The following is a 137,500-nucleotide window of genomic DNA, read 5'->3' as shown; positions in this document are numbered from 1 at the left end:
AAACGCTCCACAGCACGTTCCCGATCTTGTCAGATGTACCCATTCAGAAAGTTTTGTCGCTACCAATATCTGACATTATATAGATACAAAAACTCGGAAATACTTGGATACGGCGCAAATGTATTCTTATATAAATCGACTAGAACGATAATGTCCAAACTAAAGACTAAACGTCAAGCAACTGTGGTTTTAACGGTAACAGGATGGCTAGACTAGAAGACTAGAGATTTAACTTTAAGCAGCTGTTGTTTTATATGGGACAAGATCGCTCGGCGGCTTAACTTAAAGAAAATGAGGTTTCTAAGGGGACCAGAATGATCTACAAGAAGAGCAACTGTGGTTTCATCGTGGACCAGATGGCGCGAATAGAAGACTATAGGCTAAACTTCAAGCGACTGTGGTTTCATCGTGGACCAGAGGGCGCGGATAGAAGACTAGAGTCTAAACTTCAAGCAACTGTGGTTTCATCGTGGACCAGATGGCGCGAATGTAATACTAAAGTCTAAACTTTAAGCAACTGTCGTTTCATCGTGGACCAGATGGCGCGAATGTAAGACTAGAGGCTAAACTTCAAGATAATGTGGTTTCATCGTGGACTAGATGGCGCGGATAGAAGACTATAGGCTAAACTACAAGCAGCTGTGGTTTCATCGTGGACCAGATGGCGCGGATAGAAAACTAGAAACTAAACTTCAAGATACTGTGGTTTCATAGTGGACCAGATGGCGCGGATAGAAGACTATAGGCTAAACTTCAAGCAACTATGGTTTCATCGTGGACCAGAGGGCGCGGATAGAAGACTAGAAACTAAACTTCAAGCAACTGTGGTTTCATCGTGGACCAGAGGGCGCGGATAGAAGACTATAGGCTAAACTACAAGCAACTGTGGTTTCATCGTGGACCAGAGGGCGCGGATAGAAGACTAGAGTCTAAACTTCAAGCAACTGTGGTTTCATCGTGGACCAGAGGGCGCGGATAGAAGACTAGAGTCTAAACTTCAAGCAACTGTGGTTTCATCGTGGACCAGATGGCGCGGATAGAAGACTAGAGTCTAAACTTCAAGCAACTGTGGTTTCATCGTGGACCAGAGGGCGCGGATAGAAGACTAGAGTCTAAACTTCAAGCAACTGTGGTTTCATCGTAGACCAGATGACGCGAATAGCAGACTAGACACTAAATTTGAAGCAACAGTAGATTCACTAGCTGTCGTATAAAAAACAAAAGCATTTTTCAACGGTCGCTGAACGCGACAGATTAACCTTCTAAATCTGAAACTGTAGCGACTTGTACGATTATTCATAAAGGGCATAAACAATGGAATCACTCGATTAATGCTCGTTTAACCGATTAAGAATTTGTAAAGCTTAACCTTTTGTCTTCAACTAAGTGAGTACAAGAAAATTGAATTTATAGATTTTCGAAAGGCCAAGCAATGTAACAATTCGTTTAACGTGTTAACTTAAAGGCGTAGAATTTACGTAAACGGGCACATACAATTACTTTAATTTAAACTTTACTCATAAAAAAAAATATTTAAAAAAAAACTGAAACAACAATTTGCACAATTTCATGTTTTAAGAAAGAAGTTTTTGAGGGATTGCAAACCTTATTTAAGGGACGGAAACCTGATATTTTTAAGGCGTTCATAAAAGTATTAGCGATATAAATCCCCGGGCTTGTGTTTTGCATGGTAACATCACATATTCTGGATATAGGTCCTAGATAGGCACTTGTTTATTTTCTATGAGTTAAGTGAATTAAAAAGGATTTAAACAAAATGTGACAAGACAGTGTATTAGAAAAGAGACATAGAGATCCAATTTCGAACAGGAGTGATTTTTATGTTGGATATAATTGTGGAATACTTTTGTTCATCAACTTTTTTAAAATAACAAGACAATACAATGGTGCTACCGTATGAGTTACGATCGGAACACGAGTTTGAGGGGAAAATACCGAAATTTCCCCCCGTCACCCCACCAATATGGATGGTAAGTAAGCGTGGTACCTTTCTTTTTAAAGGGACCCGCTCTTGTTTTGGAATAAAAATATTTTTCGCAATAATGCATCTGACAACACTTATATATAATTGGTTTACTCTTTGATATCAAAATTGCAGAAAAAACTCATTAAAAGTATAATGTTTTTTATGAAAACATGTCGGGAGCGAACCCAAGTTGATACAGTCAAGACTAAACTTGTAACGCGATAGCATAACCACTCGGCCATGGGGACTCCACCATGTTTGATGTTTGAACATTTATTAGATACATTGAAAGCATCACGTGATAATGTCAATCCACCAATCACGCTACAATCTTTCCTGAATAACGTTAGCAACGGCTTTGGAAATCGTTGACTTCAGAGTCAATATTTGAGCAGATATCAACCTTTGTTGAAGGGTTCCAGCCGTCAGTATCTTATGATTTGACATATTTATTTCGTGTTGTTGTTTTTTCAAAAATAATCCGTAAAATGCATTTTACAAACCATTAACGAGCACCTTTAAGGCCATTAGCTCCATGATAAGCTCCATTAGCTGCTGTTATGAAGTAATCAAATATAAAATATTTCTGAAAAGAAAACAAGTACAATTAGTTGAAGCGATAAGTTAAGACAAACATAATTTAATAAAAATTAAAGAGACCATCGGCAGCAAGAATCTAACCCAGGAACTCTAGCCCGAAGTCATATCCAATACACCATTGTATTGAAAAGGTCTTTGAGGGTTTATATAAACTGTAAAGAAAAGTTACATGGTCGTGGGCCTGGGTGAGAGTGGTCTATTTGTATAGATGTCTGCTTCTAATCCAAGAGGCTGTGGGTTTAAAACCCACCAAGTTGAGAGTGGTTAGCAATATAGGTGTCTGTCTCTGACCCAAGAGGTTGTGGGTTCGATACCCACCACCGCTAATTTCTCATGGCTTCTCATAATGTAGACTTTTTTTTAAACCAGGAAACGGACGTGAGCTGGATTCTTTAAGCTATACCAGCTTTCGTCACAATCAAGCTAAAAGAAATTAGTATAAACTAAACTAATAATTAAGTATGTCAAAACGAAAAGCGTGTAATAAATATGTTAACTGTATTCTCTTTTGGAAACGAATGTTATTCTTTTCCTCTGAGACCGTTTATGGACATGAAGTTGTTTATGTTCTTGTGAATATATGGGTGGGATTCGCTCTTGTAAAAAGTGATTAAATGTACATGTTTGGTGTTGTTGTTTTTTGAAAAATAATGTTATACTAAATCTTGTATAGCGAAGTAATAACATAAGTGCATAAGTGCATAATTTGAAACTAGTTTTATTCTTTCTTTTCCCTGACGAGAGAAACTGTTTATTATTTTCAAAAGGAAATGCGATACCTATAGCATCATTAAGAGATACAAGGGGGGCGGGGTCCTACTTAAAGCATATAGTACGTTCTGAACTTCGGTTACAAATGTTTGATTATTGTAACATTGGAGATAATAAATCAGAGTAATAAAGAATCAAAGATTAACACTTCAGAACTAAATGCCGTTATTCAAGCGATCAGTTGTCTATGAAATATAATACGAGCACGGTAGATAAAGGATATCATACTTGTTTCAGGATCAAGTGAATTCATTGATACTTTGTAGATAAATGTTCAAGGTCACAGTTTTAAAACGACATCTGGTACTTAGGATTAAAACAAGTACAAAAAAGTAAAATATTTATTAAATTTTAAAATACCAAGATTGACCGACCGACCGACCGACTGACTGACTGACCGACCGACTCCGACTCCGACTCCGACCGACCGACTCCGACTCACGGACCGACCGACCGACCGACCGACGGACGGACGGACGGACATGCAAGGCAGACAGCAGTAGACAGACAACCAGGCAGGCAGGCAGACAAGCAGGCAGCAGGCATACCATATTGGGTTCATTTTTGTTTTAATAAATCTTAAACGATCCGAAAAATTGTCCCTTTAGAAATATTTTGTTCGATCGGAATCGGAATTAGAAGCACCATACCATAGTTTATTGACATATTAAAATCGAAGTCTGACCGATGGCAGATATCTGGATGTTCTTTTCAGTTTCAATACCCCATTGTCGTAAAACAATGTCATACATCGGGTAAAATACCATTCATAGTGTATTTGCTTCATATCGACTGCCCATTCAAAAGTCAGAATTGACATGAGTTAGTGGCATATTGGTTCTTACATCAGCTACTCAATCAGCAGAGTGAAGTTTGAGCGAATCAAAAGTTTATTAATCAAATGAGCCCACAGTTTAATAACTGTGATAAATATGACATTTATTAAAATATTTGAATGCACACCAGGACACATTTGTCAAAACTTCGGAGTCAAAAGGAAAACTACTATTTCTATAGAAAATCTCGACTCTTGTAACAAGCGCTACATGGATATATAAGCAGGATAAGTTTTCTAAATTAGAATTGTGGTATCGAACATTAATTTTGAATTATCATACGAATCATTATTCATATTCAATATCTTATTGATTATGCATTTACGGGTGACAGACTGAGATTTAATTGCAATTATCTTTTGGATTTACAGAGATGAAGGTAAGCTAATAAAAGATAGGAGAAGTGTAAATTAAAAAAGAACAAAAATGAGAATTTATATAAATGAAACTGATTATAGAGTGATTGTCTTAGTAATTATGCTACAAATATTATTAAATCGTTATGTGTAAAACTACGTCAATGACAACGAATATTATGACGACAACGACGATGATCATGATGATAATGTTGATGTCAACGACGATGATCATTATGAGTATGATGACGTCAATGAAGGTACTCATGGTGATTATGATGAAGTAAACGACGATGATCATGATGATTACGATGAAGTCAAAGACGATGATCATGATGATTGTGATGACGTCATCGACGATGATCATGATGATTATGATGACGTCAACGATGATGATCATGATGATTACGATGAAGTCAACGACGATGATCGTGATGATTATGATGACGTCACCGACGATGCTCATGATGATTATGATGAAGTAAACGACAATGATCATGATAATTATGATGACGTCACCGACGATGATCATGATGATTATGATGACGTCAAAGAAGATGATTGTGGTGATTATGATGACGACAACGGCGATAATGGTGAAGACCACAACGACAAAAAATAATAATGATGATGATCGCTATCATCAGATGATTTTACTGATTAAAATGTTGTTGCTGATAATAATAATAATAATAATAATAATAATAATAATAATAATAATAATAATAATGGCGTCACCGATGATGAATACGACGACAACGAAGAGGACACAAAGGCTACATACCACGAACAAACAAAATAACGCTTTAAATGCGCACATAAGTGGTTGATGTCACTCACTTTATGAAAAAGATATTAGCCTTTATCATTTATTCAATTAATAGCTGCATGGCCACAAATTCCCCAGTTAAAAAAGCACAAAATATCGCTAATATTTTCTTATCTGTACCTAAATCATATTCTTTTTTGTCTTGATCATTAAAGTCTATTGAGTTAAACATGATAATGCATTAAAATTAACAGAAAAAATGCATCAACTTATACTGTGCTCGTTTAAGGTACATCGAAGGTATTTTATGAGCGGTGCTGGGAAACAATGTATGAAACATGAAGGAATCGTATTAGTGAAACTACATCAAGCTTTCAAATTAAAGTTTTAATTGCACTCATATATTGACTATATAAATGTTAAGTTATTGTTAATAGCTGTTCAACGAATGAATTGCAAGCATGTGCCGATCAAAAGAATTAATTAATTTCGATTTTCTATTAATTCTGCAAAAAATAATAATATGTATTGAACATTATTTTATTGTTAAAGTTTTAATTACACTGAAATATACGCGTTTTAGTATTTTGTTAATAGCCTTTCAACGATTGAATTACAACCGATAAAAAAACAACATAAATTAATTTCGATTTTCGTTTAATTTCACAAAAAAGAAAGAATAATATGTATTGAACGACATTGATAACTACTTTGCAGCACAATACAAAATGACAACACGCAACATTACACGCATTGTTCTGTCCAAGAGGATTTGGGGATATTTGTCCTGTCAGATAATTTCAATTTCATACAAAGACGCTTTAATTCCAAATTATTTCGTTTTATGACAAGGATTTAGATCAGTTGTGTGATTTGTGAAGGACATTGGTTTGGTTGGATATATTTTGTTGTGAAATATCTTTAGGTTTGTTGGTTTTATTTTATTTTAGGTATGAATATTCTATTTTATATTTTGTCGTTATCAAGTTCAAAATCATAGTGGTATCTTTTTATAAACCTGCCAGCGTCAATTATGCCGCTTTTATAATATATAGTATAGATTATATATATAACGTGAAGGTTTAGTTTGTACGTTCATGTATACTATGTGACATCTCTCAAAAGTATACTGATTTTATGCTTGAGTTGAATGGAATGCTTTAAAACTACAATTCCCATGCGTTGGAATATAAACACATGTAGTCAAACGTTATAACCAGTATTTAGCAAACACAATTTAAGGTCAGGGTAACGTTTTTGTATGTTTCTACACGAGTGTTTGTTAAGCTTAACTTGTCATTTACTATCATCTATTATACAGAACCGTTAAATGTATCAATACATATACTAATGTCTAAGAAATATTCAGAAAATATTTATCAATTTTCATTATTCTTTATTGCAGGGCTTTGACAGGAAACGTGAGACAGTGGAAGACGTCATGTTGACGCCACGTAACCAGGTAAACATAGAACGTTAAATTCATTTTTGTCGTCTGTTGTTCTTATTTACAAAAGTGACACTTAAAGTAGGTATGTTCTGTGAACAGTTAAGCCTCAAACAGTTTTGCATTTTAACTCCTTAAACAGTTAATAGAATGTGTTGTATTTGAAAAGTCACAATTAGCCTTACTGACATTAAATATTTTTAACAAGTTCACTAAAATCTTAAACGTCCAACGTTGAAAATTCATTGTGCAGTAAATGCCATTCTGTAATTCAAAAGAAACGTCTCAAATTGTTTATAATACTAATTAGATTGTCAGTGACCTCTGAGTTTATTTTTTGGTTGTAATACATTACGAATGACGAGAGACGAACATGTGATATACGTAAGAGGTGTGTGGTTTAAAATAATACATGTTATTCCATAATAAACTTTAAAAACAAAACTGTCCCATACGAAGGTGTCTTGCACCCACATCTAACCAAAGACAGAAGCGGTTCGATCCCCAACATGTAAGATATGAAATAGACGTATTATATAAGAGTGATTTCTGACACATACACTCTCTTGGCATATATAAGTATTCATGTGGAATACATTTTAGTTCCCAGGGTCAAGTCAAGTTGATACCATAAGCGAATTAACATGTTTCTTGATCCTTGTATTCTAATACATGTATAATATCGAATATTTAATTGTAAATCAACAGAACTGTTTGCTTAAAGGCGTCGTTTGTACTTTCAATAAATGATTCTATGAACTTTTGATATTGATATTTAATTTTTAAAACTAAAATAGTAAATATTTAAACCATGAGCATATATATTCAAACATGCTTATTCAACTCTACATAAATTCAGTTAAATGTTTTTATATAACTAGTTCAAATGTCGTCCATTAATAACTAAATTCAATACATTTTGGATTTGCGCAATGCTAATCCTTTTCTATAGGCCAAATCAATATTGATAAAACCAAATACGAATTACAAGTTGCGTGTTTTAATAAATATAAAAAGGTTATCTCTGCTATGATTTAATCAAATTGGTTTGTATACAAATAGAAACGTCTGCCGCTTTATGAGATAACTATGGGGAAAACATGATTTTACAATTATAAAAATAAACATGTACGTGAAGTTAGCGGCCTAGCGGCCTAGCGGCCTAACGGCGTGAAGTTAGCGGCCAAGCGGCCTAGCGGCCTAGCGGCGTGAAGTTAGCGGCCTGGCGGCCTAGCGGCCTAGCGGCGTGAAGTTGGCGGCCTACCGGCCTAGCGGCCTAGCGGCCTAGCGGCCTAATTATTTTTTCTATGTCCAAGCAATTGTTAATGCGTTTTTTTTTTTTAAAAACAATGATAAATCAAGGTTTTTTATTCATATAGTTACATAGCGGCCTTAAATTGTTATCTATTCAGAATATCTTTCTTTATCTTTTATTCTAAAACAATTTTAAATTAACTGTTTTATGCACATAATATCACTCTGAAGCGTTTTTCAACTTTTTTTCAAAAAAGTCGATCGAGCACTTCAGCGGCCTAGCGGCCTAGCGGCGTGAAGTTAGCGGCCTGGCGGCCTAGCGGCCTAGCGGCCTAAAATGGTATCCTATTTCAAAGCATGAATACATGCATTTTCTTCTAAACAATGACATCTTAGCTATTTTTATGCACAAATTAACACTTTGAAGCTATTAGCGATTATCAACATTTTTTTTTTAAAAGCGTCAATTAAGCAGTCAGCTATTTCAAATCATTAAACATGCCTGATCTTCTAAAACAATGATATATTTACTGTTTTTATGCACAAATTATCACTCTAAAGCGTTTTTTATTTTATTTTTTTAAAAGTTGATCGAGCACTTCAGCGGCCTAGCGGCCTAGCGGCGTGAAGTTAGCGGCCTGGCGGCCTAGCGGCCTAGCGGCCTAAAAAATTTTCCCATTTCAAACCATGTATACATGCATTTTCTTCTAAAACAATGACATATTAACTGTTTTTATGCACAAATTAACACTTTGAAGCTATTAGCGATTATCAACAGTTTTTTTTTCAAAAGTGTCGATAAAGCAGTCAGCTATTTCAAAGCATTAAACATGCCTATTCTTCTAAAACAATGATGTATTTACTGTTTTTATGCACAAATTATCACTCTGAAGCGTTTTTCAATTCTTTTCCAAAAAAGTCGATCGAGCACTTCAGCGGCCTAGCGGCCTAGCGGCGTGAAGTTAGCGGCCTGGCGGCCTAGCGGCCTAGCGGCCTAAAATGGTTTCCTATTTCAAAGCATGTTTACATGCATTTTCTTCTTAAACAATGACATATTAACTGTTTGAATGCACAAATTAACACTTTGAAGCTATTAGCGATAATCAACATATTTTTTTTCTTTCAAAAAAGTCGATTGAGCAGTCATCTATTTCAAAGCATTAAACATGGCTGATCTTCTAAAACAATGATGTATTTGCTGTTTTTATGCACAAATTATCACTCTAAAGCGTTTTGTTTTTTGTTTTGTTTTTTTTTTTCAAAAAAATTTGATCGAGCACTTCAGCGGCCTAGCGGCCCAGCGGCCTAGCGGCGTGAAGTTAGCGGCCTAGCGGCCTAGCGGCCTGGCGGCCTAAAATGCTCTCCTATTTCAAAGCATGTATACATGCATTTTCTTCTAAACAAATGATATGTTAACTGTTTTTATGCACAGACTATCACTCTGAGGCGATTATCAACATATTTTTGAAAAGGATAGGCATGTTCACATGCTTTGAAAAGCTGACTGCTTGTTCGACTTTTTGAAAAAAAGGTTGATAATCGCCTCAGAGTGATAGTGTTTGCTTAAAACAGATAATATATCATTGTTTTAGAAAACAATGCATGTATACATGCTTTGAAATAGGATACCATTTTAGGCCGCTAGGCCGCTAGGCCGCCAGGCCGCTAACTTCACGCCGCTAGGCCGCTAGGCCGCTGAAGTGCTCGATCAACTTTTTTGAAAATAAAAATAAGAAAACGCTTTAGAGTGATAATTTGTGCATAAAAACAGTAAATACATTATTGTTTTAGAAGATCAGCCATGTTTAATGCTTTGAAATAGCTGACTGCTCAATCGACTTTTTGAAAAAAAAAATATGTTGATTATCGCTAATAGCTTCAAAGTGTTAATTTGTGCATTCAAACAGTTAATATGTCATTGTTTTAGAAGAAAATGCATGTATTCATGCTTTGAAATAGGATACCATTTTAGGCCGCTAGGCCGCTAGGCCGCCAGGCCGCTAACTTCACGCCGCTAGGCCGCTAGGCCGCTGAAGTGCTCGATCGACTTTTTTGAAAAAAAGTTGAAAAACGCTTCAGAGTGATATTATGTGCATAAAAACAGTAAATACATCATTGTTTTAGAAGAACAGGCATGTTTAATGCTTTGAAATACCTGACTGCTTTATCGACACTTTTGAAAAAAAAAAAACTGTTGATAATCGCTAATAGCTTCAAAGTGTTAATTTGTGCATAAAAACAGTTAATATATCATTGTTTTAAAGAAAATGCATGTATACATGGTTTGAAAAAGGAAACAATTTTAGGCCGCTAGGCCGCTAGGCCGCCAGGCCGCTAACTTCACGCCGCTAGGCCGCTAGGCCGCTAGGCCGCTGAAGTGCTCGATCAACTTTTTTGAAAAAAAAACGCTTTAGAGTGATAATTTGTGCATAAAAACAGCAAATACATCATTGTTTGAGAAGATCAGCCATGTTTAATGCTTTGAAATAGCTGACTGCTCAATCGACTTTTTGAAAAAAAAAATATGTTGATTATCACTAATAGCTTCAAAGTGTTAATTTGTGCATCCAAACAGTTAATATGTCATTATTTAAGAAGAAAATGCATGTATACATGGTTTGAAATAGGAAACCATTTTAGGCCGCTAGGCCGCTAGGCCGCTAGGCCGCCAGGCCGCTAACTTCACGCCGCTAGGCCGCTAGGCCGCTAGGCCGCTGAATTGCTCGATCGACTTTTTTGGAAAAGAATTGAAAAACGCTTCAGAGTGATAATTTGTGCATAAAACAGTTAATTTTAAATTGTTTTAGAATAAAAGGTAAAGAAAAATATTCTGAATAGATAACAATTTAAGGCCGCTATGTAACTATATGAATAAAAATCCTTGATTTATCATTGTTTTAAAAAAAACGCATTAACAATTGCTTGGACATAGAAAAAATAATTAGGCCGCCAGGCCGCTAGGCCGCTAGGCCGCCAACTTCACGCCGCTAGGCCGCTAGGCCGCCAGGCCGCTAACTTCACGCCGCTAGGCCGCTAGGCCGCTAGGCCGCTAACTTCACGCCGCTAGGCCGCTAGGCCGCTAGGCCGCTAACTTCACGTACATAAAATAAACTACTCGTAACACAGTGTACACACAGCGGTTATTTGTGCGTTCAATTATGTTATATAGATAAAACAAATTCTGTTTCGGCATGAAAAGTTCAAAATACATTATTTGAGTAACGAAGAAAAGATTAACACAAGTATAATTTCTTTATTAATATGTTTAACATATAGAGGAAAATTGTTCATTACAGTGTAGGATAGCGATATATTTCACCGAGTGAGCACCAAAAGCTATATTTTACGAGGAGCGTAGCCACGAATTTAATATTTACTTGGGTGTTCTCGATTAAGGTGGTCTTACAACGACACAAATAAGTTTTCTATTTTATTTCATGGTTATATTTGGTCTAATTATAAATATAATTTATACTTCATTTGAAAATCGTGCCGAAATGTATCCAATCGATGTTATACCGGAAATGACGTTTTATTCACAGTACTGTATGCGATTTCGTTTGAAAGTTTCGTTTACAATGAAAAGAGCTAAGCTCAGTGAAACATTGAAATTTAATTTTGATAAATTCACTGTTTCAATCGTTCAGTTTATCAGTTTATCAGGATATAATCCTCCTTAATGTTTCAATAATCCACTGATAAGCATGAGATAAAATACTTTCTTTAAGAATTAACAATATGACCCCCCCCCCCCCACAACTCGCCCTCCTTCCCGCCCTACAACCCGACGTTATGGCCGTCATGGGATAACGCACAATAATAAGCCTGCTTGAAAATGTATGCAATCACGTATTTGCTATCAATAAAACTTGATGCCAAATACATTGTTTTTGATTTTAATGCATTATCATTTTTAACTCATTTGTCTTTAATGATGAAATAAAAGGTGCAGGTAGAAAATATTTTGGCGTTTTTTTCAACTGGGGGACTTTGTTGCTACGTAGCTATTAATTAAAATACATTCATAAAGGTTAACATTTACCTAAATCATATGGGTTTTGTTTTTATCATTGAAGTCATATTAGTTGAACATGAACATGAACATCCATTTGTTTGCATTATCCAATAATGTGCGGTTTTAAGCTCGTTCTAATTTAAGTGCGAATGACACACATCAAAGATATATCATTTTCAAATTTATACTAATTAGTCAAAAACTGCTATACAATTGGCAACATATGAATCTCATAATGGGGACATATATGAATTCCAACTACCGCCTCGAAGATCGTAGCAATTTCGAAATTGATTTTATATTAGCCAGTGAATATACCAAAACATTCGCAATTTTATGATAAACACTGATCACAGTGGGAGAAATGTGATAGTATAATTCGTCCATGGTCTCAATACATCGCGTGACTGCACTTAAGAAAAGAAAATGTAGACTTTTGGGTACCGATTTTGTTTAAGTTTGTATTCAAATACAAAAAACAAGACGTTGAAAAAGAGTTATTAATTTGACGCAGTTCTATTTGAAATGTGGTTATTTGTTCAGGAATATTAATTAATGCATTTCAGAGACATTTTTCATTAAGATCTTTAATTGATTGTTATATGGTGTAAATACTATTGGATACTGTCGCAAAATGAAGGATGAAGCTATATTTGAGGAGTTTTATCAACTGCAGGGCCTCACACCACGGCCATGCGTACGTAAACTTTAGCGTTATGGTAACTATGTTAACGCAACTTAGGGTTCAGACGTTCCTTAAACTAATTTTTGAACAATCACCAAACAGCACCTGATAGATATTCCGAGTCTCTAAGCTTTATCGTAGGGTATTTTCGTCTTTTTTTCTTTATTTAATTGTTCATTGGAAATATTGCAGACAACTATGTCTATTAATAGATTCAAATATCCTTTAATTGCAAAATGTTTTGTTCTTACTGTCATTATAACAAAAATGTTTAGACTATAGATTGTGTTTTACCTCTTCATCAAAAGGAAACCTCAGTATCATCATTATTATATAGTTTACGCTGAATGCTTATTTATTTAAAAGAAATATTTGTGCTGGTTCCCTTCAAAAGCTTTCAAACGGGCCCTTAACTTCACCCTTCTCGATCAGGCTCCATTTGTTACCCCTCGCCCCCCCCCCCCCTCCGCGCCCCCCCCGCACTATCTGTGGTTTTTGTTTTGAAAACAGTTAGATAAATAAATAATGTGTACTAAAATGTCATCAGAGTTGCTTTGGATGGGGGAGGGATGTGCGGAAGTGAGGGCTTATGACTACATCTGCAGCCCACCTAATTCGTAATAAATAAACATCATTATAATTTCCAATATCACACCATTTAACATTAAGAGGAATGGAAAATCACTTAATAGTGGCGTGTCTATGCCATTTATTTGATTAATACAGATATTTGAACAAAACATGCATTTAAAAAAGGAAAGTTCAATAATTCAATATGGTCCCATTAATTCTGTTTGATAAAATATTTAACTAAGTCTAAACATGTTTTCTATGCGCCTTGTTTAATACATTTGAAGCTTAAAGCTTCGATATTGACATTACCGTATGTCAGGCTAAAATTCTTACAAACATTCAGTGCCACTACCTTGCGAATGGTTGAACCAAGGATTTAACGCAATCTTTAAATAAAATATTTTGTCAGGGTTTAAAGCCGAATGTATACATCTTTGTTAAAATAAACTTGAAGCGATAGGATTTCAACTGCAAAATTCTTAATTTGGATACAAAAGGAAAACTTAAATCTTTAAATGGTTTAAAGTTCAGATAAGTACTTAGTGCGTTCATATGTAAGAATTCCTTACAAAGTATTCAAATTCTGCCCAAAACGATATTCAACTTTGAAACGCATATAAACACTAGCGGATCCGGGGTGGGGTGGAGGGGCGCACGTGTCATTGCAATCGTTAAAAAATCTTTGGGTGACTACCCTCAAAACCCCTGTCAACAATTTTAAACCAAATTCATTTTGGTTCTGAGCGAGGGGCGAATGTCAAAAGTTAACGCCCCTAAGTTATGCCCCCTCTAACCTCAAATCCTGGAGCCGCACCTGATAGGTCTGAATTTGCTTATATTAGTTTCAATACATCACGTGTGCCATGCCTATAATAGTATAATAAATAATGTCGCATTATGATGTTTGATACATATGTTGATTAGAATAAATCTAAAACATTTTGTAGTTTATGCAAGCTAATTATAGGCAACATGTTAAATCGTGCCTTATCAAAGAGTGATGAAAACTTATCTCAGTGAACTGAATTGGAAATGATAAGTGCTACAATATGGTGCAAATATTGTGGAAATGTGCAAATTGAGGGAAAGGCCGTCGTCGGATACGTACGCCTGACCGAATACGTTACTCTCCAACAATCTGCATTTGTCACTTCATGACCTGGTGGGTTTTGTTTGTCCAATGATTACGCTCGTTCTAACACGCATATGTCAAAATGGCGACGTTTATGAATGGAGGGTACATATCACTAAATGAATTCTAATACATTCTACAGTGATCAAACCGATTTGCAAGCGAAATAACGCTAGATTCACGACCCCATCTTCATCTTTTTGTGACGAATGTTCCACATGTGTACTAGATATTAAACAAAATTAAAACAAACCCACAACATTTAACGTTTCTTGTAAGTACAACTATATTGGTTGAACGTAACCACTATGTATTCGATAAAGTTACACAACCCCGCGTAGGAGAAAGAAAGTAGATCAAGTAGATCCAGCATGTTCAGCAAGTTTTCTTTTAAAACACATACCATTCAGCTTCAAACCTTCAAAGGCGGAAATATGTCAATGACCTAATATGGTATAACCATGGTATAACCATGCTAAAGCTCACTGTCGTGTGCTAATAAGCAGAAAAACAACAACAGGTAACACTGAGTAGTCTCTTGCGAACTGGTGTAATATGCCCGGAAAGTCATGTAATGGATCAGTCGCTGCTATCCGACGATGAGAAGAATGATGCCGGTCGAAATACAAAGTTCGAGACCCAAAAGTAAAACAGGTTAACCACTAAATTGGACTTTGCTTGGAATGACCTCTAAATTTCTGTTTTCAGATCTTCAATCGATGGAAGGTGCCAGATCGGTATGTTACGGAGTCGGCCCCTCCCACCCCCGCCCCCATGCCCGCTACACCAAGCTACAAACCTGACACACCCGCAAACCTCCAGCCGGACGGTAAGTTGACATTTATAGGGATTTTCAATTAGTAGGGCGTTTTTTACTTGCCTCGCTTAATAACACCGCGCATCTCGAAAACAAACGGTGGGTGAATAGCTGCACATTGTATCCTTGTCTGGTTTATCTGCCCCTAACACTTTGTTAACTGTTTGTTATATAGGAGGCCGGAAACCAATCACACTGTGCTTCAATAATATAAGAGAAGTAGAATATATGTCTGTATCGAACAGCTGTTTTTAACCCATTCATTTCATATGTTTGTTTGTTTCGGTCGAACTTTGTCATGGACGCCAATGAGTTTGTTATAAAACAATTTTCTACTTGTTTGTAACCTGTTTTAATATACGTGACGTGGTCATCAGATTATGTCGACAGTCGGAATAGGTTTGAAATGATTTGTTTATGTTGTGAATTTTATTTATCATTTATATGCTATCGTCTGCTTCTAACACTTGTATGTGCCATGCTTCCGTGTAGTGAAAGTTCACACACCATCTGTTCCCATGACGCCACTTCCGGTGAAGGCGTCATTTGCGGGCATACCAGCGGTTCCCGGCTCAGCCAAACCTGCTTCACTCAAACCGGCTTCCAGAATGAATCGTGAAATGTCTCGTAAGTGCTTAACTGTATTGTTTTGGACTAACAATGTACATTAGTCACTATTTTTGTGTAAGTTGTTTGTAACTCTGTCTCCAACAGGTGGTGCTTTATAAACATGTACACGGTGTCACTTACTGCAATTTAAAGATTCGTTGATATTGCCGGCGACAATGAATCGACCATAATGATAGTGTCGTCAAACTGACGAACGTGCGATGACATTGCAGTGATCATTGTGATGGTGTCGTAAAACTGACGAACGTGCGATGACGTTGCAGTGATCATTGTGATAGTGTCGTAAAACTGACGAACGTGCGATGACATTGCAGTGATCATTGTGATAGTGTCGTAAAACTGACGAACGTGCGATGACATTGCAGTAATCATTGTGATAGTGTCGTAAAACTGACGAACGTGCGATGACATTGCAGTGATCATTGTGATAGTGTCGTAAAACTGACGAACGTGCGATGACATTGCAGTGATCATTGTGATGGTGTCGTAAATCTGACGAACGCGCTATGACATTGCGGTGATCATTTTGACAGTGTCGTAAAACAGACGGTCGTGCACTGACATTGTACTGGCATTGCGACGACCATTGTGATAGTGTCGTGAAAATTGACGAACATGCAATGTCATTGCGGCAATAATTGTTGTGTTATTTACCAAGTCTGAAACATCAATCATGTTGTTTTTCTTTCAAATACGAAAAAGATGTTTGAATTCATTCATTAAACACACCGTTCCGTTTCTACAGTTCCCAACATCAAACTGAAGTCACAACCTACACTTGCCCGCGTGGAATCTCGCAATGGCCTCCAACCTAGCCTGCCGAACACGCCTCGGTCCGCCGCCTCTAAGCCGTGCAGTCCACCAGTATTTCCGGTTCGCCGGGCAAACACGATCATCGGTGACACTAGGAAGAAAACCCCGGAGCTAAACCTGGTACGTGGGAGAGTTTTCTTTCTTGTGTCCCCTTCGTGCAACTTTTAAAATGATGTTAATACATTCATATGTGTCATTGATCATAATTATGTCCTCTGTAAAAGCATAGAATATTACAGAGAATCAAAATGGACGTTATATAATCTTTCCTCGGCTTGTATAGCAGTCACAAAAAAGAAAATAAATCACATATAACTTTATAAAGCCCTGATTAGATTGCCAATTTGAAATTGTTCTACACTGACTAAACATTTACTTAGCATGTTTGCCTTGCATTGAACAAATAGTTCTAACACTGTCCCCATTGACACGCCAGGCCTCAGACAGAACACATGCAGTTTTATCAAACAGAATAATTAATTTGGATACATTCAGAACCGGCGTTGCGCTCAAGGTTTAAAGAAGTGTTTAGTTACAAAGTGAAACCTTTGATTTTAAGTAATTGTGCTATTATACGTGTGTTTTGTTTATAAAACATCGTTCTATAAGATACAAAGCACCGGTCTTTAGGACGCCATGTTTCACAGAGACTGTTATATACCCGAACAGAACGGGATGCGATATGCCCTCAAACCGGAAGCGGTTCCACAAGCGGAAGCATGGTTGAGTAACGCGAGCGCCGCCGACAAGCAGGTGATAGAACGCGTTCTCAAGATGGCTGGCAAGAAACAGGAAGTGGAAACGAGCATGCGCAGAACGCTTCTTCCGGACGCCAAGCACAGCGTAGAAAAATGGATGAAGGATGCGAACGAAAACGGTACGGGTAGTCCTTGTGTTATTATTTTTGCTGAATGTTGTTTTAAAAATGTCTTGTTTTTTGCTCAAGTTCTGCCTCCAATATCACGAAAATACTAAGTCAAATCTCAATCTTAGTCTGAACTCGTTTTACCTCAAAACATCAAAAGTTATTAACAATAATATATAAAATAAGTTTTTTTAAATACGCATTCTATTGAAAATGTTTATTGAACCTTTGGTCTAGATTCCAAGAGAAAACTATTCTACAGCAAAAAATGAACTTTTATTAGTACATTTCATTTCCTTTAAACAGTTACTCAAGTATATGTTTTGTTCTAGAATAAGTTTTCTTTGAAATATTATTTTTGTCAACAAAATCTTTGAGAAATTAAGTGTTTAAAAGTAAAAAAATATGCAAGAGTTTTAATCGTTTTATGTTTTCCTGTTGTGAAAGGAGTTGAGATTTAGATTTGAGATTTTTCTGGAACATTTGTGTGATATTAGGGATGGTATTCCATATGCAACTAAAGTCAATCTTATGTACTTACATCATTGACTACATTCACCGTATAGGTCCTTTATTTCTATCGAGCAATCCGATTAGCTACATCGTTCTTAAATCGAATTAAGACCAGTATTGAATACCACCCCTGGTCTTAAAATATGTTAGAATACAAACCCATAATGAGCTTATTTAGAGTAAAACGCAATGCTTTCGTTTCGTTTTACTTTTTTGTTAAGATTATTCATTCTTATAAAAAACATATATGTAGCTGCATGTTTCGAGCAAACCATTCGTTCCCATATGTTTCCCAAATGTGTATGTCCTTAAGTTAGTCTTGTACAGTATTTTCCGTGTTTGTTTTCACTAGGTGGTTTTTCAGACCGAGGTAAATCACACGTAAAATAACCGCATGTTTAACTTAGAATAGTCCTTAACCCCAATGTATTCGCATGTAATCGTTTACTTATGGAAACGAGTATAGTATATATACTGATGATTTGAAAATATAGTCTTGCCGATTTGTTCTATGTTCACTTTACAAGGTAAATCATTAACATTTTTAAAATGTTATTTACTTGTCTACTAAATAATGTTGACTTATTTGTTTGGACAAATCAGCATCGACTACATAAAAAAAGTCAGCAAAGCATGTTTTTCTAGTTGTTTTTTTTCGTCAAAGTAATATCGATATAACCCCTTTTTAAGTGAACAAATCGACATAACTTTGACAACATGTCGTAGTATATCTCATAAAGTCGACATATTAAAACAAGACGATACAAGACAACATGACCTCCTCGTCAGTATATTCTATAAGGTTTCTATTGTATCTTTGTTTGCTAATCTAATCCATGTAAATCCAAATGTAAACATCTTTGCCATGTATGTACTGCCATACTTTTTTAACTTAGTATTTTTCATACGTTATTTGAATACGTAATTCTTAAGCGCATAGCAATTATTGCTATTACAGATTGCCATCGAATAGGTTGTTTCAAATTTGAATCAAACTCCAAAAAAACAAGTCCTTTTACAAATTTGGCGCCCAGCATTGACAATTGTGTTTTTAAATCCGCAATTGCACTCGTGTTTACATATAAATATTGCTTATGCACAAGTCAGTTGTAACCACGGGGTCTGTGGAATAGCGGGGACTTTGACTTTCGGTCTTGACAATCTCGGGTAAAATCCCCGCCCAGTGGGAACGAACTGCTGGTAAAACCCTTGCCAAATGCCCCCAAACCTCGGGATACCTAGGTAAGGCTCATTCCCCGCTATTTTCGGCGCGAAAACAAAGCCACCGCATTCACTCGGCACTGCGGGGCCACCTGGAAGATAAAAAACAAGGCCCATTTCCCCCGCTGTCCCCGGTATACCGCCGGAACTGGGTGGGTGGATGGCGTGGTTACAATTGGCTTGTGCATTACATACTCAAATGCCATGGCATATTATATTGAATCTCATATATCAACACCCTTGAGTTATGTCAATCTACAATATAATGTTGTAGGTTCTAGTTTAAAGTAGAAAACGTATTAACATACTTATTTTATACCGCAGAAATGTTCAGAAATTTTGTTGTGGCGTTTAAATTTTGGTCTACGTTATAATAAAGCATATACTCATCATATTAAACCTTAAATACATTTTTATTTAATAAACTATCAAACTAAAACATTTGTGCATGTATGTTTCGAATTGCTTTTGTTTTCTTATCACTACAAAATAACGTGTAATTATTATTATTTTTCTTTTATCCATGCCAATTTCCATATCCAAAATTGCCCACACATATTGCATTTGTCAATTAATTTAACAAGCAAACAAGAACCATTATTATAACAAAATTGTAAAAAAAAACTATATCACATATGACGTCGCGTTATATTTATAGAACGTCACGTGGCGCTGGACTTCTTCAACTCTCTGGCCGGAAGTCAGCTGATGGGGATGACGGTGGACGCGCAGCGGAAACGCCTCAAGGACGTCATCAACACACTCGAGGAGTAAGTATAACGGGATCTACCAACCCGGTTAAAACACAAGTCAATATGGGCTTATCTATGGTTATCTTGGAAATTATTTGAGTTTATTCAAAAGGAACGTTTTTGCTAAGCCCATTTCAAAAAAGATTAAATGGATTAAAGTTATTGAGCCTTAAAAGAGGAAAGTACACTTGATCACCAAAATCCCTTCAATATAAATGCTTAGAGGTACATGGAGTATCTAAAACAGTTTTTATATTTAAAAATAACACCATTTTGGGTGGAAAGGATATACATAATTATAAAAAACCGCAATTGTGATTTTCGATCACCGATTGCTATATTATGGTCAAGCACAAATCGCTCAGACTGACCGAGCTAACCTATTTGTTTTTTTACACTATGAAGAATATGACGCTTTTATTTGCGTGCAGTGAATGACCCAGGGCGTAATTTTCTCATAACGTTTTGCGTCCTAAATCCGCAAAACGTGATTTTGTACAGATCATTTCGGACTTGTGGATGGAGGAACAAACAGCAACTGCTTTGATTTTTAGGAAATTAAAACTAAGACTTACATGTCCGCATTTTAAGGAAATGCGTCTTCATTGCATTATTGAGGTTTCAGTTGACAATGGCAACCTTCAAACCTTAAGCTATGTGTCCGTCTTATATATCATTTAGATGATTCATTCACACAACAGCCATATTAAGAATGATTATAAGTATCCATATTTAAAGTGCAGATGTATTTTTCAGCAATCACGAATTTGCTCATTTTGACTTATAGATCAGAGGTAAACATGTTCGTGGATTTGAGCTGGCTTGGTAGCTGGTGCTTTCCGTGTCGCATTCATTCACAAAGAATCTGACCATTTTATTATTAGTCTTTGGTTACAAATGATGTATATATAAGACTATAATTGTTTTTCTACAAAATGGTCAGATTACTAATACACGAAACCCTGCGATTGCTTCAACAATTCAACGTTTATAACTGCACGACTTAGTTGCTACTGCATCCCCAATTTTACGGCAAACAGACATTCGGAACTCCTCTGCTATTTTCCATCTAAAACAACATCGGATGTATATGGACGGTTTACAATTTAGAAATCTATACAGTTTAACTTCGCTGCAAGTGGATCGCGTAGTAATTTCAATTTAGCAGTTAAACTGCATGACTGTACTCCTGAGACTCTTAATTATTGATACACTTCACAGAAAATTAATTCAAACTTTAAAACACCATTTCACGTTAAAACACTACATTAAAAGAATACTATTACATGTATTTAAATTTTTACGAACTACTTCTACTGATACACCGGCATACATCCGAGGTTATTTTACAATGGAAAATGGCAAAGGAGTTCCGAATGGGCAAACGGAGGGTTTCATCTTGTTCTTCTTGTGTGCATCAGTAACATTCTAACACGTTGCTTTCCGTGTCGCTACAGAGCTAAGGTGGACCGCATGCCTTACAACGGCCGTGTCAAGCAGACGAACAAGCGAAGGAAGGAGAGGATATCTGACGGAAAACTCCAATACATTCGGCTACTAACGCCGGACACGCGGAAGAATCAGTGGATGCACACCACTTGGCACCACCTTCCCGAGTACAAGGACGACGACCCCGTGGCTAACCTGAGCTCTCACTACACGCGGCCGCACGCGCACATCCCGCGCCATTTTGTTATCCACCCCGATTGGGGCTAACCCAATAACTGCCTGCCTAGTCTAACTCGTGGAACTACTTTTTCTATTTTTAGAATTATTGTCTTTAAGACAACGTCCTAAGGATTCATTTTCGCTATTGTATTGTTTGTTTTCACAATGTTGTTAGCTTGTTGTTGTTGACTTTCTCTTTTATACATTTTAACAGTATTTATAAGTGATTATTTTATAATGGTCACTTTTTATATGATTTGTAATCAGAGTTTTATATGTCTTTTTACGATATTATTATTGGAACTTTTTCTTATTAAGTAACTTATACGTGTATGACTGGACTATCATCTTATCGTTGATGTTATTCACCTGTCTGTACATGTAGAAGACTAACTAATTCATACTTCTGTCTATATTATACATATACTAAATACTGCCATTCTGTAAGTGACAATATATTAATGATAATGTCTTTTTTAAAGGGACATAAATACGACGAGGTGTAAATAACCGGAAATCATCGGAAACCGAACTGTCTGAATAGTGTTTAGTTCATTTGATTTGTCATAGAAAGACATAGCGGCCATCTTTTCAACACGTGTATCGAAAGATTATTTTTCGAAAAAAAAACCCGACAAACTTTTGAGTGGTTAAAATATTTGTTTCGAAACTCATGGCTTCATGGTCAGCTTTAATATTTAGCAAAGTTTATTTGATCGTTTAAGTACAACGTTCAATTTCATTTGTGAAACTCACTCAGTATTTCACTAAAATATTGATCTTACAATAACTATTTGTCGGACGCTCAGTGGAAAGGTGGCCGAATACAGTATGACTTTGTCTAGATTGGAATTGTTCTTATTGCATTATAGCTATTATCTGTGATAGAAATGTTGAATTTTGATTATTTCATGTGGAGTATTTTATCTGTTTGCATTCACATTGAATAAAACCCGAAAAATAAATCGTTTCAAGAATGAAAGTTTCCTATTGTTTTCTTGGAGTTTGGATTGTACATAATCCATAATGATAATACCTAACACAGCTGAGAATCCGAGGACGAGTACGCCTTCAGTGTACGACCACTGACACTGTACATTATTTTGTCCGTCCGTTATTAAGTTCGCCAGTCCGTCAGTTAACATTGTGTCTCAGCCGTACCTTTGTTGCTATTCATATGAATTCAATCAAACTTCACAGAAGTTGATACCAAAATGTACAGGTACGCTGTGCTCTCAGTTCAAAATACAAGGTCACATACACGAACTGCATGAGGCTAGGTAGTGAGACCATAACACTATGGCAAGTGAAGCATGGGACGGAGTGGTGCCCTTAAAACTAGAAATGGGCCGTGCTTTTATCCTTTTGGTGGCCCCGCAGTGCCAACTGAATGCGGTGGTTTTGTTGTCGTGCCATAAATAGTGGTGAATGGGCCTTATGTAGGATGTGTGCGGGGGCATTTGGTGGGGATATTATCAGCAGCTTGTACCCGCAGTCCGGGGATTTTACCTGGGATCGGCTTGACCGAAAGACAAAGTACCCGCTATTCCCCGGACCTGGGGGGGGGGGGGCGTTGTTACAATTGACTGGCGCATAATTTGCGGGTACTATCTATAATGCCCAATTGCAAAGCACCATAACAATGTGACTCTGCGGCACAAATCTTTGTGTTCGTGGTTATGAACTGATGAGGAGCCTTATACAGCTTCATATCTGTACATACCATAGGCGGCAGCATCAGTCAGCGGAAGGCATTTTACTACTGATTTTCATAATGATCACTTTGTAAAAATGACAGGATAAAATGGAATAAGTTTGATTTTTTGTAAGTATGTGCAGATCAGTTGTGATTGCTTTAAAATATCACGTAAAAAGGGAAAGGGATGAACACACCCATTGAGACCTTATTATATTTTTTTTTATATCCAAGTATACTTTTCAACATCTCTGACGAATACTGCCACATATGGTATCTTACATTCTGTGACAGTTTCCGCTCACGTCACTTGAGACACTTGAGACATTGCTAAGATTCCTATTAATCCCAAGCCGCCATTCCATCAGTTCAGCGAGCTTAGCCGTGATCGTATAGTGGTTAGTACTTCGCGTTGTGGCCGCGACAACCCAGGTTCGAATCCTGGTCACGGCATTGTCCGGTACGGGCACCGCTGAATCTGTTTTGTTGTAATAAAGATGGGGAGGTTGTTCAAGACCATGACCGTGGTCTTGCATTTCATGTTGAACCTTTCACACAAGTCGTTAACGACTAGTGTTACTGACAAAAAATCAACACTTTTTACGTAGCACAGCTGGGAGTCCGAGCACGAGTACGCCCTCAGTATGAGACCACTGGCACTATGCGTTCTTTTGTCCGTTCATTATTTAGTTTGCAATCTGTCAGTTAACATTGTGTCTCAGCCGAACCTTTGTTACTATTCATCTGATTTCAATCAAACATTTCAATAGTGTAAACCAACATAAACAGGTACACCGTGTTCTCAGTTTAAATTACAAGATTACATTCACGAAGTGCATGAAACTAGGTAGAGATTCCATGTCAATATGTCGAGTGAAGCGTAGTTGTTTTTGTTGTTGTTGATTTATAAAGGTCTGCTCGCGCTCTATAATTTCTGCATTGTGTGTTCAAAAAAACATGAACAGTTGCACTGTGCTCTCTGTTTATAGTATAAGGTCAAACACACGAGACTGATATTCCATGTCAATATTTCGAGTGAAGCATGAGGCGGTTTGGTGCGCCTTAAAGTAGTGCTATTAGCTCACAGCTTCTTTTATCCCGCTCATCAAAATGCCATTGTAGATTTTAAGGATTCTATCTTTTCCAAACAACTAAACGTTGTGTCCATTTAACGTTTAATCTCAAGCAAACTGAGTACAGGTACTCTTCCCTGTATGTTTAATTGTGTTCGTGAGTTAAGCAAAGATAGCGAAAACGAGTTTAGAAGAGTATGGTTCATACAGCATACAACATTAATTGAATTCAAACGCAAAAGTACTACACACATATTATATATTCAAGTGCCAATACGCTTGACACTTTCTATATGAACACGATAATACCTAAAATGTAATCTTCACCCAATTTTAAACACAAATCGAAAATGTATGGCGAAGAGCCACATGTTTTGGGCAACAACTTATCATGATTCCAGGACAATTATGTCCACATACTTGCAAAGCTATTTTTCTCTAGGTTTATAACACTAAACCAAAAGACATCTATCTTTGCCGTTTTATGCTATGACATGCTAATTTGCCGCCGTTACTTACTGCCGATGGCTATGAGCGCCTGTAACGATCCAGACTATAACCGTCTAGTCAAAACATGTGGTTGTGCAGCATCCATCCTGGCGTCCTTGCTAGTGTACTGATGAGGATCCCCATATAGCTACATATCTGGACATACCATAGGCGGCAGCTTCTGTCAGTGGAAGACATTTTACCATGCTTTTCATGATGATCACTGCTTGTAAAAATGACAGTATAAAAATGGGATGAAAACTTTGATTTCTTGAAAACCGTTACCGATTTTAAACATGGTGTACGGCGACGGTATTCGTGCATTGCAACTATCCAAGGCAAATGTGAAAGTATGTGCAGATGAATTGTGTTTGTTGCTTGAAATTATCACGTAAAAAGGGAAAGGGATGAACACATCTATTGAGACCTTATTATATATTTTTTAATATCAAATCATATTTTTTCACCATCTCTAACGAATACTGTCACGTATGGTATCTCAAATTCTGTGACAGTTTCCGTTGAAGTCACTTGAGACACTTAAGTAAGTCATTGACCAGATTCCTATTATTCCCAAATCGCCTTTTCGTCAGCTTAGCGAGCTAGCCGTGATCGTACAACCCAGGTTCAAAACCTGATCTCGGCATTGCCTGTCACGGGCACCGCTGAGTTTCTTTTATTGTAATAAAGATGGGCAGATTGTCCAAGACCACGACCCGGACATAGAACATGTTGAACCTTATACACGAGTCATTTACGACCAACGTTATTGACTAAATGACGCTTATTTCGTAACACAGCTGAGAGTCCGAGCACAAGTACGACTTCAGTGCGAGACCACTGGCACTGTACCTTCTTTAATCCGTCCATTAATCGAGTGAAGCATGGGACGGGGTGCTACGACTATATGCGGTGTTATTGGCTCCCTGCTTCTTTAGCATGTTCGTTTAAAAGCTCACCAAAATGCCAAAGTGGGTTTGATGGATACAATCTTTTCCAAACAACTAAGCGTTATGTCCTTTTAGCATTCAATCTCTAGCAAGCTGAATACATGTATCATTTCTTGCATGTTTAGTTGTGTTCGTGAGTGTAGCAAACATTACAAAAACGAATTTATAAGGAATGGTTTATACAGCATTAATTAAGTTTACACGCAAAAGAACTACCCGAATAGAATATGTTAAGGTGCCAAAATGAGTTCGCCTACGGAGCGGGAGGTCGTGGGTTCGATCCCTGGCCGCGTTATACCGAAAGAAGTTAAAAGATTGTACATGAAGCTCCCTTGCTTGGAAAAGTGGTGTACTCAGTACTGGTTTAACCCAGGAAAGGAAAGTTGCACCCCGCTTATCGGTGCTTTACATCGAGCACGTAAAACCAAGCAGTCTCTTCGAAAAAGAGCTAGGGTATCTCACCGGACTTCCTTGTATCCCATCACTGTATCTTCCGCGTGCTGTCCCAGCAAAAACAGAGGACCCCGTTGGAAATAAGTGCTTGAACTTTCACGGGTTATCCTTAACCGCAAGTTCTAAAGAAATACATACATACATACATACATACAAAAAGCTGGACACTATCCATATGAATACGATAATACCATATATAATCGAAACAAAAGTTATTTTTTGGGCCTTCTTTACCCGCTTCTAACACCAGAATATATGAAAGCCACATGTTTGAGGCTGGTGGTCATGTCATGTGACATAATACATCATTTTATCCTGATTACACGACGATATTTCCACATAATAGCTACGCTAATTTCCTCTATGGTTATAAGGACATAGGAAATAAAAGTATGTGCAAATGAATTTGTGTCTGATTTCTTGAACACATTTGGAATACTTGCTAAGGGGTGAACATACCTATTGAAACCTCACTATATATATAACCATATCCAAAAACTCTGACGATACTGGCACATATGGGAACACAGATTCTGTGACAGCTTCCGTTCATGGCACTTCCGACACTTGGACCATTGACAAGAGTATTATTAGGCCCAAATCGCAGTACCATCAGTTCTGCGAAGTAGCCGTGATCGTATAGTGGTTAGTACTTCGCGTTGTGGCCGCGACAACCCAGGTTCGAATCCTGGTCACGGCATTGTCTGTCACGGTCACCGCTGGATTGTTTTTATTGTTATATAGATGGTCAGGTTGTTCAAGACCATGACCGTGACATATTAAATGTTGAACCTTACACACGGGTCATTAACGACCCACGTTATTTACAAAATGACATTTATTTTCGCCTTCAGTATGAGACCACTGACACCCCTTACGTTCTTTTGTTCGTCCGTTATTTTGTCAGTCAGCCCGCCAGTTAACATTTTATATCAGCCGAACCTTTTATGTTATTCATATTATTTCAATCAAAATTTACAATAGTGTTGGCCAACATGAACATGTACGCTGTGCTTTCAGTTTAAAGTACAAGGTTACATACTCGCACTGCATGAAACTAGGTATTGAGTTCATGTCATTATGTCGAGTGACGAATGAGGTGGGGTGGTGCAAGTAAAAGTCGTAGCTCTCTGCTTCTTTTAGCCCCGTTCATTTAAAATCTCGTCAAAATGCTAAAGTTGGTATGAAGAATTCCAATCAACTAAGCGTTATGTCCTTTTAACGTTCAATTTCTAGCATGCTCAGTTCATGTATAATTCATGCTTGTTTAGGGTGTTAGTGGGTTTAGCAAACATAACGGAAACGAATTCAAAATAGTATGGGTCATTCACCATTGATTGAGTTCAAACGCAAAAGTACTACACCAATAGAACATGTTAAGGTGCCAAAACGCTTGACACTATCTACATGGATATGATTTTATCTTATTTCTAATAATCTTTTTTCCAAAGTTTTATTTTCCTGTCTTCTTCATCCACTTTAAACACAGTAACCAGGATTCATGATGCAGAGCCACATGTTTTTGTCTGTAGATCATGTCATGGGGACACAATATAACACTTAATCATGATTCCGCGACAATATTTCCACATACTAGCAAAGCTAATTTCTTCTAGGGTTATTAGAAACCAAAAGACAAGTATCTAAGCATTTAACGCTTTCTCTTGCTATTTTCCGGGTGCTATCTATAATATCCATGAGCACCATGACCATATGGCTCTGCAGCAAACGTCCTAGTGTCCGTGCTTATGTACTGATGAGGCGCCTAAAATATCAACACATCTGTATATACCATAGGCGGCAGTATCAGTCAGTGGAGGACATTTTTACCACGCTTTTCATAATAATCACTGCTTGTAAAAATGGCAGGATTATATGGGATAAGAAGTTTGATTTCTCAAAACCGTTACCTATTTTAATTATTTTACAGCGACGGTGTTCGTGCATAGCAGCTCGTCTAAGCGAATAAAAGTATGAGCAGATCAATTGTGTTTGATTGCTTGAAAATATCATATTTATTGGGAAAGGAATGAACATACCTATTGAGACCTTATTATATGTTTTATATTCAAACATATTTTTCACCATCTCTGACGAATACTGCCTCGTATGGTATCTCAAATTCTGTGATAGTTTCCGTTGAGGTCACTTGACACACTTAAGTAAGTCATTAACAAGATTCTTATTATTCCCAAATCTCCATATCGTCAGTTCAGCGAGCTAGCCGTGATCGTATAGTGGTTAGTACTTCGCGTTGTGGCCGCGACAACCCAGGTTCGAATCCTGGTCACGGCATTGTCTGTCACGGGCACCGCTGGATTTGTTTTTATATTTATTATTTGTTGTTATAAAAATGTGCAGGTTGTTCAAGACCATGGCCGTGACAAACTACATGTTGAACCAATAACACACAAGTCATTAAAGGCCAACGTTATTGACTAAATGACGCTTATTTTCGTAACACAGCTGAGAGTCCGAGCACGAGTGCGTCTTCTATATGAGACAACCAACACTGTACGTTCTTTTGTCCGTTATTTGTCCGTCACTCCGTCAGTTAAAATTGTCTGACAGCCGAACCTTTGTTGATATTCATCTGATTTATGTCAAACTTTCTTCATAGTGTAGACCAACATATACAGGTACGCTGTGCCCTCAATTTAAAGTACTAGGTCACACATACGAACTGCATGAAGCTAAGTGAAACGTTTTTTCACAGCCTCCGACCAATTTAAACAACATATTGTTTGATTGTTTGAAAACAACAACAAGTGTTATAGGCAAGGGGTGAACATAATTATGGCGAACTTATTATATCGATTTATTTATTTTACAATCGCTGAACACTACCATGAATACTGCTACGTATGGTACCACAAACTCAGTGACAGCTACTTATGTCCCTGATTAGGCCCGTTTAATGAGCTAGCCGTGATCGTATAGTGGTTAGTACTTCGCGTTGTGACCGCGACAACCAAAGTTCGAATCCTGGTCACGGCACTGCCTTCAATGGCACGTCTGAAATTGTTTTATTGTAACAAAGATGTGCAGGTTGTTCAAGACCATGACGGTGACATATTACGTGTTTAACCTTACACTCGAGTCATTAACGACTCACGTTATTGATAAAATGACTCTTATTTTCGTAGCACAACTGAGAGTCCGAGCACGAGTACGCATTTAGTATGAGACCACTGGCACTGTACGTTCTTTTATCCGTCCATTCATCTTACCGACAGTCCGTCAGGTAACATTGTATCTCAGCCGAACCTTTGTTGCTATTATTATGATTTCAGTCAAACTTCACAATAGTGTACCTTTGTCGCTTTTCATATGATTTAAAACAAACTTCTCAAAAATGTACCTTTGTGGCTATTCAAATGTTTTTAATCAAACTTCACAATAGTGTAGACCAACCCGACGTTGTGCCCTCAGTTTCAAGTACAAGGTCACATACACGAACTGCATAAAGGTAGGCTAGGTAGGAATTTCATGTTAATATGTCGGGTGAAGAATGGGACGGGCTGGTGCGCGTAAAAGTGGTTCTATTGCAAGGGGTGAAAGCAAAAATATTCTATCTTGTTCTCTATTTAATGTCACTTTTCGCATTCACCCCTCGAATTTGGCTTTCGGTTTCTTTGAGACCGCTCATCAAAATGCCATAGTAGGTTGGAAGGATTCAATCTTTTTCAATCAATAAGCGTTATGTCCTTTTAACGTTAAATCTCTAGCAAACCGAATGTATTATTCGTTGCATGTTTAATTGTGTTCGTGAGTTTAGCAAACATAGTGAAAACCAATTTAATACATCATTAATTCCAGGATATTTATTTCCACATACTAGCAAATCTAATTTCCTCTAGGGTAACCTATTTTTAAACACGGTTTACGGCGACAGTGAGCGTGCATCGAAGCTGTTCTAAGGAAATAAAAAAGTATATGCAAATTGTGTTGGAATGCTTGAACTTATCAAGTATATTGGGCAAGTGGTGGACACACCTAATGAGACCTCATGATATATATATATATATTTTTTTTTTATCCAAACATGTTTTCCCACCATATCTGACCAATACTGCCAAGTATGGTATCACAAAGTCTATGACAGCTTTCGTTTATGTCACTTGAGGCGATAAGGTTCAAGACCCACATCATATCGCCCAGGTTCAGCTCGATAGTCGTGATCTTATAGTGGTTAATACTTCGCAACGTGGCCGCGACAATCCAGGTTCGAATCCTGGTTAAGGCATTGTTTGTGCCAATCGCTGAATTACACGTATACTCCTCTTTTAAAAAAAATCGGCAGGTTGTTATATAAGACCGTGAATCCTACATATTTCATGTTGAAACTGTGTACACTGTGTACACGAGTCCTGAACGAACTACATAGATCACATAATGGCAATTATTTTTGTAACCATACATCAAACTTTTCTCTCTCAGTTATCGTTAATTCATTTAATTATTTAAGTTATTTCACATAGTGTCTTAGAATGCTACCTTATTGGCTGAAACAGTATTAACGCAAACTCTGACACAGGGAGTGTGTATCGGATGAGTGGCAGTAGGCGGACCTATAAACACACGCGAAAGTTAAAATTCTTAATGATTAAGCCTAGAACTAAATGATTGCCTACCTGCAGTTGTATTGGCTGACAATGTATGTTGTATTCTAAAGTGGGTTGCAAGGATTTAATATTTTTAATCAGCTAAGCGTTTAAGTTTACCAATCATAACGAAAACAAATTTAATTGAGTATGGTTGATACAGCATTAATCGAGTTCAAACGCAAACCTACCACACGAATGTAATATAACAATGTGCTAAAACGCTTGACACTATCTCTATGAATAAGATTATACCTTAACTATAATAAAAAAAATAAAGGTTTCCAAAGTTTCATTATTTTTGCCTTCTATACCCTTTTATGGACACGGACACCATAATGTATGATGCAGAGCCACATGTTTTGGGCTGTAGACCCCGCATATAACATACTAAAACAACTTATAATGATTGCACGACAAGATTTCCATATACTAGCACAGTTTTATTTTCTCTAGGGTTAAAAGAAACCAAAAGACAAGAATCTTTGCATTGTTCACCATGACATGCTTATTTGTTACTCTCTATAATGCATATTAGCGCCTATAATGATCCAGACCATAACCTTCTGGTCTACACAATGTCACTCAGCAGCATACATCTTGGTGTCCGTGCTAGTGTACTGATGAGGAGCCTTATATAGCAACACATCTGGACATACCATGGGTTGCAGTATCAATCACCATGATCAGTGGATCCGATGGACTGTTTGTTAAAAAATGAAATGGGATAATAAGTTGGTTTTCATGACAAACCGATACATATTTTAAACACGGTTTATGCGAAGGTGTTTGTGCATCGAATCTGCTTAAAGCAAATGCAGGTGCTTTTGTTTGATTACCTTAAATTATCAGGTGAAAACAGGCCTCATTTATGTACGAGTATATATGTAATTATATACATTTTTTTCACCATCTCTGACCAATACTGCCACGTATGGTACCATACATTCTGTGACAGCTTCCGTTCAAGCCACTTGAGTAGTGGAGACACTTAAGTCCCTGATAAGATTCTTATTAGGTCTCAGTCGCTCTAAGAACAGTTCCGCGAGCTAGCCGTGATCGTATAGTGGTTAGTACTTCGCGTTGTGGCCGCGACAACCCAGGTTCGAATCCTGGTCACGGCATTGTCTGTCACGGGCATCGCTGAATTTGTTTTATTATTAACCTTTATACACGAGCCATTAAATACCTACGTAACTGACAAAATGGCATTTATTTTCGTAAACGCACACCAAACATTTCTCTGTCAGTTATCGGTCAATTTCTTAATTGAGCTATAACTGTCGTAACAACCAATAACCCCTTGTTTAGCATCTAGTGAATAGAAATGTGCTTTTGTACAGATAATAGCACCCTATACTATAACATATAATTTTTGTTTTATATGTATCGTTTCAATAATGAAAGTTTCCTCTGTTTTTTTTCGAGATAATATATTGTACTTAATGTTTTCAGAAAATTCATAACATAGTAGAGAGTCCGACGACGAGTACGCCTTTAATGGGAGACCAGAGGCACTGCACCTTTTTCTGTCCGTCCGTTTTTTGGTCAGTCAGTTCGTCAGTTAACAATGTTTCTTAGCCGAACCTTTGTCGCTTTTCATATTATTTCAATCAAACTTCATAAAAGTGTAGACCAACTTAACAGGTACGCTGTGCACTCAGTTTAAAGTACAATGTCACGAACATCAACTGCATGAAGCTATGTAGGGATTCCATGTCAATATGTCGAGTTAAGCATGGGACGGTGTGGTGCGCGTAAGGTTGCTGTTATTGGCTCCCTGCTTCTTTTAGCACGTCAATTTAAAAGCTCATCAAAATGCCGAATTAGGTTTGAAGGATTAGATCTTTTCCTAACAATTAAGCATTGTGTCCTTTTGATTTTCAATCTCTAGCAAACTGAGTACATGTATTCTTCCTGTATGTTTAATTGTGTTCGTAAGTTAAGCAAACATAACGGAAGCGAATTCAAAATAGTATGGTTCACTCACTATTAATTTCGTTCAAACGCAAAAGTACTACACGAAGAGAACATGTAAAAGTGCCAATACGCTTGACACTATCTACATTAATGCGATTGTATATTATATCTGACTAATAAAAATTCCAAAGTTTTCTTTTTCTGCCTTCTACATCCACTTTTAAACACATACACCAAAATGCATGATCTTTAGCCACTTGTTTTTGTAGATCACGTAATTTGACATAATATAACACTTTATTATGATTCCACGACAATATTTTCACATACTAGCAAAGTTAATTTCTTCTAGGGTTATAAGAAACCAAAAGACAAGTATATAGGCATTTAACGCTTTTACTTGCTATTTTTCGGTTACTTTCTAGAATGTCCATGAGCACCATAACCATGTGGCTCTGCAGCATACGTCCTAGTATCCGTGCTTATGTACTGATGAGGCGCCTAATATAGCCACACATCTGTATATACCATAGGCGGCAGTATCAGTCAGTGGAAGACATTTTTACCACGCTTTTCATAATGATCAATGCTCAAAATTACTGCATAGTTGACAAAATGGCAATTATTTTCGTTACCATAATCATACATTTCTCTCTCAATGATCGTTAAATATATTTACGTATTTTAGTGTTATCGCATAGTGTCTTAGAAAGCTACATCATCGGCTGACACATTTTTAACGCATAATCTCACACAGGTAGTTTGTATTTGATGATTGGCATCTGCAGTTGCATTGGCTTGAACTGTAAATTGTATTCTAAAGTGGGTTTGAAGGATTCAGCCTTTTGAAACACCTAAGCGTTATGTCCTTCTAACGTTCACTCTCTTGTAAACTGGGTACATGTTGTCTTCCCTGCATGTATATTTTTGTTCGTCAGATTACCAAACATAACAAAAACGAATTTAGTAGAGTATGGATGATACAGCATTAATTAAGTTGAAACGCAAAGGTACTACACGAATATAATATATCAACGTGCCAAAACGCTTGATAATATCTATATGAATAAGATAATACCTAAACTATAATAGAAAAAAAATGAAACTTTCCAAAGTTTAATTATTTTGGCCTTCTTCATCCACCTTTGAACACGGACGCCTGGATGGATAATGCAGAGCCACATGGCTTTGGCTTGTAGACCACGCATAGAACATACTAAATCAATTTATTATGATTCCGTGACAATATTTCCATATACATGCAAAATTAGATTTCTCTAGGGTAAGAAGAAACAAGAAGAAAAAAATCTTTGCATTTTACACCATGACATTTGTATTTGCGTTTAATCTCTATAATGCCTATGAGCGCCTGCAACGATCCAGATCAAAACCGTCTGGTCCAATACATGCGGCTCTGCAGCATACATCCTGGTTTCGTGCTAATGTACTGACGAGGAGTCTTATACAGCTACACATCTGTACATACCATAGGCGGCAGTATCAGTCAGTGGAGGACATTTTACCCCGCTTTTCATCATGATCACTGCTTGTAGAAATGGCACGATACAAATGGGATAATAAGTTTGATTTCTTGAAAACCGTTACCTATTTTTAAACACGGTTTATGGCGCCGGTGTTCGTGCATCGCAGCTCTCCAAAGGAAATGAAAGTATGTGCAGATCAATTGTGTTTGATTGCGCTTGAAAATATCACATTAATTGGGAAAGGGATGAACAAACCTATATCGACCTTATTATATTTTTAATATCCAATAATATGGTTCATCATATCTGACGAATACTGCCACGTATGGTATCTCAAATTCTGTGACAGTCTCCGTTGAGGTCACTTGACACACTTAAGTAAGTCATTGACAAGATTCTTATTAGTCCCAAATCGCCATATCGTCAGTTCAGCGAGCTAGCCGTGATCGTATAGTGGTTAGTACTTCGCGTTGTGGCCGCGACAACCCAGGTTCGAATCCTGGTCACGGCATTGTCTGTCACGGGCACCGCTGGATTTGTTTTTATATTTGTTATATGTTGTTATCAAAATGGACAGGTTGTTCAAGACCATGGCCGTGACATACTACATGTTGAACCTTACACACGAGTCATTAACGACCAACGTTATTGACTAGATGACGATTATTTTCGTAACACAGCTGAGGGTCCGAGCACGAGTGCGTCTTCTATATGAGACTAACGACACTGTACGTTCTTTTGTCCGTTATTTGTTCGTCACTCCGTCACTTAAAATTGTGTCACAGCCTAACCTTTGTTGCTATTCATCTGATTTCTATCAAACTTTTTAATAGTGTAGAACAACATAAACAGGTACGCTTTACCTCAGTTTAAAGTACTAGGTCACACATACGAACTGCAATAAGCTAGGTGAAACGTTTTTTCATAGCCTCCGTCCGATTTTTACAAACATATTGTTTGATTGCTTGAAAAAAATCAAATGTTATAAGCAAGGGGTGTAAATAATTATGGAGACCTTATTATATCAATTCATATGTTTTACAATCGCTGAACACTACCATGAATACTGCCACGTATGGTACCACACATTCTGTGACAGCTACTTAATTATTTCGGCCTTCTTCACCCACTTTTGAACACGGACACCTGGATGTATGATGCAGAGCCACATGATTTGGGCTGTAGACCACGCATAGAACATATTTAAACAATTTCTTATGATTCCACGACAATATTTCCACATACAAGCAAAGTTTAGTTCCTCTAGGGTAAGAAGAAACCAAAGACAATTATCTTTGCATTTTTCACCATGACATTCTTATATGCGGTTATAATGCCTATGAGCGCCGGTAAATAGCTACATATCGGTACTACCGTAGGCGGCAGTATCAGTCAGCAAAATGAATTTTACCATGATTTCCATCATGATCACTGCCTGTTAGAAAATGACAAGATAAAAATGGGATAACAAGTAGGATTTCTTGAAAACCGTTACATATTTAAAACACGGTTTACGGCGCCGGTGTTCGTGCATTAAAGCCCTCCAATTCAAATGAAAGTATATGCAGATCAATTGAAATTGATTTCTTGAAAATATTAGATATATTTGGCAAAGGGTGAATACCTTTTGAAACCTCATTATACATATAACTACATCCAATATCTCTGACGATACTGCCACGTCTGTAACTGGTTCCGTTCATGACACTTGAGACACTTGAGTCATTGACAAGAGTTTTATAAGGCCCAAATCGCAATACCATGAGTTCAGCGAGCTAGCCGTGATCGTATAGTGGTTAGTACTTCGCGTTGTGGCCGCGACAACCCAGGTTCGAATCCTGGTCACGGCATTGTCTGTCACGGGCACCGCTGAATTTGTTTTATTGTAATTAAGATGCTCAGGTTGTTCAAGACCATGACCGTGACATATTCCATGTTAAACCTTACCCACGAGTCATTTACGACCTACGTCATTGACAAAATGGCACTTAATACCGTAACACAGCCGAGAGTCCGAGCACGAGGACGCCTTCTGTATGTGACTATTGGCACTGTGCGTTCTTTTGTCCGTTTTTTTGTCCGTCAGTCCGTCAGTTAACATTGTATCTTAGCCGCGCCTTAGTTGCTATTCATCTGATTTCAATTAAACTTTCCTTATAGAGTAGACCAACTTAAACAGGTACACTGTGCTCTCAGTATAAATTACAAGATAACATACACGAACTGAATGAAGCAAGGTAGGGATTCCATGTAAATATCACGAGTGAAACGTTGTTGTTGTCGTTGGTGTTGAGTTTATAATGGTCTGCCCGCGCCCTATAATGGCTACGTTATGTGTTCTAGAAGAACATGAACAGTTACACTGTGCTCTTAGTTTACAGTTAAAGGTCACACATACGAGCTGCATGAAGCTAAGAAGGGATTCCATGTCAATATGTCGAGTGAAGCATGGCACGGGTTGGTGTTCGTAAAAGTGGTGCTATTAGCTTCCTGCTTCTTTTCGCCCCCTCATCAAAATGCCATAGAAGGATTTATGGATTCAATCTTTTCCCAACAACTAAGCGTTGTGTCCTTCAAACGTTCAATCTCTAGCAATATGGGTACATATATTCTTCCCTGCATGTTTAATTGTGTTCCTGCGTTAAGACGGGGTCCAACGTGTTTTGTGTTTGCCGAATTTTAAGTGAAGAAAATGTGTAATGCGGATTAAAATGGCGGTGTTCGCAGACATTTTGGTGTTTTTTGAGGATATTTTCACCGGGTTAGTAAGTTTTATCACTTTTCTCGCATATTAAATAGGCCTACCCGGAGGCCACTCGTGTAAGTTTCTCTCAGTTCTTTAACATATCTTTCTAGAGGAATTAACAATTGAATGTATAAGCTGAGCGATTAGTTGTTTACAAAGTAAAAATAGAAAATTGCGTGACTTGAAACTGTGTTTTTAGTCAAAGTGCACCTTTCTTGTACCTATTTTAGCTATTTTTCATTGAATTGCTGCATATTTTTTAGTTTCGACGGTAAGTGCACTTACATGGGCACTATACTGCCAATTTTCTTATGCTTAAACACCTTTTATGTTGGGAGAGGAAGTATTATGCAGTTTTTGTGAAATGCAGAATCAGATAAGCGTGCATTAAAAGAAGTTTAATTAAGACACGAGCTGTAAGACGGATTCAAATTTGTATCAAAATGCAATTTGTTATCCAATTAGAACGTACCGTGTATTTGTTATGCAAAAAAACTACCAGATACTCTTTTTACTATGCTAGCACTTCATATATGTGCTCATTAATTAATACTCTTTATAATGTTTATATTCACTCTCTTGTAAACTTAGTACATGTTGTCTTCCTTGCATGTATAGTTTTGTTCGTGAGATTACCAAACAAAACAAAAACGAATTTAATAGAGTATGGTTAATACAGCATTAATCGAGTTCAAACGCAAAGGTACTACACGAATATAATATATCAACGTGCCAAAACACTTGACATTTTCCATATGAATAAGATAATACCTAAACTATAATAGAAAATATAAAAGTTTCCAAAGCTTTATTAGTTTTGCCTTCTTTACCCATTTATGAACTAGGACACCATAATGTATGATGCAGAGCCACATGTTTTGGGTTGTAGATCACGCATATAATATACTAAAACAACTTTTGATTGCACAACAATATCTCCACATACAAGCAAAATTAATTTTCTCTAGGGTTAAAAGAAACCAAAAGACAAGAATCTTTGCATTCGACATTATGACATGCTTATTTGCGTACCTTATACAATGCATAATTATAGCGCCTATAATGATCCACGCTATAACCGACTGGCCAAAATATACATCTTGGTGTCAGTGCTAGTGTACTGATGATGCGCCTTATATAGCTACATATCTGGACATACCATAGGTTGCAATATCAATCACCATGATCAGTGTATCCGAGTAACTGAAATGGGATAATAAGATGGCTTTTATGAAAAACTGCTACATATTTAAAACAGTTTATGCGAAGGTGTTCGTGCATCGAAGCTGCTTAAACTAAATGCAGGTGCTAGTTTTTTATTACCATAAATTATCAGGTGAAAACAGGCCTCATTTATGTACGAGTATATATGTAATTATAAACAAACAATTTTCCACCATATCTGACCATTACTGCCACGTATGGTATCTCAAAGTACGGGACAGCTTCCGTTCAAGCCACTTGAGCAGTGGAGACACTTTAGTCCCCGATAAGATTTTTATTAGGTCTCAGTCGCTCTTTGAACAGTTCAGCGAGCTAGCCGTGATCGTATAGTGGTTAGTACTTCGCGTTGTGGCCGCGACAACCCAGGTTCGAATCCTGGTCACGGCATTGTCTGTGGCAGTCGCTAAATGGCAGCTGAACTCTTTTTGTAATACAGTGATGCAGGATATATAAGAACATGCCTATTGAACTGTGTACACGTGTCAATCACGATCTGCATAGTTGACATAATGGCATTTATTTTCGTAACCATACATCGAATCTTCTCTCTCAATTATCGTTTAATTCATTTACTTAATAAAGTGTTTTCACACATTGCAAAGCACCGTCAACTTCTACCACTGTTATATATGAAGAATGAGACGGTTTTTTTGCGAGACGTTTATTGTAACAGATCAAATATAAAAATATACAACAAAAAGTGACGTAATAACCAAATACCCCTTGTTTAACAATTGATCAATAGAAATGCGTATGTACCTATATATACTGCAACCTGTACTATTACATATTCAACTTCTAGCACAGAAATGTAAAATACAATTATTAAAATTATATAAATTACGACGTATATATATATTAAATAATAAATGAAAATAGATCTTGGCCATAAATATAAGGCTGAAATATTGCACCTCGAATGATTTTAATTTATTTTTTATTATCATTTCATTACTATTTCATTATTCATCATGATAATTTCATTATTAATACATTATTAAATAAACTTACGCTACTTTTATCTGGAGTTAAAATGATACTTATAGGAACGTTAAATCAGCATGCACAGGTTTTATAATTCATTGATAATATAAAAAAAATCTCTATGTGTGCATTAGCTCTACAGCCACGTCTGGCATGTATCAGGTAGTTACTTAAACAAAAATGAAAATATATTTAGAAATGACTTGTATTGAATCATACAGCTTTCGTACCATGTATTTTCATTTTGATATTAAACCAGACATATATTTAATATTGTAAAATACATAAACAAGCATATTTTTGAACATCTATAAAAAGATGGAGCCAATGTTCATGTGTGTAGAAGCGTATATCGTGTATACTGATGTCGTCATCATGTAGTATTGTGTCGACTGATTTCATGTCATCTTGACAAGCTACAACACTACATGCTACCAAAATCATGTTAAATTGTCCACTTATTAAGTGAATTTAAAGACTGATATTTTATCAATACAGTTAGTAGAGCATGCTTTGTGGATGTAGCATGTATCTTTATGAAGTCGACATATCGTGCCTAACCTGATTCTTTGCCAAAACGTACGTCAAAATATCCCGTGAACAAGTGCCAAAATATTCACACAAAAAACGCGTCAAGTCGACAAAAACAAGTCGACAAGAGCACATTATTATTAGCATGATATACACCTTCATACATGTGTTATATGTAACAAATAGAATGGCAACAATAACAACAGTCGAACAGAAATATTAAATGTCCATGTGTAAACAATATACAATATTCTATACCGATATACAATGTATATATATATTTGTAAAAACGAACATTTCTATTAAATTATATACAGTCTTCTTTCAAGGCGTATTGAACACAATAGTGTAGATTCATAACAAAACACAATATACTAGTAAAAAAGGCAGTACGTTTGACTAGAGAATGTCCTGGGCCGGTATTCATAATACATCTTTCATAGTCGTGTCTAAATCTCAACTCTCGTTTCCACATATGACATGATTCAATTTTACAAATTGTTTACTTTTCTTAGAAAACCATAATATTTTGTAATATTATACCTTGCATAAATGTGTCCCTTCTTTGTGTATATAAAGTTGATCGGTCCGTATATCACTGTATTTAAATAAAAATCCAGTTTTTATGACGTCAGCGGGCCTTATCATATTTTTGGCCGGTCCGGACCTCGCCAAAATATAATATGGACCGCTGACGTCATAAAATATGGACCGCTGACGCCACAAAACGTGTGAGTGCTGGTTGCAATTTTCACAACGACAATTTTTTCGCAAGTAAACACATTATTAGCTGCGTTCAATAAAACACAAAAAGCGCTTTAAAATTATTTAATGGTAAAAAAATGAGTTCGGTATAATATAAGAGTCTCCGAAGGTGAATGGACCTTAGCTAACGTCTCGGTCCACATAAACAGTCGGGGGCTCACTGGCCGGTCCTTTTAATGACATACGACCCTCAGTGGTAAGCATCATCTATCAATAGTCTCAAGAAAAGTATCTCTAGAGCAATAATATACACAAAAAGGTAATAAATTGTACTCAAAATATAATTTTTGCTTTCGAATAATATTTCTTTCCTATAATGAGCAACTCTTTTATCAACATAGTATCTTTAAAAAGACTACAAAAAGGCATGATATTTTTAATAAATTTGTGCTTTAAAGTGAAAAAAAATGACTTGAGATTGAAAGGTGACTATTTTTGAGTATTTTTGTAATATTTGGACCAATAGCTAAACACACTCAATCGGAACAACTCGGCCATTATACAACATATATGACCTCGGAAATAATACGGGTCTTTATATATTGTTCATGACAGCGACAGTATTGAAAACGTATTGTTTGTGTTTTCAACCGACAAGGGACATATTCAATTTTAGGGAGGAGAAATTCTGACATTACACGGGTCATGAAAGTTTGTTTTTCGATTTTGTTTTCACGTATTTAACGATTGCGCCTAAAGTGTTGGAAACCGTTAGCTTCGTACATTATCGAATGGGTCTACTAAGCGAAATGATAATTGAGTAAATCGCCAAAACATTTTCGTAATCTTGAAGTCTATCCCGAAGCTTGCGGAGATGGCCGAGTTGTTACGATTGAAACAGACTAGCAACAATGAACAGCAGCATAGCGAATGGCACATACTTAATAACGGAATAAAATATACTATTTTTATGGAACTAATCTAGCTTGGGAATTTTATCGAACTAATCTAGCTTGGGAATGAGCAAAGCACATTGTCTTAAACTTTAGTATTATACGGTCATGTAAAAATGTATAATGAAACACATAGGGTATCGGAAGAACAATTTAACATTATGTTAAGGAAGAACAGTTGTGTTAAACACGTAAGATATTAAGAACAAATCCGTTTTTCAAAAACTAACAGTGGTAATGTTATAGAAGAACAATTACATAGAGGGAGGACAGTATAGTTTAATGATAATGAATAACAGTTATGATAAGATAGAGAAGCTAAAGTTATAGTTAAATGATAAGAAGTTACACTTATGTTAAGAAATAACAGTTAAGAACGAACCGTTATTATGTTAAGGAAAACACTTATGTAAAGAAATAACAGTTAAGAAAGAACCGTTATAATATTAAGGAAAAATCCCAGTTATGTTAAGAAAGAACACTTAAAAAAGACCAGTTATAATGTTAAGGACCCCCCCCCCCACACACACACACACAGCTATATAAAGAAATAACAGGTTTGTTTTAATGATAACGAAGAATAATTGTACTGTTAAAAACCAAAAATTATGTAAAAATGAAAAATTATTATAATTTAATGATAACGCGCACCAGTTGTGATAACAAAGAACAATTGCGCTGTTACATACGGTTGGCTATGCTAAGGAAGAACAACAAGGAATAGCAGGGTGAGGAATCACGTGACTTAAAACGGGTTCTCACAAGGGTCACCACGGGTAAACAAACAAGTAAGTGAAGGTAATTTCTAATTAACTTTATTGACACTAAAAAAATCTTGGCCTATAAAAGTCTATCTTCTTCTTCTACACGTGTGTGATGTGCTTGTATTTAAATTTGCAATCCTTGGCCAATATTTTAGCGTTGCATCTAAAAAAATCCGTCAATAAGAAATGTTGACCATCACGTGATTCCACACCCTGTAAGCGTCAGCCCGCCCTAGTGGGCACACTAACTAAAGTAATGGTATTATAATAGAACTCCGAAGTTCAGATGCGCAAAAGCGTCAGCCCGCCCTAGTTGTTAACAGTAACTAAAGTAATGCTATAAAAATTATCAATACAGAGTTCAAATGAGCAACATGACTTGAATGAGTAAGATAATGGAAACTTTAGATATGACTAGGTATATGCACATACCATAAAGAACTCTAAAAAGTTTACTGCACAACTTGACTAATGCAGGCACACGTGTTATTACTCGCATATAAGACTTTGAACACCAACGCACAAAGTATGCAATGTTTATATTCCGTCAAGTCTCCATTTTACCACGATATTCAAAACAAAAAAGGCTCTTAAATGGGGTCATCAGGAAAAGCTCAACTCAAACTCACTATCTGTATTTATTAAGGGCTGCAATTAGTGTTGTTTTTTTTCTGTACAAATACAAGCTGTAATATACCAGAGGGTTATACTCAAACCATGGGTATTCAATTAGTAATACGCATACTACTCTTACGTATAATTTCATTTTGTAGAGTAATTAAAATTGAAAACTCATGGGTTCCGCAAATGGAAAGCAAATGGGCTGACAAAGAGATGGACATCTCAACCTTATTTCTCGAATGCTCAACTAAATAACGTGTTTTTCAATCCTCCGCCGCTACTAAAACGTTTGATCCTATTGCCCTCTGGCTTTTCTCGTGAAAGAGGAGAACAATTCTATGGGCAGGGGGAATATGATGGTGGAGTTCTTCTCCGCCGAGATTGTGTTAAGCGTCTGGAGGTACCGGAGCTGGATGGCGGTGGGAGATTCAGAAATGACGTCTGCCGCTTCTTTAAGAGCACGTGACGCTTTTTGCTCGCCCTCCGCCGCTATCACCTAAGGATGAGAAATAGTCCCCGTGGTTAAATGTGAAAATGTTTTTTTTGTTGTTAAAAAACAAACTTACAAATAGTTAAAAACTGTGTAGACTTTTTGCTCGCATTCATATATAGGGATACTTTTATTGGACTGATCTCATTGCCTCATCTATCCGAAATCCTAAAAAACGCGTTCGGAACACCTTGGCCATTTCCATCGAAAACAACCTCGGATATTTTGCCGGTACATCAGTCGAAGCAGCTCGTACTCTTTTAATAATCGTATGAATTAATTGTAGTCCTTTAACGTGTTGTTTGTATTACTAAGTTTAAATTGATTGCCGATGAAGTGTACTATTACATAAATATTTAAGATTCCCAAGGGTAAAGGCTTAAGGTTTAGCTGCTAAATTGAAATTACTACGCGATCTACTCGCAGCGTAGTTAACTGCAAAGATTTCTGACGAACCATCCAGATATATCCGAGGTAGTTTTCGGTGGCCGAATGAAGAAAAACGATTCTTATACAGGTAACACATCTGCTGTCAGAGAGTGAACATATGTAATAAATGAAATATAATAACTTATATTGAGTATGAGGCAGATATCCCACTGCCTTCAACTAATAAGGTTTTCCAACAAGGTGTGTCACACTGATATTTGATATTTGAAGTAAATTATCATTCGGTCACAGATAGGACCAAATCCTACTTCTCGGGCACATAGAACACAAGGGAAAGCGTACATATACAAGTGTATGAATCCATGTGAAGATATGAGGATATAACTTTCTGAACTTGCAATTAACTCAACTGACCTTAGCCCGGGCCTCACGTGCGGCCTCTGCCTCTGCCGCCATGGCCCTCTGTAACTGTACGGGTAAACGAACATCCTTACTGGAATGTAAAACATAACCTGGTTTAAGTTTTGTTTAAGAATGAACATAAATAAGTACAGACATATCTGATTTTAAATGATGAACTGAAATATTTTTAAGTTTTAGCTTAGAATTTCAGACTTTTATCAAACGTGAATTGACGTAATTTTGGAACAAACTCTCATGAATCTAGACAAATCCCTCGTAAACTTCGAAAAAAATCTCGTAATTGTGTACCTAACCAAAGTTATTCAGGACCAAACCCTTGTGGAATTCAACCAAACCCTCGTTTTCTTGACCCTCTGAATACTGGACTACCCTGTTAGATTTAGACCAAACTCTCGTCGTTCCGGGCAAAATCTTCTCAATTCTTGAGAAAGCCCTCGTAAAGATTATATCTGTGAATACTTACACCTCGACCCTCTCCACTTTTACACCCCACGGGTCTGTTGCCTCGTCCAAAGACGTCTAAATATGCAAAATAAACAGTTTGCTTACAACTGAACTTGAGTAACTAAACTAATATTTACAACACCTAAACAGTTAAAAACAGCTGAAAATATGCGCGGGATTAATAGCAAAAAAGTAAACAGTCACAGCCATCTTGGTGGGATGCATCTTGCACAGAGGCCATTATCTTCAATTAACTTCACGCCGCTATGCCGTTAGGTCGCTGAAGTGCTCGATCGACTTTTTAGAAAAAAAGTTGAAAAACGCTTCAGAGTGATAATTTGTGCATAAAACAGTTAATTTAAAATTGTTTTAGAATAAAAGGTAAAGAAAAATATTCTGAATATATAACAATTTAAGGCCGCTATGTAACTATATGAATGAAAAACCTTGATTTATCATTGTTTTAAAAAAACGCATTAACAATTGCTTGGAAATAGAAAAAAATAATTAGGCCGCCATGCCGCTAGGCCGCTAGGCCGCCAACTTCACGCCGCTAGGCCGCTAGGCCGCCAGGCCGCTAACTTCACGCCGCTAGGCCGCTAACTTCACGCCGCTAGGCCGCTAGGCCGCTAACTTCACGTACATTCGAAACCAAACAATGCAGAGAGTAATATCATACCGGCAAATGAATGGGCAGCTTATTTTAAATCTTTACTGTTTAAGGATAATCAACCTCCAATAGATAATATGTACAGAGGGGTTAGACAACGCGGCATTGACAATGAGAATGGCTATTTGAATCGTCCAATTTCAGATGTTGAGGTAGCAGAAAGCATCTCTAAGTTAAAATTAGGAAAACCACACGGAAAGGATGGTATTGGTGCAGAATTTTACAAGAATACTAGTCAAAGTATTACCCCAGTTTTTAAAAAGTTATTTAATAGAATATTAGAAACGGGAGAATTTCCTAAATCCTGGAGTGAGAGTATTATAGTCCTATATTCAAATCAGGTTGTAAACAAGATCCGAGTTATTATAGGGGCATTTCTCTAATAAATGTAATGTATTAGATTTTCTCTAGTGTAATAAATGACAGAATATATGCTTGGGCTGAGGAACACGAAATCATTGAAGAGTCTCAAGCAGGTTTCTGTTCAGGCTATTCTGTAGTTGATAAATTATTTTGCCTACAAAGTATGGTGCAGAAATATATTTCAAAATCTGTCCTTTACGTAGACTTTCAGTAAGCGTTTGATTCCCTAATACACTTTAAATTATTCACTAGCCTTTCAGAAAAGGGCATGAATGGAAAGATCTTAACAGTTCTTCAGTCAATGTATTCAAAATTAAGCGCCCATGTAAAAGTTGAGGGAAATAGCATTTCCCAATCATTTTTACGTAACGTAGGCACCAGACAGGGGAATTTGAATTCTCCAATAATATTTTCTCTTTACATCAATGACTTAATAGCACATTTAAGAGACACATGCAGAAATGGCATATTTATAACTTATGATATTCCTGATATTGTTTGTCTTATGTATGCTGACGATGTAGCGAACTGTGCAGATACGGCAACCAATCTCCAGTTGCAACTTAATGCTGTTTCTAGGTTTTGTCAAGATACGAGTATGCAAGTGAATTTAAAATAGACATAAATAATAGCAATTCGGAACGGTGGTCCATTACGTAACTATGAGAAATGGTTTCTAAATGGCCATCCAATTAACACCGTATCCGTATACAAATATATGGGATTATTGTTTACCCCGAAACTTTCCTGGACAACGGCTAAAACTAAATTGGTGTCACAGGCACGCAAAGCAGCCTTTTCCATAAAACAATACCAAAAGCCGTTTGGCTATTTTTCGCATTCTGATATATTTAAACTATTTGACAGTATGGTAACTCCAATTCTCACCTTCGGGTCTGAAATATTGGGCTTTGAACATAATGAGGTAATAGAAAGGGCTCAAGCAGAATTTTGTAGATATTTTCTATGAGTAAATTCGACAGTAAATACAAGTATGGTACTTGGGGAATGCGGTCGACTTCCACTTTGCATTGTATATTATTCAAAATGTATCAAGTTTTGGCACAATGATGTTACTACTTCATCGCGATGCGACACTTATCAGTGTTTTAAATCACTGTTAACCCCTGAGAATATCTTACAATGGACATACCTTTTAAAATCAGACTAGCACTCGCGCGTGTTAGATGCTCAAGCCACAAGTTAAACATTGAAATAGGTAGACACAATAATGTTCAACGTGAAAATCGAATTTGTAAACACTGTTTCAGGTATTTTAACATCCAGGTAATTGAAAATGAATACTACGCCTTTTTTCGAGTGCCAACAATATGAGGAAATATGAATAAAGCATCTATATAACTGGTATAGTGGTCAGAGCAGTAACGATAGCTTTGTCGTTAAACATGTTGCATACTTTATCTATCAAATCATGACTGCAGTAATTAATAGATAAAACATAAAGCAGTCAGTATTTCAGGTAGGCACAGATTATATTATTGTTAACGTTTGTTGATGTTGTATTTTGGGTCGGAGACCTTTATTTATTTTACAAATATATTGGGTTGAGTTGAGTTTAGTTTAATATAAGTAATTCAAACCTTCTTTGAAGTAAAAAAGGGCATGCTTTTCTATACCTGCATCTGGTGAGAGATTGCCTCCCGGTCCGCGAGAATCTCGCTCAAATTCTTGGTCCCCAGCACGTTCCGGAGCGTCGTAGCCGCCAGGAGTCGCGTGGACCGGTTAGCGTCTTCCACGTTAGTAATGGACGTGGCCGCATTGTACACCCGATAATAAACAACAGCGTCTACCGCGACCGTTACGGAGTCCTTGGTCAATACCTGGAGATAATAGCTTAAATGTGTTTATTATAATTTAAATTGTTACAATTTGTATCTCTTCAACGCACAATGAAGAACGTAGTCGCGTCGTGTATGCACTTACTATTGTATTTCGTTATTATTAAACTTGATATTTTATATAATTAATTTGTGTGGATTGAGCAACACTTTTTAAGACGAAAGCAACAACAACAATAGAACTAAAAAAGTATAGCAATTTCCCTGAGGTGTTTAGATGATATTATTCGTTCCATTTAGTTGATTGTTTAATGCAGTAAACCAGGCTCTGACATTTGGGAAACATTTAAAGGCTTTTAAACCTTCCAGATACGCCAACCATTTAAAATGCTTTAAATCCGCAAGGTATTATTATTATTCATAAAGTCATCGTAAACATTCTGGGCAAAAATGCAATTGTACTCTGGTACTTTTCAAGTAATAAATTTCAATAATAAAATCTATACGCTTTAGATAAAATAAGCATTCTGCAGTGGATGAGAGATCATTTTGAAGTATAAAACAGTCTGGCTTTGATTAAAATAGTTCTTTGACATTAGTTGCGGATTGGCTGAAACTGTAAATTGACAATTGTCGCGATGTTACTGTAACTTTTCATTACCATCTGTCGCGGTTTTATTGAACCTGTTCATTGACAATAGTCGCGATTATAATGAAACTGTTCATTGACACCAGTTTCGGTTTTACTTAAATTGTGAATTGAGTTTATTCGCTGTTTAACTATAAATAATATATCATTTATAAAAGACGCGGTTTGATTGAAACTGTTTATTGACACCAGTCTCAGGTTTATTGAAAATGTTAATTGGCAGGAAAAGTAAAGTTCAAGAATATACTGTTACCGCACGAATCAAATATTATGTATGTATGAACATATTTTTCAAAATAAAGGTCAGCTTTTAATTTTAAAACCATTCTTACCTCCTGTGGTGGCACATCAAATGACACAGTCCTCAGGTCGACCTTGGTATAGGAGTCGATACATGGCACAATGAAGAACAGCCCTGAAAACAGATTAACGAGTTATAGTATGTATCAGCTTCAAGAGAGAAAATGCGTAAATGTAAATAATAAAAATCTTAACAACAACTACGAAATCATTATTGTACCTCTTTTTTTATTAGAATCACTTTCCATCTCTTTTCACTGAACTTTCAAGGGTATGTTTATTTTGTACTGTAAATGTTTTTACTCTCTCGTGTATTTTAAACATTCGGTCACTAATGATGCGCTTTAATCACATTTCCTGATATATAGCCCCCTTAAACTAGTAATACTATTTTGGTCACTATGATTTACCATACCTGGTCCCTTGGCCCCTCCTGATAATAACCGACCCAAGCGGAATATAACGGCCCTCTCATACTCCTGAACCACCTGACCAGGACAAAAAAATGATGGCATGGTAAAGTCATATATTATTCATAAATTAACATTTTTTTTAAATCGCTCGACAGCCCAATCGGATTCGATGAAAATTTTTCAAGTTGTTCATGCAGTCTAATGTCATATGTAAACAAAATGTTGATAATATTTCGGACAATCTTTAGCCGGAAGTTTTTCCCTTACAGTATTTTTCCAAAATGACCAATTGAACAAAAGAAAGCAGAGGATGACCGCATAAGGATTGTGTATGTGTACGAACAAGTCCATGACTAACTATTTGGTTGTCCAAGCTAGAAAGGGGTACAAGCAAAAATCACGTGATGTGTTCACCAGTTATACTTAACATAAGAGCAAAATGATGGAAATCGATGGGCATTTATTCTTTTAGAGAATAAGCACATTCAAATAATTGTTTAGCATAGCAGACGTGTATGTTTTCTAACAAATGTCATCGTCGAAACCCATGCTATCTTGTTTCGATTGCTCTACACAATATACCGTGGTGGATAGGCTAGCGAAACTCCGTAAAGTATTATTGTGATTAAACCGCAACTTCTCGACTGTATCTGTATCGCCTGATGCGTCAAATCAAACGGATTTAACTTCACATTCTTGTAGACAGACGAGGCTACCGCATTCAGTTTGCATTCGGTATTCCATGGTACTAAAGTGTACGTTATAAATATACTGAGTTCCGATGTTGACATATATCGTGTATATACAGCTAGATACTACCGATTGAACTTGCACTTACCTTGATACAAAGGCACAGTGAAAACGGAAGGGTGCAGATGATAACGAGCATAGACAGAGCCCAGAGTATGTAGCCACAACAGACAAGACCCCCTCCATCATCAGAGTCTACACCTCCTGAAATTAGAAATAATTCCTTGTACAATATCGATACATGCACATAGTCTAGAGAACATAGAAATCTATTGAGACCTCTTTAATTATATCTAAACCTTTACAATCTCTATCCTATACCATGGCAGTATTGTATCACAAATTATATGGCAGCTTCCGTTCAGGTCACTTGAAACACTTAAGTCAGTCATTGATAAGATTCCTATTATGCCTAAATCACCTGTTCTGTCAGTTCAGCGAGATAGCCGTGATCGTATAGTGGTTAGTACTTCGCGTTGTGGCCGCGACAACCCAGGTTCGAATCCTGGTCACGGCATTGTCTGTGCCAATCGCTAAACTAGAATATTTTTTTAAATATAAACGAACGTGACCGATACATATTTCATAATAAACTGGGTAAACAAAATCATAAACAATCTACATAATTGAAAAAAATGACACTGTTTTGTGTTACCATACATTAAACTTTTTTCTCTCAGTTATCGTTTAATTCATTTGCTCAATAAAGTGTTTTCACATAGACATACTCTATAAGTATAACACTACTCAAAGTCGACACATTGCAAACCACCGTTAACTTCTACCAATGATATATATGAAGAATGATATATTTTTCGACACTTTTATTCTACACAAATTTTCATTTGGGTTGACGAGCTTCGATACAGGAACAGTCCGTCGCGTAAACAGTGTTTAAAAATAGGCAACGGTTTTCGAGAAATCTTATTTTACCATTTTTATTGTGCCATTTCTACAAGCAGTGTTCATGATCAAATTGTTAAACTGCCTTCCGTTGACTGTGAATGTCGCCTAGGGTAGTGAATATTTGTAGCTATAGTAGGCTCCTCATCTGCAGTACATAAGCTCGGTCACCAAGATGTATGCTGCAGTGTCACATTGTTTGGATCGGACGGTTATGCTATGAATCACAACAGGGGCTCATAGGCAATATAGAGAGTAACCGAAAACTAGCATGTCGAGGCGTAAACTGCAATGAATCTTTTCTTTTGGTTTCTAATAACCCTAGAAATTAGCTTGTCTAGTATGTGGATGTGTTGTTCTGGAATCATGATAAGTTGTTGTATTATGTCCCATGACGTGACCACCAGTCCAAAAACATGTGCCTCTGCATCATACATTCTGGCGTCTATGTTCAAACGTGAGAGAAGAAGGCCATAGAAATAAAACTTTGAAAAAAGTACATAATATATAAGCATTATATCCTACACATGAAACCTGCCATGTTTTGTCTGTATATGGCGGCGAGGTTGTAATGCTTAATCTGTTCTATTCCGTTCAATAAAACAATGCCAGGGAGATCAGTGAGGCTTATGTTTACTCAGCTGATTTCGTATGAGAAACATGAACTGGACATAGCCGATATTTATCATTATGAAAATACCATACAGTTGTTCCGGGACAAATATTTTAATCTAATTCAGTGGAAAATAAATTCCAAGATCTGATTTAGGATTATGGTAAAGAATACTAATTTAGTACTTTAGGAAAAATTCCAACAAACCTGTGCATGCAAATGGCAACATCATAATAATTTATCGTTCATGAGCAGCATTGTTGCTAGTGAGATACATTTTATAACAATGCCGTTTGATTGTAAAATCTTCTCAAATGCCTCAGACGTCGTCGATTTTGAATAAGTAACATTTACGTGGTCGTGTTTTACGAGCTGTAAAGCCTCCGATCTCCCCATTGTTGCCCATAAATAAATCGTTCCATTTATCAAAACATGTCGCGAGTAAACATTATTCCCAAACATTATGTTCATGCTCAACATAAACTGCACATTTCAACACCATAATAATTTATTTATCATATACATGTACCTTCATCGTTGATGAACAGCAATCTTGTTAGTGAGATACATTTTATAATTAATTTTTAAGTGGTCGTGTTTTACAAGCTGTAAAGCCTCCGATCTCCACATTGATGCCCATAAATAAATCGTTCCATTTATCAAAACATGTCGGTTCCCGTGTAAACATTATTCCCAAACATCAAGTTCATGCTAAAACATAAATTGCAGACATCCTACCAAATAGTAGAGAATGACAATGAAAGTCGGGGCTACGCACCACATCTTCATTCAACAAATATTATGGTGTAAACGTTTATTATTATTCAGCACCTGGTTGTACCAAAGGTTCAGACTTAACTCTTTGATACTTTTGTAGCCCCTGCTTTTAATTAGGCTTCTGAAATATGGGGATATATCAAGTCACAAAGAAATTGAAAACACTCAAGTCTTTAAACGCACATATGGTTAAATTAGAAAATATATACATTAATATATACAGAAAGTTTTGATTGTGTTTTGTGAACTTAGTTGGTATCAACTATTTGTTTATGAAATGTTTAGGATTAAAGGCTTTAAGTTATGATTTTTTCAACAGTATTTATAATACGGATTGTATATATGTAGGACTGATGGTATTTAGAAGTAGGATAAGGCAGGTACGTTATTTATTTTCTGTTCATTAATAAAAATAAAATGTCTTAATGATTCCTAAAAAAATATACCTATGTATTATCTACAGTATTGCATGTGTCGTTGCCGTCAAAATAAAGTTTCAATCGAACGAAAACATATTGTCATGTTTTTGATGAAGTTTGTTCTTCGATAGTGTATTTTAATAACGAAGTAAAAACAGTTACTTTATACACAGACATAACAGCCAGAAATCTGCTGCGATTGGGTATTTATACAAATCTGATTTGTACGGAGTTAAGGTTCAGTTTAAATATATAGGTTCCATTTCGGTTTGGTGCCTAGTGATTGTGCGAAACCTCTAACAGCGTCTGAAATATGGCATGCGATATTCCCATGAAACCCATATTATGCAAACATCTCTTCTTAATAATGCCAGGCCAGGGTAGAAAATTGCATTTGGTACACAGCAAAGAGACAATGTAATTCCTACATGAAATGCCCAGGGGACATTGTATAGCTTCAGACACGCTATTGTCAATGACGTTTGTGAAGATAATGGAATATCTTCCAAATTCTCATTGAACTCATCATACGTTTAATACAACCCAAGAGTATAATGAAAGCCAGTTATTTACTAGTCTACCACAATGCCAGTTGTTATTACCTATAATAACTCTGTATATTTTTCCACCTCAGATAAGTAGATCCAATAATTTAACCATGCTAGAAATTCTTATCTTGCCCACCGGCGAGGATAAAATGCCCGTATGGAACTCCTTTTTAATGGTCACCACATTGTAATTACCTCCCTTGTTGAAGACGGTCGTCTGTAGCATCATGAAAACCTTGTCTTGCGGCACTATTTAGAATGCTAATTAATTATTTCTCGCTTCAAATGTCACCATAAAACAGTTTTTACGCACCTTTCAATAAATAATGCTTCACTCTCCTAAGAACTACTTAAAGACCGATTTGGCTATTAACATAATCTGATTCACTGCGCGCATATCCATGAATTATCGCATATCCATACGCAATTATTTTCACTGAGCACAAAAGAGTTCCAGCAAAAATACATTTTTACTTAATTTTATTATATGAGGTGGGAGAAAAGCGTCTACCATAGCCGTTCGTGTAAGATAGGTTCATTTCGGTCCTCGCGCAGGGTGTTTTGCGGGACCTCTTTAAACCTTGTTTCCACAAAACACCCTAGGCTCGGATTGGAATGAACCTATCTTACACTCTCGGCCATGGAAGATATTATAATCCTGCCCAATCCGTATTTATAGTCAAAATGTAATCTGATTAAAACATAGTATAAATGATGTTTTCACTACGTGCTCAATTCTGTGAGAGCTTCCGATCAAGGCACTTAAGACGCTTGAATTATTGATAAGATTCTTATTAGGCCTTAATCGTTTTATCTACAGTTCAGCAAACTAGCCGTGATCGTATAGTGGTTAGTACTTCGCGTTGTGGCCGCGACAACCCAGGTTCGAATCCTGGTCACGGCATTGTCTATTCGCTCAATGACAGCTGAATCTACCTTTTTTTTAAAACATTGAGACAGGTTATAAACGACCATGATCGCTACATGTTTCAACACCAGTCAATATCGTCGTACACACTACCATGGGGATGGGAATTCAAGGTCACTGATATTGATACGAACACAGATGCGTTGAAATGAAGATGTGACTTAATCGAACACACATATAACATTTCTGAAACACTTAAAGCGGTGGGATCTTTTTTTATTAAGGTAATATCTTACTTGATAATATTTATACAACTTATCACATAATATGCAAAATGTGTTTGCATACTGTTGTTTTTTTAATATCAAATGACTACAAGACTGCACTTCTCTGACCATAGTTTTAAGTGTCGGATGTTCTTTCAATCGGTAATTTTCCTCAGGTTTCCTTGCCTTATGATTTGAAACAATAAACAGAAAATGATTCAATGTTAAACAAAAGCCAATATATCACCATTCATAATGTTTATCGGTTTGATCGACTTCATGTACTTTAATCACAGATAATCGTGTCATACGGGAGACTTAACCGACGATGCCAAACACCAAGACCATTGTCAAACCACAGATCATCGAAATGCTCTTAGGTCAATGCAGACACCAAGAATGAGTCTTTTCAAAGTTCCTAGCAACCAGCATTATTCACCAGACTAGTTTGATGTGCTCTATTACCGGCTACCTGAACTGGAACACTAAAAATCAAAACAATGGTAATATTTTACACAAAACCGTATTGTTATTATCAAAAGACATTTCAACAAACCTCTGATAAAATATTACTTACCAAAATTTAAGTCCTTCTTTTTTGTGTGTGAACATTGGCAAGAATTTCCTTCTGAACTCCATTTTGTAACGTCAATCAAACATAACAATATGTATTATAAAGTTGAAGACTGCAAACTCTAAAACAGTGTTTAAAATGTGATGTTGTATTTTGAAATTATGCAAACACTGCTAAATTAGTATGCCTGTTAATGTCAGGCCCTGGGTTATGAGCTATCAATCGACAACACTTGCATCAAAGCATTAATGGGATATTGTATAGCCTTAAGCATTTTCTGTGTCTGATGTTTATCACGTAATTCATACTGCTTCTCGCATGTTTTGATCGCCTTTGGGTGCACTTCCAATGTTTTAGACTTAAAACTACCGAAAAAAGATACGCTGGCTAACACGTAGCGTACTAACATATGAACTATCTTCATCGGTCTATAAATAACTAAGACAAACACTATGTACACTGACATAAACAGATACATACTGGCGGTCTTACACGATATATAATGCCCTCACAACAGCTGAATGACAAAACCTATTAAACTTGCCGTACAGAGTGTTCAAGAAACACACTGACTCTCCGAATAGCTATAGCAAGATGTATCGACATAAAATTTGCAAAATATGGGTGAAAATAATGATCGTTTATGGGACTAAATGATGTCCATAGATCTTAAACATGTACCGAATGACTTATATCTTACCTGGAACGTAACCAGGGGCAGAGTTGTTGTCCTTGAATGTTTCACCATTCTCCTCAGCCATCTCAATAACTTAGTGTTCGTGATAAGCCGTCGTCATTGATACTTCTCATTAATTCATATACATTGTCAACTGTTTAACACTAATTTTACTTCAGATTTTGACGACTAAACTATACTCCTTAGTAATTATTTTTTCCATTTGATACAGAGACATGATCGTGTATTTAACTTTCATAATCAGTTTCGAACACAAAATAAATTATATGTCCTTAGCGTATATTTCAGCACATATAAAACTCTTTTTAATCTTAATATTTCAACACCATTTTCTGGATTTTTTTTATCTCAAATATCTTTAGAACAATACAACATGTCAAACATTGTACCGACTATATCACTCAAAGCGACTTGAAACTTGACAATTCTTAGAAATCCTGACGTGTATGCAATTAGAATTAACATAATTCCGCATTGTATAGACAGTCGAAGATTTAATACACATCGTTAGAAACAGAGCAATATTGCATCAAGTGTATGTGTTAAGAACCCCATCAGAAACGTGCAAGCAAAACACATTAACCCACAAGAGTTGTTCAATGTTTCTTAAATGTATTTCAATATAACTAAAGAATGACTAAAACACAATTTGTTTTATCTAATTCAGGTATCCGATGTAGAAATTAAGCTTTTTATTTCACCGAACCATTGGTTATGGTGTTTAATCTTTATGCCTGGTGACCCCATATAAATGTTATTTGTAAGGGTTATTGTATACCAATTAATAACATGTCAACAAATGAGCAAACGTGATAGTGGTGAGTTGAATAGGAGTCCATTGTAGGTTCGATCCCTACCATGAGTACCCTTTTACGACTTCACATAAAGGACACCGTGCTAGTTTCTGTCAAGAAAACGGATTTGAAAGTGGTTGTAGCTGTCTTCATTATCGTGCTAAAATTTAGTATAAACGACACAAGCAAACGAGCATTATAGATCGATTATGTGTTATTATTTTTGTTCTATATTAAACCTGAAATCTGACGTGAACTGATCTATTTTGCGATCGTACATTGCCATAAACGCTTGTCTGTTATGTTATTTCGGTATAACCATATTCTTTATTTACACATAAAACACTTTCAAATGATAACAGTTCGTCACTAGGTATTCAAAATTCACGTAATTGTATATTGGAAACCCTGAACCTATCGGAGTCAATACTAAATAGTGTATGCACTCCAGTGTTAAAAATGTTAAGATCAATGGCACGTCAGTATATAACCAAACAAAAAACAACTTAAGTTACTTCCAAGGGTGGCATTTAACATTCACTTTAAGTTTATCTTATGGTCAAACATCATTGACCCATTTACTTTATTGGTCAGTTATTAAAAACACATACTCCCTTTACCTACATGAGCTTTAAATCCAATAAAGACTTTAATTTAATATCGGCCTGTAACCAACATGTCTGGAAATTATTGTTCAGGTTTTCATCAAAAGAGCATTCACAGTGCTACTGAATATATATGCTACAATATGCTCCAGCTTTGAAATGGACAGAGATGCACAGTTAATAAAGCTAGTGTAAGGCACAGTTTCGATACTATTGATTTGATCACAGCTACTCCCCGAATTACCGTCTACTCTGTTAAACATCAGTGCAAGAAAATCATTGCTATGAAGCATCAAATGGTGCAGTGAAATAGCTTGTTGTACAGCTTGACAGTATATACTATGTACTATAACTAGTTGGTTTAGAAAACATAAACAATGAGAAAAAAATGTAACCGTTTCAATATTGTGCAAGCGCAGATGTATAATTGCTTAGGTTTCGTTTCCATGCATTAATGAAATATAAGAAACTTCCAAAACAGATCTAGTAATTTTAATTGCGGAGAGAAAACGCTGAGACTAAACACACCCTCCTTGGATATTCAAAGCACTTTATAAGTAACATTTTATTTTTCCGCAAAATATTAAAAAAAATCATAAAAAAAATCACCTGAAACATAACCCAGTGTAGAATTGTTGTCCTTTAACATTTCATCATTTTCCACAGCCATCTCGATAGCTTTGTTATTCCGATAAGAGGTCGACATTGGTCTCTTTACATGTACACGTTTGTATCGTTAAACACTTACCGGTTCTTTGAGTTGTAACTGTATTTTGTTGCACTTAATAACACTCCTGTAAATTATCAGTTTTTTTCCATGAACAACGAATACCAATCCAAAAGTTAACTTCATATGCTTCAACACCGCCAATATCGACTCAAACTGCATGTTGCAGCAACAGTGTACCGACAGAAACATGATTGAATGCAATAACCGATTGATTAACCTTTATTGTATTAAAAACAGTAAACATAAAAAACTATGTTCCAAAACAAACAAAAAATAGTTAAACACCCATTTCCCTTTTCCAAAGTAAAATTAGTGCGCGAGAAATACTGAAAAGTATTCAAATTGACAAAACTGCTAAGACTTTAAGAGTCTTTTATAGTAAACTGGCAATCCAAATGAATATATAAACCGGTCATTTGCTTTTCTGGTATTGCAACATGGCTAACACATAGTAGGCTGAACTTGCAGTAACGAAATGTCCAAAACTCCATGTCATTAAAAAGGAAAGTGAATACAATCCTCTGGAGTCATTAATATATTGTATGTGTATTTGCGTTTCGCAGTTAAACAATTATTTTCTGCTACAATTTGTATTGACTCTGAAGAATATTCACAAAGACAAAAAACGGAGGGAATATCGAACATGATAGGAAATTGCTAGTACCTTTTTCTGTACTGCATTCCCAACGATACTTAACTTGCACAAAATTTCACAGTTTGGAAATAGAAAGATAAACAGTTTGCATGCTGTCAGTGTAAGGCTGGGTTTGATGCAATTGAAAAAAACCCAGCAGGGGCCGTGTTCACAAGTAATAGTTAGATGAAGTAAAACCTTAATGATTAAGAATGAGCGGAATGAGTGTAGCAAAACAACAACATAATTTTGACAACGATTTTTTAAAATACTCAGTACTTTTCATCAATTTGTGTTGCCTTTTTTTCATATTTTCGGTGTACACACATCTTGAGTTTTCTTAACATCCAACTTTTAATTACTGGTGACACTAAATATCAAGCTATTGTGTCTCAGTGTCATTTCAATGAAAAAAAAGATACTACAGACACAAGCCAAGTAGTAAACCATTTGAACGATGTGTCTGTTTAGAGGCATAAGGTCTAGGCATAGCATGCATTAGAATACATCCTACATTTTCAGCCAATGAAATTACAGAAAGGCAAAGTACAAGACTAAATGATAAAGAACTTCAACGGTGTTATAAGGTCCGCCCGTTGCCACTTCGTGTTCAACAGTGTAGTAGAGTGACAACCACAGAGGCGATAAATGCACAAGATATTAGACCATCGTGTATAGACTATACAAAGTTGGTCGCTATTGGCTTAGTCCAAAATAACACAGTTTTATGGAAGAGCGTGTTTGTTTGTAGAAGACAATCAATGATGCTTATGTTCTATAGGAGAATAGTTGATGATCCGTGTGAATCATTTTGGAAATGACATACAGACGGTTGCTAGACGACTACTGTAAATAAAATCCGCACGAGTAAACCCAAGCATTTGCTTAAAAAAATACATGACTGTATGTTTGGTCTGCATGTGATGTGTTGCTTTGTTCTTTCTCTGTTTCCCGGTTAGTGTATGTTCGGCCTTGTGCTACCGTTCAAATGCGGTACCAAAAAATCCTTGATAAACACACCTAGGTTTTATATAGTATATATGCAACGTGCTGTTTGTAGAGTTTTGTGCTGTTGTTCCATGTTTTTTTCTTTGTGATTGTTTGTTTGTGTATGCTATGTCTATGCTGTTTACCCTGTGCCTTTAAACGGGTTTTATGTTTAAACTTTTAGCTACCGAGCTTGTTTCTGTAGTTTTTCATATCAATATTGTCCCTTGAGTGTCTATTGTGTTATCAAGTCCAGTTCCGCTATGCGAAGAAGAATCCAGGGGTATTATTGAAAGCAAATAACAGATGATTTGTCAAGATAATGTGCATTTCTACCTAAAGTTACAAACCGGACAACTAATACTCTGGAGAAAAAAAAATGACAGGCACTTTTCATGAATGATTCTCATTTCACAAAATAAAAAAGATACCGCATTATTTAACGATGAAACGAAATTCGCATATGCAATCAATTTATATGCCTCGTTTTATTTCGACCAGCTGTACCATGCTATCTACAACACTTTCATCATAATAAATACAATGTAATGCATGTAAGGCTGGTCTACAATGTTCAAATGATCAATCTTTGTTACTCACAAAAGTATTTTATCCGAATTGTCTCTGGAGAAATCAAACATACATCCCATACTCTCAACATTCCATGGACAAGTAAAATAACAAAACTGAAAGGCTATAAAAGACAGATCTGAAACCCAATTTGTATACTTTCTTTATCATCCGAAAACTCCTTTTTGATTGTACGTATATTTACACACTCTTCAAAGACTAATAGTTTTAAATGTGTTTAACATTGATATAAATACAGTTCACACATTTTGATGTAGATTTTGGGTTTGTTAAACTGTGCCTCGTTGTTCTTTTCCTTCGCTCCGCCAGCTAAAACTAAATATTATCGGAAATAAAATAAATGTGTTTCAAGTAAGCCATTGTATGCAAAAACTGCAGCAAAAACAATTCTTGCATACACTATCGAGGGAGAACAATTCTGATATTGTTGACATTTACTATAAGAAACGTCTATAACCATACTGAAGGCTGTCTCTTTTAATAATCCAATTAATTATTTGTGGAATTTGCCATAATAATCAACCTGAGCGTGTAAACATCTTTCCCTTGCGTAAAGAATACTCTATCAGATTCCAGCCACATCCTACGTAACAAATAATGGTACAGAGTATTAAGTGTCCATGTACCGTGTACATCTAATTCTAAAGCAATTTTAATCAGATAATTAGAGGTTGAACTAGAAGTTTATTGGTCTGATATAGAAAACATTGGTCAGCTAAACAGGTGTATTATATATTCGCTTACGCAGTCCGCTTGACAAATAATGTAATCAAGGATATTTGGTTGATTTAGTGACGTAGCCATGGGTGAAATATTACATATAACGTCATTTCGGAAATGACGTCTTTGAAAGTGACGTAGCCATGGGTGAAATATTACATATAACGTCTTTTCGGAAATGACGTCTTTGAAAGTGTGTCCATTCCTCTTGGCGCTGACGTCTGATTTAAACGTGATATTTTCACTGTTTTTTATCACTGATAAATCTCTAAAACCACCCGAAAGCATAATTATTATAATGAAATCTGGTCATTCATAACTTACACTAGGCTAACAAAACATACGCTTTTTTCAACAGAGGAAATCCGTCTAAATTGCTCTAAAAAGAGGTTGGCTCGTCACATATGAGGACACGATGCCTACTTGCCTTACAAGATACTTATAATCAGGGGCAAATTTAACTGTACGCACATATATTGAGCGAGCCGACATGTTATGGTCGTTCTTAAGTTTGTCTGAACATATTCTTTGAGGTTTGAGATTCCAGGAGGAGATTATAATATTTCCGTAGTCTGGACGCCAAAGAACAGTGAATTATACAATATACTTACTTTGCAAAACGTTGCGTGAGTCAGTTCACGGGTTTATAAGAACGGGATAATTAGCCTAAACTATGTAAAGACACATAACGCGGTTTGCATTAATACCATAAGTGATATACAGGATTAGCAAGAGCAAATATGGCATGAAACTGGTACATATCGTGGCACAGCTGCCTAACAAGAAGGATTCTGGTCAAACAAGATGTACACTTCACTAACATGATATCCTCTGTTCAAAGAGAAACAGGGTTCTCAGAAGGGCTACATTGCTTTGGGGAGAGGTAAACTGTTCACATCTTAGGTATATTGCTCTAAATTAGATAACATTCGCTTATGCACATATCTTGGATATAACCAACACTTGATCTGTCTCAAAGGATGCACATATTTTCCATAATAACAAATGTATTGCAATATTTATATAATGATTACAAGCCTTTGTAACTATCATAACAAAAACTACCTGTGTATGCAAAGTAATTAAAAAAAATCATAATAAATTACAAACAAAACATAGCGTTTAAACTCAGCAGGCAAAGAATCGATAGCCACTGATAACGTACCTGTTATATAACCAGGTGAAGAGTTATTGTCCTTGAATGATTCACCATTTCCCTCAGCCATTTCAATAGTTTGGTTATCCCGATGAGTTGTCGTGATTGGGCGGTTTACAAAATTATAAATGTGTGAAGTGTTTAGCGCGTCTCACGGTTTTCCTAGTTAGACCACTTAGTAAGAGTTTTATGTCAGCTTTTTGACACAGATCGAATAAAATAATCCAGTACTAATGATTTATTGTTTTAACAAAGTATTTTAGAAAGTACTTACACTACATTGATGATTAGAAAGATTAATGAAAAAATCATAACCCAATTAGTTGAACCATTCAGGAAACGACCAAAACAACAAAAAAGCGAAATTAGTAAGTATTCATTAACACAACATTTGACATTTTAAGTTATCTGTCTATGTATTTAAATTAAATTTAAAATATGAGCATATATTGCTTTAAATTAGTTCCAATACTTTACGGAGATTGTACTTTTCAACTACAATCATAAATAACTTTATACAGATAAGGGTTGAATGATTTGCTTTATTCCTAAAAAAGTAATGCAGTTCAGAAAGGTGATCCCTTAAAATCCAGATATAAAACCTACGAGCCTACATACATATTTCATATCAATCCTACAGATCTAATGATAACCAATATAATGTGCATTAACAGAGCTATATTCATATTTCAAATTTGAGAACAAAACACAAATGTACAACTAGAACTTTTAATGACACTTTAGAAAATCCCAAAATAAAATGCAAATAGAACGTGTAAAATCCAGTCCAACATTTCTTGAAATTGTTCAGACCTCTATTCGTAGAGCATTCGCAGAGATGCTCAATATAACCCTCACAAAATGTTCCAGTTTGAAATATAGAGAAATGTGAGTGCTTTCAGTGTAAGATACAGTTTGGGTGATATTGATTAAAGCACAGCACAAACCCAGAACATATCTCTCCACTGTACTTCAGCATTATAATAACATAGCGAGAAACACATTACATTAGCTTAATAACATTCGCGCTATACAAATGTATATATTTTCCAATTTGTATTGCTTGTCTCACATTCAAAGAGTATGGTATTGCTTTAACGATAACGCATGTGTCATCAATAACAATGCCACCGTGATTTTAATACATAGAAACACTTGTTATTGAGTTTTAGTATCCGTTTAATGTCATATTATTGGTTAACTTTGTTTATTTTATTTGTTAATCACGAAGTGCCTATCACATTTAGTCTTTTACAAATAATGATAATATAAATAAACAAAAACAAACCACGACAGCTATTATATCAAGGCTACTTGGTTTTTCATTTTGCCTATATTACAAAAACATCTGAAGAAAAACGCAAAGATAACAAAGTTATTATACATCTATATACAAAAAAATAAATAATTAACTATCAGTTACTATAAGTGAACCGGTATCAAAACGGCTGAAGGTTCATGTCAGGAGGTAAATTATCCACAAACGTTTAAAGTACATAGCCACAACAATCACATGTAAATAATGTTATCATCGAAAACAATATTATCTGTAACTAATGAAAAATGTAATATTCCTAGCTTGTTCTGCTTATGCAACCCATTAGGAACTTTAGTGACTTCATTGCTTAATGTTTGAAAAGCTGTTTCCCTTAGTTGAACATTTGTCATGTGCTTAAACAACACCAATGCGTAGACTGGGGTTCGAAATTCGTTCATACTGGTTCCTAACGTTTAATACATGTCTGTTTTTAATGTTAAAATTGTGTTTTAGCATAACACGTTAATTCTCTTATGTCAGATTCAAGTCATTGAATGTCTTTTGTATTGCTGTTGTATCTTTTTGCCCTCGATGATGAGGAAATACACAACAGCACAACGGCTTGCGTGTTTTGTTCATGAATATGGACGAGGTTAATATTACTGCTTGGCGGCAGTACATCCCTTATACTACTACTACTACTACTACTACTACTACTACTACTACTACTACTACTACTACTACTACTACTTTACTACTACTTCTACTACTACTACTACTACTACTACTACTACTACTACTAATACTACTACTACTACTAACAATACTACTACTTATAATAATGATATTAATAATAATAATAATTAATATTATTATTCAAATTATGTATCATATCTTATTATTATTATCATTATTATTATTATTATTATTATTATTATTATTATTATTATTATTATTATTATTATTGAATCCGTCAGATGTAATGACAACTGATATTTGCATTAACTCGGTAATAGTCACATTCTAAAATGTACTACTAAAGCAATAAATGACGCTTGAGCAAATCCTCAAAAAACAACAACATAATATGTAAAGTCGAAAAGAACATTTCTTAAAGTTAACCAGATCTATCTTTGTCTTGTGTCCACAGAGCTATAATATTTCACAAAATGCTCCAGTTTAGAAATGGACAGTAGTGTGAGTGTAATGCTCTCAGTATAAGGCACAGTTTGGATGATATTGATCAAAGCTTAGCAGACACTCAGAACATCTCTCCTCTGTGATTCAGCGTGAAAAAAACACAGTGAGAAATACATTACATTTGCTTAATAGCATTCCCGCTGTACAAGTTCCAATTTGTCTCATTTGTCGTATTGGTAGACATCATGGTATTGGGGAGAAAGCTCATTGTTGTAACAAAAAAGATACAACGAAACTACGGGGAATAACACATACATGCACTCTTTAAATAAAAATATTTTACTTCATAGAGACACTCATAATTAGGTTTCGATTTTCGTCTGACCAACTGATACAAAGAGGTAAATTAGCAGCTTAATTAACAATCATAACACCAGGCACCTGGGATATTTCTCCTTGTAAGTGCACTTACTATCCTATTATCAATAACTTACACATTATGTACAGGAAATCACGATTACTAAAGTCCCCGGAGTATTGTTTCAGCAACTCTAGAAGAGTAAATCAGTTTTGTATCCTAATCATAACTATAAGTATTGCCTGGTATCAACAGCTGTCAAAGTATTCAAAGACGTTTAAGAAGTGCAACAAAATCTGAATATAACCTTTCAAATATTTGCTATGATTCTGCCAACATAACATAAATGAGCACAAAAAGTCCATAGAAATATAATATGTCTGCACAACCATTTCTACCCAAACGCACACACCGGAAAATTTATACTTGCGTATTTCAGTGTTGGAGGTAGGAAGCCGAACAAATGATCTGTAATCTCTGTCATCTTCAATCATACTTACATGTTTCAAGACATGTTACCAGTTACCTGAATGTACACATATGTATCAGTGTATACAAATGTGACGATTCATACTATATACTTAGACATGTGTTTTTTTCGTATAAACTATGAAATGATGATGCTTAAAAGACATGTCTTGGTCAATGAAATAACACAACAATATAGCACTATATCTTGTCAATGAAATATCCTCAAGGAATATCTGCTGCTTTGATATAATTGATAAATATTTTATACTTATCAGATGAGTTCGGTTCCCTTTCATATCAATAAATATAGTGTACGAAAGACACGTGAAAGAGAACATGGCACTATCACAATATTGCAAGGAAATCAGTTTCTCATTTGCCATAAGCGAAAAATAACATTTCAATAGAGTTTTTCCTACGAGGTCAATCATCATTTTTTATATACCTACAGATTCTTGGACATGTGATACCGAAGTAGATAACTTCCTTAAAAAGTCAACGATTTTCTGGTTCTATAGAACATAAAACCTACGGTGACTCATTATTTATGATCATATAATACGATCTCTTTACAAGTGGTAATGTAATTGGTATCGACCTTTTGTCACATTAGACAAAGCTAGTCTGCATTTGAAATTCACACTTTGCATTAAATTAGTGACATAAGTGCAATTTTATACTAGAATTCATGATATTATTGTATTTTTAGTATATTCGTAATTAAGATTTCCCCGATTTGTATTGATCAGCATTCACTGTCAATTATCGGTGTGGTAAACCCACGTGACTTGTGACGTCACTTTCTGTTACTGGGTCAAGCATAAAGGCATCGATACAACTTTACAAAAGGCTGTAAGTATTTTAATCTTACGTCTTTTTTTAAATATTGTCCATGCTAAGCGGAAAACATATTTCTTTACAAGTGGCTATCATGTTGATACCGTTTGGTCCCAAAAACAGGGCCAATGCGCAAAATCGTTATATTTTGACAGCTGCAGAATTTAAAAAGTAAATCTGAATATCACTTTATGCAAAGTATTCAAATATACGAATTGCTACGAACAAATTAACATTTAACTAATTGATTTCTATGTTTGAATAACTGATATAAAGAGAATGACTATTGTGGACCTAGCTGACCTTATGGGAATAATGAATAAAGCCCGTATATGTATATCACCAAGGACAGAAAACACTAATGAATTATGTTGTACAATATACCATTGGATATCAAATGATAACAAGACTTCACTTCTCTGACCATAGTTGTATGTGCCGGCTGTCAGTTCGATGAGTGTCTTTCAACTTATATGGAACACTCTTATATATAATTTTCCTCAGGCCTTCTTGCCTTATGACTTGACACAATATTTAAAAGAATGATCCAATGTTTAACAATAACCAATTTATCACCATTTATTATGTTCATCGGTGTGATCAACTTCATTTACTTTAATCACAGATGATCTTCTCATACGTGAGAATTGCCTGACGATGCCAAACATCTAGGCCATTGTCAAAACACAGATTGATAGGAATGCTATGTGGTAAATGCAGCCACCAAATAGTAGGTTCCCTGAAGTTCCTAGTAACCAGCTCTATTCACCAGACTTGATCGCATGACCGTCTACCTGAACTGGTACACTAGAAAACCTACAAATAAGTCATATGCCATCTCTGACCAATGCTGACACGTGTGTTATCACACATTCTGTGACCGTTCAGGTCACTTGAGACACTTGAGTCATTGATAAGACTCTTATAAGGCCCATGTCGCGTAATCATCAGTCCAGCGCGTTAGCAGAGCTCGTAATAGTGGTTAGTACTTCGTGTTGTGGCAGCAACAACCCAGGTCCGAATCCTGGTCACGGCATTGTCTATGTCAGTCGCAATCTAATAGCTGAACCTAATTTTTTCAATAATTTGGGCAGGTTATACGACCATGACCGTTTAAGAAGTCATGTTAAACTGTATACACAAGTCATAAACGGCACTTATTTTCGTACCCATACGTCATACTGTTCTTTCCTAATAATTATTTAACCCATTTACTAATTTAAGTGTTTTTACATGCATATACTCATATACGTATTACACTTATCAAAGTTACATCGTTACCGTCATCTTCTACCAATGCTATATATAAAGAATAAGACATTTTTGAGAGACGTTTATTGTTACAAATCATTGACAACAAAAAGTGTCGTAATAACCAAATACCCCTTGTTAACAACTTATCAATAGAAATGCGGTTTTGTAACCACAGATAACCGCACACTGTATTATAAAATACTCAACTTCTAGCACAGAAATTGGGAATACATATCAATTATATAAGTTACGACGTATATCAAATAGCAAATAAAAATATATCGCAACCGTAAATATAAGGCTGAACTATTGCACATCCTTGAATGACTACATTATTGTATTTTCATTTCATTTATAGTTCATTATTCTTTCATTATTATTTCATTATTATATATGATAATGTTATTATTATATGGAATAAAGATGATACTTATAGATACGCTAGACATTGACAACAGATATATACAAATATACAACAAAAAGTGACGCAACAACTAAACATCCCTTGTTTAATAACTAGTAAATAGAAATGCGCCTTTGTACCTAGATAACCGCACCCTATATTATAAGATACTCAACTTCTAGCACAGAAATGAGGAATACATATCAATAATATAAGTTACGACGAATATGTATCAAATAATGAATGCAAATAAATATTAGCCGTAAATATAAGGCTAAACTATTGCAATTTCATTAAAATTTCGTTATTTTATACGATAATGTTACTGTTATCGGAGTAAAGATACATTTTATGTCTTTTATCAGCAACGTCCGGCATCAATCACGTATTAAATTACTGACCCAAAAAGGAAAATAAATTGAGAATTTACTTGCATTGAATCAAAGAGCATTTATACAGTGTGTTTTCTGTTGATATTAAAGCAGACATATAAAATGAGTTGTAAAATACATAAACAAGTTTTGATTTATATATTTATAAAGCGAAGAAACCAATGCGCATGTCTATGGAGGCGTATATTGTGTGTACTGATGACGTCATCATGTAGTCTTGTGTCGAAAAGTTTCATGTCGACATTACGAGCTACATACATCATAACATGCTGGCAAATTTATGCTGACTTCTCCACATATAAAGTGGATATTAAGATTGATATTTTGATATAATACTTTGTCGATTTATCATTTATCATTAAGTCGACATAACATGTCTAACCTGATTCGACCCAACATATCCAGTTAGCAAGTAACAGAATTCGACATAATGTTGACAAAGTAACGCGTTAAGTCGACATAAAACAATTCGACAAGAGAACATTATCATATTTTTATTATACACGATATACGCTTCCATACGTGTGGTATATGTAACAAATAGAATGACAACAATATACATTTTCCAATTTTGTTTTCACGTATTGAACGATTGTGCCCAAAGTTTTGGAAACCGCAAGACTCGTACGTTCTCGAATGGTTCTACTTATTGTAATGATAATTGAGTTAATCACCTCATCACATGTTCGTATATTTTGAAGCCAATTCATGAGGTCCAACCCGAAGCTTGCCGGAGATGACCGAGTTGTTACGAATGAAACAGGCGAGCAACAATAAACAGCAGTATAGCGAATGGCACTTACTTCAGAGAAGAGTAAAATAGTCAAAAGTTTTATTTTTTTATGGAACTAATAAAATGAGCAAAGCACCATGTGTTATATTTCAGTATTATACTAACATGTAAATATGTATAAGTGAAACACATATGGTATTGGAAGAACAGTTTTACATTATGTTAAGGCAAAACAGTCACGTAAAAAAACGTACGTAAGATATTCAGGACAAATACTTTTCCTAAGAACTTACAGTGGAAATGTTACTGAAAAACATTTATTAAGAGAAAGAACATTTATAGTTTAATGATAATAAACAACACTTATGTTAAGAAAGAATAGGTATAATCTTAAGGAAAACCAGTTAAAATGTTAAGGAAATCCCCATTTATGTAAAGAAAGAACTATTATAATGTTAAGGAAAACCCCAGCTATGTAAAGAAATAACAGTTATAATGTTATGGAAGTCCCCATTTATGTAAGGAAAGAATTATTATAATGTTAAGGAAAAACAGTTATGTCCCGAAAGAACAGTTATAATGTTAAGGAAACCCACAGCGGTGTAAAGCAATAACGGTCATAGTTAAATGCTAACGAAGAAAAATGGTGCTGCAAAAAATAAAACTTATGTAAACAGTTATTATAATTTAATTATAACGAATACCAGTTGTGATAACAAAGAAAATTGTACTGTTAAAAACGGTAAGCTAAGTAAAGAAAGAATATTTATAGATTAGTAACAAAAAAAAGCATTTATGTTGAGCAGGGTAAGGAATCACGCGATTTCAAAAGGGTTCTCTCATGGGTCACCACAGGTCACAACCGACGTAAACAAACAAGTAAGTGACGTTAATTTCTAAATAACTTTTTTGACAGAAAAAATATGAAAATATTTCTTAACCTTTAAAAGGTTATGCTACTTTCTGCTTCTACACGCGTAAATTATTTTAGATTTGCTTGTATTTTAATGATGCAATTCTTGGCCAAAATTTTAGTGTTGCATCTTCCTACAAAATTCCGTCAAGTTGAAATTTTGGCTTCCGCGTGATATCTCACCCTGTAAGCGTCTGCCCGCCCTAGAGGGCTGAGTAACTAGAGGTATGCTATAAGAGTATTATCAACCCAGAGTTCAAATGAGCAACATGAACTGAATATGTTAGACAAGATAAAACCTCTCGTATGACAACTCACGGAGAAAAGATAATGTACACATATAGATATGATTAGATATATGCGCATAAGAGGCTCACTGTACAACTTGACTAATGCAGACACACATGTAATTACTCATACATATTTAAGACTTTCCAAAGGAAAAACAAGCTATATTTATATTCCACCAAACCTCCATTTACCACGATATTCAACACAAAAGGCTCTTGAACGGGATCTTCATGTTGAAAAGCTCAACTCAAACCCAATGTCTAAATTCGTTAAAGGCTAGAATCAATGTTGTTTTACAAATACAATGAGTAATACACCAAAATGGTTATCCTCGGGACCCTGGCTATTCCAGTAGTAAAGGCATACTGCTGTTAAGAATAACTTCATTTTGTAGAGTAATTCAAAACTCATGGGTTCCACAAATAGAAAGCAAATGGGCGGACAAAGAGATGGATATCTCAACCTTATTTCTCGAATTCTCATCACACTAACATATTTTTAAACCACCACCGCTACTAAAACTGTGTTCCTGTTACCCTCTGTCTTTTTTCATGAAAGAGGAGAACAGTTCTATGGGCAGGGGGAATATGATGGTGGAGTTTTTCTCCGCCGAGATTGTATTAAGCGTCTGGAGGTACCGGAGCTGGATGGCGGCGGGAGATTCCATAATGACGTCTGCCGCTTCTTTAAGAGCACGTGACGCTTTTTGTTCGCCCTCCGCCGCTATCACCTAAGGATGAGAAATTGTCCCCGTGGTTAAATGTGGAAATGTTTTTTGTTTGTTAAAAAAGCAAGCTTACGAATAGTTGAAAACTGTGTAGACTTTTTGCTTGCATTCATATATATGGATACTTTGATTGGACTGATCTCATTGCCTCACCTCTCAGAAATCCTAAAAAACGTATTCGGAACACCATGGCCATTTACATCGAAAACAAGCTCGGATATTTTGCCGGTACATCAGCCGAAGCAGCTCGTACTCTTTTAATAATAGTATGAATTAATTGTAGTGCTTTAACGTGTTGTTTGTATTACTAAGATTAAATTGATTGCCGATGAAGTGTACTTTTGCATAAATAATCAAGATATCCAAGAGTAAAGGCAAAAGGTTTAACTGCTAAATTGAAAATACTACGCGATCTACTTGCAGCGTAGTTAACTGTAAAGATTTCTGACAAACCATCCATATACATCCGAGTTTGTTTTTGGTGGAAAATGGCCCGAGAAGTTCCGGATGAAGAAAAACGATTCTTATACAGGTAACACACCTGCTGTCAGAGAGTGAACATATGTAATACATTAAATATAATAACTAATATTGAGTATGAGACACATATCCCACTGCCTCCAACTAATAAGGTTTTCCAACAAGGTGTGTCACAATATTTGATATTTGAAGTAAATTATTAAGTTCATCATTCGGTCACACCTAGGACCAAATTCTACTTCTTGGGCACATAGAACACAAGGGAAAGGGTACATATAGTATGAATCCATGTCAAGTAAATAACAATATAACTTTCTGAACTTGCAAAAAACTCAACTGACCTTAGCCCGGGCCTCACGTGCGGCCTCCGCCTCCGCCGCCATGGCCCTCTGTAACTGTACGGGTAAACGAACATCCTTACTGGAATGTAAAACATAACATGTTTAAAGTTTTGTTTAAGAATGAACATAAATAGTTATAGACATATCTAATTTTGAAATTAATGAACTGAAATATTTTTAAGTTATAGCTTAGAATTTCATACTTTTCATACTTTTATCAAACGAAATACTTTATCCCTAAAGACGTAGAACAGATTTGTATGGTGTGAATTGACGTAATTTTGGAACAAACTCTCATGAATCTAGACAAATCCCTCGTAAACTTCGAAAAAAATCTCGTAATTGTGTACCTAACAAAAGTTATTCAGGATCAAACCCTTGTGGAATTTAACCAAACCCTCGTTTTCTTGACCCTTTGAATACTAGACTACTCTGTTAGATTTAGACCAAACTCTCGTCGTTCCGGGCAAAATCTTCTCAATTCTTGAGAAAGCCCTCGTAAAGTTTATATCTGTGAATACTTACACCTCGACCCTCTCCACTTTCACACCCCACGGGTCTGTTGCCTCGTCCAAAGACGTCTGAATATGCAAAATAAACAGTTTGCTTACAACTGAGCTTGAGTAACTACAATAATATTTACAACACCAAAACAGTTCAAAATAAATAATTCAAACCTTCTTTGAAGTAAAAAAGGGCATGCTTTTCTATACCTGCATCTGGTGAGAGATTGCCTCCCGGTCCGCGAGAATCTCGCTCAAATTCTTGGTCCCCAGCACGTTCCGGAGCGTCGTAGCCGCCAGGAGTCGCGTGGACCGGTTAGCGTCTTCCACGTTAGTAATGGACGTGGTCGCATTGTTTACCCGGTAATAAACCACAGCGTCAACAGCAACTGTTACTGAGTCTTTGGTCAATACCTGGAGATAATCACTCATTTTTTTTATTCAAATTTAAGTTGATACAATTTGTATCTCTTTTACGCACAGTGAAGAACGTAGTCGCGTCGTTTATGCACTTACTATTCTATTTCGTTATTATTAAACTTGATATTTGATATAACTAGTTTGTGTGGATTGAGCTACACTTTTTAAGACGAAAGCAATAACAACAATGGAACTAAAAAAGTATAGCAATTTCCCTGAGGTGTTTAGATGATATTATTCGTTCCATTTAGTTGATTGTTTAATGCAGTAAACCAGGCTCTGACATTTGGGAAACATTTAAAGGCTTTTAAACCTTCCAGATACGCCAACCATTTAAAATGCTTTAAATCCGCAAGGTATTATTAGTCATAAAGTCATCGTAAACATTCCTGGCAAAATTGCAATTGTACTTTGGTACTTTTCAAGTAATAAATTTCAATAATAAAATCTATACGCTTTAGAAAAAAATAAGCATTCTTTAGTGGATGAGAGATCATTTTGAAGTATGAAACAGTCTGGCGTTGATTAAAATAGTTCTTTGACATTAGTCGCGGGTTGGCTGAAACTGTAAATTGACAATTGTCGCGATGTTACTCTAACTTTTCATTGCCATTCGTCGCGGTTTTATTGAACCTGTTCATTGACAATAGTCGCGATTATATTGAAACTGTTCATTGGCATCAGTTTCGGTTTTATTTAAATTGTATATTGAGTTTATTCGTGGTTTATCTATAAATGTTCATTTATAAATGACGCGGTTTGATTGAAACTGTTTATTGACATCAGTCTCAGGTTTACTGAAAATGTTAATTGGCAGGAAAAGTAAAGAACAAGAATATACTGTTACCGAACGAATCAAATATTATGTATGTACGATACATATAGTAATTTATTTTTTAAAAATAAAGGTCAGCTTTTAATTTTAAAACCATTCCTACCTCCTGTGGTGGCACATCAAATGACACAGTCCTCAGGTCAACCTTGGTATAGGAGTCGATACATGGCACAATGAAAAACAGCCCTGAAAAAACGGATAAACGAATTCATGTATGAACTTTAAGAAGGAAAATGCGAAAATGGAAATACTGAAAATCTTTAACAACAACTACAAAATCATTATTGTACCTCTTTTTTATTAAAATCACTTTTCAATTCTTTTCACTGAACTTTCAAGGGTATGTACTGTGAATGTTTTTACTCTCTCGTGTCTTTTAAACATTTGGTCACTAATGATGCGCTTAAATCACATTTCCTGATATATAGCCCCCTTAAACTACTAATGCGTTTTTGGTCACTATGATTTACCATACCTGGTCCCTTGGCCCCTCCTGATAATAACCGACCCAAGCGGAATATAACGGCCCTCTCATACTCCTGGACCACCTGACCAGGACAAAAAATGATAGCATGGTAAAGTCACATATTATTCATATAATAACATTTTTTAAATCGCTTGAAACAGCCCAATCGGATTTGATGAACAATTTTTAAGTTGTTCATGCAGTCTTATGTCATATGCAAACAAAATGTTAATAATATTTCGGACATTCTTTAGCCGGAAGTTTTTCACTTATCAGTATGTTTCCAACATGACCAATTGAACAAAAGAAAGCAGAGGATGACCGTATATGGATTGTGTATGTGTACGAAAAAGTCCATTATTAACTTTTCGGTTGCCCAAGCTAGAAAGGGGTACGAGCAAAAATCACGTGATGTGTTCACCAGTTATACTTAACATAAGACAAAATGATGGAAATTTATGGGCATGTATTATTATTATTATGAATAAGCACATTCAAATCATTGTTTAGCATAGCAGACGTGTATGTTTTCTAACAAATGTCATCGTCGAAACCCATGCTATCTTGTTTCGATTGCTTCACACAATATACCGTGGTGGATAGGCTAGCGAAACTCCGTAAAGTATTATTGTGATTAAACTGCAACTTCTCGACTGCATCTGTATCGTCTGATGCGTCAAATCAAACGGGTTTAACTTCACATTCTTGAAGAAGAGGCTACCGCATTCAATTTGCATTCTGTATTCCAAGTGTACGTTATAAATATACTGGGTACCGATGTTGACATATATCGTGTATATACAGCTAGATACTACCGATTGAACTTGCACTTACCTTGATACAAAGACACAGTGAAAACGGAAGGGTGCAGATGATAACGAGCATAGACAGAGCCCAGAGTATGTAGCCACAACAGACAAGACCCCCTCCATCATCAGAGTCTACACCTCCTGAAATAAGAAATAATTCCTTGTACAATATCGATACATGCACATAGTCTAGAGAACATAGAAATCTATTGAGACCTCTTTTATAATATCTAAACCTTTACAATCTCTATCCTATACCATGGCAGTATTGTATCACAAATTATATGGCAGCTTCCGTTCAGGTCACTTGAAACACTTAAGTCAGTCATTGATAAGATTCTTATTATGCCTAAATCACCACACCGTCAGTTCAGCGAGATAGCCGTGATCGTATAGTGGTTAGTACTTCGCGTTGTGGCCGCGACAACCCAGGTTCGAATCCTGGTCACGGCAATGTTTCTATCAGTCGCTAAACTCGTATTTTTTAATATAAACGACCGTGACCGATGTCATGTTGAACTCATAAACGATCTATATAATTGACAAAATGGCACTTATTTTCGTAACCATGTACCACACCTTTCTCTTTCTCAGTTAGCGTTATATTCATTTACTCATAACAGTGTTTTCACATACACATACCCATATAAGTATTACACTACTCAAAATCTGCAACATTGCAAAGCACCGTCAACTTCTACCGATGTTATATATATGAAGAATGAGATATGTTTTCGAGACTTTTATTGTTACAAATCATTCACAACAGAAATATAAAAATATACAACAAAAATCGACGTTACAGCTAATTACCCATTGTTAAACAACTAGTCAATAAAAATGTTCACACTTTTCCAATCATACCTGACATTTAAAAAAACACACAACTAAGCTGCACCTACTTTCGTTTGCTTTGACGAGCTTTGATACAGCAACAGTCCGTCGCGTTTACCGTGTTTAAAAATAGGTAACAGTTTTGGAGAAATACATCTTATTGTCCCATTTTTATCGTGTCATTCCTACAAGCAGTGAAAGTGATGAAAAGCATGGTAAATGTCTTTCACTGACTGATACTGCCGCCTATGGTAGTACATATATGTAGCTATATAAGGCGCTATCTCAATACATAAGCACGGACACCACGATGTTAGCTGCAGAGTAACACTTTTTGGACTAGACGGTTATGGTATGTATCAGTACAGGCGCTCATAAGTTTATAGAGAGTAAACGCCAATAAGCATGTCATGGCGTAAACTGCAAATTTACTTGGCATTTGGTTTCTTATAACGCTAGAAATTAGCTTCACTAGTATGTGGTAATGCTTTTGTGGAATCTTGTTGAATTATGTCCCATGACGAGACCTTTGGTCCGATACATTTGGCTCTGCATTAAAAACATGCTGGTGTTTGTGTTCAAACGAGGGTGAACAAGGCCAAAGAGATAAAAATTTACATGATATTTAAGCATGATATCGTACATATGTAACATGCCATGTGTTGTCTAAATACGGCGGTGAGCTTGTTATGCTTAGTATGTTCTGTTCCGTTCAATAAAACAATGCTTGTCTTCAGAGAGACTGTGTTTGTTTGTGGAATACAATCAGTGATGCTAATGTCGACCCAGCTGATTTTGTCGGGGAAACAAGAACTGGGTATCATTATGGAAATAGCATACAGTTGTTCATAGACACATAAACTCGCCATAGACGATATGTATCATTATGGAAATACCATACAGTGGTTCCTGGAAAAATATATCAATCCAACTCCATGGAAAATAAATTCCAAGATCTGATTTAGGATTATGGTAATGAATACTAATTTAGTACTTTAGGAAAATTTCCGAAGTTGTATGCAGACCTATATAGGCAAATGGCAACACCACAATAACCTATTTATCATATATCTCCATCGTTCATGAACAGCAATGTTGTTAGTGAGATTCATTTTACAACCATGCCGTTTGATTGCAAATCTTCTCAAATGCCTCAGACTTCGTCGATCTTGAATAAGTAACATTCAGGTGGTCGTGTTTTGCGAGCTGTTAAGCCTCCGATCTCACCAATGTAACCCATAAAATAAAGCGTTCCAATTATCAAATCATGGCGGTTCACATGTAAACAGTATTCCCATTTTGTGCTTAAACATAAACTGCAGACATCCTATTACAAAATTAAAGACAATAAAAGACGAGCCAACATCACATCTTCATTCATCATATAGAATGGTGTTAACATTTCATAAATCTACAGCGCCTGGTTGAACCAAAGGTTCTGTATTAATACACCTTGATACTTTTGTAGCTCCCGTTTTTAATTAATATGCTCTTGAAATATGGAGATTACACCAAGTCAAAATAAATTGAAAACATTCACGTTTTCAAACGGACACATTGTTAAATGTTAAGAAAAATACTACACAGCAAGTGTTTATGGTGAACTAAGTTGATATTCAGTATTGGTTCATTAGAAAAAATAGAATCGTTAACTATTGGTTAATATTTTACAGGAGAAATTATTATCACATTGTATATACATTGTGTGTATACCACGTGATAAATAACGTCATATATGCTACGTCGGAAGGCAACATTTTGCTTAAAACGATGACTTGAATCAAATATAACTTATTATTTACTACACCATTTTAGATAAAACAAAGGGCAGTCTATGCCGCTTAAAGAGCCCCGCCTTCGTTTAATTACCGGAGTTTGGTAAGGTGATTTGTTTCATCAAACACTTTGACAAACCTGTTTCTAAAACAATGTTATGACAGTGCTCCGTCAGATGGCCGTATTGTGAAAAGGTTTGTCGAAGTGTTTTAAGAAACTAAACTCTCAATCAAACTTTGGTAAAAGACCGAAGGCGGGGCTCCGTGAGCGGCATAGTCTGCGCCTTGTTTAATTTAAAATGGTAAAGAAATAGAAAGTTATCTTTGTTTGTAGTCTTCATTCGAAGCAAATTATTGCATTCCGACGTAGCATTTATGACGCAATTTATCACGTGGTATACACACACTGATATACGTAGGACTGATGCTATTCAGAAATACAATTAGGCAAGGACGTTATTTATTTTCTGTACACACGTACTCATTAAATGTCTTGATGATTTCTAAAATATAATACCTGTGTACTATCCACAGTATCGCATGTGTCGTTACCGTCAACGAAAAGTTTCAATCAATCGAAAATTGTTGTTTTCAGGCGTTGGATGGAGTTTGTTCTTTGATATTGTGTTTTAATAACGAAGTGAAAACAGTTACTTAATTCACTGCCAAACATAGCAGCCATAAATCTGCTGGGATTTCGTTAATTGGGTATTTATACAAATCTGATTTGTACGTAGTTAAGGTTCAGTTCAAATTTATAGGTTCCATTTCGGTTTCGTGCCTAGTGATTGTGCTAAACCTCTAACAGTGTCTGAAATATGGCATGCGATATTCCCATGAAACCATAATTATGTAAACATTTCTTCTTGATAATGTCAGGACCAGGGTAGAAAATCACATTTGGTACACAGCCAAGAGACAACGTTATTCCTGCATGAAATATCCAGGGGACATTGTATAGCCTCATACACGCTATTGTCATTGACGTTTGTGAAGAAAATGAAATATCTTCCAAATTCTCAATCTTACGTTTAATACAACCCAAGAGTATAATGAAAGCCAGTTATTTACTAAACTAGCACAATGCCAGTTGTTATTGCCTTTAAACATTCTGTTTATCCTGCCCAACCTTTATTTATAGTCAAAACGTAATCTGGTCAAAATAGAGTATAACTGATGTTTTCACTACGTTCTCAATTCTGTGACAGCTTCCGTTCAAGACACTTAAGACACTTAAGTCATTGATAAGATTCTTATTATGCCTTAATCGCTTTTTCAACAGTTCAGCGAACTAGCCGTAATCAAATAGTGGTTAGTACTTCACGTTGTTGCCGCGACAACCCAGGTTCGAATTCTGGTCACTGCATTGTCTGTCTAGGGTGCCTTTCAGTTACACTTCATACACTTGGACCTTTGTCGGCAAACGGATCACACTGCTACATGGACAACGCAATTTCCAAGTATAAAGCTTCATAGAGTTTCTAGCCACAAGTTTATTCACCATACTAGATCGATCTATGTAACTGTCTACTTGAGCCGGAGCACTAGAGAACCTTAAATATGTCAATTGTCTTGCATTTCTCTATCCCAAAGATCGTTATGTGTGTTCAATATTAAGCTACCAGATCTTAAACCGGTAGTCCTTTGTGTCCTTTTATTAAGTAACATCGACAGTGGACAGTCGCAGACGCAGACTACATAATTTACCCCCGATCGCAAAAAGACTGGCATTGGCATGGCTAAACTCGGCATAGTGTTCAAAGCCAAAACTCACAGGAAAGAAAGAATATCTTTTTTCGATACATTAAATTAGCAAACTCCATAACAATCAATAATTGTATAACAATAACTAAAATTAAATGATAGCATTACACACTGTCTAAATTTTCGAACCAACCACATATATTTTCTTTAAAAAAAAATGCTGAATGGCTGACTAGAAACTAAGGAAGTAATCAAACGATGGTGCCTTTACGTTACAATATTTCATCATTCAATAGCATCTGGCAAATAGCTTATACAAAAAAATCTTATTTTCTTATCGCGGAATGCCTCTATATAAGCTAGCGCACATGGAAAGCTTTTGCACAAACCGTATTGTTATTATCGAAAGACATTTCCGGTCAAATACAAACGGAATTTCAACAAACCTCTGATAAAATATTACTTATCAAAATTTAAGTCCTTCTTTGTTTTGTATTTCTGTGTGAATATAGACAAGAAATTCCTTTTCCATTTTTTAACTGATTGTAACGTCAATCAAACATAACAATATGTATTATAAATTTGAAAGTATGCAAACACAGCTAAATTAGTCTGCCTGTTAATGTCAGGGCCTCGGTAATGGGCTATCAACACTTGAATCAAAGCATAAATGGGATATTGTATAACTTTAAGCATTTTCTGTGTCTGATGTTTATCACTTAATTCATACTGCTTCTCGCATGTTTTGACCGCCGTTAGGTGCACGTCCAATGTTTTAGACTAAAAACTAATGAAAAAAGATACGCTGGCCAACACGTGACGTACTGATATATGAACTATGTTCATCGGTCTATGAATAACTGAGACAAACACTATGTACACTGACATAAACAGATACATACTGGCGGTCTAACACGATATATAATGCCCTAACAACAGCTACGTAACAAAACCTATTAAATTTGCCGTACATATTGTTCAAGAAACACACTGACTCGCTGAATAGCTCTGAAAAGATGTATCGACATATAGTTTGTAAAATATGAGTGAAAAAGGGAACGTTTATGGGACTAAATGATGTCCATAGGTCTTAAACATGTACCGAAGGACTTATATCTTACCTGGAACGTAACCAGGGGCAGAGTTGGTGTCCTTGAATGTTTCACCATTCTCCTCAGCCATCTCGATAACTTGGTGTTTGTGATAAGCCGTCAACATATATACTTTTCATCAACTCGTTTACATTGTCAACTGTTTAACACTAATTTAACTTCAGAATTTGACCACTATACTACACGCCATTGTAATGTATTTGTTTCCATTTTAAACAGAGACACGATCGTGTATATAACGTTCATAATCAGTTTCGAACACAAAATAAATCATATGTCCTTAGCGTATATTTCACCACATATAAAACTCTTTTTAATCTGAATATGTCAACACCATTTTCTCGAAAGAAAAAAAGATTTGTCTCAAATATCCCCAGAACAATACATCATGTCAAACATTGTACCGACTTTATCACTCAAAGCGACTTGCAACTTGACATTTCTTAGAAACCCTGACGTGTATGCACTTGGAATTAACATAATTCTGCATTGTATAGACAGTCGAAGATTTAATACAGTTCGTTAGAAACAGAGCAATCTTGAATCAAGTGTATATGTTAAGAAAACCATAACCATAACAAACGTGTAAACAAAACACATTAACCTAAAACAGTTGTTCAATGTTTCTTAAATGTATCGCAATATAACTAAAGAATGACTAAAACTCAAATTCATCTAGACCAAATAGGAGCCGTTTTATCTATTTAAGGTATCCGACGTACAAAATAAGCTTTTCCTATCATCGAGCCATGTTAACTTTTGATGCCTTGTGACCCCAAATAATGGTTATGTTATTTGTAAAGGGATTGCTTACTAATTAGTATTATGTTAACAAATGAGTGAACGATCATTATAGATTAATCAATTGCCGATTGTATTGTTGTTCTTTATTCAAATTGAAATCGGACGTGAAATGTCCATTTTGCAATCGAACATGGCCATAAACACTTGTCTGTTATAGTTTTTCGGTATAACTCTGACATATCTTTATATACAAATAAAACACTTTCAAATGATAATAAAAATAAAAGTGGGTCACCAGGTATCCAAATTTCATGTAAACTCTGAACCCACCACAGTCAGTACCAAAAAGTATATCCATTCCAACGTTAAATATTTAATAATTAATGGCACATCATTGCATTAATAAACTAAAATACAACTTATGTAAATTCCATGCGTGCTATTAAATATTCAACTTATGTTAACCGTATCGTCATACATCATAGACTTAATTCTCTCTACTTGTCAGTTATTAAAAACATTTAATCCGATTAGCTACATCGTTCTTAGATCCAATTAAGACTTATATTGAATACCAGCCCATCGTAACAAACATGTCTGGAAATCATTGTACAGACTTTCCTCCAAAGATCATTCACTGAACTACTAAATATATTTCCCACAAAATGCTCAAGCAATGAAATAGACAGAGATGCAGTGTTAATAACCCTAGTGTTTGGCACAGTGTGGATGATATTGATTTGATCACAGCAACTCCCCGAATTACCGTCTACTCTGTTAAACATCAGTGCAAGAAAATATTTGCTGCGAAGCATCAAGTGGCGCATTGATATAGCCGGTAGTACAGCTTAATATGCTATTTATTTTGTATAATAACTAGATTGGTTAGTAACAAATATATAAAAAAGAAGGGGAAAAACATTTGCCGTGATAGGCATGTTTCAATAACATAAAAATGCAATTTTAGGGGTGAATGCAAACAAAGGTTCTAAGTGGCATTACAGAAAGAGAAATATGCTTTCACCCCTCGAATTGAATAATTGAGCAAGTTTCCTATTTTCGTTTTCCATACCTTAATGAAATACAGTTAACTTCCAAAGCAAGTCGATTAACGAAGGGAAGATGCCGAGAGCCTATTTAAAGTTGGAAAGATAAAATTGTCATTAGTAGACTTTATTGTTTTTTCAAAATGAATTGAAACTATTTTGAAGTAGGTTATAACTTTTATAAATACGTACTACTGGCGTTTGCATAAAGTTTCAAGTCTGAATGTGCATATGTTTGCAGATTCATCATAGCTTATATTCATTTTATTGAAAGTACCTTTTTATTAACGACCGAATTCTGATGCAACGTCCGACATAAATATATATCTAGAATATATTTTTCACGTAAATATTACAATAAGACAATAAGGTCTAAGCCGTATTTATGACATTTTTTCGTATGCAGAATTCAACTTCAGGTTATATTCTATTTTTAGAGCTCTAATATTGTTTTAATATGACAATCAAACAAAATTCAGTTTTTTTATGGAAATAAACTTGATTTCCAACATTTCTTATTCTCATTCTCATTCTCATTTATTTCAATATATCCTCCGCATGGGAGATTAGAACACAATGTAATATATATGAGCATGTTTAAATATGTCAGTAGAAAAGGTTATTTCATGCATGAAGTAGCATGAGAGTAATACATACATGTATACAATAGGTTCAAGTCAAACACAATAGTAATGACAAACTAACAGCAATTGTATGATCATACAATATAGACATAATCATCTTACGCAATATATGCACAAATGCCACTGTTTCAGTATTATTTAAACACTATCGAAAGTATTGTATACATTGAACACATCTTGTACATAACGAAAACTGAGCTTGCATAACAGCAATTGATTATAGTCTTCATTTTGTATGTACTTGCTCCCTAAAACAAAATCTCTGAAAATTGTCGAATCTGTTTTAGCTAAGTCGGATCCGACATGTTGACCATATACCATGTTTATATCACAATACAAACTATCGCGTACAGCTGCTGTACACGGACAAGCAAACACGATATGCTCGGTTTTTGTTAAAGAACACGCGTTTGCAAATTAAGCAGACGGAGTGCAGTAAAGAGGGCTTGTCTAGCCACAAGTTAGCAATAAAGTGCGCAAGTTTTAAGTCCGAGCGACTATTTGCGGACTGCCACACAACACATGGCTCAATTTGTTTATGGAGATTTTTGAATAGTAAAAAATCCCTGTCGCTAATAAGTCTTTCGCGCCATAAAGTAAGTTCTGTCTGTTTCACGATTTATAAATAGAGCTTTTCCAGCTCGACTTCAAACGCGCTACATAATGCAATATGAACTCGTTAAGGCTATCTTGTAAGCGGTATTTGTTTACCAAAGCGCATATATCAGGTATAAAGCCAAGCATTAGATTACTTGTTCAGTGATTAAGAAATCGTATTATATATTTCCTTATAAAAAGTTGTCGCGTTAAACTATCGGAAGGCAACGTCATTATCTTTTGCAGAAAATATAATTTGCGGATCTCGACTTAGCTTATAAGCCCAATACGTGTTGTAGACCGCATCCCATACTTAGAGTTAACTAATATCCCTAAATGAGTGGACGATTCGACATAACTAAGCGATTGTCTGACAAATGTTACTATAAGTGGAACTGACAAGCGTTTTGTGGAGAACGACAAGCAACAAGATTTTGTTGTATTGATTTCAAATTTGTGAAGAACTGCATAGTCTTGTACGATATCAAGCATATGCTGAAGACCGGAAGGCGTTAAAGCAACGAGTGTAATGTCATATGCGAGGGTAGGATTCCCTGCAGCAATTGTACCAACTTTGGCGCCATATCCGGATGTTTCTAATCGATTCAGCAGGTCGTTAATGTGCACTAAATAATAGAAACCTGATAATACGCCGCCTTGGCGGACAGATCTACGTACATTTATAGAGTCAGACGTTGAACCAGACCACCTCACGTATGTTGTAAGGTTTTGGCCATTAACCATGAAGCAGAGTTTTCCATAGCTTCCATTGAATGCCAAGATCGTGCAATTTCAAAAATAGGGAGTCGTGCCAGACAACATCAAAGGCGCCTTTCATATCTAACTGAGCTACATATACATTACTTCCACTATCGAGATTATGCGTAATTAATTCCTGTAGATTAAAGGCTGCAGTTATACAACTATAATAGGGTTTTCCTAGTTAAACGTAATCATATTACAGATTTAAAGCACTTCATAAGTAACATTGGCATTTATATTTTCCACTAAACGTTACTTTTAAAAAAAATCACCTGTAACATAACCCAGTGCAGAGTTATTGTCCTTGATCATTTCATCATTTTCCTCAGCCATCTCGATAGCCTTGTTATTCCGATAAGAGGACGACATTGGCCACTTCACATGAACACGTTTGTATTGTTAAACACGTATTGGTTCTTTAAGTTGTTGCTTTTTTTTTGAAGCACTCGGTATTCATAAAATAGCATAAGTCATTTCCTATCTGAAGTCATTTTCCTAACTTAAGTCTCATACAGGTCATATGATATATTACCTAAACAATTTCTAATAAAACTTTATTTTCATTTATTTTATGTAATTTGCATTCATTGTATGTAAAAAGCACTTGTAATATTTCTTTACTTTGACTATGAAAGCTTTAAGAAATCGATTTAATTATTAAGTTAAAAAATGACTTAAGCTATTTCATGAATACCGACCAATTCCACTCCTGTAGAATGCCAGTTTTTTCCATAACCAATATGATAACAATCCAGAAGTCTACTCCATATGCACCAACAACGTTAATATTGACTTAAACTACATGTTATAGCATTAATATACCGACATAAAAATGGTTGAATGAAATAATTGCTCAATATATTCAGACCGGCATGCCTAACATATAATCATTATATCTGACAATATCTCCCAGAGCATCCTGAATCTAGACAATGCATAAACACCCTGGCTTAAGAGTATCGGGAAGTATTTCAAGTACGAGGAATGGTAAACATATTGCTCTGTTCCTAGGCGTTTAATACACATATCAACACACACAATAGTGCTCGAGGATAATATCAAATTAAGCACCGTAATTGCATCAACAATAGTAAACGTAAAAAAATAATTGCAAAAACAAATAACAGATGGAATAATTAGAATAATTATATAAAACACGCATTCTCTTTTCCACTTTAAATAAGAGTGCTGGAAAAAATCAAAAGTGTTCAAATAAACAAAATTATTATAGTTAAAAAGCAATTCAAATAAATATAACGTGACCTGTCATATGCTTTTCTGAAGGTATCGCAACATGGCTAACACATATGCGGCACGAGTAATGTTATGTCCAAAAATCCATATCACTGACAAAGTAAGTGAACATAATCCACTGGATTTATTAATAAATTGTATGTGCATTTACATTTCAGTTGTTAAACACATATTTTCTGTTACAGCTAGTATTGACGCTGACGAATATTTTCCAACGACAAAGAACGGATATGAAATTGAACATATAGGAACATATAGAAAATTGCTTGTATCTCTTTCAGTACAGCATTCCCATAGCAACTAAACGTAGTTTGCAAACATTGCACAGTTTGAAAATAGACAAATAAATAGTTTGTATGCACTCAGTGTATGACACAGTTTGGATGACATTGTTTAAACACAACATAAAGTAAATTCTAAATAATGATGAAAGGGCAGAGTGAACGTGAGCTTTTTTAAATCATTTATATTTTACTTCAGGTCATCTTACTGACTCAGAGTACTATTTAACTATTACTCGCTTATATTGCCACTAGAATTGCTATTTTAAAATCTTTTTTTATAAAGCTGTTTGTATGCTATAGGCAGAATTGCCTGAACGCATTTAAAGTTGTTGTTATTGTTGTTGTTGTTGTTGTTGTTGTTGTTGTTGTTGATGTTGTTGACGTGGAAAACAGCCTCATTGACTGACATATTGTCAATGACGCAGGGAGTGTGTTTCTGGTGATTGACAGTAGTTGGACCTTTAAACAACCGCGAAAGTTAAAATATTTTAATGATTAGGCATAGTACTTAGTTATTACCTGCTTACCTGTCTGCAATTGCAATGGCTTATCATATAGGTTGTATTCTAGTGCATCTGAGTTAACACGCTGAACTTAAAAAAAACTACATTAGAATTCTGACAACGATTTTTTTAAATACCATTTACTTATCATCAAATTTTGTTGCTTTATTTTTGTATTTTTGTTGTACACACATTGTTAGCTTTCTTAACATTCAACATTTTGCCCCTGTAATGCCGTTATACATTATAACGACGTTAGCAATATAGACTTTGCAAGACATGGCGTATTGGGTATAAGGTTCGGTAGTATTATAAGATTTCAAAATATATATTTGAATCAATGTTTTTTTTATAACTGATGACACTAAATATACAGCTATTGAGTCTCAGTGTCCGTTCAATATAAAAACAAGACAATAAAAACTTTAGGGACAAGCCCAGTAGCAGAAAATTTGAACGATGTGTCTGTTTGGAGGCATAAGGGTTAGCCATAGCATACATTAGAATACAACCTGTACATTTTTAGGCAATTAAATTGCAGAAAGTTAAATTAAGAGACTTAATGATAAAGAATTTCGAAGGTGTTATAAGGTCCGCTTACTGCCACAGTGTGTTCTACAGTGTAGTACAGTGACAAACCCAGAAGCCATGAAGACAGATAATATAATGGCCATCTTGGATGATAGACAATACAACTTTGGTCAGTTGTTGGCTTAGTTCAAAATAACACAGTTTTAGGGAAGAGCGTGCTTGTTTGTTTGTAGAAGACAATCAATGATGCTAATGTGTTGTAGGACAATAGTTAATAATCCGTGTGAATCATTATGGAAATGTCATACAGACAGTTGATAGACGACTACTGTGAATAAATCCTAAATAAATTAACCCAAGCATTTGCTTAAAATATATATCGATGCATGTGTGCTCTGCATGTGATTCTTTGTTTTTGGTATATTTGTGTTGCTTTATACTTTCTGTGTCTCCCTTTTTATGTATGTTTGGCCTTGACCTTGTGCTTGTAATGAGGTTATCGCCAAGTTGTTTAGCTACTAGGTTTGTCCCGTTAGTTACCATTGTATTATTAATACCAGCTCCGCTATGCTGAAAGGAATCCATGGGTATAACTTAATGTAGGCGAAAAGCAGATGAATTGTCGAAACAGGCAATGCTCCTGAATAATTTTCATTTAAAACATAAAAAGACATCGCATTCTCTAAGTTAATAATGAAAGCAGGATCGCAATTGCAATCAAACTATGTCTCGTAGATTTGTTTCAACCAGTTCTGCAAGCTTTGTACAACAAATGCTCATAATAAATACAATGTAATGCATGTAAGACTGACGTACAATCTTCAAAAGATCCATCTTTGTTGCTCACAAAAGTATTTCATCCGAACTGTCCCTGGAGAAATCAAACATACATCCCAAACTCTCAACATTCCATGGACAAGTACATACGATATAAAATACAGATCTGAAACTCAATACCTGTTCTTTCTTTTTCATCGGGAAACACCTTTTTGGTTGTTACGATGTTTGCACACACTTCGTGGACTAATGGTATTTTAAATGTGTTTAATATTTGTATAAATACAGTTAGCACATCTTGATGAAGACCTTAGGGTTGTTAAAACTGTGGCTCTTTGTTCTTTACATTCTCCCAGTCAGATAAAACTAAATATTAACGGAAATGGGATGTGTTTTCAAGGAGCCATTCATATGCAAATACTGCCTAATATGTCTTCTAGATTAGTGCAAGTAGAGTAATTATTAGTAATGATTTACATTTGGTAAACGGACAAGCAGCAAAAATAATTCTTGCATAAAATATAGGGATAACAATTCTGATATTTTTGACATTTACGATATGAAACGTCTACAATATTAATATCCAATTTATATTTGCACCGTTTTCTATCGCTGATTATTCTCTATAAACCACCAGAAAGCATATTATAAAAATTAGTTCTTGATAAGCTACACTAGACTGATAAAACATATGTTTCACTAAAAAGAGGAAATACGTCTTATAAAAAATTGCTCTGAAAAGATGAAGACCCGTCAATTATGAGGACACGATGTCCACTTGCCTTACCACATACTTAAGGTCAGGGGCATTTTGAACAGAAAACAATTTTATTTCATTTCCACACATACCAGCACACATGTTTACATCAATGGAGTAGAAAGCCCATGATCATTTTTTATTATCAAACATTTGCTTGGCGGTTTATAAAAGTTCATAACTAGTTGAGATTCTTTACAGTAACATAAATAGTAGTCCATTTACTTGAGTGAGCCTTCGACATATACTGATCGCCCTTTAGTTTGTCTCAGCATATTATTTGAGGTTGGCCTTTCTAGAAGAAAACAGTGATAAAATAATCATTTTTGAGCAGTCTGGACGCCAAAGTGCAGTGAAATTACAATATACTGTTATTTGCAAAACGTTGCATGCTTTTAAAATACACATTCATGAGCCGATTTTGATATGTAAGCACTTTTGAGAGAGCCAAAAATAATTGCACGCTTGGGCCTACTTGAGTATGCTTAGGTACGCCCCTGAAGGTACATTGGTCTTTCAGACGTTCACTTAATACTTATGTTAGTTAAACATCCTAATGAGAACAAGTCCTGTCAAGTGTTAGGAAAAATGGTCCTATTTGACAAAATAAGCATCACTGAATTTTCACATGCCTTTAACTAACAACTCCCGACAACTTAGTGATGGACCAGAAGGTGTTTAACGTGTTACTTGGGATTGAAATGTAGTTATGGAGGTAAAATCCATCCACGTGAACCAATCCAATTACCTTACACTTAAGTACACTAAATGGACGCTGTAGTAAATTGATCTCTAGTTTCCGTTCAATATAAAGCAATCAAATTATAAATGATTAAGCGTACAAAGGCTAAATAATTTCGAGGGTTTATCAAGATAAATTAGCCTAAATTTATTTCAATTCACTTAACACGGCGAGAAATGATTTTACACGGGTTACACAGAATTAACCAGAGGAAATTTAGCCTGAAACAATTACACATTGTGGCATAGCTGCCTAACAAGAAGGATACTGGTCGAATAAGAGGTACACTAGAATAACTTGATAACCAATATCCTCTGTTCGAAGAGAAACACAGTTCTCAGAACGGTAAAGGTTCACTTTACCATAGCATAGGTATGTTGCTCTAAATAAAATTACGCGCGCCTACACGCACACTTATATATTAAAAGCACTTGATCTGCCTCAAGGGATGCAAATAATTTTCATATGTACATTTATATTACAATATAAAGTGTTATTAATATAATGATTACATCAATTTGTAACGATCATAACAACAACTACCTGTTCATGCAATAATTTAAAACAAAAATACAAACAAAGCATAGTGTTTAAACTTAGTAGGCAAATTAAAGGCAATTACTGAAAACGTACCTGTGACATAACCAGGTGGAGAGTTATTGTCCTTGAATGTTTCGCCATTTTCCTCTGCCATTTCAATAGCTTGGTTATCCCGATGCGTTGTCATTATTTGGGCACATTACATATACACGTTTGAATTGTCCAGCGCCTCTTTCGGTGTTTTCTAGTTCGAATACTAAGTAACGCTCTGATCCTATGTAGCTGTTCTACACAGATTGTAAAATAATCCAGAGCTTATAATTTATTGCATAAACACAATCTTTTAAAAATAACTACATCCACGAATAGAAAACGAAAAAATAAATGTCACAGTATCCCATAAAGATCCTGAATCAAGGAAATTCCTTAAAATAACTGGCACAAATTGCGTAAAGCTACTGTGCAGATAAATATTGTGAAACATTGCCAAGTAACCTATCTTCTCAAAGATATATCAGCTGTTCGGATAACCCAATTCGTTAAACCATTTAGAAAACGAAACAACAAAAGAGCGAAAGCAGTAAGCATTCATTAACACACTATTTGGCTTTCAAAGTGATATGTGTATGTTTGCTCATTAACTTTAATCATATGAGCATATATTAATCAAAAATAGTTCCAAGAAGTAACGGCTATTTTACTTTTCAACTATAATCAAACGGAAATTATTTCATACAGATAAGCGTTGAATGAATTGTTATATACTTAAAAACTGTAATGCAGTATATTAACGAGATCCCTTAAACTCCAGATGTTTTTATTTAGTAGCCTTATTTTATCCTTATTATCCTACATGATAACCAATAGAGTGTGCATTGACTGAGCTATATTTAAATTTATATTCCGAAATCGAGAACGAAACACAATTTTACTACTAGAACTGTTTATACGCTAAATATAAAAATAAAAAATGTAAAGTCCAAAGGAACTTTTCTTACACTCGTTCAGAACTCTCTTCAAAAAGCATTCGCAGAGCTGCTCAATATCGCCCTCACAAAATGCTCCAGTTTGAAATATAGATAAATGTGAGTGCTTTCAGTGTAATCTACAGTTTGGGCGATATTGATTAAAGCACAGCAGAAACCAAGAACATATCTCTCCGCTGTAATTCAGCAATATAACAATATTGCGAGAAACACATTACATTAGCTTAATAACATTCGCGCTATATATGTATGTGTATTGCTTGTCTCACTTGCAAAGAGTATGGTATTGCTTAAACGATAACGCATGTGTCATCAATAACAATGCCACCCTGATTTCAATAAGTAGAAACACTTGTTATTAAGTTTTAGTATCCGTTTGATGTCATATTATTGGTTAACTTTGTTTATTTTATTTGTTAATCACGAAGTGCCTATCACATTTAGTATTTTACAAAAAATGATAATATAAATAAACAAACAACGAATGCGTAGACTGGGGTTCGACATTAGTTCATTCTGGTTCCTAACGTTTAATACATGTCTGTTTTAAATGTTAAAATTGTGTTTTAGCATAACACGTTAATTCTCTTATGTCAGATTCAAGTCATTGAATGTCTTTTGTATTGCTGTTGTATCTTTTTACCCTCGATGATGAGAAAATACACAACGGCACAACGACTTTCGTGTGCTACTACTACTACTACTACTACTACTACTACTATTACTACTACTAATAATAATAATTATAATAATAATAATAACAATTCTACTACTTATAATAATGATATTAATAATAATAATAATTAATATTATTATTCAAATTATGTATCATATCTTATTATTATTATTATTATTATTATTATTATTATTATTATTAGTAGTAGTAGTAGTAGTAGTAGTAGTAGTAGTAGTAGTAGTAGTAGTATAATATTAATACTAATCATAATCAATAATAATAGTTCTTATGATGCTAATATTAATCATAATAATGATAATCGTTATCATAATAATAAAAGTAAGGCAACTACTTGCTCTTCTGTTGCTTCCTTTCATTATCATTGTTGATCCATTCTATGCCAAGAAAAAGTACCTGAATTACCTGTAGATCAATTAGCATCCTTATTCACAATCAGATCACCAGGTAAGTGCAGTATTTAGACCACTAAGTGGAGTAAGTGCACCACATTTTTCAGTTATTGATAGCTTCCATTATTACCAGGAATTCAAGGTGATCATAGCCATCATAGCTTAACACAAAGCTAGAATAGTTAATCAGTTGTACAGAATATAGTGGAATAAACAAAAAGATTAAACTAATTGATGGATACACATTATGCCACAAATATGTGAGTAAACAAAGTCAAAAGAAATACAACTTTTTTACCCATGCATTTCTACTGATTTGCACGCAAATTAAGCCGGACAACATCAGTTCAACGCATGTTTTGCAATGTAATAGGCATGAAGGCAATATCATTTCTGGTATATCTGCCATCTTCAATAACTATATCTGTGAATCCAATTACCAAACAGGCATGTTTTTACAATTATCAATGACATTATGTTTCAAATAAACATGCACTTGCACAATTGCGTCAATATAATAGTGTAACAAAAGTAAACGTTGCAAATAAATTAATGCTACAGAGATATTTCTTTTGCAATGAAATAACATTACAAAATAACAGTATGTTTTGCCAATGGAATACTTTCCATTTCTGACGAGGTAATGCAGTAGAATTTGGAAGAAAACAAAATACATCAATAAATATAACGGCAGGAAGACACTTGACACAGATTATGCCTTTATTCCATCACAGTCTGGAAACCAGCAACTTACAGCTATAAATGGATATTATTATTGAAACGGAGTTTCTCACTTGAGAAGTCAGTCCGCATAATGATATCCCAGCAAATCCTTCGAAATGTGAAGTCTAAGAAAACAGTCGGCATAAAGAGCAGTGATACCCTGGCTCTGCAGACCATGAATATCTTTTAACTTTATTTCTCAATTGGAAATTCAGTCTCTGAGAAGCAAGTAGTGAGGAGGTAGTTAAGTTTGTTTGACCTCTTAAACGTGTTAGAGCCATTTGTCGAGCACGGTATTATTGACAAAACTTAAACATGTTTGTTATGCCTGTCATCATCGTAAAGTATATTCTAATACACCTGTTCTCTTTATCACTTAACTACGTTATCACAGAGCACTGTCAATGCCACAATACAAATCCTGAGTCAAACAATCAATCTGAAATATATCTTGAATATAACAAATTCCAGTGTGAATCAGGACCAGTTCATTACGATTTTATATACAGCGAGGTGTAGAAATTAAATACTGTACATACCTTTGACAACCGTATACCTACATGACTGCATTATAATTCCGATGTTTTTGGTTTCCTAACAGCGAGTTATACTATTATTCCAGTGTTTATATTACATAAATATGTCAACTAATAATAATATTCCATCTTTAATTATAAGATAAATACAATCTAGCAACACCATAAGTCAAGAAAAGCGCTGCTTATTATGTATGCGAAAATCTACAGAAACAAGCACAGTAGCAAAAAGTTTAAACATAAACCCGGTTTAATGGCCAATTTCATGATCACGCAATCATTATCTTTATGAACTTACACTCATGCATTCAAATAAAGTATGACAAAGTAACGATGATTTGAATTCATAATAGTTATCACTTGTGACATATAATGAATGCTTGTGTTGTACACCTGGCTGTGCAATTGTATTATAGAGAAATATGACACGTATTTTAACAGAGTACATGTTGCTAAAACAAAAGGGCACTTGTGTAACCCATAAATTAAACGGGCGGAGCAAGAAGTACAACACATGCACACTTTATATGTCAAGTGTTTTTGCTAAATTATTTAAACATAATAATACTATTTTTATTTATTCAATAGTGATTCATTATATATTAGATGAAACAAAATTATATTTATCGAGCGAAAATTTTAATATGGAAATACATATTAAATTACAAACGAAACATAGCGTTTAAATTTAGCATACACTTCAACTACGGAAAACCTACCTGGAACATAACCACGCGGACGGTTATTGTCCTTGAGTGTATCCAGATTTTCACTAGCCATATCAAAAGATTTACTATCCTGAAGAATATTCGTCATTGGGTACCTAATATGAACCCGTTTGAATTGTCCATCACCTCTCTCGGTTTTCCCAGTTGGAACAGTAATTAACCCCCTAACTCTAAGTCTACTGTTTTACACAGACAGAAAAAGATCCAGTGCTAATATGAGTGAAGAACGGTTTTCATTAAATGTATTGTATGTACACTCGCGTTGCATGAGCTCTTTTAGGATCCAACTAAACACCTTTTTAAGTACAAAAGTGCAATATACTTAGTATATAATACACGCCACTATGTCCGGTATAGATCCTGAATCGCGGTAATTTTACAAGTAACTGGCGCCATTTGCGTAAAACTACATTAACTGTGCAGACTAATGATTGTGAATACATTGCCAAGTAATCTATCATATCTTGGATATATCGTCTGCATCAAACGATTCGTGGATATTCTAATGCGTTAATCCAGTATGGAAACAAATGGGCTATGTTACAGACGGAGAATGTAAAAGTTTAACAAAGTGCAGACAACCTTTACAAACACATCCTGTGGCCTTTCATGTAACATTTTTTGTTTTATTATTAACTTGTTTTATTTGCGCTTTTAACTTTAAGATCCTAATAATAAGGGAGTTAACTCTCGTACCTTTAATCCCTCTCCGATAATTTTATGCTTTATTTCTTTTATTTGGAGCTCTTATTCATTGTTAGAATTAATTTCGCGGAAAGCGGTCGTCTACAAATATTCCCGGCATAATTTGAAGATGATACTCTTAATCAGCTTCACGACCTAATGGCGTCCATTTTTTCTCAACAAACAATTTCACAGTAAAGCGTTTAGTGTCTTATTACATTCGTAAATAAAGCATTGAATCCTTTAAACTCCAGTCTAAATAGATAGAAGCCCTAGTGAGTCACATTGAATCCCTTATATATAATGACAACCGAAAGTTGCATTAACCCAGTTATAATCATATTCCAAATACCAGCACAGAACAACAATGTTTCACTTCAGCAATAATTGGCGCTTCATCGAAAAACCAATGTAAATAAAAAACAACAGAATATGAACAGTCGATAAGAACATTTCTTGAAACTGGTCAGATCTCTCTAGTACTGCGTTCATAGAGCTATAAATATCTCCCTTACAAAATGTTCCAGTTTGGAAATGGACAGTAGTGTTAGTGTTATGATTTTGGTGTAAGGCACAGTTTGGATGATATTGATCAAAGCACAGCAGACAAGCATAACATGTCTCTCTTCTGTGATTCAGCGTGAAAAATCTCATTGTGAGAAATACCTAACATTAGCTTAATAGCATTCCCGCTGTACATGTTCCAATTTGTCTCATTTGTCTTATTTGTTAACAACATGATATTGGGGATGAAGTTAGTTTTAAACAATAATGATACAATGAAACTACAGGGGATGACACATATATATAACCTTAAAATCAAAAGATTTCACTTCGTGTAAGCAATCATAATTAGATTTCAATTTTCGTCTAAGATAATGCGATCAGGTTTTGTTGTCGTTTTTTAACAAGCCTTGTGAGCCTGTGGCATCCCTTTTTTTACAAAACAAAACAACCCTACTATCAAATAACTGAACGTTTTGAATCCGAAATATCCAAGAACCCTTATAGGAAATACAAATAATAACTCACCTATAGCAATAATGCAGTGGACAATTCACCAACTTATTTTAGCAAATAATGATTTGTTTTTATTACTTCTCACTTCTATTATGATTGTAACGAATAGTAACACACATTTGCTTAAAGTGAAATAAACTATATGGAAGGTTGAATGTATATGTAACATTTCTATCTATAATGAATTGTAAGTAATAATAATAATAATAATAATAATAATAATAATAATAATAATACATACATACATACATACATACATACATACATACATACATACATACATACATACCTGTTTTTCCGTTTCTTCCATCCGTTTTTATTGTTTATCCGTTCCTACAAACTGATACAAAGAGGTTAATTAGCAGCTAAATTAACAATCATAACACCAGGCACCTGGGATATTTCTCCTTGTAAGTGCACTTACTATCCCATTATCAATAGCTTACACATTATGTACAGGAAATCACGATTACTAAAGTCCCCGGAGTATTGTTTCAGCAACTCTAGAAGAGTAAATCAGTTTTGTATCCAAATCATAACTATAAGTATTGCCTGGTAACAACAGCTGTCAAAGTATTCAAAGACGTTTAAGAAGTGCAAGAAAATCTGAATATAACCGTTCAATTGATTGCTTTGATTCTGCCAACATAACATAAATGAGCACAAAAAGTCCATAGAAATATAATATGTCTGCACAACCATTTCTACCCAAACGCACACACCGGAAAGTTTATACTTGCGTATTCCAGTGTTGGAGGTAGGAAGCCGAACAAATGATCTGTAATCTCTGTCATCTTCAATCATACTTACATGTTTCAAGACATGTTACCAGTTACCTGAATGTACATATATGTATCAGTGTATACAAATGTGACGATTCATACTATATACTTAGACATGTGTTTTTTCGTATAAACTATGAAATGACGATGCTTAAAAGACATGTCTTTGTCAATAAAATAACACAACAATATAGCACTATATCTTGTCAATGAAATATCCTCAAGGAATATCTGCTGCTTTGATATAATTGATAAATATTTTATACTTATCAGATGAGTTCGGTCCCCTTTCATATCAATAAATATAGTGTAAGAAAGACACGTGAAAGAGAACATGGCACTATCACAATATTGCAAGGAAATCAGTTTCTCATTTGCCATAAGCGAATGATAACATTTCAATAGAGTTTTTCCTACGAGGTCAATCATCCTTTTTTATATACCTCCAGATCCTTGGACATGTGATGCCGAAGTAGATAACTTCCTTAAAAAGTCAACGATTTTCTGGTTCTATGAAACCTACGGTGACTCATTAATTATGATCATATATTACGATCTCTTTACAAGTGGTAATGTAATTGGTTTCGACAATTTTTGTCACATTAGACAAAGCTAGTCTGCATTTGAAATTCACACTGCATTAAATTAGTGACATAAGTGCAATTTTATACTAGAATTCATGATATTATTACATTTTTAGTATACTCGTATTTAAGATTTCCCCGATTTGTATTGATCAGCATTCACTGTCAATTATCAGTGTTGTAAACCCACGTGACTTGTGACGTCACTTTTTGTTCCTTGGTCAAGCATAAAGCCATCGATACAACTTTTCAAAAGGCTGTAAGTATTTTAATCTTACGTCTTTTTTTTTAAAATATTGCCCATGCTAAGCGGAAAACTTATTTTTTTACAAGTGGCTATCATATTGATACCGTTTGGTCCCAAAACAGAGCCAATGCGCAAAATCGTTATATTTTGACAGCTGCTGTATTTAAAAAGTAAATCTGAATTATCACTTTATGCAAAGTATTCAAATATACGAATTACTACGTACAAATTAACATTTAACTAATTGATTTCTATGTTTGAATAACTGATATAAAGAGAATGACTATTGTGGACCTAGCTGACCTTATGGGAATAATGAATAAAGCCCGTACATGTATATCACCAGGGACAGAAACACTAATGAATTATGGTTTACACTATACCATTGGATATCAAATGATAACAAGACTCCACATCTCCATAGTTTTATGTGCCGGCTGTCAGTTCGATCAGTGTCTTACAACTTATATGGAACACTCTTATATATAATTTTCCTCAGGCCTTCTTGCCTTATGACTTGACACAATATTAAAAGAATGATCCAATGTTTAACAATAGCCAATTTATCACCATTTATTATGTTCATCGGTTTGATCAACTTCATTTACTTTAATCACAGATGATCTTCTCATACGTGAGAATTGCCTGACGATGCCAAACATCTAGGCCATTGTCAAAACACAGACTGATAGGAATGCTATGTGGTAAATGCAGCCACCAAATAGTAGGTTCCCTGAAGTTCCTAGCAACCAGCTCTATTCACCAGAGTTGATCGCATGACCGTCTACCTGAACTGGAACACTAGAAAACCTACAAATAAGTTATATGCCATCTCTGACCAATGCTGACACGTGTGTTATCACACATTCTGTGACCGTTAAGGTCCATTGACACACTTGAGTCATTGATAAGACTCTTATAATGCCCATGTCGCGTAATCATCAGTCCAGCGCGTTAGCAGAGCTCGTAAAGTGGTTAGTACTTCGTGTTGTGGCCGCGACAACCCAGGTCCGAATCCTGGCACGGCATTGTCTATGTCAGTCGCAATCTAATAGCTGAACTTAATTTTTTCAATCATTTGGGCAGGTTATACGACCATGACCGTTTAATAAGTCATGTTAAACTGTATACACAAGTCATAAACGGCACTTATTTTCGTACCCATACGTCATACTGTTCTTTCCTAATAATTGTTTGACCCATTTACTAATTTAAGTGTTTTTACATGCATATACTCATATACGTATTACACTTATCAAAGTTACATCGTTACCGACATCTTCTACAAATATTATATATAAAGAATGAGACATTTTTGAGAGACGTTTATTGTTACAAATCATTGACAACAAAAAGTGTCGTAATAACCAAATACCCCTTGTTTAACAACTTATCAATAGAAATGCGGTTTTGTAACCACAGATAACCGCACCCTGTATAATAAAATGTTCAAATTCTAGAACAGAAATTGGGAATACATATCGATTATATACGTTACGACGTATATCCAATAGCAAATAAAAATAATGATTACATTATTGTATTTTCATTTCATTTATAGTTCATTATTCTTTCATTATTATTTCATTATTATATATGATAATGTTATTATTATATGGAATAAAGATGATACTTATAGATACGCTAGACATGGACAACAGATATATAAAATATACAACAAAAAGTGACGTAACCACTAAACATCCCTTGTTGAATAACTAGTAAATAGAAATACGCCTTTGTACCTAGATAACCGCACCCTATATTATAAGGTACTCAACTTCTAGCACAGAAATGAGGAATACATATCAATTATATAGGTTACGACGAATATGTATCAAATAATGAATGAAAATAGATATTAACCGTAAATATAAGGCTAAACTATTGCACTTCCTTGAATGATAATAATTCATTATTTTATTATCATTGCATTACTATTTCATTAAAATCTCGTTATTTTATACGATAATGTTACTGTTATCGGAGTAAAGATGATACAGTTTAGGTCTTTTATCAGCAACGTCCGGCATCAATCACGTATTAAATTACTGACACAAAAAGGAAAATAAATTGAGAATTTACTTGCATTGAATCAAAGAGCATTTATACAATGTGTTTTCTGTTGATATTAAAGCAGACATATAAAATGACTTGTAAAATACATAAACAAGTTTTGATTTATATATTTATAAAGCGAAGAAACCAATGCGCATGTCTATGGAGGCGTATATTGTGTGTACTGATGACGTCATCATGTAGTCTTGTGTCGAACAGTTTCATGTCGACATTACGAGCTACATACATCATAACATGCTGGCGAATTTATGCTGACTTCTCCACATATAAAGTGGATATTAAGATTGATATTTTATCGACACATATGTTAAATAATACTTTGTCGATTTATCATTTATCATTAAGTCGACATAACATGTCTAACCTGATTCGACCCAACATATCCAGTTAACAAGTAACAGAAGTCGACATAATGTTGACAAAATAACGCGTTAAGTCGACATAAAACAATTCGACAAGAGAACATTATCATATTTTTTATTATACACGATATACGCTTCCATACGTGTGGTATATGTAACAAATAGAATGACAACAATATACATTTTCCAATTTTGTTTTCACGTATTTAACGATTGTGCCCAAAGTTTTGGAAACCGCAAGACTCTCACGTTCTCGCATGGTTCTACTTATTATAATGATAATTGAGTTAATCACCTCATCACATTTTCGTATATTTTGAAGCCTATTCATGAGGTCTAACCCGAAGTTTGCCGGAGATGACCGAGTTGTTACGAATGAAACAGGCGAGCAACAATAAACAGCAGTATAGCGAATGGCACTTACTTCAGAGAAGAGTAAAATAGTCAAAAGTTTTATTTTTTTATGGAACTAATAAAATGAGCAAAGCACCCTGTGTTATATTTCAGTATTATACTAACATGTAAATATGTATAAGTGAAACACATATGGTATTGGAAGAACAGTTTTACATTATGTTAAGGCCAAACAGTCACGTAAAAAACGTACGTAAGATATTCAGGACAAATACTTTTCCTAAGAACTTACAGTGAAAATGTTACTGAAAAACATTTATAAAGAGAAAGAACATTTATAGTTTAATGATAATAAACAACACTTATGTTAAGAAAGAACAGGTATAATCTTAAGGAAAACCAGTTAAAGTGTTAAGGAAATCCCCATTTATGTAACGAAATAACTATTATAATGTTAAAGAAAAACAGTTATGTCCCGAAAGAACAGTTATTATGTTAAGGAAACCCACAGCGATGTAAAGAAATAACGGTCATAGTTAAATGCTAACGAAGAAAAATGGTGCTGCAAAAAATAAAACTTATGTATACAGTTATTATAATTTAATTATAACGAACACCAGTTGTGATAACAAAGAAAATTGTACTGTTAAAGACGGTTAGCTAAGTAAAGAAATAATATTTATAGCTTAATAACAAGAAAAAGCATTTATGTTGAGCAGGGTAAGGAATCACGTCACTTCAAAAGGGTTCTCACATGAGTCACCATGGGTCACAACCGATGTAAACAAGCAAGTAAGTGACGTTAATTTCTTGTATTTTAATGATGCAATTCTTGGCCAAAATTGTAGTGTTGCGTCTTCCTACAAAATTCCGTCAAGTTGAAATTTTGGCTCTCACGTGATTCCTCACCCTGTAAGCGTCTGCCTGCCCTAGTGGGCACATTAACTAGAGTTACGCTATAAGATTTTTATCAATACAGAGTTCAAATGAGCAACATGAACTGAATAAGTTAGACAAGATAAAACTTCTCGTATGACAACTTAGGTGGGAAAAGATAATGATATGATATCAATACATATAGATATGATTAGATGTATGCACATAACAGGAAACACTCTAGCTCACTGCACAATATGACTAATGCAGACACAGGTGCAATTCATCATATATAAGGCATTGAACTCAAAAGCCGATAGTAGGTATGTTTATATTCCTTCAAACCTGCATTTACAAACGGTTTTCAGTACAAAAGGACTCTTGAATGGTGTCTTCAGTCTGAAAAGCTCAACTGAAACTCAATGTTTAAATTCATTAAGGGCTAGAATTAGTGTTGTTTCGCTATACAATCAATAAGATACCAGACGATTATCCTAGAGACCCTGACAATTCCAGTAGTTATAGGCATACTACCGTCACGTATTACTTCATTTTGTAGATAACTTAAAATTAAAAACTCATGGGTTCCGCAATGGAAAGCCAATGGGCGGACAAAGATATTGACATTTATTAAAATAACAGCTATAATATAAAGTTCTATGGACAGGGGGAATATGATGGTGGAGTTCTGCTCGTGAAAGAGGAAAACAGTTCTATGGGCAGGGGGGGGTATGATTGTGGAGTTCTTCTCGTGAAAGAGGAAAACAGTTTTATGGGCAGGGGGAATATGATTGTGGAGTTTTTCTCGTGAAAGAGGAAAACAGTTCTATGGGCAGGGGGAATATGATTGTGGAGTTCTCCTCGTGAAAGAGGAAAACAGTTCTATGGGCAGGGGGAATATGATGGTGGAGTTCTTCTCGTGAAAGAGGAAAACTGTTCTATGGGCAGGGGGAATATGATAATGGAGTTCTTCTCGTGAAAGAGGAAAACAGTTCTATGTGCTGGGGGAATATGATTGTGGAGTTCTTCTCGTGAAAGAGGAAAACAGTTCTATGGGCAGGGGGAATATGATTGTGGAGTTCTTCTCCGCCGAGATTGTGTTAAGCGTCTGGAGGTACCGGAGCTGGATGGCTGCGGGCGATTCCGAAATGACGTCTGCCGCTTCTTTGAGAGCACGTGACGCTTTTTGTTCGCCCTCTGCCGCTATCACCTAAGGATGAAAAATAGTCCCGTGGTTAAAAGTGGAAATGTTTGTGTTTTAAAGTAAACGGATGAATAGTTGAAAATGGCGTACATTTTTGCACACAATCATATATATGAGGGTACTGTTTACGTTATTGGACTCAACATACATTGAACTTAAATGTAAGTTTAGAAACTAGGAGTTTTGATTGGCCTGTATATTTAGCTGACCAATAGGCTGATAAGAATCACTAAGACATGTCTTCGGGTAAAAATAATATAATTATTGAATACTGTCCCTGATTTCATTGACTCATCTATCAGAAATTCTAAACATTATGATACTTAAGAAAACGATTCTTATACAGGTAACACATCAGCTGTCGGAGAGTAAGCATATGTCAAATTAAATACACAAACTATTATTGAATATGAGGAACATACTGCCTTCAACTAATAAGATTTTTCAAAAAGATGTGTCACGATTGAGGTATTTAAAGTACATGTGAATTATTTAGTTTATCATTCGGTAACACAGAACACGACGGAAATCGTATATAATGATACATAGTTGTATGAACTCATGTCAAGTTAATGACAATATTACTTTCTGAACATGCACTATGATTTACATTAGCTCTGAGCTTTTCTTTAGTTTTTCTACAGTTAAGGTGATGTTAACGTAGTTGTGAAATCCATAAAAATAATTGTCACTATAGGAGTCGTATACTCCGACATTACGAATTCTGCCTCACAATGATAGGAAGAGTCTTTCCATGAGCGCGGACACGTGAGCATAGCCTTGTAAACCCTTAAAGTGCGATCACAGTCCAAAAGTGTTAAAAGGCAATCTCACGTTGCCTTAAAATCATAACTCAACTGACCTTAGCCCGGGCCTCACGTGCGGCCTCCGCCTCCGCCGCCATGGCCCTCTGTAGCTGAACGGGCAAACGAACGTCCTTACTGGAATGTAAAACATGACAAGTTTCGTTTAAAGAATGTAAATACATGTTAATAGTTATAGACACATGTGCTTTGAATATTTTCAAGTTTAAGCTTAGAATATCAGACTGTCATCAAACCAAATAGTACATCTCTTAAGCCGTAAAACTGATTGTGTATGCTGCGAATCGACGTTGTTCTTAAACAAACCCTCATGATTCTGAACAAATCCCTCGTAAGTTTCAACCAAACCTCGTACTCTTGACCAAATACTCTAAATATCGGACACTTGATTTTAGACAAAACCATCGTATTCTGAACCAAACCCTCTAGATAATGGACCACCCCCGTGGATTTTGACCAAACTATCGTATTCTGCACCAAATCCTTTTAATACTGGACCACCCTCGTGGATTTTGACCAAACTATCGTACTCTTGACCAAATCCTCTAAATACTGGACACATGATTTTAGATAAAACCATCGTATTCTGAACCAAACCCTCTAAATAATGGACCACCCCGTGGATTTTGACCAAACTATCGTATTCTGAACCAAACCTTCTTAATACTGAACCACCTTCGTTGATTTTGACCAAACTATCGTATTCTAGACCAAATCCTCGTAATACTGGAACAACCTCGTGGATTATGACCAAACTTTCGTTTTCTGGACCAAACCCTTTTAATACTGGGCCACCCTCTTGGATTTTGACCAAACTCTGTTATTCTAAACCAAACCTTCTTAATACTGGAACAACCTCGTGGATTGTGACCAAACTCTCATATTCTTGACCAAACCTTCTTAATATTGAACAACCCTCTTGGATTGCGACCAAACTCTCATATTCTGGACCAAACCTTCTTAATATTGAACAACCCTCGTGGATTGCGACCAAACTCTCATATTCTGGACTAAACCTTCTTAAAACTTATCCAACTTCTAGGATTGCGACCAAACTCTCATATTCTGGACCAAACCTTCTTAATACTTATCCAACTTCGTGGATTGCGACCAAACTCTAATATTCTGGACCAAACCCTTTTAATACTTGACTACCTTCGTGGATTGCGACCCAACTCTCATATTCTGGACCAAACCCTCTTAATACTTGACTACCTTCGTGGATTGCGACCAAACTCTCATATTCCGGACCAAACCCTCTTAATACTTAACTACCTTCGTGGATTGCGACTAAACTCTCATATTCTGGACCAAACCCTCTTAATACTTGACTACCTTCGTGGATTGCGACCAAACTCTCATATTCTGGACCAAACCCTCTTAATACTTATCCAACTTCGTGGATTGCGACCAAACTCTCATATTTTGGACCAAACCCTATTAATACTTATCCAATTTCGTGGATTGCGACCCAACTCTCATATTCTGGACCAAACCCTCCTAATACTGGTCCACCCTCTTGGATCTCGACCATACTCTCGTCTTTTTTTCTATTCACCAAATTAATTCTTGAGCATGCCCTCGTAAATCTTATATCTATGAATACTTACACCTCGACCCTCTCCACTTTGACTCCCCACGGATCTGTAGCCTCGTCCAGAGACGTCTGAATATACAAAATAAACAACCTGTTTGCTTACAACTGAATTTGAATAACTATACTTTTATTAACAACACTGAAACAGTTTAAAATAAGGAATTCAAAACGTCTTTGAAATGACAAAAGCGCATGCGTTTCAATACCTGCATCTGGTGAGAGATTGCCTCACGGTCCGCGAGAATCTCGCTCAAATTCTTCGTTCCCAACACGTTCCGAAGCGTCGTGGCCGCCAAGAGGCGCGTGGACCGGTTAGCGTCTTCCACGTTAGTAATTGACGTGTTCGCATTGTACACCCGGTAATAAACCACCGCGTCGACCGCGACCGTTACAGAGTCCTTCGTCAACACCTGGATATAATCGCTTAATTATGATATTTTGTAATCATGTTGATTCAATTTCGTAAAAACGGTATTCGTATATATTCTACGTACATCGATGGATGTGGTCGCGTTGGGTAGACACTTAAAATTCTATTTCGTCTTTATTAAACATAATATTTTACATAATACATATCTGTGAATGAAGCAACACTTTTAAAGACGAAACTAACAACTATGATTCACAAAAAGTAAAGCAATTTCCCTAAGGTCTATAGGTTATATTGTTCGTTTCATTTTGATAATTGTTTAATGCTGACATGTGGAAAATGTTTTAAGGCATTTAAATCTTCCAGATACGCCAACCATTTAAAATGCTTTAATCCGCCGCAAGGTATAAATAGTCATAAATACATCGTAAACATACCTTGCAGAAATGCAATCGTACGAAGCTTTTCAGTTGCTAATTGATTTCTACTCTGGTACTTCACAACTAATCAGTTTCAATAATAAAATGTTTTTGCTTTAGACAATTAAATATTCTGCAATGGGTGAGAGATCCTTTTGAAGTATGAAGCGAGTCGCTTTGATTAAAAGTGTTCATTGCCATCAGTAGTGGTTCGATTAAAATAGTTCATTAACAATAGTCGCGGTTTGGCTGAAACTGTATATTGCCATTAGTCGCGGGTTGGCTGAGACTGTACATTGACATTAGTCGCGGGTTGGCTGAGACTGTACATTGACATTAAACGCGGGTTGGCTGAGACTGTACATTGACATTAGTCGCGGGTTGGCTGAGACTGTACGTTGACATTAGTTGCGGGTTGGCTGAGACTGTACGTTGACATTAGTCGCGGGTTGGCTGAGACTGTATCGCGGGTTGGCTGAGACTGTACATTGACATTAGTCGCGGGTTGGCTGAGACTGAACATTGACATTAGTCGCGGGTTGGCTGAGACTGTACCATGAGACTGTACATTGACATTTGTCGCGGATTGGCTGAGCCTGTACATTGACATTTGTCGCGGGTTGGCTGAGACTGTACATTGACATTAGTCGCAGGTTGGCTGAGACTTACATTGACATAAGTCGCGGGTTGGCTGAGACTGTACATTGACATTAGTCGTGGGTTGGCTGAGACTGTACCTTGACATTAGTCGCGGGTTGGCTGAGACTGTACATTAACAATTGTCGCGGTGTTATCGTAACTGTACCTTGCCATTCGCCGCAGTTTTATTGAACCTGTTCATTGACATAAGTCATGGGTTGACTGGAACAGTTTATTTACATCAGTTTCGGTTTTATTAAACTGTTCATTGACATCAGTTTCAGTTTTATTGAAACTGTGTATTTACTTCAGTCGTTGTTTACTTATGACTTTTCATGATTTTAGTATCGGTTTGATATTTTGACATTTATCGCTGTTTGATTGAAACTGTTATTTGGCATTTGTCGCTGTTTAATTGAAACTGTTCATTTACATTTGTGGCTGTTTTATTGAAACTGTTAATTGACAGAAAACGTTCATTCCTTGGATAACAAAACCATGTTTACCTCCTGTGGTGGCACATCAAATGACACCGTCCTCAGGTCGACCTTGGTGTAGGAGTCGATACATGGCACAATGAAAAAGAGCCCTGAAAACAGATCAACGAATAATTGTATGAGCTTTACAAGGCGAAAATGCGAAAATGCTAAATCTGAAAATTTTCCTTGAACAACAACTACAACGTCATAATTTTACCTCTTATTTTATTAAATCAAATTATTTCACTTTCCAACTCTTTTCACTAGAGCCATTTTCTTGGCTTCAAAGAATATGTATATTTTGAATTGCGACAGTTTTTACTCTCTCGGGTCTGTTAAACATTCGATCAATATGGATGCGCTTTAGTCACATTTTCTCGATATATTGCCCTCTTAAACTTGGGCACTTTAATTTACCTTACCTGGTCCCTTGGCTCCTCCTGATAATAAGCGACCCAGGCGGAATATAACGGCCCTTTCATACTCCTGGACCACCTGACCAGGACAAAAATATATGGCATGGTAAAGTCATATATTATTCATAAGCATTTTTAAATCGCTTCAAACAACCCAATCAGAGTCGATGAACAATTGTTCATACAGTTTTAAGCCATATGTTACAGAATGTTGATAATATTTCGGACAACTTTTAGTCGGAATAATGTTTTTTCTCTTATCAGTATTTCCAAAAAATAACCAATGGAACAAAAACAAGCAGAAGATGACCGCATAAAGATCGTGTATGTGTACGAAAAAGGCCAATATTAACTATTCGGTTGCTCAAGCGAGAAAGGGGTACAAGCAAAAATCACGTGATGTGTTCACCAGTTATACTTAACATGAGAGCAAAATGATAAGAATCGATGGGCATGTATCCTTATAGAGAATAAGCATATTCAAATCATTGTTTAGCATAATAGACCTTTATATCTTCTAACAAATGTCATCGAAACCCATGCTGTCTTAATATTCCGATTGCTCTACACAATATACCGAGGTGGATAGGCTAGCGAAACTTCGTAAAGTATTAGTGTGTTAAACCGCGACTATTCGGTTATAGCCGTATCGCCTAATGCGTCAAATCAAACATCCGGTTTCACTTTACATTCTTGAAAACGAGGCTTCCGAATTCAATTTGCTCTCGGTATTCAATAGTACTTAACTGTACGTTATAAATAGACTGGGTACCGATGTTGACATATATCGTGTATATACAGCTATATAATACAAATTGAAATCGCACTTACCTTAATACAAAGGCACAGTGAAAACGGAAGGGTGCAAATGATAACGAGCATAGACAGAGCCCAGAGTATGTAGCCACAACAGACAAGATCATCATCTGAGTCTACACCTCCTGAAATTAAAATTGATACATTGTGCAATACCGATATATGCACAAAGTCTGAAGAACATAGACACCTATTGAAACCTCATTAATTATATCCAAACTTTATTAGCATCTCTGACCAATACTTCCACGTATGGTATCATACTTTCTGTGACAGCTTCCGTTCAGGTCACTTGAAACACTTAAGTTAGTCCTTGATTCGATTCTTAATAGGCCTGAATCGCTGTATAGACAGTTCAGCGAGCTAGCCGTGATCGTATAGTGGTTAGTACTTCGCGTTGTGGCCGCGACAACCCAGGTTCGAATCCTGGTCACGGCAATGTCTATGTCACTCTCTGAACTAGTCCTTTTTAATAATTGGGGCAGGTTATTAACGACCGTGACCGGTACATATTTCATGTCGAACTGCGTACAATAGTCATAAACGATCTCCATCTGACAAAACGGCACTTATTTAACTTTTCCCTCTCAGTTATCTTTAAATTCATTCACTCTTTAAAGTATTTTCACATACACACACTCATATAAATAAAACACCACTCAAAGTTAAAACATTGCAAAGCACCGTCAACTTCTACCAATGATATATATGAAGAATGAGACATTTCTTTCGAGACTTTTATTGTTATAAATCGTTCACAACATAAATATAAAGATATTCACCAAAAGGTGACGTAACAACTAAATAGCCCTTGTTTAACAACTAATTAATAGAAATTCGTAATATTTTAAAGCAATCAAACTTTAGACCGTATTTAAAAATAGGTAACGGTTTTCGAGAAATCCAGCTTATTATTAAATTTGAATCGTGCCATGTCTTCAAGCAGTGATCATGATGACAAAACATGGTAAAAATTCCTTCCACTGTCTGATACTGTCACATATGGTATTGCAAGATGTGCAGCTATCTATTAAGGCTCTACCTAAAAACATAAGCACGGACATCAAAATGTATGCTGCAGCGTCACATATTTTGAACCAGACAGTTACAGGCGCTCATAGGCATAGATAGTGATAATCGCAAATTAGCATGTCATGGCGTAAACTGCAACGATACTTGTTTTTTTGGTTTTGGCTAATAACCCTAGAAACAAGCTTTACTAGTGTGTTGAAAAGTTGTCGTGGAATCATGATAAGTGGTTGTATTATGTCCCGTGACGTGATCAATAGCCCGACACATGTGGTTCTGCATCATACATTCTGTATGTGTCTGTGTTCAAACGTGGGTGAAAAAGGCCAGAGAAACAACACTTTGGAAAATTTACACAATATATAAGCATTATATCCTAACACATGTAATATGCCATGTTTTGTCTGTATATGGCGGTGAGCATCTTTTATTGAATCTGTTCTGTTCTGTTCAATAAAACAATGCTTGTTTCCAAGGAGATTTTGTTTGTTTGTGGAATACAATCAGTAATGCTAATGTTGACCCAGCCAATTTTGTCGGAAAAGCATGAACTGGACATATATCATTATGGAAATAGCATGCAGTTGTCCCTGGAGAAATATTTTGAAACCAATTCCATGGACAATATATGCACAGATCTGTTTAAGAATTATGGTAATGAATACTAATTTAGTTCTTTAGGAAAACTTCCGAAGTTACAAACGGACCTGTGCATGCAAATTGCAACACCATAATAATTTATTTATCATATACATGTACCTTCATCGTTGATGAACAGCAATCTTGTTAGTGAGATACATTTTATAATTAATATTTAAGTGGCCGTGTTTTACAAGCTGTAAAGCCTACGATCTCCACATTGATGCCCATAAATAAATCGTTCCATTTATCAAAACATGTCGGTTCCCGTGTAAACGTTATTCCCAAACATCAAGTTCATGCTAAAACATAAATTGCAGACATCCTACCAAAATTGTAGAGAATGACAATGAAAGACGGGCCTACGTACCACATCTTCATTCAAGAAATAGTATGGTGTAAACATTATTATTATTCAGCACCTGGTTGTACCAAAGGTTCAGACTTAACTCTTTGATACGTTTGTAGCTCTTGCTTTAAATAAGGCTTCTAAAATATGGGGAGATACAAAGTCAAAAGAAATTGAAAACATTCGAACGAACATATTGTTAATTTTAAAAAAAAATATTAACACAGAAAGTGTTCATTTTTTGGAGAACTTAGTTGGTATCAACTATTTGTTCATATAATATTTAGGATAAAAAACTATAGATTAAGATTTTTGAACAGTAATTATAATACGGATTGTATATTTGTAGGACCGATGCTATTTAGAAATAAGATAAGGCAGGTACGCTATATTTTCTGTTTATTAATACTCTTTAATTGTCTTGATGATTCCTAAAAATAATACCTATGTTTTATCTACAGTATTGCATGTATCGTTACCGTCGAAGAAAGAGATCAATCAAACGAAAATTTGTTTTCATGCTTTGGATGAAGATTGTTCTTTGATATCTTAAGAATGAAGTGAAAACAGTAACTTTATACACCGTCAGACATAACAGCCAGAAATCCGCTGCGAATTTGTTTTTGGGTATTTATACAAATCTGATTTGTTCGGAGTAAAGGTCCAGTTCAAGTATATAGGTTCCATTTCGGTTTGGTGATTGTGCTAAACCTCTAACAGTGTCTGAAATATGGCATGTGATATTCCCATTAAACCATAATTGTGTAAACATTTCGTCTTGATAATGTCAGGACCAGGGTAGAAAATAACATTTGGTACACAGCCAAGAGACAACGTAATTCCTGCATGAAATACCCAGGAATACCTAGCCTCATACACGCTATTTTCATTCACGTTTGTGAAGAAAATGGACTATCTTCCAAATTCTCAATCTTACGTTTAATACAACCCAAGAGTATAATGAGAGCCAGTTATTTACTAGTCTACCACAATGCCAGTTGTTATTGCCTATAATAGCTGTGTGTATATCTTGCACAATCTTTATTTATAATCAAAACGTAATCTGGTCTAAAACAAAGTATAAATGATGTTTTCACTACGTGCTCAATTATGTGACAGCTTCCGTTCAAGTCACTTTAGACACTTTAGTCATTGATAAGATTCTTATTAGGCCTAATTCGCTTTACCATCAGTTCAGCGAAGTAGCCGTGATCGTATAGTGGTTAGTACTTCGCGTTGTGGCCGCGACAACCCAGGTTCGAATCCTGGTCACGGCATCGACTATATCAAGCGCCGAATGACAACTGAACTTTCATTTTTGATAAATTGGGGCAGGTTAAAAACGACCATGACCGAACCATATTTCAACGCAAATCAATTATCTTGTACACATTACAAAGGGGATGCGGATTCAATGTCACTGATATTTATACGAACACACAGATTCGTGCAAATGAAGATAAAATCGAATACGTATAAAACTTTTGTGAAACACTTAAAGCAGCGTGATCTTTGATATTAAAATTTTATTACGAGCTAATTCAAACTGTCTAAATCTTCAAACCACTCACATATATTTTCTTTAAAAATTACTGAATGGCTGACAAGAAACTAAGGGAAGTAAGCATACGATGGTGCCTGTAAGTTATATCATTTAATCATTTAATAGCACCTGCAGGTCAATAGCTTATACAAATTAATGCTTATGGTTCTTATCGCGAAATTCCTCTATACAAGTCAGCCCGCAAGAAAAGCTTTTGCACATAACCGTATTGTTATTATCAAAAGTCTTTCCGGTGGAATACAAACGGAATTTCAACAAATCCCTGGTAAGAGTTTACGAACTAAAACTTGGTCAGCTCTATGTTACATCGAACAATATAGTAAAGAAAATAATCACGTTTTGCATACAGTGTCTCGCGTGTTTCGGCCGCCATTGGGGACACTTCCATTGTTTTAGACTTAAAACTCTCGAAAAATATACACTGGCCTAACATGTGGCGCACTGACCTAACATGTGGCGCACTGACCTAACATGTGGCGCACTGGCCTAACATGTGGCGCACTGGCCTAACATGTGGCGCACTGACCTAACATGTGGCGCACTGACCTAACATGTGGCGCACTGACCTAACATGTGGCGCACTGGCCTAACATGTGGCGCACTGACCTAACATGTGGCGCACTGGCCTAACATGTGGCGCACTGACCTAACATGTGGCGCACTGACCTAACATGTGGCGCACTGACCTAACATGTGGCGCACTGGCCTAACATGTGGCGCACTGACCTAACATGTGGCGCACTGGCCTAACATGTGGCGCACTGACCTAACATGTGGCGCACTGGCCTAACATGTGGCGCACTGGCCTAACATGTGGCGCACTGGCCTAACATGTGGCGCACTGACCTAACATGTGGCGCACTAGCCTAACATGTGGCGCACTGACCTAACATGTGGCGCACTGGCCTAACATGTGGCGCACTGGCCTAATATGTGGCGCACTAGCCTAACATGTGGCGCACTGGCCTAACATGTGGCGCACTGACCTAACATGTGGCGCACTGGCCTAACATGTGGCGCACTGACCTAACATGTGGCGCACTGGCCTAACATGTGGCGCACTGACCTAACATGTGGCGCACTGGCCTAACATGTGGCGCACTGGCCTAACATGTGGCGCACTGACCTAACATGTGGCGCACTGGCCTAACATGTGGCGCACTGGCCTAACATGTGGCGCACTGGCCTAACATGTGGCGCACTGGCCTAACATGTGGCGCACTGGCCTAACATGTGGCGCACTGGCCTAACATGTGGCGCACTGGCCTAACATGTGGCGCACTGGCCTAACATGTGGCGCACTGACCTAACATGTGGCGCACTGGCCTAACATGTGGCGCACTGGCCTAACATGTGGCGCACTGGCCTAACATGTGGCGCACTGGCCTAACATGTGGCGCACTGGCCTAACATGTGGCGCACTGGCCTAACATGTGGCGCACTGGCCTAACATGTGGCGCACTGGCCTAACATGTGGCGCACTGGCCTAACATGTGGCGCACTGACCTAACATGTGGCGCACTGACCTAACATGTGGCGCACTGGCCTAACATGTGGCGCACTGACCTAACATGTGGCGCACTGACCTAACATGTGGCGCACTGACCTAACATGTGGCGCACTGACCTAACATGTGGCGCACTGACCTTGAACTAAGTGCTTCGTCCTATTTTAAATTTATGCTAACACTATGTACACTGACATAAACAGATATATACTGGCGGCCAAACACGAGGTAAAATGTCCTAACAACAGCTGCAACGAGACCTTGATGACAATCGACTTTTTGGGGTACGAGAGGATCAGTCAAGCACGTTATAGCCCGGACCTGGCCCAGTTCGATTTTACAATCTTCTCGAGCCAAAAGAATGATATACGGGGTGATATCGCTTCGAAGATCCAGAGGACCATCGCTTCGCTTTGAGAACAACCGAGGCATGACGTCAGAAAGAGTTGTGCGGACATATATTCAAGCATTTAGTTGAACGCCACCGTAAATGTGTGTAGGTGCAGAAAGAGCGCGTTTCGAAAAACTGTAAATGACGTGACGCAATAAGACTATGAAGTACTCCGTGGCATGTAACCTGTAACTTTTGTTATATAGCTCCACTTGGTAGTATATTATTGAAACTATCAGGAATTGTTTATATTAGATAAAACTGTCAGCTGATAAAATTATAAATGCATCCCATGGGTGTTTTTTTATGAATGCAGTCTAAAGGCTTTTCGGACAACTCACGTACATAAAACTAGTCGTACAGGTTTCTCAAGAAACACCCTGGCATATGGACAAAGATGCAAAAGGTGGATCAAATAGCTCTGTAAAGTTGTATTGACATATGATATGTAAAATATGGGTGGTAATAATGTACATTAACCTTCAAAGAGGTGAGCCGTTATTGTGGACTAAATTGTGTACATTGGTCTTACACATGTTACGAAGGACAGATATCCTACCTGGAACGTAACCAGGGGCAGAGTTGTTGTCCTTGAATGTTGTACCATTCTCCTCAGCCATCTCGATAACTTGGTGTTACTACACTCCTTTGTAATGTATTTGTTTCCACTTACAACAGAGACATGATCGAGTATTTAATTTTCATAGTCAGTTACGAATACAATTAAACAAAATATATGTCCTTAGCGTAAATATCCGCACATATAAAACTCTTCTTAATCTGAAAATATCAACAGCATTTTCTCGAAAGAAAAAAAGATTTTCTCAAATATCTCAAGAACAATACAATATGTAAAATATTGTACCGACTATATCACTCAAAGCGACTTGAAACTTGACAATTTTGAAAACCTGACGTGTATGCACTTGGAAGTAATTAACTTAATTCTGCATTGTAAAGACAGTCGAAGATTTAACACACATCGTTAGATACAGAGCAATATTGCATCAAGTGTATGTGTGAAGAAAATTATAACCATAACAAACGTGTAAGCAAACCACATTAACCCACAACAGTTGTTCAATGTTTCTTAATTATATTGCAATATAACTGAAGAATGACTAAAACACAAATTTATCAGGACCAAATAGGAACCCTTTTTTTTATCTAATTCAGCTATCCGATGCAGAAAAATTAAGCTTTTTATTTCAACGAACCATTGGTTATGGTGTTAAATTTTCATACTTTGTGACCCAATATAAATGTTATTTGTAAGGTTTATTGCTTACTTATTAATAATATGTCAACAAATAAGTGAACGTGAGAGTGGTGTATTAGTATAGGTGTCCGCCTCTCACCAAAGAGGTTGTGGGTTCGATCCCTACCACGAGTACCTTCTCACGTATTCACATATGAGCACAGAGCTGGTTTCCGTCCAGGATACGGATTCGAGAGTGACTCATATCAGCTTTTCAGCTGTCTTCATAATTGTGTAAAAAATGGTATATGAGCGACATAATCGAACGAGCATTATCGATAATTTAACCTTTTTTATTTCTGTTTTTTTATTTTAATTGAAATCGGACCTAATATGACCTACTTTGCAATCGTAAATGGCCATAAACGCTTGCCAATTATATTGTTTTTGGTATAACTCTCACATATTCTTTCCATACTGTAACACATGAACTACTTTCAAATGATAACAAAACTATAATTGGTCATCAGGTATCCAAAATCCATGTAATTGTATATTGAAAGTCAGTATCAAATAGTATATGCATTCAAGCGTTCAATATTTAATAATTAATGGCACTTCAGTATATTTCCAAAGGTTTACTACTTATGTAAATTCCATGGGCAGTTTCAATATTCATATAAAGTTAAACCTATAGTCATACATCATTGGGTTTATTCACTCTATTGGTAAGTTATTAATAACAAGTACTCCGTTTAGCTATATTATTCTTTGATCCGAATAAGACTTATATTGAGCACCAGCCAAAATCTGGTATGTCTGGAAAGTATTCATCAGATTGTATAACCTTTAAAGAGCATTCACGGAGCTACTAAATATATCTCTCACAAAATGCTCCAATTTTGAATTTGACAGAGTTGCAGTGTTAATAAACCTAGTGTAAGACACAGTGTGGATGATATTGATTTGATCACAGCAATCCCCCGAATTACCGTCTACTCTGTTAAACATCAGTGCACGACAATCATTGCTGCGAGACACCAAGTGGCGCAGTGAAATATCTGATGTTACAGCTCGTAGCATATACTATGTATTATAACTAGTTTGTTTAGTAAGAGACATTAACAATGGTAAACATTAAAAAGTATCAAAAACATGTTTCAAAAACATGTAAGAGCAAATGTATAATTGCTTCAGTTTCCGTTGTTTCGTTTCCATGCCTTAATGAAATACAAGAGACTTACAAAATACGTCGAGTAACTTTAAATGCGGAGGGAAAAAGCTGAAAGCATATTTAAAGTCGTAAAAATAGAATTGTCTTAGAAATACATTCTACCGGCTTTTGCATATAGTTTTAAGTCTGAATGTGAATATCTTTGCAGATATATCAGAGCTTATATTCATTTTATTGAAAATACCTTTTACTACCGACAGACTTATGTATTCAACGTACGACTTACAATGAGACAATAAGGTTTAAGCTGTATTTATGATATTAGTTCGTATGCAGAATTCAATTCCAGGCTGTATTCTTTTTTAAGAACTCTAATATTGTTTAAATATGACAAACAAATTGGTTTGATTTCCAACATTTGACGGTAACAACACAGTTTACGATTTCGAACCAATGCGAAATATATCCCATCCACCATTTGTTCTCGTCGCAAAAATCAGACCGTTTTCCTCATTTTAGTTTTATTTTCATTTTACATGCGCGTGGACTTTTAACTGAAAATATCAGTTTAAATGGAGTAACGTCAACATAATGTTTGATATGTCACAGTATGGAATGTATCTCCCTTTCATCAAGAATGCATTTTTCCACAATTATATATAAATTCTTGCAATATTTATATATTATCAAAACCACACGCATTATCAGATAAGCGAAATGCTTTACAATAGCCCCAGTTGACGGTTGTGATAACCTGTTATAACTGTCATTATATGTTATAGTTCTATTTAGGCATATGCAGAAAACAAAGCGGGTGGAAGGCCGATGTATCCCGCTCTATTTTCTGGATATCGTCAAAATTGGACTCTAACTTGTGTGCATATTGTGTATTTATCTTGGATATAAGACAACCAATTGTTTCATCAAATCCTGCTAAATTGAATTTTTCCCAAGTTTTACCCTTAAAATATGCATATTGTACAGGTATAGTAAATACTACTATATTATCCATTTAGTGAGGCTAAAACAAGAGTTACATTGACCGTATCAGATATGGAATTAAGGTGCTCATACTTCAAACATTGAGACTAAACGCAAGCACTTTGAAATTTCAAAGCACTTTATAAGTAACCTATGCATTTTTTCCACAAAATATTAAAAGCTATAAAACAAATCACCTGGAACATAACCCAGTGCAGAGTTATTGTCCTTGAACATTTCCTCATTTTCCTCAGCCACCTCGATAGCCTTACTATTCCGATAAGAGGACGACATTGGCCACTTCACATGAACACGTTTGTATTGTTAATGACTTCTGGTTTCTTTGAGTAGGTACTTTATTTTGTAGCACTGAATTACTCTCCTGTGGAATGCAAGTTTTTTTTCCATTAACAACGGAATAATAATCCAGAATTTTACTTAATGTGCATCAACACCGTTAATATCTACTTAAACTAAATGTTGCAGCAACGATATCCCGACAGAAAAAGGACTGAAAAAAATAAATGTTCAATATCTTCAGACCGGCATGCCAAAATATATTCACAATATCTCACAGAGCATCCTGAATGCATAAAAGCCCTGTCTTAGAAGTATTTGGAAGTAGTTCAAGTACGCGAAATGGTAAACATATTGCTCTGTTACAAGGCATCTAATCTACATACATAAAATAGTGCACCAGGATAATATCAAATTAATCACCTTAATTTTATTAACAAAAGTAAACAAAAAACAATTACTTAAAAAAAATCAATAGATGGAAAAGTTACAATAAAATTAATTTAAACATTCACTGTCTTTGCCAAGGTAAATAATTGTGTTGGAAATAATAGAAAGTGTTCCAATAGACTGTAAGAAATTATTATAGTATAATGGCAATTCAAATACATATAACGTGACCTGTCATGTGCTTTTCGGAAGGTATTGCAACACATTTTAGGCATGAATTGCAGTAACACAATTTCGAAAAATCCATATCTCAAAAAGAAGTGAATACAAACCACTGGACTGTATGTGCATTTATATTTCACAATTAAACAAACATTTTCTGCTACAGCTGGTACTGACACTGAATAATATTCCCAACGACCAACAACTGATATAAAATTAAACATTATAGGATATTGCTTGGACCTCTTTCTACTAAACGTAGCTTGCACATAATTGCACAGTCGAGAAATAGATAGAAAAACAGTTTGTATGCTCTCAGTGTATATCACAGTTTGTATGCCATTGATAAAACACAGTAGGAGCCGTATTCATGAGTAATTGTTAGATGAAATGATTAAAATCACACGGATTAAGAATGGGTGGAGTGAACGTAGCAAAGGAGCCCTTCTTTATCATCAGTATATTACTTTAGTTCATCTTACTGACTCAGAATACTATTTAACTAATATATATATTTGTTCACATTTTATGAGTATGCTTCTAGCTTATATTGCCTGTAGAATTGTTATTTGAAACTTGTTTCTTCTAAAGTTGTTTGTTTGCTAAATTGCCTGAACGCATAAAAAGTTGGTGTTGGTACACATATTGAACATTCAACTTCAAAAAAGGCGAGTTTCTACTAAGTTGAAATGTTTCACTAAAATGCTTTATTAATACGGCTCCCGGCGTCCATGCTTTCACATCTTACACCAGCAATGGTGTTATATAATTTCAGCAATATAGACTTTGCGAGACGTGATGACACTTAATACAAAGCTATGAAGTCTCAGTGTATATAAAGACAAAACAATAGAAACTGCAGGGACAATCCCAGTAACATTTGAACAAAGGGTCAGTTTGAGGCATTAGGTTTAGCCCTACCATACAATAGAATACAACCTATACAATTTTAGCCAATGAAATTGCAGAAAGTCAAAGTACTAGGCTTTATGATAAAGAATTACAACTTTCGAGGGTATTTAATGGTCCGCCTACTGCCAGTGTGTGTTCTACAGTGTAATACAGTGACGAGCACAGAAGCCATGAATACAAAAGGTATAAAGGCCATCGTGGATAGACAATACAACTTTGGTCAGTTGTTGGCTTACTTCAAAATAACACCGGTTTAGGGGAGAGCGTGTTTGTTTGTAGAAGACAATGTGCTGTAGGAGAATAGTTGATAATCCTTGTGAGTAATTATGGAAATTGCATACAGACGGTTGCTAGACGATTACTGTGAATCAATCCCACATGAGTTAATCCAAGCATTTGCTTAAAAAATACATCGATGCATGTGTGGTCTGCATGTGATGCTTTTTCCTGGTATATTTGTGTTGCATTGTACTTACTCTGTCTCCCGTTTAGTGAATGTTTGTCCTTGTTTCTTGTGCTCGTAAAAGAGTTATCGCACAGGTGTTTTGCTACTAGCTTTGTCCCATAAGGGTCCATTGTGTAATCAAAACCAGCTCCACCATGCGGAGAAGAATCCAGGCCCGGTATTCATAAAACATCTTAAGTCAAATCCTACCTTAAGTCATTTTTCTAAGATAAGTATCTCACTGGTCATATGATATAATCATTTAAAAATGTCTGAAATACTTTATCGACATTGATTTTATTGAATATACATACTTTTTAATCGAAAGAAATAATTATGCTTTCCTTTTAATTTGAGAATGAAAAACTTAAGAAATCAACTTAAGATACTTTATGACTACCAGCCCGGGGATATAACTAAATGTAGGCAAATAGCAGATATATTGTCAAGACAATATTCATTTCTACCTATAGGACACAACTGACAACTTAAACTCTGAAAAAGAAATTTGACAGGCACTTACCATGAATGATTTTAATTGAACAAAATAAAATGATATCGCATTCTCTTACGATGTAAGCAGAATCGAAATTGCAATCAAAATATATATCGTAAAAATATCGTAGTTTTAGTTCAACGAGTTCTACTATGCTATGTTTAACAAATGCTCATAATAAATACATAATAAATACAATGTAATGCATGTAAGGCTGACGTACAATGTTCAAATGATCAATCAGTGTTGCTCACAAAAATATTTTATTCGAACTGTCTCTGGAGAAATCAAACATACATCCCATATTCTCAACATTCCATGGACAAATAACAATATTTATGCAAAAAGCTACAGAAACAAGCTCAGTAGCAAAAAGTTTAAACATAAACCCGGTTAAGTGGCACTGGGTAAACGCCAAAGACATAGAACATAAAATCACAAACAAGAAAACTAAAAACTATTGAACAGTAAAACTAAAAGGCTATAATAGACAGATTTGAAACCCAACATGTATTTCTTCTTTTTCATCGGGAAACACCTTTTTGATTGTACAGATGTTTGCACACATTTAAAAGACTAATGCTATTTTTAAATATGTTTAACATTTATACAGTTAACACATCTTGATGTAGAATAATGGTGGATTATTGAGCTATGGCTCTTTGTTTTATACACTCTCCCAGTCAGATAAAACTAAATATTATCGGAAATTGGATGAATGTGTTTCCAAGGAGCCATTCATATGCAAATACTGCAAAATATGACGTTTAGACTAGTGCAAGTAGAGCAATTATTAGTAATGATTTAAATTTGGTAAAGGGCCAAGCAGCAAAAATAGTTCTTGCATAAAATATAGGGATACCAATTCTGATATTGTTGACATTTACGATATGCAACGTCTATATGAAACGTCTATAATATTAATATACAATTTATATTTGCACCGTTTTCTATCATTGATTAATCTCTATAAACCACCAGAAAGCATATTATAAAAACAGAAGATTTTGATAAGTTACACTAGACTAATAAAACATATGTTTCGCTAAAAAGAGGAAATATGTCTTATAAAAATGTATTGCTCTGAAAAGATGAAGGCCCGTCAATTATGAGGACACTTGCCTTACAACAAACTTTGGGTCAGGTGCATATTGAACAGAACACAAGTTTATTTCCTCACATACCATCACACATTTATACATCAATGGAGTAGAAAGCCCATGATCATTTTTCATTATCAAACATTTGCTTGGCGGTTTTATTAAGTTTCATAACTAGTTGAGATCCTTTACAGTAACAAAAATAATAGTCCATATACTTGAGTGAGCCTTCACATTGTACTGATCGTCTTTTAGTTTGTCTCAACATGTTTTATCAGGTTGGACTTTCTAGAAGAAAACAGAAATAAAATATTCATTTTTTGAGCAGTCTGGACGACCAAGTGCAGTGAAATTACAATAAACTGTTATTTACAAAACGTTGCATGCTTATATACATCCATTAGCCGATTTCGATCTGTAAGCACTTGCAATTTTGGAGGAGCCAACAATAATTGCACGCTTGGGCTTACTTGATTATGCTTAGGTGCGCCCTGAGAGTACATTGGTATTTAAGACGTTCACCCGGTTAATACTCATGTCAGTAAACACGGTAAATGAAAGAAGTGAAACACCCTAATGAGAACGTGTCCTGTCCAGTGTATGGATAAAATGGTCCTACTTGACAAGTAAGCATCACTTAATTTTCACATGGCTTTAACTAACAACCCCCAAACACTTGTGATGGACCAGAAGTAGTTTAACGTGTTACTTTGGATTGAGATTTAGTCATGGAAGTAAAATCTATCCACGTGAACAAATCCAATTACCTTACAGATGAGGATACTAAATGGACGCTGTAGTAAATTGATCTCTAGTTTCCGTTCAATACAAAGCAATCAAATTATATATGATTAAGCGCAAAGTTAGTTCACGGGTTAATCAAAATAAATTACTTGCCTTAATTTCAACTCACTTAACACGGTATGCATTGATATTACACGGGATACACATTCTTAACAAGAGAAAATTTAGCGTGAAACAATTACACATTGTGTTATGGTTGTCTAAAAAGAAGAATACTGGTTAAACGAGAGGTTCACTAGAATAACTTGTTTACCGATATCCTTTGTTTAAAGAGAAACATAGTTCTCAGAAGGGTAACATTGCTTTGACGAGAGGTTCACTGTTCACATCAGAGGAGTGTTGCTATAAATAAAATTACAAGCACCTACACACACATCTTTGATATTAAAAGCCCTTGATCTGTCTCAAAGGGATGCAAATATTTTCAATAAGTACATATATATTACAATATAAAGTAAAAATAATATAATGATTACAATAATTTGTACCGATCATAACAACAACTACCTGTTTATGCAATATTTTAAAACAAAAAAATATTAAACAAACCATTGTGTCAGTAGGAAAATTAAAGGCAATTACTGATAACGTACCTGTAACATAACCAAGTGGAGAGTTATTGTCCTTGAATGTTTCGCCATTTTCCTCTGCCATTTCAATAGCTTGGTTATTCCGATGAGTTGTCGTCATTTGGGCACCTTACATATACACATTTGAATTGTCTACCGCGTCTTTCGGGTTTCCTAGTTCGAATACTAAGTAACGCTCTTATTCTATGTCAGCTGTTCTACACAGAGGGAAAAGAAATCCAGTGCTTATTATTCATTGTATAAACACAATCTTTTAGAAAAGTACAAACACTACATTGACGATTAGAAAACGATAAATAAAAAAAACGGTAAAAAACACATGCCAAAGTGTCCCATAAAGATCCTGAATCAAGGCAATCCCTTTAAATAACTGGCACAAATTGCGCAGATAAATATTGTGAAACATTGCCTAGTAATCTATCTTCTCAAAGATATATCAGCTGCTCGGATAACCCAATAAGTTAAACCATTCAGGAAACAAACAAAACAACAACAGAGCGAAAGGAGTGGGATTTTATAAACATAACATTTGGCGTTCAAAGTGATTTGTGTATGTCTTTTCATCAACTGTAATGACTCAAAATAGTTCCAAGACGTTACGGCTAATATACTTTTCAGCTATAATCAGATGGAATTAATTTTATACAGATAAGGGTTGAATGAATTGCTACATTCTTAAAAACTGTAATGCAATATAGAAACGAGATCCCTTAAACTCCAGATGTTTTTATATAAGTGCTTTATATATCCGTATTATCCTACAGACATTTTGATAACCAATTCATGTGCATTGACTTAGCTATATTCATATTCTTATTCCGAATTCGAGAACAAAACACAAATTTACTACTAGAACTGTTAATGGCACTTCAGCAAATCGCAAAATAAAATAAATATAGAACATGTAAACTCCAAAGGAACTTTTCTAAAAAATCGTTCAGAACTATTTTAAAAAAGCATTCCCAGAGCTGCTCAATATCTCCCTCACACAATGCTCTAGTTTGGAAATATAGAGAAATGTGAGTGCTTTCCGTGTAAGATACAGTTTGGATGATATTGATTAAAGAACAGCAGAAACCCAGAACATATCTCTCCACTGTAATTCAGCATTATAATAACAGCGAGAAACACATTACATTTGCTTATAAATAGCATTTAGGCTATACATATATATTTCAATTTCTCGTATTCTTCAAACTTGCAAACGGTTTGGTATTGGGGATGAAGCTTATGCTTAAACAATACTGCGGGTGTCATCGATTCCAATGACACTCTGATTTCAATATGAAGAAACACGTGTTATTGAGTTTCCATTTCCGTTCAATGTTATATCATTGTTTAGCTTTGTTTTATTCTTTTATTAACACGAGGTAACTTTCACATTTAGTCTTAAAAATAATAATAATATAAAGAAACAAAAACAAACAATGACATCAATTTTATCAAGTTGCCAAACTTTTGGCTTATAAGTTATTCACTTGACCCATGCTCTAAAAACATCAGAAAAACAAATAGGTTACAAAAATATTACACAACTATGCAAATAATGCATTTCAAATATAGTTAACTATCTTAAAATGTATATATATATATACGTGAATTAAAACGTCTGAAGGTTCATGTCAGGGAATAATTGTTCCACAAAGGTTTAAAAGCTGTAATACATAGCGACAACAATTAAGACCTGTTAATGCGCATTATTCGAATCACATAAAATTATTGGAATCATTGAAAACAATATTATCTGAAATCTGATGTAAAATGTAATATAATAAGTTGTGATGATACTAATACTAATACTAATTTTAATCATAACCATCCTTATCATAATAATATGATTTAGGCAAATACATGCTCTTCGGTTTCTTCCTCCCATTATCATTGTTGATCCTTTCTATGCCAATAATAAGAACCTATATTACCTGGAGATCAATTAGCATCCTTATTCACAATCAGATCACCAGGTACGTACAGTATGTATACCACTAAGTGGAGTAAGTGCATTACACTTTCAAGTTATTGGCAGCTTACATTATTACCGGGAATTCAAGGTTATCATAGCCATCATAGCTAATTGTTTACACAAGGCTAGAAGAGGTAATCAGTTCCTCATCATAACAATATTAATATAAATAAAAACCAGTAAACTAATTAATGGGTTTTATTATGTCAAAACGGTTTTACCCATGTATTTCTACTGATTAAGCCGAACAACAACAATAATATGCAAATTTTGCAATGTAACAGGCAGAAGACAATAGTAGTTTTTGTAATATCTGCAATCTTCAATCACTATATGTGACTCCATCTTCTTAGCAGGCATGTGTTAACATTTATCAGTGACATTATGTTACAAATAAAACTGCGATTGCGCATTTTTTTTTTTTAATTGAGTGACAAAAGTAAAAGTTATATATTGATGCTATAAAGACATTTCACTAGCAATGAAATATCATTATGATATAACAATATGTTTTGTCAATGAAATAATCTCAATTTGCGACAAGGTAAGGAAGTTGATAGCGGTAAAAACAAAAAAGCAATACTCTGAAAATAATAAAGCAAAGCCTACATATGTATCTAGAGTTTACTGCGTAATAGATGGTGTTTTTCAATTATTTATAAATATAGTTTTATGATAAACTAAGTGGTCACTCCTTATATTTTAATATATATAACGGAAAATTAGTCACATTACAGAGACCATGGCAGTATTCCAATACTGTCTGTAAATCAGCATCTCATTGCCATATTCGGATGTCCACATTTAAACGGAGTTTCTCTCATGAGAAGTCACTCAGCATATTGATTTCACAATATATCCTTCGAAATGTGATACACAAAAAGATAATCGGCTTAACCAGCATTATGCAGACCATTCAGAATATCAACTGTTTATCTGTTTTCATCAATTTGACATACACAGTCTAATAATCAAGGAGCAGGGGGTGTGTGATTGAATTTGTTCAACGTCGCCATCGAGTTTAGACAGATTCGTTGAGCAAGCTACAGATTACATCAATAAAAACAAAATATCATAATTTCTTTCGTATGCCTTTTATCATCGTAATATCATTATATTCGAATACACTCTTTTGTGTTCACTTTACTACGTTATAAAACAACCCAGCCTATCAATACCTTAAGTAAGTAGATTTGACGTATTTTACGCTATATATTTTCTTACAAATAGTCAAAATAGATCTTAAAAATATATTATGGTCTTAATTATAACAAAATCCCCGTGTCTGAAAATCAGGACAAGTTTCTTACAACTTTATATACAGCTTAGTCTAGAAAATGAATACTTTAGATACCCTTAACAACCATGTACCTACATGACCTCAGATGTATTTGGTATGTTAACAGCGAGTTATACTATTATATTATTGTTTATATTACATAATTATGTTAACTAATAATAAAATTTCATCTTTAAGAAAAAGAATAACACAATCTCACAACATCACGAGTTCAGAAAAGCACTGCTTCAAACCAAAATCGTGATCAGGCAATCTTTATGAACTTACACTCATGCATTCAAAGTATGACAAAGTAATGATGATTTGAATTCATTAATAGGTCTCCCTTGTTACATATAAATAACGCTTGCGTTGTATACTGTGGTGTGTATTTGTATTATAGAGAATTATGACACGTATTTGAACAGAGTACCTCTTGCTAAAACAATGGTGTCCTTGTGTGACGTAAGTACAAGTGCGAAGCAAGAAGTATAACGCAAGCACACTTAATAAAAGGTGTTTTGCTGAATTGCTTAAACATCACGATATAAACTATTATGAATTCAGTAGTTATTAATTAAATATTATATTAAATAAAATGATATTTATCGAGCGGAAGTTTGAATACATATTAAATAAAAAAAAAACAAAAAAAAAACATGGCGTTTAAATTTAGCATTCACAGTATACGGCAGCTATTGATAACTTACCTGGAACATAACCAGGGGGAGAGTTATTGTCCTTAAGTGTTTCACGATTTTCCTTAGCCATCTCGAACGCTTGGTTTTCCAGAAGAGATGTCGTCATAGGGTACCGAATATGTTCCCGTTCTAATTGTATATCGCCTCTATCGGTGTTCCTAGTTTGAACAGTTAATACTTCCCTTAACCTCGGTCTGCTGTTTTCCAAAGACTAAAACAATCCAGTGCTAATATTTGTAAAAAAAAAACGTTTTCAACAAATGTTTAGTATGTAAACGCACTCTTTAGGAATCGTACTTAACACGATTTTAAGTATTAAAATAAGATACACCTAGCATATAATGAACGCCACCGTATCCGGTAAAGATCCTGAATCAAGGTAATTCTTCAAAATAAACTGGCATGAATTGCGTAAAAGTACATCAACTGTGCAGAATAATGCTCTCGAGTACATTGCCAATTAATCTTTTATCTCATCGATATATCGTCTGCATCAAACATTTCCTGGATATACATGTACTAATTCGTTTATCCAGTATAGAAACAAAGTTTAATGGGCTATGCTACAACGGTAAATGGAAGAGTTAAAGAAAGTGCAGAAAACCTATATTAACACACCCTTTGGCTTTTCAAGTGACATGTTTTGTTTAATTATTGACTTGTTTAACATGCAATTTTGGCTTTAAATGTCTTAATTTTAAGGGATATAAGTGATAGACCTTTAGTCCCTATCCGATAAGAATACGCTTGGGTTTTTTTAGTTGGCGCTCACATTATTGTTAGAATTAAAGTCAAAGGGAGCGGTCGTGTAAAAATCATCCCAGCAGAATTTGAAAAAAACAACTTTTAATCAGCTCCACGACCTCACGGCGCCCATTACTATTCAGCTTATAGTTTAATACAGTTAAATGTTAAGTTTCTTGCTTCATTCGTTAATGAAGCATTGCATCCCTTAAAACCCAGTTTTAAATGACAGAAGCCGTATTGAGTCACATCGAATCCTTTAGATTTAATGACAACCGATATTTGTATTTACTCAGTTATAGTCATATTCCAAATTCCAGCACAGAACGAAAATGTTTTACTTAAGCAATCATTGACGCTTCAAAAATCCCCAAAGTAAATAAAAAAGCAACACAATATGAAAAGTCGATAAGAACATTTCTTAAAATTGGTCAGATCTCTCTTAGTATTGCGTTCACAGAGCCATAAATATCTCCCTCACAAAATTCTCCAGTTTGGAAATGGTGTTATGTTCTCAGTGTAAGGCAGAGTTTGGATGGTATTGATTTAAGCACAGCAGACACCCAGAACATCTCTCTCTCTCTCTCTCTCTCTCTCTCTCTCTCTGTAATTCAGCGTTATATTAACATTGTGAGAAATACATTACATTAGCTTAATAGCATTCCCGCTGTACATGTTCCAATTTGTCTCAATTGTCGTATTTGTAAACAACATGGTATTGGGGATGAAGATCATTTTTGAACATTAATGATACAATGAAACTAACGGGAAAAGGCTGTACATGTAATTTCTAAATCAAATGACTGATTTCACTACGCAGAGACATAATTTGGTTTCAATTTTCGTTCAATGTCTTGAAATCAGGTTTTGTTGTTGTTGTTGTTGTTGTTGTTGTTGTTAATGATTTTTAACAATTGTGCGCCTTTGACAAACCTACTTTTACAAAACAAAACAACTCTATTATCAAGTTACTGAACGTTTTAAATCCAAGGTATTCAATGACATATATGTTATAAAAGACATATCGGTAGATAATAATGTGGATAATTCAACAACTTATTTTAACAAATAATTAAAAAATGTTGTGTGTTTTTTTAATAATAATAATAATAATAATAATAATAATAATAATAATAATAATAATAATAATAATAATAATAATAATAATGATACTAATAATAAACTTATAATAATACTAATACTAATAATAATAAAAATAATATTAATAATAACAATAATAATAATAATAATAATAATAATAATAATAATAATAATAATAATAATAATAATAATTAAGTAAATACCTGTTCGTCCGTTTCTTCCATCCATTATTATTGTTTATCCGTCCCTCCCAAGAACCAATAACTAATACAAAGAGGTTAATTAGCAGCCTATTTAACAATCATAACACCAGGCCCCTATTTCATCAGGCCACGATATTTCTACTTGTTAGTGCACTATACTATCCAACTATTTATAGCTTACATTATGCACAGGAAACCACGGTTATCATTGTCCTCAAAGTATTGTTTCCGCAAATCTAGAAGAGTAAATCAGCTTTTTATTCTCATCATAACTTTTATTATTGCCAGGAAACATCAGCTATCAAATTATTCAAAGAATATTGTTTAAGGAGTGCAACAAAATCTGAATAAAACCATATTCAATTAATTGCTATGAGTTTAGCGTTTGCCAACATAACATAAATAAGCACACACAGTCGATAGAAATATATTATGTTTAAACAAGCATTTCTACCCAAGCTCACACACCGGACAATCACATTTATATATATATAAATGAGTAGTTCAGTGTTGGTGGTAGGTAGCCGAACCCTGTTCAGTAATCTCTGTCATCTTCAATCATACTTACATGTTACAAGACATGCTACCAGTTACCTGAGTATACACATATGTATCAGTGTATACAATTGTGACGATTCATACTATATACATTGACATGTGTTTTTTCTTATAAACTATGAAATGATGATGCTACATGTACAAAGACATGTCTTTGTCAATGAAATAACACAACAATATAGCACTATATTTTGAAATGAAATAATCTCAAAGAATTTAACTTATGGTTAACAATAGCTGCTGTTTTTCTATAATTGATAAATATTTTCTACTTATCAAGTAAGTTCTGCATCCTTTCATATCAATAAATACACGTGACAGTGATCATGGCACTATCACAATATTGCCAGGAAATCAGTTAAAATTTTGCCATAAGTGGATGTTAACTTTTTAACAGAGTTTCTCTTACGAATTCAATCTTCATTTTTATATCCGAAAAGACCCTGGAGATGTGATACCCAAGAAAATAACTTCCTTAAAAAGTCATCGATATCCTGTTTTTTTAGACCATAAACACTGCTGGGACCCATTATCAACGATCGTATAGTACGATCTCTTTACAAGTGGTTATGTAATTGGTTTCGATTTTTTTGACAGGTTTGATATAGCTAGTTTGTATTTGAAATTTACATTTTGAATTGAATTAGTGACTAAGGTGCAATTATATACTACAATTCATGATATTATTATTATTTGCCGTATATTCGTATTGATTTGCATTCAATGTCTGAGAATAAAAACAAGTTGCATACAAATTTGCATATACAGTCTAGTCCAGGAAGTAAATTATTTATTGAACACTCCTTTAACATGCATGAACATTTTTTAAATTATGATTAATTGTGTATAATGACATATACATATATTTGGGTGTTTATAATACAGTACTATTTCAATTCATAATGGCAACTTTGATGTGGTAACACAAATAATATATTCATATATCCAGGGATTAAAAAGGGGAACACGTAATTATTATCTTTATTAAATTACCACCATGCTATTGAATAAAGTGGAGCAATATAACGTGGGTTAAAGTTCACTGATCAGGTTATTGACGGAAACGCGACGTCAATTTGGAATATGCTTCAATGTTGTTCCATAGAGGGTCACGTGATCAAAATGGACCATCCAACATTATTATTGTAAAATAAAGCTATAAAATATGTTTGATAAAAAAACAACGTTCATGAACAAACAATTGTATAAACTGATAAAAGAAAAAAGAAACATCAAGGTACAAAAAACGTATGTCTTATACCGTTATTACAAACCTTTGAACATATGTAATGGGTCTTTAATAACTTGTCCACATACTCGTGGGCTACGGTCTTTATAGATTTTAAAATATACAAATAATAAAGTATTTAAGATTGAGAAGAAACTGAATCGTTTCGTGTATGCATTAACATGAAAAGCCAGGTCATCTCCCTTCGTATTTTTTCACAATATTACATTGGTACTTCTAACGGTGGAGATCACTGTGTTGGGAATTATCACGGCAATCTTTCATTCTTGTCTTCAGATAGGGTTATTTCGTTTGTGATTAACAGCAAAAACAATACAATTAAAGTAGGTATGAGTATTGTTGTATTTTCGTAAATCGTCGTCAATATATATATATATATATATATATATATATATATATATATATATGAAAAACGTAATTGTATCAAAACGTGTTGGGAGTTTAGTGTGTATAGAATAAAGCAATGAATATTTTGTGAAGGATTATATCAACAGCAATTCTAACACGCATGGTATGAATGATTGATGAAGGTTTTACGTGTTATTGCTATTTGAGAGCAGGAGAGCAGCTTGCAAGGCCTTTGATTAGATGGGACAATTCCATGTTCCTATGCTCATGGGTCTGTCAACGACAGACAAAAAACACCACTTGCGTCATAGAGCCATAGGTTAAAAACAAGAGTACACCTATTTTGGATCATTAATTAAATGTGTACGTAAATTATTCATTAATATAACTTGTGTATTTATTATACGACAATTTCGAAAACAAACTTATAATGTATTTTACCCCAAGCTCATCGGGCGCATCAGTCACGTATCTACCAAGGGTTATGTACAGCGTGAATTGATCATTGAACATAGGTGTATGTCCCAGTGCAGTAAATCTAATAAAATCCATAATCATATTATAATGTATGTAGATATATGGAGAGAAAACATCAATGATTTTAGGCAATATGGATTTGTCTTTGATCATATTTATGCAAAATGATGATCATAGAAACACGATATTTTCTATGACACTCGTGAAATAAAATACTAAAATCAACAAAACTCCTCTATATCTTTTTTATTTAGCATTCCTCGTTTTTTCTTCATTAACCATGTGGCTCCTGAAAGAAGTATCAGATATCATGATTCCATTAAAACTGAAAATGAGGTTGTAAATTTCGCATTGGATTTCATTATGATTGATCAAATATTACATTAACAACAACATTTGCTTCTTCGAAAAACAGAAAAACTTAACGTTATGATTTATTGTTACATAGGGAAGAAAATCGTAAGGTTAACATTCCTATAATTAAACGAACGAAGACTTAATCAAATCCAGGAATGTGAATTCTATATTGTCTGAGAAAACCTGCATTGTGCTGCAAATCAGAAAATCAGACATCCACTTCAATGGCAACTTAAGAAAGAAATAAATGATATGTGGTAAAATAGAAGGCACTTCTTTTTACATGTCCGCTCTTCCACTGCATACCACTCACCTTGTAGACCTCAACAAAAGTATAATACGATAATGTGTTTATTACAGTCGTCATAATGTTTTTTTGTTTGTTTTTTCGAAGTAGTTGATCCTGAGAGCCTAAGGCCAAATCATCTTTGTTGTCTGCTAACATGCAAAACAATTGGGAAGATAATAGGCAATATGGAACTGGTTCTGTAAAGATAAACACCCAAACGTTTGAGCTACCGGGCATCTTTCTGTAATTATATTAATATGATGTTTAAACTAATTAAAGAAGATCAAACGCTTGTAAATTCAGACCTGTGCATATGTTATTTGTTTTAAAGCAGACTCCGATGTAAAAACACAAAACTATTAAACAATCAAAGGATAGAAAGCAACGTTGGTTTTACAAAGAAACGTTTTTGCATTGCTTTGGTATACCACAGACAGCTGTTTTTTGGTTATTATTTTTGCATATCCTTTATTCAATCAACCTGATGCATGATATTGACATATGAAGACAATTTATTATGTTAGAGATATAAAATATTTTTTTAGAAATTACAGCATTCTCAAAGATATACATTTGAAGCAGATTTGTGCAAATTTCATCACTTTGTGTAGAATTTGAAGGCGATATACACAGAGGATACAATATAGAAATATAAAATGACAGTATTATGATATATGTCAAATGATTATGTTTAAGACAGAATCGGTAGGAAACCTAAAAGCTTATGTAAGTTATCTCTTCTGTTAATCTATCAAGCTCTTCATGAATATTTGAAGTGGGTGTAAATGAGGACTTGTAAATGTATGTACAATGTTTGAGGAATGTATGCACTTTGGCTGAAATGTTAAGACCAAGAAGGCATTAACACTGAGATATGCATGGAAGAGAAGCATGTACTAGAAGAAAGACGAAAGGCGGACGTATCATTGTTATGTGTTAGAGTTAAGCGGTCTGTTGAATATCATGCACAAAGAATCAAAATATTTTGGTCAGTTATTAAATGTAATTATGAACGTTTTTTAAAGTTGGTAGAGTTAATCTGGTCCGTGGCGTAAAATAGTTGAAGAAAAATAGGCCTCAAGGCAGAACACTGATTGAACAAGCTTAGTCGTATTTCGTGGAAGAGCGGACATTTAAAACAAGACTTGATGTGTATCTAATTTTTACCACTCTGCCAATACGGGCTTAGTTATGTAACAACGATCGTAAAGGAAATTATTTTAACATATTCTAAATCACTGTTGCGCGAGAATGTGGTCTTATATTGTGGGTAAGCCAATGTACCGCGTTGATCACCTCCAAATTGTAATCTCCTGTTAGACAAACATCTCCAATACCAGTATTAATTGCTAAAGAGACTAAATCGTTGATGCAGTCAAAAAAGCATGAGCATTTGAGCTTAGAGGTGTATCGAATGTGTCAACCAAAAGATTTTCTTTTTCTTTTTACGTAGTTTAATCCGAAGACATATGTCACTGATTTTGAGATTGTGCCGTTATAATACGGAAATGTCGGGCTTCCCAACTACGAGAATACCTCAATGTGCATTTTATATATTCTACATAGGGCAAGAAAGGAAGGCTACATCAATTCCGTTGAAGTGTCGCGATTCGTGGGCCAGGACTCAGAAAAGCAAGAACATAAAAAATATGTAAGTCTGTGTAAATAATGTATTTCTTACAGAAACTTTCATGGGTAGTTTGCAATTTATTACTGCCCAAACAAATCGATGCGTAAAAAGATATGGATGATGAACAATATTAATATATTTATATTGTTCTCTGTTTGCTTTACTTTTTTATTTTATGTATAAGCAATTGCAGATAAGATTAAGGAAAGAAATTTGATATCGATATCATACATCTGTGAAAATGAACAGTGAATATTCTAAACGTTCTCTACAAATAGTCAAATGACGTCTTGTTGAGTTCAGATTGTCATCATCGTATTGAAATTAGTTCGTTTGACAGTAATGTTAATGCCTAAACAGGACTACTTTGCGCAGACGACATCACATATTAATGCTCCTGTTGTTTACTTATGACCGGTTTAAATTAAGATTTAACCATGCAAGTCATTTTCCATGAATTTTCCCAAGAAAAGTAGACAGATGCGGCAAAATATTGCATCAGAGAACCGAAATAATATGGATTTGTGTCTGTTTTATTGAACAGCTATACTTGTCGTTGTCTACATTGATGTTAATGGATCGTGTTCTCCGCCACAGCTGTAGAGAGTTTGGTGAAACGGATTTTGGCGGTATCGATGTTTTGGGCAGTTCATTGGTCTTCATTGGTAGCATGCTTTTGTAATTCAACGCAACTAGTTCAAGATGCAAACATCGGATATTGTCTTTGAAATGTACGTCAGATCAATTGTTTGAGTCTTTACTTTTATAAACATATAATCTATATTATCTAAAAGATTTACGTTGTGCAAGAATTAAAGAATATTGTGGACATAGTGTTTATTTTGTTGCAAGACATACTCATTGTGTGAACACAACCGGGAGTACTCATTGTGTGAACACAACCGGGAGTATAGTGACCGTTTAACACCTTCGCGAATAGTGACATGGATTCCAACCACAGTTACACCCGACCTTCGGTAGCTATGCATCCAGCCGCCGACTTTGATGAGGATAAAATCATAGGAGGTAGACACATTTGCTTTATTTAAAATTAACCCGCGAAACCCGCGAGTTCCTTCTTAGTGTAAGAACATTTGTACAGTTTTATATTGTTTACCGTCTTTTGACTCTTGTATGACCAATCACCTGGTGCATTACACAAATATCTTGCTTCAAATCCAAGTTTCTGGGCTTTCCCCTGTGGTTTCCATTGTATTAGGTTTATCGGTATAAATGAACGATCGCCGGCTAAGAAACTTACCTAAGTCAGCCTCATTTAATTTCGTGCAATGTAAATCAACACCATTATGCTTGTATATATATTTGACTACCGTACGTCGTTTTGCCAATCATTATGCACAAACTGCACTTTTCTAAAATAAAATGATAAGTGAATCCCGATTTAGGGGATCGTTTCATCAAAAAACCTAGGAGCGAGTTCGTACCGAAGAGACATTTTGAATACTGCAGTTCTACTGACGAATGTCTCTCTTATGTACGAAATCGCTCCTTAAGCGCGTACTTCTACTTCTACTGCTGCTGCTGCTGCTGCTGCTGCTTCTACTACTACTGCTACTGCTACTGCTACTGCTACTACTGCTGCTGCTCAATCAATTTTGCGAAGAACTTAAAACAATTTCGATTGTGCCTCTATTATAGACTGAAATCACGCGCGAAGATGGTAATTTCCTGAATATCCCCGAGGACTCCGTGACAAATGAGCGAGGATGAAATTCTGCAGATTCCATTTGAATTCTGTAGATTTTTTTTGGAAAAGTCGAACGCTGCAACGTGTTTCAGTATGTTTTGAAAAGTGATTTGGTTATCCAATTTGGTTAAAGTTATGGTATCATATCAAACATTGCAAATGCTTTACACGAGCCTATTTATTTCTCTTAATACCGAACTAATCGAAGTGTGAATACAGAATGGTTCTAGCTCCTTTTTGGTTTGTTATTTACTGTACTATAAAAATTGCAATCCTCATACATTTATCCCTCGTGTTGCATAACCTGCATCATCTTTCGATTTTGGAAGGAAAACTACATGAATAAAAGTACATTATTACTCTGCAAAGCGCACATTTGTAATTTATTACATTTTGTAAAACACTATTTCTTGTCCATTTTACACGATAATATTACGTTGATATATTGCTTTTCATCTTTGCCAAGTCAAATACAGTGGTGAATTGTCTTTTTTCTCAGTTTTTAAAGACAGCGATTGCTCATTTGCTTATATCATCTGCCTAACTTAGTTTTTACTTATAGACACTTTAATTGAAGGCTTTTTATTTTTCTATAATATGATTTAATCACATAAATCAAAGCCAAAATATTGTTAAAATCTAATTTCCCATAAGGAAAGGCCAACTTTATAAAAGGGTTTAATTTCATTTAAACATTATTTATTCATCAGCGTATAAATAAATAACACGCTTTCATAATCTTGAGAAAGGATCCGAACGAAGAAAAATATATCTGAAAAAGTCTTCTCACAAAATGAAAGGGTTTAATGATGTTATGGTCCGATACAGCATATTCTAATCAAAATCAACTTTACTGGTGGGATAAACATACAATCTAGGTTTGCATCGCATATTTCATAAATTAAATTAAAATTAATTACATGTTTAACTTTATTACTTCAAGCCGTATCACATCGCTTTTACGACCACTTAAGTTATTCGTGAGTAGGTTTGCATCAATCTTCTACTCACTGATCTCCCTTGACAAACAGAACAAATCTCTGCCACCATGAGCGAGTATGTACACATGTTTGCATTGTTTTTCTTTCTTCTGTTCCTTTTTAGGGGGGCAGGGGGTGGAGGGGGTGGGGGTAGAGGGAGATAGTTTTTTTATGAAATTTCAATTATACAACTGAAGGTGCATTGAGGTTAAAATGCCCAAACACTATTCTAAGTTATAAATAATTTAGAATATTTAAAGATAAGTACTAAAAGTATCTGTGTTCACGTTATTTACCTGTTGGCAGTAATTTCAGTACTGCAAAGGAAGTAACTATGTGAAGTAATAGTATAAATGTCAAGCAGTCAGCATAAACAGAAAGTTATTTTATTCACATTTAAACAATATTGTACTTACATAACGTTAACATAGATGACAGAAAGTTTCCAAAGCATCAGAATACACAAATAGAAAACGTGTTTCTGTTATTGATAAGTTTTTATGCACGTACAAAAGAGTTGAAGATCGTAGCATTATTAGTTACGTAATAATATTCCTAGAAGTATATTGTACCACGTAATAATGTCACATTCTTCAGCTGTGAGGGACAGAATTGGAACTACCTGTGTGTTCTATACAAACTATCATGACATAAATATACTAGAAAAGCATTCAACCTCTAGTGTGTATGTTTCTTTGATAGTGCATGAAGGTCGTCAAAATTATACATACATTATAAATGTAGGAGTTTTTGTTAAGAAGTCAAATGAAATCGCTTAGCAACGGATTATATTTAATTGTGAAGGAATAAGACACGTGTGGAGTTCATGTTTTAAATGTTTTCCAAAATTCACACAAATGAAAAATAGTTATTAGTGAGACGTTTTGTATGCAACTGTACTTAATATCAAAAGAGAACGTCAGTATTAGTTACATGCGCCTTGCATCTTAAAGAGGTCACGTGATGGACGAAGTCAAGGTAACTCGAGGTAAAGTTTTATCAATCTAAACAAACGTACTAACTAATTTGGCAAAGAGTGAACACAATATAACATATATGTTGTTCGATGTTTAAATATGCTAAGGTTTCACCGTGTTTTTAACTGTTCCACTCTATACTTTAAATATATCTTCTAAGAAAGTGTCACTGGGTGATTGCTTTTTGAGTAAAATAGTATGGACCTTTACTATATATAATCAATTTCATTCACATATATACTTTAACATTTTTTCGTATGCCATTTGACACAATCGTAGTTGGGTTTTGCTTGTATGACACGTAATTACTGATATCATTTGTGAAATGCATTTACGTTTTCCATTGGCAAATTCTACTTAGAAAACAACTTTAGAACTCGATCTTGTTTTATAACAGAAATACAATGATGAAAATAAAACATAACAGCAAGGGAAGAAAGAGATATGTTTAAATCACAGGTGCGATGGAATCGTTTGAATTGATCTCATTAGACCTTGCTAATTGGTATTCCATTTCAGAATTTTAAACTAAATGTTTTTGTCAGTTAAGAACATTTCGGAAAACTACTTAGTGTGGCAAAGTATTAGTTTTATTAGACTGAGTAAATTGATTAGTCCCCTTCACACTTTGAAACAATTCCATTAACAGAAATTCACTTTTAACATTTTTGCTTAGTGAACAACACAGCAGTACACTATAGTTATTCCAACACTCAGCTTATTTTATTTGTATATAGTAGTAGTTACCCGTAGGGTATTATCTCCGTAAAAGAAACCTCCAACGGAGCCGGTACGCGGAATAATGAATCATTGTTGCTCGTCGAAACAGTAAGGTGATCTCTTGAATGTTTAGATGCTACATCACATGCCTTTCAGGTTTGCTAATTATGACAATAATTGCAACGATGCAATGTTCTGTATGGCATACGTCCAGTATAGAATGTGTTAATGATAGACATTACACAGGTTAGCAGTCTTAGGCCAGTTATACAAGGGTAGTTCCACATAAAGTTTGCCCAGTTACACAGATAACAGATTCGGAACAACAAACATGATATTAATGTGTATCATACCAAACTTCATGTACTAATAGCGATTTCTTTACGGCCCGTTAAGCTGTGACACCAGGCAGCATTTCACCCGAAGTTTAATTATCGATACCATTCGTAAATTTCCGTCAGCAGACGATTCATTGTATGATTATATGATTTGGCATGTTTATACATTTTAGAATAATTTCAATCGATTTGAAAAGTCTTAGAATTATATTGAACTATTTGTCTTATTTTCTATAAATATTCTCAATAAATTTTGTAAAATGGTCTTCAAATGTCATTTGTATGGTTTTGATTAATTTTGACTACAATCGTTCTGTTATAAGCTGTAATAAAATGCTCATATCATTAGACCTATTAGTCAAGATACGTTCTAGTGTGAACTTCGGGCAAGAACAGAACCCAATATGTTTGAGAAAAGAAAGGAATTTTAGATATAACTTGAGTCGCATTATACAATGACAAAAACAATGATGTCCTACAATCATTATATCCAAAATGTAAAGTATACATAAATGGTAGGCAATATAATAAGAAAAAGACCAACTTAGAGCACCCTTGAACGATGGACTAGATGTATTGGCATTCCGTCAAATTTGCTTTGAGTCATCTACAAAATATAGTTCAGTACTATTGTTTTGTTAGCTGAGCGACCATAAAATATATAATACATATAAGTTACATGACAATGATCATGTCAGGTCATTGGTGGTAGAACTGCACTTAACGATGAAGATACATCTTTCTCGCACCTCAAATAAGTAGTTTCAATAATTAAACCATGCTTTAAATTCTTATCGTGCCCACGGGCAAAGATAAAACAAGTACCCGTATGGAACTCCTTTTTAATGGTCATCATATTGTAATTACCTCCCTTGTTGAAGACATTGTCTTGTGGCAATATTTAGAGTGCTAATTAATTATTTGTCGCATCAAATGTCGTCATAAAAGGTTTTCACGCTCCTTTCAATAAATAATGCTTCACTCTCCTTAGAACTATTTAAATATCGATTTGACTATGAACATAATCTGAATTACTGCGCGCATATCCATGACAACCACGAATTATCACATATCCATACGCATTTATTTTCACTATGCAATAAAGAGTTCCAGCAAAAATACATTTTTACTTTATTTTGTTTAACTGAGGTTGGAGTAAAAAAACACTACCATAGCCGCTCGTGTAAGATAGGTTCATCCCAATCTTCGGGCGGGGTGTTTTTTGGAAACTCGGTAAACCTCGTTTCCGCAAAACACACTACGCTCGG

At 35.2% G+C, this 137,500-nt stretch overlaps 4 protein-coding genes and 12 non-coding genes across 26 annotated transcripts in view; 13 read left to right on the top strand and 3 right to left on the bottom strand.

Annotated features, from left to right (window-relative positions):
- The window catches only part of LOC128224867 (uncharacterized), a 26,797-nt gene extending 4,111 nt beyond the window's left edge, over window positions 1-22,686 (top strand). Inside the window, exons 2-10 of one of the 8 annotated variants that reach the window (XM_052934952.1) lie at window positions 6,725-6,781; window positions 15,134-15,254; window positions 15,735-15,869; window positions 16,618-16,805; window positions 17,355-17,562; window positions 18,416-18,433; window positions 19,943-20,054; window positions 20,793-20,830; window positions 22,187-22,686. In XM_052934952.1, the coding sequence (XP_052790912.1) occupies window positions 6,725-6,781; window positions 15,134-15,254; window positions 15,735-15,869; window positions 16,618-16,805; window positions 17,355-17,562; window positions 18,416-18,433; window positions 19,943-20,054; window positions 20,793-20,823 (870 nt within the window). In that variant the 3' untranslated portion in view covers window positions 20,824-20,830; window positions 22,187-22,686. Of the gene's footprint in view, window positions 1-1,725; window positions 1,992-4,218; window positions 4,574-6,724; window positions 6,782-12,408; window positions 12,733-15,133; window positions 15,255-15,734; window positions 15,870-16,617; window positions 16,806-17,354; window positions 17,563-18,415; window positions 18,434-19,942; window positions 20,055-20,792; window positions 20,831-21,493 lie in introns of those variants that run through there. The other 7 variants (XM_052934951.1, XM_052934956.1, XM_052934953.1 and 4 more) reach the window with 7 other exon arrangements.
- Window positions 22,687-23,781: 1,095 nt separating this feature from the next.
- Window positions 23,782-23,853, top strand: Trnah-gug (transfer RNA histidin (anticodon GUG)). The gene has a single exon. It is a non-coding gene; the product is annotated as a tRNA-His (tRNA).
- A 3,140-nt stretch (window positions 23,854-26,993) lies between these two features.
- On the top strand, window positions 26,994-27,065 carry Trnah-gug (transfer RNA histidin (anticodon GUG)). The gene has a single exon. It is a non-coding gene; the product is annotated as a tRNA-His (tRNA).
- A 1,523-nt stretch (window positions 27,066-28,588) lies between these two features.
- On the top strand, window positions 28,589-28,660 carry Trnah-gug (transfer RNA histidin (anticodon GUG)). Its single transcript has one exon. It is a non-coding gene; the product is annotated as a tRNA-His (tRNA).
- Window positions 28,661-32,021: 3,361 nt separating this feature from the next.
- Trnah-gug (transfer RNA histidin (anticodon GUG)) lies at window positions 32,022-32,093 on the top strand. The gene has a single exon. It is a non-coding gene; the product is annotated as a tRNA-His (tRNA).
- Window positions 32,094-34,812: 2,719 nt separating this feature from the next.
- On the top strand, window positions 34,813-34,884 carry Trnah-gug (transfer RNA histidin (anticodon GUG)). Its single transcript has one exon. It is a non-coding gene; the product is annotated as a tRNA-His (tRNA).
- A 1,267-nt stretch (window positions 34,885-36,151) lies between these two features.
- Window positions 36,152-36,223, top strand: Trnah-gug (transfer RNA histidin (anticodon GUG)). The gene has a single exon. It is a non-coding gene; the product is annotated as a tRNA-His (tRNA).
- Window positions 36,224-38,268: 2,045 nt separating this feature from the next.
- On the bottom strand, window positions 38,269-57,404 carry LOC128222873 (mechanosensory protein 2-like). 2 transcript variants are annotated; one of them, XM_052932035.1, is made up of 9 exons: window positions 57,266-57,404; window positions 49,681-49,796; window positions 48,845-48,917; window positions 48,462-48,544; window positions 47,319-47,522; window positions 44,668-44,723; window positions 44,196-44,274; window positions 43,158-43,397; window positions 38,269-38,322 (listed from the first exon to the last, which is right to left on the bottom strand). In XM_052932035.1, the coding sequence occupies exons 1-8, from the start codon at window positions 57,360-57,362 to the stop codon at window positions 43,197-43,199; spliced, it is 909 nt and encodes a 302-aa protein (XP_052787995.1). In that variant the 5' UTR covers window positions 57,363-57,404; the 3' UTR covers window positions 38,269-38,322; window positions 43,158-43,196. The 2 variants fall into 2 exon arrangements, with proteins under 2 accessions (XP_052787995.1, XP_052787994.1); XM_052932034.1 differs by lacking the exon at window positions 38,269-38,322 and having other exon boundaries at window positions 42,928-43,397.
- Trnah-gug (transfer RNA histidin (anticodon GUG)) lies at window positions 38,659-38,730 on the top strand. Its single transcript has one exon. It is a non-coding gene; the product is annotated as a tRNA-His (tRNA).
- On the top strand, window positions 50,038-50,109 carry Trnah-gug (transfer RNA histidin (anticodon GUG)). The gene has a single exon. It is a non-coding gene; the product is annotated as a tRNA-His (tRNA).
- Trnah-gug (transfer RNA histidin (anticodon GUG)) lies at window positions 53,685-53,756 on the top strand. The gene has a single exon. It is a non-coding gene; the product is annotated as a tRNA-His (tRNA).
- A 9,461-nt stretch (window positions 57,405-66,865) lies between the features above and the next one.
- On the bottom strand, window positions 66,866-84,229 carry LOC128222874 (band 7 protein AGAP004871-like). The gene is made up of 9 exons (XM_052932036.1): window positions 84,022-84,229; window positions 83,596-83,804; window positions 74,131-74,246; window positions 73,306-73,378; window positions 72,934-73,016; window positions 71,786-71,989; window positions 71,598-71,653; window positions 71,073-71,151; window positions 66,866-70,254 (listed from the first exon to the last, which is right to left on the bottom strand). Exons 2-9 carry the CDS (start codon window positions 83,690-83,692, stop codon window positions 70,057-70,059), a joined length of 906 nt encoding a protein of 301 aa, XP_052787996.1. The 5' UTR covers window positions 83,693-83,804; window positions 84,022-84,229; the 3' UTR covers window positions 66,866-70,056.
- On the top strand, window positions 74,487-74,558 carry Trnah-gug (transfer RNA histidin (anticodon GUG)). Its single transcript has one exon. It is a non-coding gene; the product is annotated as a tRNA-His (tRNA).
- Window positions 84,230-97,405: 13,176 nt separating the features above from the next.
- On the bottom strand, window positions 97,406-124,913 carry LOC128222872 (band 7 protein AGAP004871-like). 3 transcript variants are annotated; one of them, XM_052932033.1, is made up of 8 exons: window positions 124,563-124,913; window positions 106,538-106,647; window positions 105,713-105,785; window positions 105,318-105,400; window positions 103,590-103,793; window positions 103,397-103,452; window positions 101,825-101,903; window positions 97,406-100,968 (listed from the first exon to the last, which is right to left on the bottom strand). In XM_052932033.1, the coding sequence occupies exons 1-8, from the start codon at window positions 124,657-124,659 to the stop codon at window positions 100,753-100,755; spliced, it is 918 nt and encodes a 305-aa protein (XP_052787993.1). In that variant the 5' UTR covers window positions 124,660-124,913; the 3' UTR covers window positions 97,406-100,752. The 3 variants fall into 3 exon arrangements, with proteins under 3 accessions (XP_052787993.1, XP_052787990.1, XP_052787991.1); XM_052932030.1 differs by lacking the exon at window positions 124,563-124,913 and adding an exon at window positions 120,614-120,974; XM_052932031.1 differs by lacking the exon at window positions 124,563-124,913 and adding an exon at window positions 115,552-115,860.
- Window positions 106,889-106,960, top strand: Trnah-gug (transfer RNA histidin (anticodon GUG)). Its single transcript has one exon. It is a non-coding gene; the product is annotated as a tRNA-His (tRNA).
- On the top strand, window positions 109,745-109,816 carry Trnah-gug (transfer RNA histidin (anticodon GUG)). Its single transcript has one exon. It is a non-coding gene; the product is annotated as a tRNA-His (tRNA).
- Window positions 124,914-137,500: the final 12,587 nt, after the last annotated feature.

The sequence above is a fragment of the Mya arenaria genome, chromosome 17, assembly GCF_026914265.1.
Source record: "Mya arenaria isolate MELC-2E11 chromosome 17, ASM2691426v1".
NCBI lineage: Eukaryota > Metazoa > Mollusca > Bivalvia > Myida > Myidae > Mya > Mya arenaria.
This window is presented reverse-complemented; position numbering and strand designations above follow the sequence as displayed.

What these genes read in the sequence shown, in the direction of transcription:
- LOC128222874 (XM_052932036.1), bottom strand. Translation starts at nt 83,692, where the DNA reads ATGTCGTCCTCTTATCGGAATAACAAGGCTATCGAGATGGCTGAGGAA. An exon ending in CACTGTGTCTTTGTATCAAG is followed by an intron (nt 73,379 to 74,130) that starts GTAAGTGCAAGT and finishes TGTCCTGGTCAG; the next exon opens with GTGGTCCAGGAGTATGAGAG. An exon ending in CACGTGAGGCCCGGGCTAAG is followed by an intron (nt 70,255 to 71,072) that starts GTCAGTTGAGTT and finishes TCTCATCCTTAG; the next exon opens with GTGATAGCGGCGGAGGGCGA.
- LOC128222873 (XM_052932035.1), bottom strand. Translation starts at nt 57,362, where the DNA reads ATGTCGACCTCTTATCGGAATAACAAAGCTATCGAGATGGCTGTGGAA. An exon ending in TACACTGGGTTATGTTTCAG is followed by an intron (nt 49,797 to 57,265) that starts GTGATTTTTTTT and finishes TTCTAATTTCAG; the next exon opens with GAGGTGTAGACTCTGATGAT. An exon ending in CACTGTGCCTTTGTATCAAG is followed by an intron (nt 48,918 to 49,680) that starts GTAAGTGCAAGT and finishes TGTCCTGGTCAG; the next exon opens with GTGGTTCAGGAGTATGAGAG.
- LOC128222872 (XM_052932033.1), bottom strand. Translation starts at nt 124,659, where the DNA reads ATGACGACATCTCTTCTGGAAAACCAAGCGTTCGAGATGGCTAAGGAA. An exon ending in AGGAGGAGCCAAGGGACCAG is followed by an intron (nt 105,401 to 105,712) that starts GTAAGGTAAATT and finishes ATCTGTTTTCAG; the next exon opens with GGCTCTTTTTCATTGTGCCA. An exon ending in CAATCTCTCACCAGATGCAG is followed by an intron (nt 103,453 to 103,589) that starts GTATTGAAACGC and finishes TTGTATATTCAG; the next exon opens with ACGTCTCTGGACGAGGCTAC.